The sequence below is a fragment of the Mytilus galloprovincialis genome, chromosome 10 (assembly GCF_965363235.1).
Source record: "Mytilus galloprovincialis chromosome 10, xbMytGall1.hap1.1, whole genome shotgun sequence".
Classification (NCBI taxonomy): domain Eukaryota; kingdom Metazoa; phylum Mollusca; class Bivalvia; order Mytilida; family Mytilidae; genus Mytilus; species Mytilus galloprovincialis.
The window spans coordinates 48,800,002-48,913,181 of record NC_134847.1 but is presented as its reverse complement, the minus strand read 5'-3'; the positions used below and the strand labels follow the sequence as shown (position 1 = coordinate 48,913,181).

General features: G+C 32.1%; 3 protein-coding genes and 3 long non-coding RNA genes across 6 annotated transcripts; 2 read left to right on the top strand and 4 right to left on the bottom strand.

The window, feature by feature from the left end:
• Positions 1-16,096: 16,096 nt before the first annotated feature.
• On the bottom strand, positions 16,097-37,845 carry LOC143047722 (autophagy protein 5-like). The gene is made up of 8 exons (XM_076220932.1): positions 37,709-37,845; positions 32,131-32,268; positions 21,540-21,667; positions 20,525-20,603; positions 19,598-19,760; positions 18,125-18,216; positions 17,381-17,489; positions 16,097-16,699 (listed from the first exon to the last, which is right to left on the bottom strand). The coding sequence occupies exons 2-8, from the start codon at positions 32,239-32,241 to the stop codon at positions 16,563-16,565; spliced, it is 819 nt and encodes a 272-aa protein (XP_076077047.1). The 5' UTR covers positions 32,242-32,268; positions 37,709-37,845; the 3' UTR covers positions 16,097-16,562.
• A 4,694-nt stretch (positions 37,846-42,539) lies between these two features.
• LOC143049210 (uncharacterized) lies at positions 42,540-44,363 on the top strand. The gene is made up of 3 exons (XR_012970126.1): positions 42,540-42,927; positions 43,596-43,817; positions 44,267-44,363. It is a non-coding gene; the product is annotated as an uncharacterized LOC143049210 (long non-coding RNA).
• A 5,357-nt stretch (positions 44,364-49,720) lies between these two features.
• LOC143049209 (heat shock 70 kDa protein 12A-like) lies at positions 49,721-53,394 on the bottom strand. The gene is made up of 3 exons (XM_076222925.1): positions 52,839-53,394; positions 51,332-51,491; positions 49,721-50,728 (listed from the first exon to the last, which is right to left on the bottom strand). Exons 1-3 carry the CDS (start codon positions 53,040-53,042, stop codon positions 49,776-49,778), a joined length of 1,317 nt encoding a protein of 438 aa, XP_076079040.1. The 5' UTR covers positions 53,043-53,394; the 3' UTR covers positions 49,721-49,775.
• Positions 53,395-66,900: 13,506 nt separating this feature from the next.
• On the bottom strand, positions 66,901-110,336 carry LOC143047719 (cysteine sulfinic acid decarboxylase-like). Its single transcript, XM_076220930.1, has 14 exons — positions 110,210-110,336; positions 107,174-107,307; positions 105,774-105,867; positions 105,375-105,465; positions 99,725-99,831; positions 98,283-98,533; positions 92,601-92,717; positions 91,964-92,028; positions 91,352-91,430; positions 70,831-70,912; positions 70,381-70,498; positions 69,813-69,867; positions 68,522-68,611; positions 66,901-68,179 (listed from the first exon to the last, which is right to left on the bottom strand). Exons 1-14 carry the CDS (start codon positions 110,241-110,243, stop codon positions 68,000-68,002), a joined length of 1,497 nt encoding a protein of 498 aa, XP_076077045.1. The 5' UTR covers positions 110,244-110,336; the 3' UTR covers positions 66,901-67,999.
• LOC143047720 (uncharacterized) lies at positions 72,004-77,855 on the bottom strand. The gene is made up of 3 exons (XR_012969647.1): positions 77,498-77,855; positions 73,728-73,815; positions 72,004-72,855 (listed from the first exon to the last, which is right to left on the bottom strand). It is a non-coding gene; the product is annotated as an uncharacterized LOC143047720 (long non-coding RNA).
• LOC143047721 (uncharacterized) lies at positions 84,442-90,993 on the top strand. The gene is made up of 3 exons (XR_012969648.1): positions 84,442-85,723; positions 87,741-87,924; positions 90,017-90,993. It is a non-coding gene; the product is annotated as an uncharacterized LOC143047721 (long non-coding RNA).
• Positions 110,337-113,180: the final 2,844 nt, after the last annotated feature.

Here is a 113,180-nt window from a genome sequence, read left to right as displayed (position 1 = left end):
ACCATGAAGGCATTTTTTTTTGGTACAATATTATGCACAGTATATAAAAAAAAATTAAAAGGACCATAGAAGCTGAAATGTCAACGTTTTTTTTTCTTGGTAGAAAACCAATATCTTATTGTTCTTAGTCAATTTGCACTTACAAAAAGTAGAGATTATGAATAACTATTGAAAAACACTTCTTTCTCAATTGGATCAATGCACATTTAAGTTGTGCAACTAAAAGTACGCAAAAATGTGTCAAATCTGATATTTTTTACCCATGAACTTGAACGTGAGATATGTCCACCTTTTAAATTTCCTACTGTTTTAATCATCGCATACGGTAGACTTATTAATGGTGCAAATTTGATCAATATTTTAGAGAAAGCATAGCGTATGTGCTAGGGCCACGCCAAGAGCCTGTATGTTGACATACTATAAATACTTTAATATATTGGGATAATTATTCATTCAGTTGACAATTTTGAATTCTTCGTATAGATATTTGAAATACAATAAATGTTCTACCTCAGGGGGTATATATTACCTAAGCCGTATTTTAAATAGGATTACGTGTTTTTAAATATTCTTCGAAGTTTTACTTGGTTAGAGCGTCACCAATGAGTCTTCTGTCGGCGAAACGCGTGTCTAACGTAAACAATCGATCATATGCCTAATATCTTTCAAATTGATTTGTTATTCATTATGGTTGTCTTTAGTTGCTTTTTATGATTTTTGCTTTTGTTTGTAGTTTTGAGCATGAATCAAGCTTTTGGGTATCTAATTTTAATTGTTTAAGAACCTTTGTAGCTTATTATACAGTGTTGGCTATTGCTTCTTGTTTTAGGCCATATGATAAGCTTTAGTTGTTTACCTCAAAACATTTAGTCTCTGGTATACAGAGATCAAAGTGTCCTTTTAATCATACTTATCAAAGGTACCGGGCTTATAATATAATATCATCAGGCTTTTTATTCTAAGTACGGATTAACAATTTAAGAGGAGTAATGTCAGAGGATCAACGATGACCTGAAACTTCGTTGCATTCTAGACATGGAACAACTGTAGGCTGTTTACGAGTTCTATAACCAGTTGAACTTATGGTTGGCGATGCACCATGTTTATTGTGCATGTATAGTTTCTTTTATTAAATATATGTACCTTTACCAGCAGTTCATGCTCTTACAGGTTCTATAGCTCATCATTTATCTTTGTTCCTAAGAAAACTCTCTTTTAACGCTATCGAAATCATCAATAGATGACGGGTTTATCACAAATTAAACAAAATTCATATTGACACGTAGATCGGTGCTGCAAGAAAACTTTAAAGTGTCTAAAAGTATGTTTAAGTCTAAGCAAGACGATTTGAGCAAGCTACATAATATCAGACTTCCAACCAAAAAGATTGCCATCGTGTCACGCCTACCACAGAGTGCATCATCATTCAAACTATATGTTCTGAAAGCTGGCAAACAAAGACATGGCGTCATAATATACAAATACGGCAGTAGGTTTATTTAAATATGAATACGGATGACAAAGGTGGTCTTTATATGTCATACTTTCTTCAGGATTTGATAAATTTGTTCTTGTGAAGGAAAAATATATGATTTAGGGAAATTGTAAATGTACTAAAATCATTGTAAGCATCTGTTACACAGAATTATATTAGTAACAGCGAAGTATCAGGAATCGTTCCAGTTTAGCAGAGGTTTCACAGTCGCAGTTTTAAAATATAAATTTCGACTTTCTTATATTGTTAAAAATCACAAAACAAAAAATTGCATTATTTGTTATAAATTAGATTTATTTCGTATAGTAAAGAAATAGATTATTCACAAAAACTCCTCCAGAATGACAAAAAAAAACTATATATAGATTAAGCCGAACTATATCCCGCAAATTCATATTAGTTGATAAATATCTATATATATCTAAGTTTTAAATACTGGTAAGACATTAATTCTTGCATTTTTAACTGCAAAACTTTTGACTGCACAAACGTGAGTGAAAATAAATGCAGTCCTAATAAAAGAAACACGTTAAGAAATTAAAGTGTTTGTAAAGTATGCAATCCCAAATGTCAAAATGTAGGGCACCTCGGGACCTAACTTTAGTTAATAAATCACCGCATTCTAATTTTGCATTTTGGGTCAGTTTCACTACAAATCTTTCGACTAAAGCTGGTTGTAAGTCATGAATAGTTCAGATTACTTACGGTTAATCTTGTCTTAAGTTTTTTTGTGAAACCGACTTTTGTATCTGAAGTTTGGTAAACCTTATATTAGTTTTGCATCTATATATATCGCGGACAGAATTCCGTTATGATTGGATCCATATCATAGTGACTTGTTTTTAGTTGATGATGGTTTGACCATACCCTATTATATGATGTGTATGCATACTTAGTTTGGAAAATCCAGGTTCAACGGTCCAAAAGATATGGACCGGACACAAACCAGACAATGACGAATCAAACAATGTTTGAAAACTTGACGGCTCAAATGTCAATGCCAATGTCAAAATGAACTGATTTAATCTATGAAGAACCACGTGCCATCCCATAATACATCTCTAAACTAAGTGTGTTTAACATCAGTTCTTTAGTTCAAGGCAATGCATTTTATATTTGAAATCATTGGTTATTGGATGAACTGTATACATGTATAAGTTACCTGATTTAATTCGACACGGGCCGCAAACAAGTGGCGACTGACGGACAAACAGACTTAAAATATGATTCGTATATCCTCTTTAACTTTGCTTGTGGTTGTATTAAACATGTAAGATAGTGATTTCCGATCTTGACATGGTTTGTAGGCTGTTAATAAACATGACACTATTGTCACTGTTGATGTGACAAAGACGTCTACTTTTTACTCTCTTTATTGCGTTGTTTTCTCTCCCTTTTACTCGTCCAACTTACAAATATTTCATCATATTTTTTTATTTTGCATGGCACACCATCAAATATAGTAAATATTAACACATTTAAGGTCAAATATTTGTTATTATACGTCGTTTTTGTAGAAAGTACCGTTTTACCTATAGCAGAGTGAAAACGTCAAAATGACGTCAATTATCGCCAAACCATATATGCAACTAAGAATCAGAGAGACGTTATCATAGTATCGTGTAAAGTAAAATTTGAATTAGCTATATTACTAGCTGCTTAAAAAAAGACAATAATACTACACTAGTGTTAATCTTTTAATTTTTTGTGAATGACCTTTAATCCCAATTTAGAAAAAATTGCACCATATTTCACTTTTACGACCGGGAAAAATGGAATCTACACAGTTTTTCTGTTCGAATGATATACAATATAGCTGTGTGTTAGATAGGTGCATTAAAAATATTTTTTAGGTCTGAATGTCACTCGCCTACAAGATGACTTTGAAATGATGAACATCAATTAACGCCGTTCCTTTAATTTTTGTGAGTTGTATTTCTGTGCATGTACCGATTTTGTGTCATGGATGGATATCCTTTGTTTTTTCTAGGACATAGCCACGGGGAAGAAACAAGAAACGACGAAAAGACAAACAAAAGTGCATTACAAACAACATAGAAAACATAAGCAACACAAACAAAACTGGGAGAGATTTTAGGTACTCTGAACATATATATAATCATTATCATAACATTTTCCCAAATTTCATGTCAAAACACTACACAAAACATAACTGGAAAGATTTCCCCTTGAACATATATTAAACAAAATCATAATTGCATTTTCACAGTTTAACGTTAAAATGTAATACATAATACATGTAATACATATAAAAATTCTTAATATGAAGAAAAACAAAACTATACATATAGAACAAAACTATTAATATTGCATTTTTTATTTTCACGTTAAAACATACATTGTTATACATAATGACATATCTCTTTGAACAGTTTAAACAAATATTTTAGACGTAAAATCTTTTTTTTTTGTGTGGAAGGAATTTCCAACATTAAAATATTTACTACATCTTCATTTTCAATTGTGGTAATTAATGATGGCGTCTATAAGAATTCTTTATCCAATTCCTTGTTTACATTCTTCTCCATCCTGTATAGTAAAAATAAAAAAGAAAGATATGTAAACATGTAGCTGTCATTCCTAAATTATGAATTACTTTTACTAACGTTTTTAAAATTTATTTAGATGACACAAACAACGATTCGAGGAAAAGTCACACTAGACAGGAAAAAAGAAGAAATAATGATAGGAGAAAACCACCGTTCACATTACATTTGCAAATTTCCGTTGACACGCCCTTTTTTTTTTAAATATGTCTTATAAGAAATACTGATATCTTATATTTTTCCAAACATTTAGCTAAATCTTATTACAGTGATAGGAATATGTTGAAAAGTACGATATCTATGCAAATTTGAAGAAAATAATCAAATCGAAAACAAATCAAGCTTATGTTGAAAGTATCGTGAAAAAACCTGTATTTTTTTTTTAATTATCTGCTTAATTTAATAGACTTATTGATGGTGCACAGTTAATGTTTTTGACACGTCGGGATTTGAAATTGGTGTAATATCTTTAATCGAAATTGGTTTAATACTAGTATCTTTAATCAAATTTTTTTTTTAATATCTTTAATCGGAATTGGATTATAAGCATAGTGCATAGAGATACTCTTATCCTGAAACATTACCATGACCATAAGTGATCAGGAGAAAATGTTTTATTAATATGCCAGCATCCACATAGATACAAATAAAGGCAACAGTAGTATACCGATGTTCAAACTCATAAATCCATGGACAAAAAACAAAATCGGGGTAACAAACTAAAACTGAGGGAAACGCATTAAATATAAGAGAAGAACAACGACACAACACTACAATGTAACACACACAGAAACGGACCAAGCAACAGACAAAATCCCACGAGAATAACAAATATAACATCAAAACCAAATACATGAATTTGGGATAGACAAGTACCGTGACACGTCTTATCGCAATGTGAATTTACACTCAAAAATAAGAGAAAACAAACGACGCAACGTTAAAATGTAACAAATACAGAAACGAACTATAATATGACAATGGCCATATTCCTGACTTGGTACAGGACATTTTTAAAGAAAAAAATGGCGGGTTGAACCTGGTTTTGTGGCATGCCAAACCTCCCCTTTTATAGCCATGTGAAATATAACATTAAGATGACAACTCAACACCACAGGACTACAATATAAATAAATTGGAGAATACAATTGACAAAGAAACACACGAACAACAGCCAACAAAAGGCAACAAGTTGAAAATTTTAATACGCCAGAAGTGCATTTTATCCACACAAGATCTACTAGTGATGCCCAGATACAAAAGTTTGAAAGCCGAAACAAGCACAAAGTCGAACAGCATCGAGGACCAAAAGATCAAAAAAGTTGTGCCAAAAACGGCCAGGGTTTTCTGTTAGTTACCAGTTATTATATAAAATAATTCATGGAAATTATACACCAGACGTATGTCGTGTTAAATGTCACCCTGTTTTTAAGAAAAGAGTCATTTCCTTATACCGAGAAATCTGTCTTTCTTCGTACAAATGCTAACATTCGTCTGAAATTTCCCACAATGCAACTCGTTGATATAAGACAATATCGCTCGTTGATATAAGAAAAGTTTTTATCGAATCGCTTCTTCCAAAGACTGTATATTGCTTAAGTGAACGCAGATATTTTCGTATGCGGGAGAGGTGTAACATATTTTTACTTCTTTTTATTTGTTCGAGAAGGAGCACTACGGAATTCTAAAAAAAAAACAATTCTCGAGTAACATATTTTTGCTGCTTTTTTTTGTTCCAGAAAGAGCGGTACAAACAATGACATATACAATTCTAAAAAAAAATTTTGTCGAGTAACATATTTTTACTGCTTTTTTCTGTTCCAGAAAGAGCGCTACGAACAATGAAATATAAGAGTAACATATTGCATTTTTTTTTTATATCTCTGATGAATAAAAATGTATTTCAATGTTTAATGTTATCAGTATATAGTTTGTATCGTGTTTTTGTCAAACACTGATTTGTCAAAGCAATGACCTCTCAGCTTGTATTCTTAGAGTACAAGTGCTACGTATATCTGGGCGTTTCAAATAAAAACCTCTAGAACAAACCGATGAAGTTATTACAATTAAAATAAGCTAATGGACATCTTGCAAAAATCAAATTCTTTATTCTTTTGTATGATCATTTTTTTTTTATTCTTCAACAGGATTCATCATTATTTTCTAAGTACTTGATTAATTCATTTATGAGAACATAATATATTGATGCGTGTTGAAGGTCGTACTTTGACTCATAATTGATAACTTTTTATAGATCGTGACTTGGATGGAGAGGTGTATCATTGAAATTCGTACCACCTCTTCCTATGTATATTAATATTGATGCAGTTTTCTGTTTTGAATATGTCCTGCTGACACGATTATTCCATTGTTTGAAAAAATGAATTGGGATCAGATAATTCCTAGTTCCTGTAATACACAGTTTTGCTGATGCTTTTGTATATCGTAAATATTTGCAATCAATTGGTAAAAATCATTCAGTATTTAGAAATCTTTATTTAAGAGACTGTTTCTACAGAACTTAATTTGCATTTTATATTTACGTTCTGGTAATCAGTATGGTAAGTGTAACATTATTAGGTCTTTCCACTTTTCTGTGGAAAGACCTATTGTATTTGTTCTGATTATTTTTTTTTCCGCCACATTTTGTTCTTGCGATAAATGTTTGTTTCGCAATATGTCGCTTAGATATTTCTTATATTGTATCGTATAGTTTATGCGCTTTTAAATTTCACCCTGCTAAGCCGAACCATTTTCTTTGTAAGAGTTATTACACTATTTACTGTTTATCATCAGAGTGCATCTCCTTCGTAACAAAAAAAAGATAACTACAAAATTCTTTTTACAAATTGTTCGTTACATCCTCAGGAATTTTTGGCTGATTTGGATCGAAGCGATTCGATGAAATTTTATAGGAGTTATCTACCTTTACAAAATAAATTTGTCGGTATGTGTTTTCAACTCATCAACTATTAACCATATTACCCTGTAATGTTTTTATTTGAGGCCCATAGGTCTTAACTTAGAAAATGAGGTCAAGGTCAAAGGTCAAGGTCAAGTTCTAAATTTTGATTTTGCCTTGTTTTGAAATTTTCTCGGACAGTTTTAAAGATATACATTAATCAAAGTGCTGGATAGCACCTCTGGAAAGTTTGCAACTATATATGTGTATTATTTCAAATAGGTCATGTAGGTTATAGACGTGTATTATTTCAAATATGTATTTAATCACAGTTTTGATTTTTCAAACTAAACTATTGTCTTGCCAGCAATTTCCAAAATTCACTTTTTAGGCCCCATTTATGGGCATTATGTTTTCTGGTCTGTGCGTCCGTTCGTCCGTCCGTCCATTCATCTGTCTGTCCCATTCAGGTTAAAGTTTTTGGTCGAGGTAGTTTTTGATGAAGTTGAAGTCCAATCAATTTGAAACTTAGTACACACTAGAACACACCCGTGATATCGTGGGTCTGTGACTGAATTAAAGTATACTAGAACACACCCGCGAAATCGCGGGCATAATCAGCTTGTGAACGGTTGAAGGATTATGTATATAAAAGATAATTATGTATCCTGGAGAATTTCAGAAAAGCCAGTATCAAAAGCCCTCTCCCTTTTTCCAAAGTTCGATATTTGTTTCCTTTCTGTTAAATTCAACTATTTTCGTGTTTCTGGCCTCAGACCACAATTATTCTTTTCCTTTGCTACAATGCATCTTTTGGTAAAAGTCAAATTAAATTAAAAATTTGCACCGCTTCAAACATGAAATAAATGTAACTACTTATATTATTAGTCTAATAAAATATGCTTCTAGGAAAATCAGATCCATCAGTGCGTTTTCTTTTGAGAGCCTTATTAACATGCCAATGGTAGGATACGAATCTTGTATAAATGACTAAGGCCGACTAAGGCTAATTTGAGGGATGGTCGGAGAGGTCCTGATCCCGAAATCCGGGTCTTAAAAACATGAAATCCCGAGATGCAGAATTGAAAGAAATTCATATCCCGAAATACCAAAATCGAAAAATATATTCCCGGATCCCGTATTGATCAATCCCCAGATCCCGAGCTTAAAAACAACCGATCCAGAAGTCCCGAAAAAGGTCTTGCCTCCCTCTAGTCTCTATCCTACTTTCATTTTCGCCAAATTATTACTTTCACTTTCAACAATAAATTTTTATGCTCATTTATGTGCATTATGTTTTCTAGTCTGTACATCCGTGCGTTCGTTCGTTCGTTCGTGACGTCCGTCCGTCTGTCCCGCTTCAGGTTAAAGTTTTGGTCGAGGTAGTTTTTGATGAAGTTGAAGTCCAATCAACTCGAAACTTAGTAAATACAGTGCTGAGGTGGCATCATTGTACTATGGACACATTCTTGTTTCCACATGTTTTACTTATTTTGATATACATGCAACTGGTATGACCCCTTAAATAGTAAACATTTCAAAGAAAACAGTAGACAGAATACAGAGAGGATCTATATATTCATGTAGCATAATCGTAGTTTACATGTAGATAAAATGCGTAAAATAATTGTCCTCTCTAAGGAGGTATAGTAGTTGTGGTTCTAGCGATCTAAACACCATGATATGGAGAACGCTCTGATTGGCTTATTTATTTTTCGATTTTTGTTATCTATCATACGATTGGTTGTTTTAAACCGGAAGTCTTATCTATGACTAAAAGTCACTCTGATGACGGAATCAATATCCGGACTCCTTTTTTGTCGTTTTTCTCCAAAAATAACTCAATCTGAATAATCATAAGAATGGATGACAAATGCGACTATGCATGTTACGTATAGAACACAGAGGCATGGTGATTAATAACTCGTGGAAGGAAGAGAAGCGACACACAAAATGAGGTCTTCTCGTTTAATAGTATAGATAACTATGCGTAAGCCTTATTTTAGTATTGGGATTGTCATCTGATAAAGTCATGCAGTATATAAGATGCACAGTTTTCTCTGCTTTCAAAATCTTTCTGTTTGAATCCGTCAACCTGGATCTTATCAATTATTGGTAATATTAATTACTGCTGACAAATAGGGCCTCGTTATTTTAGTATTACAGATGTTCCCTATGATTTAATCTTTCTAAATTAAATGCCAAATTACAGTGTTTACTCCATTTACACGGTCCACTGAACATAGAAAATGATAGTGCAGATGGGGCATGCGTGTACTATGGACACATTCTTGTTTATACTTCTAAATCTTAAGACTGTTTTAATTTCACCTGATAAATGTATAACCGAAGAAAGCTACAAGTCAAACTTATATATAAAGGTATATATACTTGATAGAGTATACTGAAAATTTCACCCCTTTACACCTAGAATGGTAAAAGTGACGCCAACAAAATTCAAGCTTGACTTGTGTTTTGTGGTTATAAGCATTGCGTATAAGTTTCATAAAATTTGGTTAGGGCAAACTAAAGAAAGAAAACAGAAATCAAGTTTGGGATGTATGGATGTACGTACAAGTAAGGGACGTACATACTTATAGAAAAAAACAAGGATACAACTCATTATGGTGGGGGCATAACAATAGTAGTGACCTCAGGAATAAAAAGTTTATATACACTAGATTCATACAATGTTGATCTGAGGTGCTTATAACCCTACAACACGTTTTAGTTTCTGCTGTGTAATCACCATTGAGGCAATGTTATTTGAATTTTTTGTTTTGAGCCATTTATTTGATATACTAGTAATCATTGCATCAGTCTTAGGACGACACATTGTTAATTATACATGTAGGTCAATCTTAAAGAATTTTACTGCCCCAGGAATAAAGTGTGAGGATAAAAAGTTCTGGATCCGCTACTGCATTGTTAAGCACTAAGAAAGTCAGTTTGCTAGTACAATGTACATGGCCCGTGACAAATGTTATTAAATCATTTTTTACAGCACTTGTCTTTAGCTTGATCTCGGTCTTGATACACTGAACTATAATATTCTAAGAAGTAGATGATGACTCGGTTGCTTTTAAATTGTACTGATGCTATGATACTTATTGTCATTAAAACGTCTTTTCTGATGTCTGTTGTCAGTTTGATGCACTTGAGCATCTGAACAAGTGAAGGTCCTCATATCCACATTGGAATGTGAAACAGTTAGTATTCAAATAACAGAAGTTCTCAGTATATCTAACATAATAATATATATGTTCCTGATGTTTGGCATCAAAACTTTCAGATCGATGTCAGTTTTGACAAAAACAATGCACTTTTCTATTAAAGCCGGTATTTACCTTATTTACATGTTTTTGGCGTGAGACATAAGCCATATAATTATCGATTATTTTATATTCTATCACCTGTGTATTGTTTTAAAATAAATCAAACCATTATCACTTGTCAATTATCCGACAACTTGGTCAAATATCAACTTGTTCTCGCATACCGGACTCTTTCGATATTCTCGGGCTTTTACTTATTCAATAATAAACAGTTGTGAATATCGTACATAGTAAAAAATAGTGCGGGAAAATGTTCATTCATGAAATATTCATGAATGAAACGCTGCCTCGCCGTAGATTTCTTTTGATTTTCTTCAGCCAATGGCCGATCCGCAAAGTAGTTTTGTGATACTTATTTGCAAAATTAAGTTAAATTCATCTGAATTGTCGGTAAACATTTATTCCTTTTTTATTCAAGCTGTAATCTTTTCAGGCAAAAGAGTAGCAACTCAAAATATCCAAGAACCAGAATTCGAACACTAGTACTACATTATCTTGGAGCAGAACATTGCGATAGTCTGTCTCACTGGAAGTTGAGGCCGACGCCTATGGAAAGTAGCTATAGCAAGCTATAGCAAACTTTCCAAAAAACAAGCGCAAAATGTTTGCTTTATTGTAATGAAGATATGTTACATTTGATCTGATACTATTAAAGTGCATCTTATAGGAGTAAGTGCCCCTGAAATGTCTCAATATATAGTTATTTGATTATAACTTCAACTAAGTTCATTATAAAGCCATATGACCTTGTACAAAAGGTTAGGTGACATATGACCTTGAAAAATAACAACGGGAAGTGACCTTGAGAAAACCGGAAGTAGCTATTTTTGCACTTTTTTCATATCAAAGTACTCAGAATCCATATATTTTGTAATTTAAATACATTTACTAATCACTATACTCTAGAAGTGACTTTCTATAAACCGGAAGTGGTCAATTATATCCCGGTTTACAGGCAAAAGTATATAGAAACTATATATTTTTGGAATCAGTGTGAAAGAAGCTATCATATGAAACCAAAAGTAACATTTACTTAACCGCAAGTAGCATATTATCTACTTTAGTTCACTCTAAATATATCAAAACCATTATTTATCGCATCAGTCTGAAGAAACTAGCTTCTTTTCAAAGTTTCTTTGATGTAAAAAGGCCTTCAATTGTTCTCTGAACAATTGGTTTTTAATTATCGTTTGCATTGTGAATAAACTGAAATTATTTTTATTTAGAAATGGATTCTTGATATTAGTCTACTGTAAGAAAATCGTTGTAACTTGAGCAGCTGTTGATTTCTATAAATGAATCTGTAAATTTCTGCCAACATTTCTTTAAATTTCAATGTAATTTTATCAAAATATATGGCAAGTTTATATGAAATTGGAGTAAATATCAGAAGTGTTATTAAAGAACAAAACATGCTTTCAAGGCAAATTCGTGTATCAGAAGAGCTCAATCCCACGACGAAACATTGGTAAGGCAAATTCCTTTAGTAAACTGTAAACAAAATAAAACACTTGGTTATATATACTTTACAAATCCTTGGTTATACAAAACTTTTTATATAGATGATACAATTTATCACATTAAACAAAGTCCCATTATAGTGAATACTAGTTTTAATGATTTTTCATTCATGCTTTTCATATTCTTATTTTCATATTGTCTGTCAAAGACTATTTTCATATGTGTAAAAGATTTGTAATCAGCAAGTAATCATAAAGTAATCTTAAAGTAATCATGATTACACCTGTTTTTTGCAATATAATCGATTACATTACGATTTCTTGTAATCATAAATGGCATGATTACTGATTACATAGGATTACACTGCAAAATGTAATCGATTACAGCTGGTTACGATTACTGATTACGATTACCCCATGCCTGGAATCCACCAATTGTTACATCCGGAAATGTCCGGAATATGTTTTCTATTCGTTTGATGTGTAATATTATCATTTTAGATGCATTCCAAGCTGACCAGATATTTTTTGAGGACCACAATTAATGGTATATGCCCAAAATATGCAGTGATGATTTCAGATGAGATTTGGACAAAGTTTTAGTTGCCTGAAAAAGGACATCAAATGTTTGTCAAATATCACAACAGAAGTTGTACTGACTACAGCTCTCCATAAGGTCCAGACGCCCTTATATTTGTAAATATATGTACATGTATAACATATAGAGGCAAAACAAAGATACAAAAGCAACTATACAATTAAATTAAAACAACGGGGGAAGGTTCGAGTTTCAACCATGTTTAACTCCACCACAATTAAGGAGCGCATAATTCAGTTGCTGTTGCTTAATGCTATTAATCTTTTCTTTTCGTTAATTGTTTTGTATATAAATCAGGTCTTCATTTTTCTTGTTTGACACTTTTAATTTCAGGGCCTTCAATAGCTTACTATGCGGTACAAAATTTGCTCTTTGGCCATAATATTACATTTTCTTATTTTTGTAGATCGTATAAATCATATACAGGTTATCACGGTTACTGGTAATGATAAATAACCATATGATATTTTTCTTTTTATTTGAAATCAATTGCACACAACAACAGCACTTTTTTTAACATGTACATGATATATATATAATAATAATAAATTGCAGTGCTGCACATACTTTAAAAGACATGATAAATCAACACACATACATCACAGTACCCTATCACACATTTCAAATATATAGTTAATAAACAATGCAAAGGAGTAAGGGTACCAAGACACAGTTTCAGCCTGAAAAATAACCTTTTTGATAACTATTTCAAATTTGCCTGTTATGTTTAGAAATGACTAAAAAATATAATGACATAACATTATAAATCTGATGATATCATTAGCTGCTCAAATTTCATGAAAATGAAGAAAACTGCAGAACTTATGCAGTTTCATTCCTTATTTCCATAGAACTGGAAGCATCATGCACAGCGTAGAAAAAAAACTATTCAAAAATGAGAAGATTTATTATAACTATTGACATATTACTACCAAATATAAAATTGATTCTTGGGTTTTTGCACATACTTTGTAAATCTATTTTAGTTGGTGTTAAACTGGGAAAATGAAACATTTTTACAAAATATACAATTTCGTCATGTTTCTATTTTGTCAGTATAACTCGTTAAATTGCTCTTTATTTTATAAAATTGTTGTACCTTAGTGTAGTTAGGGAATAATTACTTAAATTTGCACAAACATTTGAGCTAGGTATTGGCCTTACTGTCCCTACTCTTTTCTTCGATTGAGCCATGATTAAATACAATGTATTACTATTTGTCCAACATAACTGGCAATCACAGACCATGGCATTCCAGTAAATTTTACATAATAATAGAAAATGTCTGATGCAACAATACAAAAGTCATTGTTGTATGACATCATGATCAATAGTTCAGGTCTCCCAGAATGGCGAGTCAAGTAGCAATTATTTGAAATCTTTCACGACTATAACAAAAATAACAATCACGTAAAACATGTACATACTAGCTTTTCTCTCTTTGTCTTTATCTAACCCTGAGATTTAAAAATGTATGTTCCTAAGGAGTTTTCATTCCACATTGGCAACTGGTAAAGTGGGGCATCAATCCAGGAAAAAAATCAATTTAGTTTAACGAAAAAACTTCATTGTATCTCATGGATTAGTGAATAGTGAATTCAGGTTCAAAATTGTATTTAGAATATAATTGAAAACATCCATTTTATAATGAACATGTGAACCAAGTTTCAGGTTGTTCATGTTGTTTATAGTTTAACTCTGTGGCCAAAACTTGAATATATGGACAGAAATGGAGATTGAAGAACACACAGATTTGGGAGCCACAGTGGATTTGACATGTATTTATTTTAATTATATAAGTAAAATAGTTAAATTCTCTTGTTATTTATTGATATTTTATTGAAAACACTGTTTAACCACTGCTTATAGTGTTAAATTGTGCGTTTTTCATACTCTTTTCTACTTTTCATAAAAGAATACTGTAATTTTATTGATAACGGAAATCTCTTGGTCTTTTAGATTCAAAATACTGCTCATTTACAAATCTCTGGATCTCTAAGGAGCAATTTTTGTAGGCCTTGTGCTGGTTACCATTGTACATAACATGTGTGCGTAGTAATTCTTATTTTTATAGATTTAAATGTTATAAGAAGGTTGAACTCTATAAAAAAAAAAGCATTAGAAAACCAGAAAAAAAATGTTTTTACATATTTTGAAATGTCAAAACTTGAGAATAAAAGTGGATAAATCATTTTTAAGACTATCAAGGGAGACAATTCAAACCTTGAAAAGATAATTAATATCTTTCAAATTGCTTGTACAATTGCAAGTTAATATTATTCTAGTAAATAAACATGACTTGTGAAAATATTACCTCTGACTTCACTATAGACTATCATAGGCAGGCAATACAAGAAAAAAAAATATTGCCTAATTTGGGATCTTTATTCTGATTCATTAAAAAATTATTAACAGGAATTTCATCAGCAAATAATGCTAAAAATAAAGGTTCTTCTAACTTGATATAAAGACAAACCTGTTCACTAAAAGAGACGTCAGTTTTCAAAAGAAAAAAAAAGAAAATATACCAGCAATACCTGTGCTTTGCCAATGTATCATAAGGACTATTGTTTGAGACTATATGTTCAAGAATCACTTTTTAACTGAGATAATATTATCAAGAAATGCATTTTACTTTCTTGACAAGTCTAGATGTTGTTTTTTAGTTTCACATCTTCCTCTATCAATATTTATAAACAATAACATTTTTTTATGTAGGATAGAGAAATGAACTAAACTATCAAATGAAGGGAAGTTACTCTGAAAAAATTTATTAGCCTTACATGCCTGTACAAATTAATGCTTTTTATTCTCATGTCTCAGTTACACAATCATTTATGTAAATTTGTGCTACTATGGATTCATCACTATTTGTTGGATACCGATTTTTTGTGGATTTCGTGGGAACAGTTGAAGAAAGAAATTAAATGTTCAATGTATGAACAATTTTCTTAAAGCTTGTATTACCAATGTTATTTCAACTGATCGGGCAGAGCTTACATTTTAATTTACACAAGGACAGTCTATTTGAAGATGTGTGTGATAAGGATAATTGCCATTATAATATTACTGATTTCTAATCACCTATCAGTGTCACCAAAGGAACTTATAAAAGAATTACTGGATACCTCATTGATGAGTTTATCCTAAAACACCTATCTATAGATGGACAGGTTTAGTATGAGAGAACCGGTTAAACTCTGCCCAGTCAAGTGAAATAAATCGAGTAATATGCAGACTTTATCATACTACAAAATTAAATATCCACGAACATGTAAGTTTTCCCTCATCCATGAAAATTGGTATCAACGAAAAATAAATATATTCACCATGTTCACAGTATTCCATTATGAAAGTTGTTGGAGGGTAGGATGTTTATTTTCATGGAGACATAGGTTATTGATGGTTGTATGTACAAAAGATGTATGCAAAATAACTTAAATATAATAAAGAAGATGTACAATGTAGTATAATTGCCAATGAGACATCTCTCCACAAGAGACCAAAATGACACAGAAATTAACAACTATAGGTCACAGTACGGCCTTCAACAATGAGCAAAGCCCATACTGCATAGTATAGTTTGATTGTATGGAAACTTGAAAGTATATTCCTACCATCACACTTTTAATTTAATGGCATAGATCTATCAATCAAAATAGTGTTTATGGTTAAAAAAATCAGGACATTGGTGATGCACATTTTTGTATATGCTGTTGAAATGAGAAGCAAACAAAAATTAAATGAAAAATGCTATGATCTTTGGATTTTTCTTGACATTCAAATGTGTATTCTGCAACCTTTATATCAAAGCTCAATTTGTCTCTTACTATCTGTTGTCTTTCTAAAACATTGCTGTCTTATAAAGATAATTACATAGAATGGAAGAGACATGATACATCCACACCAATGTTCAAAATTATATGTGAAATCCAGCAGTCCTTATGTGTTATTTTTTCAGAAATCTGGCGTTTTCCATCTATGTGATTTTCATTTAATTAACATTCAGGAAAAATTCAGGCTTTACGCCTAACCACTGACTCTGAATTGCTATCGTACATTATCATCATATTTTAAAATCACATTTCATATGTGTCACATATCATTAACTGATACAGTTCAATATATTCATTTGCAGAATTGCAAGAAATTACTCAAATCACAAGAATTAAAATAAATAGACCTAGATTTTTGAACTCTCTGTATCATCCTGTGTCCGTTTTGTCTAATAAACATATATGCAGAAAATTGTCTGGGTAACTAAAATTCTGCGACAACCACAATACTGGAGTATTTAATGTCATTTCTATGCCGTGTGTAACTACTCTCTTTGTAAATTTATCTGAAACAGAAACAAAATGTTAAACTAATTAATCAACCAACAATCATAACTAATAAATGTTTATCCAAATTGTAATTTTTGGTAAAGTAACCTATGGACATTGGTCCTTAGCTCATTGTTGAGGGCTGCTATACAGTGACCCCACCAAAATAGGTATTGACATCCATGTGTTTAAGTCTCATTGGTAAACATACCATATCTGCTTAGTATAATATCTAATTTATATTCCAACAGAAACATTCAAAACTGAATAAAATAAGAAGGTGGTCTTTCTGTTCATTTCTTAGATGATTTGTGATGATTCATTCTATAAAATAAGTGCAATCCATTGTTTTGTTAATAAACGTAGAAAAAAAACCAAAATGTTTTTCAGTTATAAGAGATGATGAGAACACCTCTTACATGTCTAATGTAAATGTAAATTACTACTTTAATTTGATATTTTAAACCAATTATATCATATATCATGCCTCATTGCATTCGTAATTTTCCTGTTTTTTTTTTAATCAAAAGTTTTGCTGATTTCTTTTTAGAAATTATGGTATGTGTTACAATTTCAAAACTTATTTTTGCTTATTTTTTTTAATAAACCATAATATCCTATATATATATATATGCTACCTCAACTTCTGAAAGAACTATATTTGTGTGCATAGTTTGATCAATATAATTCTTTCTTACCTTCATCCCACAAATGTGGGACACATTCGTGTAGTAACTCTCCTAAATTTTGTTCTTCTCCTTCTGTATTGCATGGTTTAAATATTTTTTGAATATTTGGTATATCAATCTAAAAAGAAACAAATTAGAGAATCTGGCTTAAGGGAGATTGGTTATTGATTGGCGTTCATCCAGTAGCACATACATCTATGATACTAGAAGTTTGAAGTACAAAACATTATAACTGCAGAAAAGTAACATGATATTTTTTGAACATTAAAATAAGGGAGAAAACTCTGACAAGATATCTATTCAAATGATTGATGCATGCTTGGTATCTAGGCCAGGGGTTCTACACAAATTCTACTGGTCTCGGACCACCGGACCAGCATTAATTTCGACCCCTGCATGCTGAGCCAGATCAGCAATGTGTTTTCTTAATGTGGTACATAACACTACAGGGAGATAACTTTGTAAAAATCAATGTTTAATCACACTCTATTTTTAAGGAAACATTAATCTTCTCAATGATCAAAATTTGTGTGTGTCAAACTGCTATACTTCCAATGAAATTTTTTGTTGATAGTTCAATATGTTCAAAGATTGTGAAATTATTATATTATTGTCAACATTTTATGAAAATTCAAAAGTCAAATTAATTTTAGTCAAGGTGTTTGGTATGTACCACCTTAACACCAGAAAGAGTAAATTTTACTTATATCATCTTATATATATATATTGTATACCTATTGTTTGTTTACTTACCTGATATATTCTAAAAGGAATGTATTTGAACATGTCGTCACCTGATGATTCCATTAATTTTTTATTAACTGACCAAAATTGGTCATATCTGTCTGTAAATAAAAAAAATATATATAACTATTTCATTTTCAAAACAAAAGCAGAGTATGAAGTTTTTTCATATGAGTTTACTGATGTGGATCATAAGTGTTTCTCGTTCCTCGTTTTTTTATATAGATTGAACCGTTGCTTTTACGGTTTGAATTGTTTTACACTCTTCATTTTGGGACCCTTCTAAGCTTGCTATTTGACTCCATGTTGAAGGCTGTATTTCATAATTGTTTACTTTTTACACGATAAAAGTTCATCAAATAAATATTAAAGTCAGATGTATGTTATTTTATTTAATAAAACATAAAGCCTAAATATCTGTTTTGATTTTGTGTTTTTAGTCATAAATCAACCCGATTTCATTAAAAAATTTTGGGAAAAAAAGATTTAAGGTATAAATGGTGCATGAAAAGGATTTAGACGTGTAAATACTCAAACAGGGAACCTGTTTCCTTTCTAGTCATTATTTTGTTTACTATTTTGATCAATACATTCTTTAATATTTGAAAGTAAAGCTAGAAATAGGGTCCTTATAGTTGTTTAGAAAATCTTCATCTCTGAAAGCTACATACAGATTGGTAATTTCAACAATTCTTTAAAATTCTAGATCTGAACATGACAATTCTTCTTGTGGTGAAAATTGAGAAGATTAGGTACTGTATGTGTATAAATGCACTATTTGGTTAAAGTTATAATGAGCATGATAATTCTTTAAAGTTCATTGTTTATAAAGAAAAACAAGAATGTGTCTATAGTACATGGATTCACCATCCACACTACAATGTATCATTTCCTATGTTCAGTGGACGGTGAAAATGGGGTTTGGCATTAAAATTAGAAAGATCATATCATAGGGAAAATATGTACTAAGTTTCAAGTTGATTGGACATGTTGGACTTCAACTTCATCAAAAACTATCTCAACCAAAAACTTTAACCTGAAGCGGGACAGACTGGAGGACGAATGGACGAAAGGACGAACGAACAGACAGCTGTTATGTCAGAGAGATGACTCAGATAGGTTTTGAACATCAACATCATGGCAGCAAATTTAACCATTACAAAATTAGTATACTTTTCTTGTTTTTCCTTATTTTGCATTATTTTCAGAGTATATTTTCATTACTTTTTATTGGAAAAGTAAAAGTAAGTGCTTCACTTTATTTCTCAAAGGTTTGTTCCATTAAAAAAATGTAAGGTTCCCAAGGAAGTTTATTTGAAAATGGTGCAACCAGTAATAGTGGAAATTTAGAAGTTCACTTATAATTTCCCTTTGGGTCCGATAAGCTTAAAAGGCACAAAACACTTTTTTTTATTCTCTTAAAGATATGAAATTATCTATAACCAAACTGAAACATGAGGATAAATTTCCTGGTATATTTACCATGTAATAATGCTGTCCATAACTGTTTGTGGTCTCTTTTCTGCATATTATTAATGATCTGTGCTCGGTGTTTCAAAGAATCTGCTTCCTTCACCATAGACATAAACTGGGACTCTACTGCTTCTTTACTGGGACAATGTAATATCTCATCCTCAGGAAAATCCTGAAATTAGATAAAAGTTATCTAGTCGACTTCTCTTTAAATGTTTAGACAAGGATACTACATACCATTGTTTCCCTTAGGTCCTAAATGCACCATGATACCATGTAGGTGCTATATTTTTTATCATAGTGATATCTAAATAGATTTTAGACATGTTCAACAAACTTTTGTCTTCATGTGTGATGTAACAATAAAGTTGTGATCTAGCATGTGAACATTTTCAACTCAACATGTCTGTCTAGTAAATAGCTGGGTTTTTATCCATATTAATTATAAATTTTTCAGTGTGAATATGCATTTTATTGCATCTGGACATGAAACAGCAATCAATCCAGCCTTACCATTTTGATATCATTTATCATGGCTTCCAAAACAGTCATATATTAAATAAAGAGTCTAATGCAGATATTTGTTTGCTGATGTTACACACTTTGAATAATGCATTGCCAATTATAATGTTTACGTCAGAACATTGAATGATGCATTGCCAATTATAATGTTTACGTCAGAACATTGAATGATGCATTGCCAATTATAATATTTACGTCAGAACATTGAATTTATATATCAAAAGTAAAGTTTAATATTGTTGTTTTTATTGTCATTGTGATGGTAAACCGATTACTATAATTGCCTTTTGTTACTTAGTTTTAAGGGATATAAAATAACCTGGCTTGCTCAAATATATTTTGGAAGCCTAGCATTTTATATACAATGTACATATTTATAATTTCAGATGATTTGTGATTTGTAAATATTGTTACCTGAAAATGCACAGTAATATTCCAAGGTGTTGAGTCTTTATCACCATATAAATCATATAATACACCTATTGGATAGTGCCTGTAAAACAATGAAAAATAAAAGTAAACAAGCATTCTGTGAGTATTACAAGGCAAAACATTAACGGTTAAAAAATCCTTGTATTAGAATAAAACTAGAACTTAATCTATATATAAATTGTCATGGTTATTTAAGGAATGACTGTAATATTTTTTCTGTCTATGAAGAAATAACATAAAAAATTTGGTGCACACTGAATAACGCGCGTAGCAGGTTATTTAACAGTGAGCACCACATTTTTTATGTTATTTCGAATAGACAGAAAAAATATTAGTCATTTCTTATAATTTAATTCTAAATTCCATTTCAAACCGTAGAAAACCATGAAAAAACGTTGATGACGTCACGGTCTCATGACTAAATTATGTCTATGGGCTCATAACAAAATAACGTCAGCCAATCAGACGACGCATTACATCCAAAATTAAATTATAACTTTATAACTATAAATGACTATACAACAGATGTCAATATTTTCAAGCATGATGTGAAAAAGTGTGGAAAACTGATAATTTAAGTGAATTTTTTAAATCCAAGGGTTATAACTCTACATAAAATCATCAGCCTGGAACAAAATTGGAACTTGAACTGTAACTTGTCATGACAAGACTATATACCAATTCTCAAATCAATATATCCTTAATCATGACTGGGATTAAAAGTCCAACTACAGTAACGCTGCACAAAATCATCAAACTGGAACAAAATTCAAACTTGATCAGTAACTTGTCATGGTGAAACAATTTACTACATATCAAATTAATATCTTCAAGCATGAAGAAAAACATTGTGGAATAATTATTTTAGTGAATTTTCTTAGTCAAAGGACTATAACTCTGCACAAAATCATCAGACTGGAAGTTTTATACAATGTATATCAAAATAAAAATAAAAAATGAAAATCAACAATACGTTTTTTGATATCATTGATTTTACCATTTCAGTGGTTGTTCTGAATAGGCTAGCCACATCTCTGTTGCCTCTTCCTGATTAACATATTTTGAAAAATGCTTGTTTACTCTATCTGTCACCAAGGGGAAATAACTTAGTCTAGGTAACATCAGCTGAAAAAAAAATATAAAAGATCACAAACAAATAATAAATAGATATACATCTACCCTGGTAACCTCTAGCCTTTGTTAGTCTAGTGTGTTTCTTTAATGATGACTACTGTTACATTTATAATGTGTTTCCAAGATCAATGAAGATAAGTCATTTGTAAGTGTGGCGTCAATTTTTCTGAACTAGTATACATTATTGTTTTTAGGCCTGTTGGAATTGATGCATTTGAGACATCAGGCTGTTTTCAGCACTTTAGTCGGGTTGTTGACTCTTTGAATAATTCCCTTTTATTGGTTCTGGCCCCCGCGCCATAAAACTATTTGAGTAAAGTTTTTTTACTCAGCCTGAGAATTTTCTCAATTTTTTTATTCTCAGCAAAATGCACCGCCATAAAAAAATTCTCAGATATTTTCTTACTCAAAGTTAAGAATATTCTTAAATATTTGAGTATAGCCAAAACCATACTTAAGTATATAAAAAAAATCTTAAATAATTTTTTTGAATGTAATTTGATATAAAATTACAAATGTTGATAGTGTTTTTGTTAAAATTTGCAATGAAGAACTTCACTTATCACCTCAAGTTGTACATATTAAGAAGAAGTTTACATTATTCTAATTGTTTCCTTCCACAATGTTCCAGGAAGCAATTCCCCGACATATTTTCCGTATGCAAAGTGACCTCCGTGTGACCCATCTCGTAAAAATCTGGTGATCGCAATACGCATGGATGTCCTTAAAATAAACTATTATCTGATTGTACATGTTAAACACGTGCTCAATATCCATGCTTTTTGGTGGATTGTTGACAAACAGGTGACAATCGTTAAACTACGGCTTAAAATCACGAACTTTAATTTCCTGCCTTATTTTCACAACACTGATCGACCGATTGAAAAAAAATGACGTTTATACAAAATTTATGCAAAAAAAATGATAAAATCGTGCAGAGAGACTTAGTTTATGATGTTGTATGCATTGGTTCAAGAATTGGAATAACTTTATATTTCACCGGTCACCTGTTTATTATGACTTTGAAATAGAATTACAGAATAAAAAAAGTCTGATCTCACGTTCGCCAGCATGCTTACTACGAATTAAGAATTAAGATCCATAATTCGTTGCTATTTAATACAATATTTTTTGGTAAGGGCTGTTTGACTGATACTCGAGGACAGATAATTACATTGTTTTCGATTTTTTTTGTTTTTTTTTGTTCACTTCCAATAACATGAATAAATTTTAAATATATGCTCCAAAATAGATGAATTTTAGGAAATTTTTTATATTTTGTTGGACAGTTGGGCCTATCAATGTCTTTTCTCTCTTAAATCTATTTTTACAATTTACTACTGGTACATCATTTAGATTACAGTACAGGTACCTCATATCTACTAAACCAAATACATGTATAAATCAAATATACCCATATGTTATGTCATCCTATCTACTATTTATTATCTTAGATATCAAAAGTTTTACAAAGAAAGAAAAAAAATCCCCCCTCCCTGTTTGGTTTTAAACAGATATCAGTTAAAATCTTGATATTCAGGAATGTATCATTTGTGCAATACAGTAGTACAGTGACAGATTCGGGGGGGGGGGGTATTGTTGTCATACATATGTCGTTGATCCAGACAAATCATTTATCATGTCAAAATCATGATACAGAAGGAAATTTCCATATGCATATGCACAATAAGAATTTTACAGAAAATATTTCTTACTGAATAGAGAACAAGAGGTTCTCAAGAGCCTGAATCGCTCACCTGAATTTTTTTGGTTTAATCTCTCATCAATGATTATTTTGGCTTTTCAATTTATTTAAATGTTCTTTGAATCGTCCTATTTTCTTCAAAAGCAAAAAAAAAATCATTTTCTCCTATGTTCTATTTTAGCCATAGGAGCTATGTTTCTTGACATACAAGGAAATGAAATATAAAATTTATACTAGATACTCTGAAACTCTGAAATCATTTAGCCTAAGTTTGGCTGAAATTGATACAGCAGTTTCATAAGAGAAGATTTTTTAAAGTAAGTCAACATGATGAACAAATTGTGAAAAAAGTCTTTAAAGGGCAATAACTCCTAAAGAGGTCAATTGACAATTTTGGTCAAATTGACTTATTTGTAGATCTTACTTTGCTGATCATATTTGCTGTTTACAGTTTATCTTTATCTATAATAATATTCAAGATAATGACCAAAAACTGCAAAATTTCCTTAAAATTACCAATTAAGTGGCAGCAACCCAACAATTGGATGTTTGATTCATCTGAAAATTTCAGGGCTGATAGATATTGACCTAATGAACATTTTTACTCCTGTCAGATTTGCTCTTAATGCTTTCGTTTTTGAGATATAAGCCAAAAACTGCATTTGACCCCTATGTTCTATTTTAAGTAACGGCGGCCATGTTTTTTGACGGTTCAAAAATCGAAGCGCACATTTTGTGCAGGATATTCTAAGGAACAACCATCTTAAGTTTCATTCAAATCCATTCAGTAGTTTCAGAGGAGAAGATGTTTGAAAAACTGTTAACGACGACAGACGACGACGACGACGACGACAACGTCGACGACGACGGAAGCCAAGTGATTAGAAAAGCTCACATGGCCTTTTAGGCCAGGTGAGCTAAACTAGAGGCTCTAAAGAGCCTGTGTCGCTCACCTTGGTTTATGTGAATATTAAACAATGGACAAAGATGGATTCATGACAAAATTGTGTTTTAGTGATGGTGATGTGTTTGTAGATCTTACTTCACTAAACATTCTTGCTGCTTACAATTATCTCTATCTATAACAGTACTTGAAAATCTTAAATTGTTAAAAATTGACTATGAAGGGCAATAACTCCTTAGGGGGTCAATTGACTATTTTGGTCATACTGACTTATTTTTAGTTCTTACTTTGCTGTACATTATTGCTGTTTACAGTTTATCTCTATCTATAATAATATTCAAGATAATAACAAAAAAACAGCAAAATTTCCTCAAAATAACCAATTCAGGGGCAGCAACCTAACAACCGATTATCAAATTCATCTGAAAATTCATGGGCAGATAGATCGTGACCTGATCAACAATTTTACTTCCTGTCAGATTTGCTCTTAATGCTTTGGTTTTTGAGTTATAAGCCAAAAACTGCATTTTACCCCCATGTTCTATTTTTAGCCATGGTGGCCATCTTGGTTTGTTGGCCGAGTCACTGGACACATTTTGTTAACTAGATACCCAAATGATGATTATGGCTAAGTTTGGTTAAATTTGGCCCTGTAGTTTCAGAGGAGAAGATTTTTCTAAAAGATTACTAAGATTTATGAAAAATGGTTAAAAATTGACTATAAAGGGCAATAACTCCTAAAGTGGTCAACTGACCATTTTGGTCATGTTGACTTATTTGTAAATCTTACTTTGCTGAACATTATTGCTGTTTACAGTTTATCTGTATCTATAATAATATTCAAGATAATAACCAAAAACAGCAAAATTTTCTTAAAATTACCATTTCAGGGGCAGCAACCCAACAACGGGTTGTCCGATTCATCTGAAAATTTCAGGGCAGATAGATCTTGACCTGATGAACAATTTTACCCCAGCAGATTTGCTCTAAATGCTTTGGTTTTTGAGTAATAAGCCAAAAACTGCATTTTACCCCTATGTTCTATTTTTAGCCATGGCGGCCATCTTGGTTGGTTGGCCGGGTCACCGGACACATTTTTTAAACTAGATACCCCAATGATGATTGTGGCCAAGTTTGGTTTAATTTGGCCCAGTAGTTTCAGAGGAGAAGATTTTTCTAAAAGATAACTAAGATTTACGAAAAATGGTTAAAAATTGACTATAAAGGGCAATAACTCCTAAAGGGGTCAACTGACCATTTTGGTCAGGTTGACTTATTTGTAAATCTTACTTTGCTGAACATTATTGCTGTTTACAGTTTATCTCTATCTATAATAATATTCAAGATAATAACTAAAAACAGTAAAATTTCCTTAAAATTACCAATTCAGGGGCAGCAACCCAACAACGGGTTGTCCGATTCATCTGAAAATTTCAGGGCAGATAGATCTTGACCTGATGAACAATTTTACCCCCTGTCAGATTTGCTCTAAATGCTTTGGTTTTTGAGTTATAAGCCAAAAACTGCATTTTACCCCTATGTTCTATTTTTAGCCATGGCGGCCATCTTGGTTGGTTGACCAGGTCACCAGACACATTTTTTAAACTAGATACCCCAATGATGATTGTGGCCAAGTTTGGTTAAATTTGGCCCAGTAGTTTCAGAGGAGAAGATTTTTGTAAAAGTTAACGACGCCGGACGACAGACGACGGACGCCGGACGCCAAGTGCTGAGAAAAGCTCACTTGGCCCTTTGGGCCAGGTGAACTAAAAAAGGACATCTTTCGATCCCCTACTCCCCTTTTCATGACCCTCATAAATTGGATAGTTTTGTTTGTTTTATTAAACTGTTTTATTTTCGAAAATAATATTTGTACAAGGTGTTGTTAATAACTGTAATGGACATTAAATATATACGCCATACCTTCTCACACGTCGTACTTTTATTTTCTCCTGTGCAGTATGATATTAAACTCATTATGCAGAGCAATTTTTATGACTACTTGCATAATTGTTAAATCGTATTAAACATGTTAAATTCTGTATCAGATTTATATTAATATTAAAGTTACATATATCTTGATTTTTGAAAACAGATTCAAATTATTTACTGGCTTTCGTATTGATTTAAAAATATTTGGTTTGTCGTTTTTTTTTTGTTTGTTTTTTCCCGTTGTAGATGTGAGAAAAAAGCAGCTCTGTTTCTCTTAAAATTGTCACATGGTGTCTTATGTCGTCTGAATACATAATGTATGTTATTGATCCGTAATAATTATCTTTTCAAAATGTTTATTTGGCACGCCATACTCGATAGAAGTGCGGACGTGAAAGAAAGCACTCTACACGTAAACGTCAACGAAGATTGCATTGTAGGCCTATCTTTTAAAATAATACAAAATATAGATCTAAATAAAGAAATATAAAAAAATATATATACATATTTATAAGAAGCTACGGGTAAGGGACGACATCAAAAGTTCAATGTAGGATAACTAGAGGCTCTAAAGAGCCTGTATCGCTCACCTTGGTCTATGTGAATATTAAACAAAGGACGCAGATGGATTCATGACAAAATTGTGTTTTGGTGATGGTGATGTGTTTGTAAATCTTACTTTACTGAACATTCTTGCTACTTACAATTATCTCTATCTATAATGAACTTGGCCCAGTAGTTTCAGAGGAGAAGATTTTTGTAAAAGATAACTAAGATTTACGAAAAATGGTTCAAAATTGACTATAAAGGGCAATAACTCCTAAAGGGGTCAACTGACCATTTCAGTTATGTTGACTTATTTGTAAATCTTACTTTACTGAACATTATTGCTGTTTACAGTTTATCTCTATCTATAATAATATTCAAGATAATAACCAAAAACAGCAAAATTTCCTTAAAATTACCAATTCAGGGGCAGCAACCCAACAACAGGTTGTCCGATTCATCTGAAAATTTCAGGGCAGATAGATCTTGACCTGATAATCAATTTTACTTCATGTCAGATTTGCTCTGAATGCTTTGGTTTTTGAGTTATAAGCCAAAAACTGAATTTTACCCCTATATTTTATTTTTAGCTGTGGCGGCCATCTTGGTTGGTTGGCCAGGTCACGCCAAACATTTTTTAAACTAGATACTTCAATGATGATTGTGGCCAAGTTTGGTTTAATTTGGCCCAGTGGTTTCAGAGGAGAAGATTTTTGTAATAGATTACTAAGATTTACGAAAAATGGTTCAAAATTGACTATAAAGGGCAATAACTCCTAAAGGGGTCAACTGACCATTTTGGTCATGTTGACTTATTTGTAAATCTTACTTTGCTGAACATTATTGCTGTTTACAGTTTATCTGTATCTATAATAATATTCAAGATAAATAACCAAAAACATCAAAATTTCCTTAAAATTACCAATTCAGGGGCAGCAATCCAACAACAAGTTGTCCGATTCATCTGTAAATTTCAGGGCAGATAGATCTTGACCTGATAATCAATTTTACTTCATGTCAGATGTGCTCTAAATGCTTTGGTTTTTGAGTTATAAGCCAAAAACTGCATTTTACCCCTATGTTCTATTTTTAGCTGTGGCGGCCATCTTGGTTGGTTGGCCGGGTCACGCCACACATTTTTTAAACTAGATACCCCAATTGTGATTGTGGCCAAATTTGGTTTAATTTGGCCCAGTAGTTTCAGAGGAGAAGATTTTTGTAAAAGATAACAAGATTTACGAAAAATGGTTAAAAATTGACTATAAAGGGCAATAACTCCTAAAGGGGTCAACTGACCATTTCGGTCATGTTGACTTATTTGTAAATCTTACTTTGCTGAACATTATTGCTGTTTACAGTTTATCTCTATCTATAATAATATTCAAGATAATAACCAAAAACAGCAAAATTTCCTTAAAATTACCAATTCAGGGGCAGCAACCCATCAACAGGTTGTTCGATTCATCTGAAAATTGCAGGGCAGATAGATCTTGACCTAATAAACAATTTTACCCCATGTCAGATTTGCTCTAAATGCTTTGGTTTTTGAGATATAAGCCAAAAACTGCATTTTACCCCTATGTTCTATTTTTAGCCATGGCGGCCATCTTGGTTGGTTGGCCGGGTCACGCCACACATTTTTTAAACTAGATACCCCAATGATGATTGTGGCCAAGTTTGGTTTAATTTGGCCCAGTAGTTTCAGAGGAGAAGATTTTTGTAAAAGTTAACGACGACGGACGACGACGACGGACGACGGACGACGGACGCCAAGTGATGGGAAAAGCTTAATTCACATAGTTTTTTCACTGACACCCCCACCCCCCTCTTAACTTAATTTGGGAAAAATTGATTTACCAATAGAGATATATGTAAAAATCGATTTTAGATATACAAAACTTGTAGAATTTTAACCCCCCACCCCCAAACTATTTGATTTAAGTTTTTTATCCTTCATCGATCTTTTGATGTCGTCCCTAAATAACTCAAGTATTTCAAGATCTTTCTCTTATAATATCTATTAGGTCAAATAAAAAAGTATGTGTGGTTCCAGTTACATCTGAAAAAAAGTTAGGGTAGGTAGGTAGGGATTTTTTTTTATTTTATGTTTTTTTTTTACATTGAGTCTATGGGAGCAACATTCTGACTTTAACAGTGCTTAATGAAAAATGACAATAAAATCTTTAGGGTAGACTATTTTTAAGCCGAAAAAGTAGGGACGGTAGGGTTACTGGAACCACACATATATTTTTATTTGGCCTTAGGTTCTATATTTCTTATAATAACACCATGAAATTATTTGCTGACTTTATATTCTGTGACTTTTTGTCAGGACTGTGGTTACAGATGCTTAATAAATGCTTCTTGTCATCTTATCTATCATAGATTCTTTTTATGTTTTACATTATTTCTTAAGAGATAAAACTGCGTTTTAGAGAAGTTTGGTATATGTTTTAGTTTTCAAACAACTATTTTACCACTTACATCACTGAGAAAAAAATACTCAGCTGAGAAAAAAAAGTCCTGACAAAAAGTCACAGAATATAAAGTCAGCAAATAATTTGTGTTATTGTAAGAAATATAGAACCTAATAGACATTATAAGAGAAAGATCTTGAAATACTTGAGTTATTTACCCGTAGCAGCTCAGGGCTCACACTACTTCAGAATTATAGGGAGAAGTGACTTCTCTTTTTGAAACTGATAGGGAGAAGTGGTGAGATTTGAAAGAGAAGTGCTCATTAGCGTGGTGCGCTACAATGTTTGGATTTTACAATAGTATAAAGGGCCATATGTAAATAATGTTCTTTTTATATTGTTCAATTCATATCTGAGTAAAAAAATTACAATTAAAGTAACATTTGTAATTAAAAGTTGTTTAAGTTTTACTAAGGTTCTTGTGAGAAACTACCAACTAAATATCTAGTACTAAAAAAAAATATTTTTTTATTTTAAAAAATGTAAAGAAAATTATAATATATATCAATTACAATTCAATTAAAAATTATCGTGTGTATGAAATTCAGTGTTTCTCATAAAAAAATATAAAAGTTATTAAGCTGGGCCATAATATATTGATATTAGTGTAATAGTCTTAGAGGTAAGCAACTTTAATCAATAGTTTGAAACAATTCATAAAAAATATAGGGAATTATATACACCAATCAATTAGATGTAACCAAAAGTCTCTTAATGCGTGTGGAATGTGTAATTTTTCCCTTTGGGATCAATATTCTTCTGTCAGCTGTTCCATCCGTGCGTCCGTAGTAATTATTGTAAAAGTACGGATTTCGGTCATAGCTGGTCCGGTTCAGATCTGTAGTTTAGAAATCGGCCAATGGCGGACGAATGAAGGAAAACAATCGTAACTACTCGGCCATTCTCGCTACGCAGTACAATAGTTATTTCTTCGTGCAACCAGAAAGGCCGAGTTGTTCCGATTGTGCAAGAAAAATTTACAAAAATAAACGATGTTTGACAAGTTATTTGGAAAGGAACATGACGTTTTTAATGCAATAAATGGATTAAACATTTTCTGGAGGCAACTTTTATCACGTTTAAATAAAGTAACAAACTTATTTTGCCGCCGAAATTTAGGTTGATGTACGTTTTTGAGTAACAAGCACCGGAACTTGCGGAAATGCACGAAGTGATAAAAAGTTGTATTTTTATCAAATAACCTGCTACACACTGCGAAGACAATGCTTCAACCTCTTTTCTAAAGATAATGAACCGTTTATGTCTGAATTTCTTTAATTATCAATAAAAAATTGATGTTTCATCAACTTGGTAAAAATTGAAATGTCCGATGACGGAAGCGACTGAAAGCGAGTGTCGTCAAGAACAGGGCGACTTGTTTTCGTTTTTGGGGGTCGGGGAAAGCGAAGTGACGGTCGGGAAGGCGACTTCTTCGCCCAAGTCGCCTAAGCTTCTTATAAATATGTATATATATTTTTCTTACATTTCTTTATGTAGAACTATATTTTGTATTTTTTTTAAAGATAAAATGCAATCTTCGTTGACGGTTACGTGAAGAGTGTTTTCTTTCATGTCCGCACTTCTATCGAGTATGGCGTGCCAAATAAACATTTTGAAAGATAATTATTACGGATCAGAAACACATTATGTATTCAGACGACATAAGACACCATGTGACAATTTTAAGAGAAACAGAGCTGCTTTTTTTCTCACATCTACAATGGAAAACAAAAACAAAACAAACAAAAACGACAAACCAAATATTTTTAAATCAATATGAAAGCCAGTAAATAATTTGAAACCGTTTTCAATATTCAAGATATATGTAACTTTAATATTAATATAAATCTGATACAGAATTTAACATGTTTAATACGATTTAAAAATTGATAATGAGTTTAATATCATATTGCACAGGAAGATAAAATCAAAGTATGATGTCGTGTGAGAAGGCATGGCATATATATTTAATGTCCATTAGTTATTAACAACACCTTGTACAAATATTATTTTCGAAAATAAAAACAGTTTGATGAAACAAACAAAACTATCCAATTTATGACGGTCATGAAAAGGGGAGTAGGGGAAGACAGAGGCGGATTTAGGGGGGGGGGGGGCAGGGGGCCCCGAGCCCGGCCCCCCCCCCCTTTTTTGGAAAAAAACATTTAAGATTTTTTTATGGTTTTGGCTATACTCAAATATTTAAGAATATTCTTAACTTTGAGTAAGAAAATATCTGAGAATTTTTTTATGGCGGTGCATTTTGCTGAGAATAAAAAAATTGAGAAAATTCTCAGGCTGAGTAAAAAAACTTTACTCAAATAGTTTTATGGCGCCAGGGCCTGAATTCTATATAATCATAATAATACTCGTTTTTTACGCATTTTTCAAATTTTAACTATAGACATGATAGAGAGTGATCATGGTGATAATTATTATCAATCAATGGAAAATGAGTGTTAAATTCTGTATCATTAATGAATGAAAAAAAAAATACTGTTGTAACATAATGTGTGGGTTAATCATGTTGATAAATATTTATACATCTATGTTCAAATTTGTGTTTATCACATTTTAAATAGGCAGTCTGCACTTTAAACTTTTCAACTACCAATATATATTCAGAAAATTATTTTGGTTCATGGTTATTAGTCTTAATAAATTTTTGCAAAAACTTACTAACTAGTCCAGATAAATTTTACTAGTCTGGGGCATCGGACTAGTGGCTAACTGCACATACTGTTTCGAGGACAGGTTTAGTATACATGGTATACAAATTTATGTATATAAAAACCACACAAAAATACAAATGTACTTGAAAATCATTAAATTGTACAATGTAAACTTAAAATATACAAATTAATATTCATCTACATGTTCTGTTACTCACATAAATTGACTCTGGTTCCTCACCAGAATCAACCTCCTCTAAAGGCAATGAAAATCTTACAGGGATTCTTCCTTCCCATAATTCCTTTAAAATCTCACGATCGTCTGCCATGACATCAGTACATTACTTTTTAATCACCTGAAAGAATCATCAACTTTGAAAACAGAGAGAACATGTAAAATGTCAAATAAACATCTATATTCTACTGTAACAATGTGCAAAACTTCTTTTTTTCTTTCTTCTCCGTACATTAAAGAATTCTCCTTACATGCCTTATTTAAATGGAAGGATTCAGAAATAAACATAATTTTTTTGCATGTTTTGTGTGTTTGAGAAGGAGGGAAAAAAAGGACGATGGAGGCATGGTTTCTTTTGCTGTCAGGACAAACTTTTTTGGGACTTTGGACTAAAAAAAAAAATTCAATATGCAGCTGTTTCATTTTTAAGGGAAATTACATTTGTACTTAGTGATTTCTTCAATCAGGTTATCACTCATCCATGTAATATTTTGTTCAGAAATGTTGCAAGTAAGAGTGTTCATCTTTAATAAACACCTAATTAACAGGATTAAGGAGTACACATAAATCACTTGCTACATGTTTATATATAATTTCATGATATAGACAAGATGATTTTGTTTAATTGTAGATTTAAGTATACATTGTTTGTTGTATAATCATGATACATGTAATATATATAAATGATTCTGGGATTAATTATCATGATTATGATTATGATGGTGCTGAAATCATCAGAACAGATGTCTGTCATGTCTGTGTTTATAGTAAAAGTCCAGCTGGGCAAAGCATGAAACAGTCGTCTACATTTTAGTTTTCAAGGCTTTTACAATCATTTTAACATAATTCACGATCTTTTTGACCCAACCTTTTGCCTTTTACAGCCACACATTTCCAGTCATAAAATTGACATGATGATTAATTATTATCAAAACAACACCTACTTGGTCTTCAGTACCTTCTAATTTTAATCAAGGCTAATTAGTTGTTGGACAGCTGAAAACTACCTGTTCTGAATCTGGGATAATGACAAGAATATCACATCTTCAAGTACACATAAAGTAGATTACTTTAATTTTCTTTAAAAAATACTTCTCGTTTATTTTTCAAAAGTTTGAAGTTGTGATGTTTTGTTTGTGTTTGTAAGTTAAAAAATGTACATGCTTTTTTAAAAACGCCCTTTCACTGTTAGTTCGGTATTATAAATCAATTGTGGCCCCTAAAAAAGCTTTGAATATATATATTATATATATCCCAAATTATGTCATGTATGTATTTCCCTGTCATGCCTGTGTTTTTATGAATTTATACCATTTACATACATGACATATCTGAATAGACATATTTACACTTGTATGCAAATTTGTCCGCCATTATGTAAAATCACACAGGTTCCCATAAACTTTGACATCATAATTTAAAATATTTGACGTCACAATTTAAAAATGATTGTTGCTTGAAGTCAAAAGGTGATTCAGAGTAGATCTAAGGTCATTCGGAGGCAAGATTCAGCTAAATACCAAAAGTGTAAATACTTTTATAAGTTTATTAATATTAAACTTTTTAATACCCATATCAAGAGGTAGATTTCGGGGGGGGGGGGGGGGGCAATGGGCATGATAGGGGGTCAGGTTGCCCCTTTTGAACGAAACATTTGGTTGATTAAATAAGGAATCACTGAAGCATGACTAGAGCGGGCCCCCTCTTATGAAAATTAATATTACGGTACCTCGAATTACCGAATAACAGTGTTATTATCCGAATAACTCATGTAATTACCGAATAACTCTTCAAATATCAATATTAACACATTTAAGTGACTTTTAAACATATATTATTGAATAAAATTATAATAGAAGTGTATTTTATAACCTAAAAATAAAAAAAAAGTTGCAGGTAAGTTAATATTGGTCATTATAAAATTATGGATATCGGTGTGTACTTCCAAGATGGCGACCAAGGAAAACGTAAGAAATGAAGAAAAGAAAGATTGCATATATGCCTTCAAAGGAAAACGCTATGAAAATATAGTATTAAATAATTTACTGTATATACAGAGAATTGTCTAATAATTGTTTTTCAGAAAGGATTTGAAAATTTAACCAGTACATCAAAGCAATGCAATTACTCCAATCACTAATTACTTTTCATAACAATTTACTCAACATTAAATAAAATGTAATTAAGAATTTTCACATATTCAATTCAAATCTAATCAAAAAATTATTATAATTGATTGTTTTAATAAAAACAAAGCTTCTGAATGGATGATTTTTATGTTTATTCTAATAAAATTTTCTCAAAACTAAATATAAGATTTTCATTGGCAAATATAAATGTTTTTACAAGTCACTTTAATTTTGTATAAAAAGCCATGAATACATGTGTGCTGTCTTCCATTTTCAAAATGGCTTTATATCCGTGTGTTCAATGTGATGAAGAATGTGTTGATTGCACCATTCAATGCAGTTGTGATCGTTGGGTTCACAGTGCTTGTGTCCCAATGGATGATGCATTGTTATTGGCCTGGTCAGATGTGTCTCTAAAGTTCCTTTGTAAGGACTGTTGCTTTACAGACAACAAGTATGACATGGCCAAGGCGTTAGAAAGGTAAGTAATTTTCATACATACCTTTTATTATAAGCTATACAAATGCGAAATTGGGTTTTTTATATTATTAATAGAGAGTGAAACATGGTACAAGAAAAATAAAATAAAATATTTAATTTCAAAGAAGACAATCTTTCACCTAGTTTATTATATTTCATTTATTTCTTATTTCATTTAAAATGTATTTAATTTACTTAATTTAAATTACTAAAAAATCAGAATTAAAAATAATAAAATAATACTCAATTAATATTCTTCTAAAATTAGTCATTGTTAGTATTTACGTTTTTTTTATTGCTACTTTTATTTATTTTCATACATTGAATAATTTGAAAGTGATAATGAGTTAATTAGTTCCAATAAACAAAATAATCATTACCTCACACTTCTGTTAGATTGTTAATTGGGTTGTTGTTTACTGACACGTGCCCATTACATAATTAATCATTAAGAGATAATGAAATTATATTACAGTATGGACACTCTGCATTAAACAGGCTTGTGACTGTCTTGGTATACCAAGGCTGCATTACCAACACCAATAATTATAATAATGAAAAATAGAACACAAATAAATATTTACAACTATATACAATATGTACATCCTATGTTAGTTTTCTGTCAAAGGGTAATAATGTTCAATGTTTCACCAATAATTTTTGATTATTTAAAATAAAAAATTATTAAAAAAAGATATTTTAATAAAGTTAATTTGAGTTTTCCTGTTAAAAAAAGCTTTCTTCTGGCAAATTCTAATTTGTAAATTATAAAATATGTAAGAACTTTTGGATTATTTTAGTCATTCGATGTTAAAAAAAACCCTCTTCTTAAACAAAATACATTGCACGTGTAGACATTGAGAAAATAGTTCAGTTCATTTCCTAACTTTGTTAATAAACCAACTGACCGACTTCCTCAAAGCTACTAAGAAGGCACGGTAACCCTCTTCAGTGAAATGTATCCCGTCACGAGCTTCGTATTCCACCCTATAAACATTAGTTGGCTTGAAATAATGTACAAAATGATTTTCAAAAGCTATGCTTTTCATCATTTTGTTCACTATCTCTCGGCGAACTGTATGCTCATCGGGAGTGCAATACCAAGGCCCGGACCGCTTCATAACTGACATGAATACCACTGATACTCCTCTCGAAAGACAAGCATAAATGAAAGTATTCATGTCTGATCTGAAGGCAGTCTCATCAAAAGAATATCTGTCACAATCATTGCTACCTATTTGACAAATAACCACATGTGGACTATAATGCACAAACAAGCCAGCCTCAATTGCTTCAGTTAATCTCTTGAACGTGGCACCAGGATAACCATGCATTTGAACAGAGACCTTCCCATGAGCATTAGACGGGTTCTCCCAGGTATGGGGTTTCCGCCTATTCTCACACAAACGTCTCAAATTCTCAACATAGCTATGCCCAAGTACCAAAATGTTCATCATATTTACGGTAAAATATGAAGAACACAGTAAACAAATATTGTCTTGCAAATATGAAGTATAGGTGCGTTCGAATAAGATAAGTCTTGACGATTGCCAACTAACTACTAATCTATTTCAAAATTAGATTCTACTTGTATTTATGACAGATAAGCCCGTGCCTTGTGCAGGATATCTTAGTAGTTATAAATTTTTTACAATAAATTCTAAATAAAGTATTTCCGCGGACTATGACAGATAAGCCCGTGCCTTGTGCAGGATATCTTAGTAGTTATAAATTTTTTACAATAAATTCTAAATAAAGTATTTCCGCGGACTATGACAGATAAGCCCGTGCCTTGTGCAGGATATCTTAGTAGTTATAAATTTTTTACAATAAATTATAAATAAAGTATTTCCGCGGACTATGACAGATAAGCCCGTGCCTTGTGCAGGATATCTTTATAGTAGTTATAAATTTTTTACAATAAATTATAAATAAAGTATTTCCGCGGACTATGACAGATAAGCCCGTGCCTTGTGCAGGATATCTTAATAGTTGTAATTTTATAGATTTAAAGGGGCTTAGTTAACATCCATTTCTAAATCACAAATATAAAAATATGATAAAGATAATATTTTTTTAATAACTAAAATTAAAACAAAAACTAATTTAAATAGTTTACTATTCCATATTTTATTTTAAAAAATGCCCACCCTCACATTGTTCATTGCCGTGACGTGGCGTGAGGGCTCCACTTTGGTGGTCTAAGATGAACACGTTGAGGGATTGTATGCAATCTTTCTTTTCTTCATTTCTTACGTTTTCCTTGGTCGCCATCTTGGAAGTACACACCGATATCCATAATTTTATAATGATCAATATTAACTTACCTGCAACTTTTTTTTTATTTTTAGGTTATAAAATACACTTCTAATATAATTTTATTCAATAATATATGTTTAAAAGTCACTTAAATGTGTTAATATTGATATTTGAAGAGTTATTCGGTAATTACATGAGTTATTCGGATAATAACACTGTTATTCGGTAATTCGTGTTACCCTTAATATTATTATAATACTTTTCAGTCTTTTTAAATAAAAGTAGGGAGAACAAACCCAGGGTGGTAGGACTCTATTGGTGGACAAACTCAGGGCACACAGCATATGCACAGACCCAGTGCAAACATGTAATCAGGGTGAACAGAACCGCTTCCCTTTTTCAAGACCACTCTATCTGAAGAAATACAAATATTAGAAGTGATTATAACAATTTTTTTGCCTTCTTGTTTTAATCTATAAAAAGCATACATATCATGTGACATTCCTGAATTTGAACAGCCAAAAGACATACAGGTTTGATAATTTGCTGATTAACGCATAAAACTTAGTCATCATGTGATTTTGCAATCCTACTTTAAATTTTGAAACACAAAATTATGAATGGATGGTGGATGACACCCCTTCTCTGTCTTCATCTATTCAACAGGGGCTGTTTAAAGTCTTTCAATATTACCAGGTTGTCAAAATTGATAAAAATAAGAACAGCATCATCCATATGTTGTCACTTCTTTAGATTAAAACCGTCATTTATGTGAAATTGCATCACTAATTCAGCGATTGTCGATGAAAAATCTTCACAAGGAAATAAATTGAGAAGAGTTTGAAACAAGGGAAGTTACTCTTTGGGTATAACAATGTACCAATCGATAGATTATATAAGTATAGTCAATAATGTCCCAGATATTATTTCACGTTTATATGCGAATATTTTGGCGAAGGATTTGTATAGTAAGTGTATCACTATACAAATCCTTGTTAACGTTTACATGTATGTTTAAAATTAGTTAACAGAATAAACAGATAAACAAAACCAATACTCATTAGTTACTTAACACAAGGATTTGTATATAATGATAGATAGTATACTATTACAAATCCCCGGCAATGGAATCATTTTAAGGGATTCCAAATCATCTTACTCAAATTAAAATGCTATTTTAGCTGCATTTTTTCCAGAGACATATATACAAATGTGCATCTATGCAAGGATTTGTATAATTATGTTACAGTGAATATGTAAAATCTAGAATTTTGTAAAATCCATGAAATTTCAGGGATTTTGTATACTATGATTACTAAACCGATCACTGATATTACAAAATCCCTGATTTTGACTAAGGATTTTGCAAAATCACTTCTTTTTTTTAAAGATTCCCTTAAAAAAAAAGGGAATTTGTATGCAATAATTTAACTTGAATTGATTCTTTTTCTTTTTTTTTTTTTTTTATTAAAAATCAATTTAAAAAAAAGACATAGAGTGCTTCTACAGTTCCTGATCAAAAGTAATAAACAAATTATATCAAATTTTGTTATCAAATATAAAGACAGTACTTGAGAGTAATGCCGTCATTAGAGGAGAAAACACATATTGAAAGAGTAAGAAATTGATCATTTGTTTAGGCGATGTGATCAAGTGGCACTGAACTATTACATATATATTATTTTGACATGGAAATTGATATATAAATAGAAGGGTTGGATATTTTTTCGTATACTTTAAAAAGACATTTATACCCACAAAATACTTCTACTAATAATAACAAAAAGGACAACAGATAAACTTTGATTTGTGCTTGCATGTTAAAAAATAGCGTATTATTTAATATTAAAAAATCGATTTATTAATATTAAGAAATGATCATTTATTAATATTAATAAATCGAATTTTAATAATTAATAAATAGGGAATAAATTCCACAACGGCTTGTCATATTCTATGACTAGGTATCTAACCAAGCACAAATAGGTCAACTTGACCCTTTTTATATGCTTCACTTTATACCGTTTAATAATATATCAGATACATTCATTCTTACACAAAGTGATAAATCTTTAAACACGTTTCTTAATTTTCCTCCCACAATTCCATAACTTAAGATTCAAATCAAATTCAAGGTAAATATTTGTTTAATGTAGGAATGATGTTCTTCAATGTGAAGACTGTGTGAAAAAATCGTGAAAAAAGTAGATGACACTGAGATCTAGACTAATATGCAAATAAAGTAAAAATTGTAGTATTATCTATCGGTATATATATGCAATTTTGTTCATTATAACTGTACAATAGTTTTAACTAAAAGTGTTTAATATACAAAAATATTTTAAAATCATTGGTCTGCTCATTATCAATATAAAGTTGATCTTGCTCCTATATCATGTATATATAGGTCTAGGTTTCGGAATTGTTTTGATATTCAAGAGGGTGTGTGGGAAAGGTGTGTAACCGATATAGTTGTCATGCAGACGCCCTTTTCTCCCTATTTTAGTGATATCAAGAAAACATATATCTAATATCAAGTTTAAGCTTGCAATCAAGGATTTACAAAATTGATCCCATGCAATATTCAGTGATTATATGAGATCCCAAACAATTGCAATTTCAGGTATTATTAAATTCGTCATTTTACCAGCTCTAAAGACATTTTGCTAGTGATATACTTTATATTCTTGTACAAAACTTCAGTAAATTAAGGTTCTCAAAATATCCTAGATCATCATAGGGTCATCTGTTTTCTTTGAATATAATAAAGTTGAAAATTGAAACATGAAATGCATCAATGAGACAACGTACAATCCGTCTATATACAATTTCACGAAAAAGATTTTGTAACAAGAACATGAAGAAAACAAACAATTGTCTGCCAAAAGGGTTTGCACATAAGTAAAAGAAGAGTTCAAAGGACACTGAAGGCTTTTTTTTGCTTGAATGACTTGTGGCCGATGATATTGCTGCTAAATCCGTTAGAGGAAATTTTTGTTATCACAAAGACCATGTTGAAAATAAACCAGAATTCAGTGGCAGATCCAGGAGAGTTTCTCGGGATTGGAACCACCTTTTATTGACGATCAATACTTTTGAATGGAGACATGTGGTTGGAATCCCTCTAAATCCTGGTTTAAAACACCCTTTTTAAATGTAGCTGGATCTGCTACTAGAATTTGCCTTCTCAGCTTGTTATGGATCATTTAGTCAACTCTGGTAATGACTAATTATAAAGAAATACAGTGAGCATGTGTATTGATATCTGTTCAAAATGTCAACTTGGATAAACAAACGAATCCAATGTATATTAGTAAAACGTCTGACGAGGACGCATATTCTGTGGAACCAGGTGAATGTGTAGCTCATGTCTATTTCCAAACTTGTTTCCGAATCCCAAATTTAAATTTCATGTTACATGTAATCTTTATTGTAACAGTTGTAATTTTCTGTTAATAAAAAGTGTTTAAACTAGAATTGTAACATTTGGCGTGTTTAAGTCCCGATTTAAAAACAAACCAAGGATAAAGAACTTGTTTTGTTACCAATTAAATTTTAAACTTGACTTGGTGCATGCATTATCCAAGGAAAATGGTGAGTTAATTATTTAGCTAGCTATATACCTCCCACTTGTATGACAGTTGTGTTTATTTATATTTTAGTTTAATTGAAAAAATTGGTAAATTAACCCAAACAGACATAATTTATGTTAATATGCCAATAAGCAGCCACAACTGTGTAAACATACACTACAGACATACAACACAACCGCCTTATACTGAATTCAAACAACCATATACGAGGGTGGTAATGGGTTATTTTCGTGCAACGTGTTTTGCCATTTTTATTTCACGTGCAGCCGTGAAAAAGTGTCGATATTCACCGTGTTTCGTGAAATCGGTAAACAGATCAACTTGCAAGACATTTTTAATTGTTCGTGCATCGTGAAATGGCAATTTTACCTCGCGTTCTTCCATGCAGATACCCCCCCCCCCCACCACCACCTTTACGCCCCTCATATACATAAATCTGATTCGTTATTTTCAATTTCATCGTAATAAAAGATACATATTTTAGCTGCTTTATAAAAAATTATTAATATATTGTTGTAAGAATATCCGGTATTTACACTACTATTAGTTTTTAAAATTATATAATCAAATATGAAAATGTATTGTTTGTGTACATAATTCACGGAGAGGAACCGAAACAACCAAACATTCCTCAGGAATTTTTGAACGCTTCAGCAGTTAAATTTGCCGTTTTTATCCTATCAGAATCGATATAGCTCCTTCATGTCATCCTCTATGCACATTTTAATATGAGTAGGCATAATGTTTGTCGATATTTCTACCGAGGGTTCAATAACTCATTATAGATGCAAAGATAAAATTTTATACGCAAGAACCACATTTCGTCTCAGAACTCACGAAAATTGCATGTTCCTGACTCCCTTAACACATGTATTTGGAAGTACATAGAAACGTATACACCTTTAAGATAGAAGCTAGCCCAACGACAAAAAACAAACATCATACGGTATTTTTGGTGAGTTTTTGTCAACCACTTGAAGCCACTACTGGTTGAAGTTTCGACCCAGATAGTGTAACAAACCCCCAAAAAGTATAGTCGCAACAATACTGAACTCCGAGGAAAAATCAAAACGAAAAGCCCCTAATCAAATTGCACAACCAAAATCTCAAAGACATCAAACGAATAGATAACAAATGTCACATTCCTGACAGGGTACAGGCTTTTTCTTCTGTAGAAAATGGTTGATTAAATTAACCTTGTGTTATAGCTTGGTAAACCTCTCACGTGTATGACAGGTGCATCAAATTACATTATATTGACCACGATGTGTGAACAAAGCAAACAGACACAATAGGTAAAAATGTCAAAAAGGGTACAGCAGTCTACATTGTGTTATAACTTTATTCACTATAAAACTAACAAATATGTCACAAGTTTCAGATGTAAGCAGTTTTCTATGAAGAATTGTACTATCATGGATGATATAATTGTCTGTTTTTAAAATCTTAAAAAATCTAATGAAACGCTCGCGGTATTTCATTTCTTATGCATATATGGCTTAACAAAATTTGTAACATTTTTTTTCAATTTTTCTGGGCTCTTGTGTTTTTAAATTTAGCTTTTTACTCTTTTTTTTTTTAGATTTTAGCAAAACTGTTGTGTATATTGCAGATGCAACGCGCCTTTTGCGCACATCATTAAAACCTGACATTTCAGTTGATATTTTTTTCTCACAACACTGCAAGTAGGTAGATGGAGGGCAAGTAACAAAGTATACTGATCTCTATCTTATTAAGGGCCTCGGTAGCTAAGTAGTATTAGGGTTCGAACTACTAGCTGTATCACTATTTATTTAGCAACGAACTTGGGAGTTCTAATCCCGCACTTGGTAGTTGCACTCGACTCTAATCCTAATTGACTAGGATTGTCAGTTTTCCTTAAAGGAGACGTGACACATTTTTTTTTTTTTTTTTTTTTTTTTAATTAATCAATTTAAACTGGTAAAAAAAGTATATTATAATTAATTTTTCTTGTCAAAACCTCATTAAAATGACTTTTTATGGTCAAAGAATCCAGCGCTTGTCGTAATGTTTGATTTTTAATTAGATACCGGTCACGTGATCGTGATGACGTCAGTGGATACAAGCTGAGAAAATGTCTCAATATGGACGAAGTACATCGCATTTCTGCGTAATTAAACAATGGACGGTGTTGACAGCAGTTTACAAGGCAATTCTCAAAGTTTAGATATTCGACCGTATCAGTTTGAGCCGTTACTTGTGGAAAATAATCAAGAAGAAGATATAAATTCGTCATCCGAAGAGTCCGACATTGACGATCTTTCAAGCAATGTCGATCGCCTTGTAAAACACAAACTGGTTCGTATGATAAATATACTTGTAACCAAACACTTTCAGAGTTTAATTAATGGCAGATGCATGTATAACAGTTAAGAAAATATAAATTTCTGTTTTTTTTTACGGTTAATTTATCCACCGAAAATAGTTTGTTTCCCTCTGCCCTGGAACAACGCACAGCCTCGACGTTTTTCTTCTTCTGATATACAGATTCAGCTTCACTTATATAAAGAATTACGAACTGTCAAATATAATAAATGGGCAGGGGGGAGAAAAAATTGTCCATCATGTTATATTGTATAAACAGACCACCTGAAGAAGTATTGGGGTAATTAGCCAGTCACTAGAGACAGTAATAAAATTTTGGCAATGGGAAGAAAAAAATGTCCATATATATTATTAGATTTGATGAACATAGTATATATGAACAAGACATCACCACATTTATGATATTTTTTTATAGAGTTTAATTCAAGATATATAAATATACCTCCACAATCAATTCATAATTTTGAATGGGGAACACATAGTTGCCCCTGTCCCACCTTTATCCATGGTTAGGATCTGCACTTGCTTATGATCAACCGTGGCCAATAGTTTATTTGTGAAACCTACTCTTGTGTTATATTTTCTATATTGTGTTTTGTGTACTGCTGGTTTCACATAAATAAGTTTTTTTCATGTTATAGGTGTGATTGTGGAAACTGCAATTCCATGACAACAGCAGATGAATGTGTATGCTGTTCAGACATATCAGCTGTAAGCTATTTAATGCAACCAGATGACTTAACCTGCATCACAGAATATGAGGTCTTTATTGCCAACTGCTTAAACTGTCATGTGTTGCAAGTCAGCATGTATGCATACATGGAGCATGTTGGTCCATTTGACGACAATGAACCCATCAATGAGTAAGTTTTGAAATAGTAGTAGGCTAGGTTCATGTTCATGTTGGACCAATTTCAAATCAATTATTGTTTTTGAATCCATGTTCATTCACTGTTTTCGAGACAATACTAGTGACTTCAATATTTTTAATTGTACAGAGTCCGTATTGAACATGTAGAAAGGCCCAAGTTCTTTCGTGTCATTATAATAATATACATAGGTAGCAAATATGTACATGGCAGTACACCTTAGGTAATATTTATCAATCCTAAATATTTCTTTTTAACCTAAATACAACACAAAATGACAGGTACAACAGATTTAAAATGTTTCGGTCTTTCGAAAATAAAAAAAAGGTCAACAAGAAATTTTTCATTATAACTTTCATTGTATGTTTGTAAATATATTTACATCAGTTAAAAGTATGGTACTGAAAGTTGTATATGAATATAATTGATGTTTTGCTTTGTAGGAAATATAGGTTTATGGCATATAGAAGATTTGTTCAGTGGATATGGCATCGCCTTGGACGTCACAACAGAAAGATCTTGCCTGCATGTGTTGTGAAAAAAAATTAGTGTCGGTGGGGTCTCTGGGTACTTCAACTTCCACCACCAATATAACTGACAGTCATGAAACAACACTATAGTGTTAAATTAACATCAATTAATTAATCAATTTATCAATCAATGTTAACTTTATTATTTTTAGAATTAGATGCGATCAACATGAAAATCATATACTTGTAATATTTAAAATCTCAGACATGACAACAAATTCTTCATGGCGCCTGGACTGAGAAATGATTTACACTCCATAAATAGAAACTAACATACATTACAATGAAAGAAAGAGGGAATTTAACAACCGAAAGAACAGTTTATCATGGCTTTGGTATAAAATTGCTTTGAGAAATACTAACATCAAGTCTGAAAAAACAAATTATTCAACTAACGTAGGTAATGTTTGCAAATAGTAAATTAAAAGTGTGTTAATTTGGTGGATGATTAAAAACTATGAATTTTTTCCGTACTTTGGGTCCTCTTCAATTTTCTGCAAGATAATGCTCTTCAATTTCGTAATTTATTTGGTCTTCAAATATTTTTTATTGGAGCGTCCATCTGGCTTACACAGATTTCAGCATGATATCGATAATGAGTCTATATTGAAAGAATATGCCATCTAAATGTCTATAGGTATTGTTTATAATATCAACATAATGAACTTTGCCATCGTTAAAATATTCCTGCGTTTGACCATAGATCAAAAGCTTGATTGAATTCCACTGTTTTATCTAGACATTCAAAATTTTATCATTAATGGTCTAAGAGTTTGTTTTAATTTGGACAACGTAAGCCTTGAATATAAATAAGTTTGACAGAACATTATAAATATGTTGTTTGGTTTTTTTAAGAAATATAAACACACATACAACAATAGAGGTTTTTAAATATATATCAACAATAGAATAGTTATGAGAATGGTCTGCAACCATCTAAATAACAAGTAAGTCAAATAATTGTATAGAAAAAACATGTATGAGAATATCCAGATGCATAAAAATCTTGCGTAAAAAATTACAAAGACAAGCATAAACACTGTATTTTTGATATGTTTTTCTGTATTTTTTTTTCTACTTAGTTATATAATGTTCAACTACGTTACGTGTATTACATATGAAATTAATAAGACTGTAAAGCCAAAACTAGATAATGGCTAATTATTGTATCAATTTAACGTCTCTTAATGTAAATGGCTTTGGAAACGATTTTAAACGCAAATCCATGTTTCTTTGGTTGAAAAAATTTCAGAGCGACATCATTTTCTTACAAGAAACACACAGTATTGAATCCTATGAAACTATATGGAAAACGGAATGGGGTGGAGATATTTATTTTTCGCACGGGGATACGAACTCTAGAGGTGTTGCTATTTTGTTTAACTGCTCAACTGATTATATATTAAAGGAAAAAATAGCAGATGAAAACGGAAGGTATCTCATTCTAACTGTTGAAATTGATAACACAGATTTTGTTTTTGTAAATTATTATGCGCCCACGAAAAATTTTGAAAATGAACAAATTGTATATATTGAAAAAATCAAGGTTTTATTAAACGAAAGGTTAGATCAAAATCTCGTTTTGGGTGGAGATTTTAATACGATACTTAATCCATTTTTAGACAAAATGGGTGGTTCAAAATATAACACACCTGCCAAATATACGAGTAAATTAGAAGATTTTATAGAAGAATTTGAGTTATGTGATATTTGGAGGACACAACATGTTGATTCTAGATTATATACTTGGCGTCAAAGAACCCCTCTTATAAAATGTCGCTTAGATTTTTGGTTGATATCGAATTTTTTGTCTAGCAGTGTTACCAAAACATCCATTGTCCCGTCTATAAAAACTGATCATAGTCTAATCAAATTGACACTGTCCGGCGAAAACTTTAGTAAGAGAGGTCCCGGTTTCTGGAAATTCAACTCGGGTTTACTGACAGATAAAAATTATGTGGATATAGTAAAAAATACTTTATCAGAATGTAATAATAAATATCACAATTTAGAAAATAAAAACTTGAAATGGGATACCATAAAAAGTGAAATAAGAGGTGCAACCGTCAAGTATTCGAAATATAAAAACATGAAATTACGGGAAAGAGAGTCCAATTTAAAAAAAACGACAAGACGAAATTCAGAAAACTCTCTCTTGTACATATTTAGATAAAGATATAAATAATCTTTTGGTTGAATTAGACACTGTTAAAGAAGATTTAGAGCAAATAGTAAATAATCAAACAAGGGGGGCTATTATACGATCACACGCCGAGCACTGTGAAGGCAATGAAAGAAATTCAAAATATTTCTTATCATTAGAAAAACGCAATTATAAAAATAAATGTATAAACAAATTAGTTGTAAACGACATTGAAATTGTGTCACAAGAAAAAATTCTAAACGAAGAGAGACATTTCTATGAAAATTTGTACGCATCTAAAGAGGACCCTGATAAATATTCAGGCGATTCTAATTTTTTTGATTTAAATTTTATTCCTAAGCTTACAGATCTGGAAAAAGATATATGCGATGCAGATATTTCAGAATCTGAGTGCGTTAAAGTTTTAAAAACATTTAAAAATAATAAAAGCCCTGGTACAGACGGGCTTACTGCTGAGTTTTACAAATTTTTCTGGATTGATATAAAAAAATATGTGTTAGAAAGCTATGAATATTCCTTCGAAACCGGAACCCTCTCAATAGACCAAAGACGGGGTATCCTTACTCTTATTCAAAAGAAAGATAAAGATAGAACACTCTTGTCGAACTGGCGTCCCCTCTCTATCTTAAATTTTGATTATAAATTATTAGCCAAAGTTATTGCGGAAAGAATGAAATTATTTCTTCCAAAGCTTATAGATCCGGACCAAACGGGATATGTGGCTGGTAGATATATTGGTGAAAATCTACGACTCATTGCTGATATTATATTGTTAACTACTTTAAAGAATTATCCAGGGATTATATTACTGGTCGATTTCGAAAAGGCGTTTGATACGCTAGAATGGAAATTTATTCAAAAAGCATTGGTTTGTTTTAATTTTGGTAGCAATTTCCGGAAATGGGTCTTAACTTTATACTCAAATATATCTAGTCTTGTCGTTAATAATGGATTTAGTTCTAGTCCATTCACAATTGAGAGGGGTGTTCGACAAGGGTGTCCTTTGTCTCCTTTTTTATTTATTTTGGCCGTTGAACTGCTAGCAATAAGTATTCGTAAGAACAATCAGATATCTGGTATAAAAAGTTGGGGTACTGAAATCAAAATTTCACAGTTGGCTGATGATACCACTTGTTTTTTGAAAGATGTTTTCTCCGCGCAAATTTTATTAGATTCCTTTAACGATTTTGAGAAGTGTTCAGGATTAAAAGTAAATTTTTCTAAAACCGAAGCAACATGGATTGGAAGAAATAAGTTTAACAAAGAAGGTTCCCTTCCTATTAAATGGACAGATGGTTTTAAAACCTTAGGTTTAAAATTTAATGCTTGTGAAGAAATCGTTTGTTCTAATTTAGATACATGCATAGAAAAAATGGAATCAATAATTAAACTATGGAGGATCAGAAACCTTTCCTTGATCGGAAAAATTGTAATTCTTAAATCACTTGCAATATCGAAGCTTATTTATGTCATTTCATCTACACATGTACCAAGATCTTATGTAATTAAAATACAACGTGATATTAATAGTTTTTTATGGAATGGTAGTACTCCGAAAGTTAAATCGGAAGTTATTCAAAAGTCTCCTAGCGAGGGGGGACTGAAAGCTCCAACTTTTGAAGTACAGCTGTTATCCTTTCGTATTATGTGGGTAAAAAGATTTCTATCAGAACATGACTCCAAATGGAAACATGTTTCCAAAGCATTTTTCTCCCTTTTTGATTTAGAGGACTTGTTTATGAGCAGATGTGAATTTGAGTTTTTGAATTTGAAAGCACCTCTTTTTTATATAGAAGTGCTATCTGCTTGGAAACGTTTCAAGGGTATTTTCATCCCGTTAAATGCATTTCATGTTAGAAAAGAATTTATTTGGTTCAATCCGTTTATCAAAATTGATCAAAAGAGTATTTTTTACAGATCTTGGTACATGAAAGGCATAAGGTTCATCAATGATATTGTAGATGATAAAGGCATTTTTTTTGTCTCATGACGCTATTAACAAAAAATATAACCTGAATGTCACTTTTGTAGAAATTCTATCTATTAAGCTTGCTATACCACGTGACTAGAAAGATTTGTTATTACAACAAAACATGTTACCTAACAGCAACTCATTTGAATTCGTTTTTGAGCATGAGAATAAAAAAATGCCTATCAGTAAATTATTTGCTAAAGATGTATATTCACTTTTTATCGATCGGGGAAGTGTTTCTCCTATTTCACAACAAAGATGGGAAGAAAGTTTTAAAGAAATTAGTGACGAACAATGGAAAAATATTTATTCATTAGCTTTCAAATGTACTATAGAAAGCAAACTACAAGCTTTTCAATATAAATTACTACACAGAATAGTCTCACATAATTATCTTCTTGAAAAATATAAACTTTCCTTAACTAATGAATGTGCCAGTTGTAAAGAAATAGAAACTATAGAGCATAACTCTTTTGAATGTACAGAAATAAAACAATTTTGGAGAGATTTTTCAAATTGGTGGTATTCAGTTTTTGGAGAAAAACTATTCTTGAATAAAGACAGTGTCATTTTTGGTGTATTGAGTTCTGATAACTTAGTTCTAAATTATTGCATTCTACAGGCAAAATATTACATTTATTATGTAAAGAACACACAATTAGACAGACTGTTCATATCTGTGCAAGTTTTCTTAAATTTTTGAAAAGACGTCTGGAGATATTAGAATATTTATATATTTCTAAAGACAAACACGAGTCATTTGCCAACAGATGGGGGGAATTTATGAAAGCTATTTAATTAAATTTATTTTTTAATATTGTTATACATTTGTAGTATAATGTATTCCAAAGTATTCTTAAGACGTATCATATACTGAATATTCACACCACTATCTTGTATTTTTGCACTATGTCTTATTTGCATAATGTCAATAGTATAACAATGCCATACATGTCATGTCATTCACTTATGTCTTGTAAAAATGTATGTATGCACTGTAGTTTGAACACCAAAAAGATCAATAAAAAATAAAAAAAAAAGCATAAACACCACACTTAGTTACGAGTATATGCATATTCATGTTATAAAAAGGTAAAAATGAAACTCCCATCCAATATATTTAAACAACCACATCTTACTCTGAGACTAAACCATAAGGATTACAGAATAAATATATGCTATAAGCGTGATAAAAGGACGAATAGACAAAAATAGGCAAACTCATAATATATATTGAACAGAAAATCAATTTTAAAGAAACAGGTACACACGGACCAGTCACAAGACTAAAGAAAGTGTTTTTGAAAAAATGACGACGTAATTATTAATTTATCCCTTCTACAGCTGACGTCATCTGTGAAAGTGTTTAAGCCGTCTTCCAATGTTTTTTTATATTTTTTTGTATACAGTTCACGAAGCTCAATTGGAAGTGTGACTATTACTTTATCTCTTTCTACATGTTCGTTTTTGAATTTATAAATCTTGTCTTGAAATTGTCCAACCAACTGAGTTAATTGCTCCTTTCTCATTTCCTTTATAACTTCTCTTCCAACAATGTCTGAGAGGAAATGCTTTACTTTTTTTCCGTCACTACGGGAACGATGCTTTAATGGATTGGCTTGCCGTTTCATGTCTCGTTCTGGTTTTCTCTTCTTTATATTGACTTTGTTATCCCCGAGATCTTTTAAAAAACCAAAAAGAACAGCTCCACGCATAACAGCCAATCCAGGGTTTTCAGGAACAACTATATTAAAGTTACTGAAATTTTTCTTCAGTTCACTAATAACGATGGAGGATTCCGCAAAGCCACCGACGACTAACATTAAGTTTATGTCTTCCATTTCATTTACATCAGATTGTAACAACTGGTTTAATTTTTCTATCAATTCATTTATTGGAATGTTGTAGAACCTCCGAAAATTTTTTGCTGGAATGGATAATTTACCTGATTTGTTTTTTGTAAGGGATACAGGAAGTCTGACCCTTACAGTTTCCTTTTTATTCATTTTATCAACGTTAAACTGCATTTTTTCTTGTTCAAAGTTTTCCATAAGATACAAATAATCCTCGGGATTTTTTCCTTTGACTTCTGTAAAATGATCTCCAAAAATCTTTACACAATATTCCTCAAAACAGTCATTGACCTTTTTGCCTCCCCATTTAAGCCCAAGTGTTTTTTTCTGATGTGAATCAGTTCTTTTTTGTTCTCTCTTATGTACAGTGATATCTATTGTTCCACCTGTAAAATATCATGTCATGCAGTTACGTTAAATTTTGGAAAAATACATGTGTGTGTATAGATAATGTATAAATAAAGGCAACAGTAGTATACCGTTGTTCATAAAGTCTTATCACCAAATCCTCGAAAATTAGTATCCCACGAATATTAATGAATCCATACCATTCGAATGAACTTCAAGAACCAACTCGCGATCATGTCGCAACTTAATATGATGCTCACTCATAGTCTAGATTTCATTCAACATCATAAGTATGTCTTAGCACTGCTCCCACATTGTCTAAATTTGACACAACAAAATCATAAAAATTATAAAAAATATATATACTTCTGCTTGTGATGCTTATGAAAAACAGATAATGGTGTACGAATAAGATGAAATAAAATCGACACAAGAAAATGGCTTTCGTCAGTGTTAATCGTTTGAAATCCCATAATACAATATCAGTTATTTGCATTTTAAAAAGAACAAACAAAGAACCGGTATATATAAATGAATTGATGGGAATACATACATGTTTAACTGCATTTTCGTCTCTAAATAACTCATGCGTATCTTACTTAACGTGAGCATAAGTATAAATGAAAATAAACATTCATTACCACCAAGATCGACAACCAGGTATTTTTCACCCGAAGGCATCTGTTGTAATGACATACAACCATCTGTTCCTTGTGAGATTTCTAATTCTTTCGTATCGCAGTAAAAGGCAGCTGCCTCTGGTTCAAGAATGATCGTTTGTTTATGGCTAGATATTCCAGCCTGAAATCCCGATATCAAATTATCTTAATTAAAGTAAAGATATAGAGCAGTTCGAGACATGTTTAATTGCTGCATGTGTATGATGCATAAAATAAACTCATCATAGATACCAGGATTGAAATTTTATATTTACGCCAGACGCACGTTTCGTTTACAAAAGACTCATCAGTGATGCTCGAATCGAAGAATAATAAAAAGACCAAATACAGAACGAAGCTGGAGAGCATTGAGGAACAAAAATTCCGAAAAGTTTTGCCAAATACAGCTAGGGTAATTTATTGACGAAATTCTGTTGTAATCACATAAGCAACACGACGGGTGCCACATGTGGAGCAGGATCTGCTTACCCTTCCGGAGCACCTGAGATCACCCCTAGTTTTTGGTGGGGTTCGTGTTGTTTATTCTTTAGTTTTCTATGTTGTGTCGTGTGTACTATTGTTTTTCTGTTTGTCTTTTTCATTTTTAGCCATGGCGTTGTCAGTTTGTTTTGGATTTATGAGTTTGACTGTCCCGTTGGTATCCTTCGTTCCTCTTTTATTGACAGTACAGCACAAATAATTTATAAAAATACAACAATAACACATACATACATACAGACAACAGCAAACAATGCATACCCCAGACAGCTTGACTTTGTACAGAAAACATATGTTATACTATGTTGTAAGTGCAAACAAACGTACCATTTGCGTATCTTAATCAATTTCACAAAACTGCTACATATTATATATATATATATATATATATATATATATATATATATATATATATAATAAAAACATGCATAGCGTAACTATCAACAAGATATTGTCTTATTTACTTAAAAAAAAAAATATGTTTAAGTGACCTATAAATCCCCGTTTAATCCACAATTTTTTTTAACTAAAGATAATAACTGTACCTAGTCAGAAATATAGCAGTTGTTACCCATGCGTTTGATGTGTTTGACCTTTAGATTTGGTCATTTGAATTTTAAATTTCCTTTTGAGTTTGGATTTTTTTAAAACTTTTTATCGTTTATTGTAGGTGCCTAAATATTTCGGGAGTCGTCATGACTAATATTTGAGTCATGAGTGTTTTGTAGATTCTTGTTTTTTAATAATGTTTCGTACTCTGGTTTTGTTGGTCCCTCTTTGACTTATCCGTTTTGACTGTCATTATGGTTTATTCAGGATTTTTAATATGCTTTTGTTTTAGTTTGCCTTAAACCAGATATAGCAATGTATAAGTAGGTTTCAGGAAGCCCTCACATCATCCCTACCAATATCACATTATTGATCTCCACATTTAACCACATGTTGTTTAGTATTACGGAAGCATACTCTACTGCATTATTATTTTCATTACCATAATTGCTGCTTTTCTGATAAATCCACGTGTCGTTGAATCCCAAATAACAGGAACAGTCAATATCCAATCGACAAGATGTTCGTCAAAATCAGGCAGTCGTTGATTTAAAAGTTTAAGAAAGTCTTCTTTAAGGTATCTTATAATTTCAGAAATCACGATTATCCCCTTCATCCCGTTTTCCTTACGAATATCATAAAGCATGAATTGGTCATCTAGTAAATGATCCTGCTAATAATTATAATAATAATGACTATTATCCTTAAAACAAGCCATGGACAATCCAACAAACATGACGATAAACTTACGTTCTCCGTACAAATCTTGCCATTCCAACTGAAATTGCTTAGCCAATACCAAAGGGTTTAGCTGCAGCTATAATTGATGTTTGCCCGATATTTAGAAACTTAAACACCTTTTTCACCTTATCAATCAAATGCTTGATCATTACAACTGAAAGTGCGTGTTTTCAAACAGTGGCATCAAAGAAGTAACACTTTATATTCGAACAGAAGAGCCTAGATGCTTAGAAGAATGAATGACGACCAAGATATTTTCAAGAAATTCAAATCCTTATCTGTTAGAAGAACTACGATTTCAATCATTGTGCCCCTGTAGTGCGTGTAATTCGTTCTTTATTTATGAATAGTTTGCGCATGCGAAAAATTATTTTAAGCATGTGTATCATAACCTTAAAAAACGTCATCAAACAAATTCATAGCATCATTAAAAACTCGAAAGCGCTAAGCATGTAATAAATAGTTAAAAAGTTTGTGTGTGAATGTTGTAACATTTTCACGCATGCGCAAACCAAGAACATGTCACATATTAATTTTTAGTAAATTCGTCTCATGTAAAGAAGGTATTCACCAAACCTGATAATATTTTTTACTGAAAGAAGGTCAAAGAAAACGTTTTCCAGAAAAATAAGTATTTCAATCTTGAAAAAACAGCCATTTCAGCAAAGGTGGTGGCCATCTTGAAAAAATGAAATTTTTCATAGCCAGCAGTTTTTTCTTAAAATGTATATAATAATGATGCTTCGTGCTAATTTTCATGCTTGTATCATCATTTGCACAATTCCCTTGATTTTGCTTGCTAATATCTTCCACTATTAAAGACGAGTGCTAATAAATGTATGTTTTCACCATGCGATAGTTATGTATCAAAAGTCTGTTATAATGGTAAAGGATGTTTGTAATTGCATAAGGCAATGCAGAAGACACAACACCCCCCAAGCCCATTATTACTGACCGAGAAAAAATACAGGGTAAATTTTAAAACACCTTTTTCTTAACACTTTTATTAACTTAACATGCAATATAAAAATGAAAATTTTAAAGTGATGCATGGAATTAACATGTCCTGCAAATATAGTTAAATAGCGTTGTTATATTGAAAGTATTTGATGGCATACAACATACAAGATTTCATTTTGGACTTTAAAATTCAGGATTAAAAAGATTTACACACATCACGGAATATTATATGATAACAACTGAAAATCCACTATAGCCATGTTTATTCATGATGATCCTGTTTTTTTCTTCTTCATAATAGCCTGTTCTTTTTATAATTAAAAAGGTATAGAAAAATGTGGTGTGAGTGCCAATGAGACAACTCTCAATCCAAATAACAATGCTTATTCACAATGGCCCTGTTTTCCATGGTGGACCTGGTTATTGATGATAGCCACGTTTATTTTCATAATGGTCCTGGTGTGTTTTCATAGAAGGCCTGTTTATTTATAATGGCACTGTTTTCCCATTATGACCCCATTCATTTATAATGATCTTGTATTGATGGCCTCTTAGTTTGTAATTGACTAGTTTTGCTCTGACAGATTGGTTTATAAAACAATTGTTTTTTTTAATATATATATATATATATATATAGTCATTATCATAATAGCAAGTAATTCAGTGATATATGTAGTCTGGCAAAACAAAATTCGCTTTAAATTAAGGTGGCCTATATCAGCAAGATCAAATCTTGGGTTCTTACGTTATTACATAAGGGTGATGAAAGAGAAAATATTAAAAACTGGAGACCTCTTACATTACTTACCACCGATTATAAAATCATAGCAAACTTCTTGAAATGAGACTGAAAAAAAAATCTTACCGAAAATAATACATCCAGATCAAAAAGGATTTGTTAAAGGAAGAAACATTAGTGATGCTAACAGATTAATTGATCAACAAAAAGCCTTTGATAGAGTTGAATGGGATTGGGTGGATTTTGTATAAGAAAAGTTTAATTTTGGTGGGGAATTTAGACAATGGACCAAAGTGTTACTCTATAACCGTATTACTTGTATAAACACAAATGAACATGTTTCAAAATATTTTTCTATAACACTTTCGGCCAGACAGGGCTGTCCAATAGCACCCCTTATATACATTTTGCAAGCAGAACCAATGGCATGTGCAATACGAGGTAAAAACGAAATTGAAGGGATTCAAATACCTGGTGAGGGGGGTAAAAGTGTAGAAACTAAATTATGCATGTTTGCGGATGACACTTAGCTTTTTAACAAAAATGAAAAATCAGTAGAAAATTCTTTTGATGTACTAACGATATATGAAAAAGCTTCGGGATCTGAAATTAATTTTGATAAAACCAAAAGTTTACTTATAAGATCTCTTAAAAAGGAAAAAAACTAAAATTTAATAAAATTAAATTGATTACAGGTAATGTAAAAACACTCGGAGTAAATCACGGATATGAAATTGATAATGATGCTATATGGCAAAGTATTGTAGAATAGATTAAAAACTGTGTCCATGTGTGGAAAAGCAGGAAAATTTCATTTAGTTGTAAAACCTTAACAGTAAAAAATTATCGCATTTTTCATGAACCGTTAGAAAGCTGAAATGCGATTGGCAAGTATTGGCTTCGACAATTTGACAAGTATAATGATCGGTATTTTTTTATGTAAATGTTACTAAATCTTAAAAACATATTCCTTTATTTTATCAGAAAATTATTTATGCATGATCTTATTTTCTGAAAATTAGAGATAATTCCTAAACTAAGAACCATATCGAGACTATTTGGTAATTAAAAAAAATCATTTCAAAATAAGCCATTGTTTTTTTCTTCCTTTCTAAAAAGTAACACGAAACATATCAAAGACATATGGAATGAAGAAACTCACGAATTTTACAGTTGTTCTATATTTGAGAAGACTCTATATCAGAATTTTCAAGAGTAAAAGTTCAATATCAATCGACTTCTTACAAATTTTAGAAATTGATAATGAAACTAATTAAAAAACAAACATAGAATTGAAACTATCAAATTAAATGGTTATATTAAATGGGTATGGAAAAAAATCAAACCTAAAGAATAAAAACTCAAATATATTCGAGATATTATTAATAATAGATATAGGAAGATGTGGTGTGAGTGCCAATGAGACAACTCTCCATCCAAATAACAATTTATAAAAGTAAATCATTATAGTTCAATGTGCGGCCTTCAACACGGAGCCCTGGCTCACATCGAACAAAAAACTATAAAGGGCCCCAAAATTAGTAGTGTAAAACCATTCAAACGGAAAATCCAACGGTCTTATCTATACAAAATACGAGAAACACGTATACATTACATAAACAAACGACAACTACTGTACATCAGATTCATGACCTAGGACAGGTGCAAACATTTGCAGCGGGATTAAATGTTTTTTGGTACCAAACCGTCTTCCCTTTTCTGAAACCGTAGCATAATTTCACAACATAGAAAACCACACGATAAAATATCAATTGGAAGGCTTAACTCAATCAAAAAAACGTAAATAAACACACTATGAACGAATAAATTTAATATGCGATACCTGAATGCAAATTATAAAATATTAGGGACAAACATTCAAGGCCAAAAGGCAAACAAACAAGTCCAAACAAAGCCATGGCAAGACACCACCACGAAATATATAACCCTTCGAAAATAATCACTTTTGAAAATATCTACAGGTAAATGAAAAATAATTTTGTCGTTTTAGGTATACTACTTATGTGTATAAAATTCTTCCAATAATTAGGAATATCAGAAAGTTCTGTCATATAAATACATAATTTAACACTAGATACAAATTGGGGTGAATATCAACAATAAAACTATACAATTAGAGCTAGTTAAAACTTCCCTGTACAGATTTAAGGAGAATAATCTTGATGTTCATCCAAACATATTACGAAGAAAGGAACATAGAAGTTAATAGTTAAAGTTAAAGTTATCCCGTTTGTCACAAAGTTATGTTTTTGACCGACCTTACAATTCTAGATGTAAGTCTATATATGGAATAGACTTAATCTCATCATAATGATTATTCATTATAAGTATTATATTGATTCAGTCTCAGACATATCATTTTTTAATTAGTTGTTATATGCCTTGAATGAGTTTAAACATTTGCAAATACTCGCAGATCTGTGCTTTGTGTCTTTTTTTTTTATAGTTTTAATGTGCTTCTGATCGATCTATTGGGTTAAACCCTTTCAATTTGAATTTTTGTAGTTTGTCTTCAAGATGAACTACGTCCGGTTAAATGAAGAGTTTGGTGCCCTCAATAATCTTGTATGTGCCTGTCCCAAATCAGGAGCCTGTATTTTAGTGATTATCGTTTGTTGCTGTTTTATATATTTGTTTTTCGTATGTATATCTATCAGGCCGTTAGCTTTTTTTTTTTTGAATAATTTTATATTTGTCATTTCGAGGCCTTTTATTTTTAGCTTTCTATGTGGTATAAGTTTTGCTTATTGTTTAAGGCCATAATACAATTATTATTAAATTAACATTCTAACAACTTTGACTCGCAAAAACACACAAAGTTACATTTCAAAATATCTAATTTATGAATACCCTTTCAGAAATGTCCGACTTTACATTCTGGAAAAAATACCAATTATCCATATTGCGGGTTTTGCTGCCAATATTATCACTATAAAACATTTCCGCATCATATCCAAAGCTGTGAAATAATTGTTTTTCATCAAACAGAATAGAAGTTGGAGCTTTGTATCTAGTCCATCTATCGGTATGCCATACCTTTTCTTCTATTGTTCTCGTTTCTGATAGAAATATATTTCTACTCATAGATGCATATCCGGTAAATGTTGTTCCAAAATCAATAGCCGCAACAAACAATGGCTTCATTTAATAAAAAACAAAAGAAAATGCTAATTAAATTATATTTTCAAGCAATTAAAAGAACACGATTTACTAAACCGTAAAATTATCATCAATTCGTATTTTGGCAGCATGTTCATACGAAGAATACCACCAGTCGTAAACTTTTAGCATTTTCTTTTTCATTAAATTGTAAATATATATATATATATATATATTACACTTGTGTGTGAAATCAGTTAATTTAAAATGAAGCGAAACTTTAAGATAGTAAATTCATATAAATAATATGACCACTTATTTGTATTTATATGTCTGACTAAACTATTTGACGTTTCAAAGAGTAAAATAGCAAAATTACCGAACTTTGAGGAAAACTGATAACGAAAAGTTCTTTATCAAATGGCAAAATCAGTCAGTTAAATTGAGGCCTGGAACTGTCGTGCTATTAACTGCGAGTTGTCTTTTGGTAATTGATGTTGGTCCTTGTCATTTTACTTATTTTCTACGGTTACCAAATCAAACATTAGACTCGAGTTTTACTGTGTGTATTGCTATGTGTTTGTTCATTGTACATTGTCTAAATGTATGAAGGAGGGATGTGCTCTCATTAAATATGAGGGATATGCGTATGCATGGACATTCTAAGTTGACATAAAATTGAGAATGGAAATGGTGAATGTGCCAAAGAGACAACAACCCGACCATAGAGCAGACAACAGCAGAAGGTCACCAACAGGTCTCCAATACAACGAGAAATTCTCGCACCCGGAGGCGTCTTTCAGCTGGCCCCTAAACAAATATATACTGGTTCAGTGATAATGAACACCATACTAAACTCCAAATTGTACACAAGAAACTAAAAGTTAAAATAATACAAGATGTTTGATAATATGACCTTTTAAAAATTTCGGTTTTCAAAACATATTTTACACAACCATGTCAATGGAATATTATGTTATCGAGATAAATTTAATTCTTTACACTTTTTTCGAATTGTGGTTTGGACGTTTTAATCACTTGGTATCCACACTAACGTTAATATCAAAGGGGCATTAGCTACGATATATAAAAAAAGATCAAAAATTTTTTGTTTTGTTTAATTACTAATGAAGTGAAATAATAGCTCGCTTTTAGCAGCCAATTCGTTTCAATTTTGTCAAAATAAGCCGATAAACATCACTGATGAATTATTCACTAGCATGTGAATTTTTCAACCTTATTGAATCTGGTATGCCTGGCATTGAAGAGCATTATTTTATTTTATTTCCTGTATTTATGACAGTTATGTGTTTGTGATTTAACTTATAGTTTTGATGTTTTATTGAGCATTTCTCACTCCTTCAACATGTTCAAACAGAATGCAAAAATTATCATCGGCAATATTAAATGCGAACCATATTTTGCACTTCGGCTGGACTGTATCTGTGTTTTGTCCTCTTTCCCTAATGAAAATATTGAAAAACATTATTTATTTAAACTGAACTATTTGTAGAATGAAATTAATCTGTATGCTTGCAACTTTGATCATCAATATCACTTGAACTGTAATGTACTGTAGAAACTGACTGATCTCAATTTTGTTTTTATATCTTTTATTGTAACATACTACTGTGAATTCAATTTAGTCGTGGAATACCCAAGTTTCGAGGTTCTCGCCGGTAAAGGTTAATTGCGAATTAAGATGTTAAACAAAAAACATTTTTTTAGATCTATATAAACCACGAATTCACTTTTCCACAAGCTTTCTCGCGATCCAAGAAAATTGGTTACCACTAACATATTAATGAATATAAACTCTTCATAGATACCAGGATTGAAACTTTGTACGCCAAACGCTCGAATATTTCTTATCTTATCTTCAATTTCCAAATAAAGTACAAAATCGCAGACCATACACATCCATATTCTTAAATACGGGCAATAGGAATACTAAACATGTTAAAGATATTCAAAGAGTTATTTGTTACATACCATGAACTGTTATTGACTGAATCTGAACTTGCATATATCATGTATATGTATTGTGATAAATTTTCTTTTACAATATAAGTTTTTGATATGACTTGTATATGAAAGAGGTGATATGCTTTTTTTCATTGGCAATTTTATATTTCTGTGTAAAGACAATCAATCAGCTTAGTATATGTAAAACATATAAACAATTGTAAATTCCGTATCCTATTATGATAATTGCATTACAGAGGATTGTTTCCTTGTAAGGAAATTATTAAACCAAGTGTTTTATATGATAAACTCACATCTGTTCCTTTAGTAGAGAAAAAAAGATATTGATGCAATAACGATTTGGTTATCGTCATGAAAGAATTGTGTCACAGTAAAACATCAAATCACTTATATGCTCCTCTTATTTTATCCACAACGTCGTACTCTTAACACGATTATGATATAACGAATTGACACAAAAAAATGAAAAACGAGTAACACGATAGCTGCCAAAAAATACTGCCATCCCTCTTCACATCATATATTTAGTATCGACTCCTTTTATAGTATGTTTTTGACTTTTTTGGTCTCTATTAGTCATTTTTCTTTTTTCATATGCTGTTGTCTATTTTTCATTTATGTTTGGTTTATTCTTCCTCATTTGTCTTGTTTTTTTTATGTTGCGCTTCTTTCTGTTCATCTTTTCCTATTTTTAGCTATGACATGGTCAGTTCATTTTCGACTAATGAGTTTGAATGTCCATGTGGTATCGTTTGCCTCTTTTTATATTGAAAAACAATATAATTTTACAGTGAAACCTGTCTTGTAAGGTCAATTTATGTAACAAGAAAGTTATCTTTTCAGAGAGACAGGTGACATATAAAATGAGGTTTGAAATGCATAGTTATTGCCAAAACCGGACAGGAAAAGGATAATCTAACACGACATGTTTTCGTGTTAAAGAGATGACATTTTTAAGCAGGTTTGACTGTAGTTCAAAATGTTTTAAAATTTACCTGTTCGGATTGACTGTATCTTTGATTAGTTCTCTTCAAATGAAGAAAACAATAAGAAATACTAATTAGCTTTAACTGAACAGTACAAACTTATTAACACATTTCAAAGATATTAAATGATGTTGCTGATAAGACTTTATGATACGTACTGCATTTTAATATAGTCAGCAGAAAAGGTGAAAAAAATATCAGTCAATACTTTTCACAATTATTTATCAGACAGTTGTGTCATGTTTACTATTGTTTATCTGTTTGTCTTTTTCATTTTTAGCCATGGCGTTGTCAGTTTTTTCGATTGACGAGTTTGACTGTCCCTTTGGTATCTTTTGTCCCTCTTTTGATCTGTACTTGACTGATTCTTTAAAAGACTGTATAATGTTTGAAAAACACTAGATCGAATCTGAATAATAACTACTTAAAAAAAAAGTATTCTTGGTAAACAGTTGCATTAATTTTTGTTCAGACTGTAAACTATGGTAATAGTTCCAATGGTATTGAATTAGATGCGCATTTCAACAATTGATGACTCATTCGTAAAAAGTTGTCACCATGACCCTTGTCATTTTGTAATTGGTAGCATTTGGAATTTTAACGAGTTTAACACCATGTATTGTGTTTCCATTGATTAATAAGCTCGCTCTCGTGGAGTTTACTTACTCTGAAACTGCTGAATATATTTCCCATATCGAATGTCTAAAAAGAACAATAACAATAGTTATCAAAAGTACCAGGATTATAATTTTATACGCCAGACGCGCGTTTCGTCTACATAAGACTCATCAGTGACGCTCAGATCAAAATAGTTAAAAAGCAAAATCAATACAAAGTTGAAGAGCATTGAGGATCCAAAATTCCAAAAAGTTGTGCCAAATACGGCTAAGGTAATCTACTCCTGGGGTAAGAAAATCTTTAGTTTTTCGAAAAATTCAAGGTTTTGTAAACAAAAACGATTCAATTATGCACCATTACATATAAAAATTGGTAAAGGCACAATGTTTAAATCCGTTATCTTTGAAATTCATGTTTGTTTTATATAAAATGTTTTCATCTAACTAATGAATCTTCTTTATATTCAAGAAAAGTTGAGAAACGAAAGGATATTTCTTTATTTATGTTTTGTTCCACTAGAAATTAATTCACGGAATATGATCGTATATATGATTTTGTTTATGTCAGCAAAAGCGCTCTGACTTTTGGTTTGGCCATTACTACCTTGACAATAACTTATTTAGCATAGACATCGACCGAGTGGTTGCCTAATATCTTTAAAAAGTAAAAACAAACCGACATATAAGCAAAATTCAAATGGGGAAGTCCCTTTAACACTGTAATTTATGACATCCCTTTCTCATTTAAACAAATATATATATATATATATATATATATATATATATATATATATATATATATATATATATATATATATATATAGTTAAAAATGTTTTCTTTGATTAATATTCACTTAGAATATTTAGCAATTTACAACAGAATATATAAACAATATATTCCGTTACATATCGGTCAAAATTAAATATTGACCTCAAGCTTAATTTGTTATATTTTTATTTTCTGAGTAGCAAAGGTCACAAATTTTATGAGATCGACATAACACAAATTTATTTAACCGAACATTTTACTCGCATATCTTTTTCAAAATTATTTAGTGGTCTTCAGTAAATAAAGATAGTGTCAGAAGTTCATACAATAGCAACTATGTATGAAATATTGTCTTAATAACTCTTTAAAATGAGATATAGCAATTGATGGTCGTTCCCCTTTGGCTTCGTATGTGATTGTATAAACTTGGATAACAAATTATCTTTACTTTAAATTTCAAAGAAAACGAATTATATGTTCAACTTTTTAGATGGTTGTATTTAATAAAACCGAACACACGTATGAACCAGTTTGATATTTCATATTTTAACACATATGAGGAATAACCCAAATTCTTGTCTGTTGGATGTGATTTAGTTATAAATATGACAGTTGTTAAAGCCATTCATTTGATTTTTCCATTTGATAAGTAACTTTCCGTTTTAAATTTTCCTCGGAATTTAGTATTTTCGTGATTTTACGTTTTAGTAGGTGAATGAGGAAACTGTAAAGTTTCTTACACATTGATTAATGAACTACATTTACATTATAGTACCTAGTGGATTCTATTTGGTGCATTGTGCGATAAGAAAGAGTAGAAACATTTTGCAGTACGCTTTACGTTAAACAACATTATAATGATTCGTTTCGTTTCGTATCGTAACGCAATTTATTTGAAATGCTTGTCCATTTATCAATATATTTTAATGAGAAAAGTATAAATGTATCCACTTAAGTCCCAAGAATTCACATGGATAAAGAAATATCATGGTAACCCCTAAACTGCAATTCTACAGTAAAATCCTAGCCGTAGACATTTGTTGGCTGTGCGGGATATACAAATACGAAGCATCGTGCAGTTGAAATGCGAACGTTAAATATAATATCTCGTGAAGGGTGAGTGCATCCTTTCTGCACATCCTTTTGGCATCTCTTAAATATCGTGTAGATAGACCGTTTACAGTCAAAGTGTTTGCGCCAATCCAGCATATGCTCATTTTCAAGTACCAATCTCAATTTATACACCCTTCATCTTGATTGAGCTATCAACAGATAATACCAGTTGTTTTGCAAATATACAAAAAATATCAAGTAAAATAATACTCAACTCCGAGGAAAATTTAAAACGGAAAGGTAAAATCAAAAGTTTAAACACATCAACAAATGGATAACAACTGTCATATTCCTGACTTGCCAATGGTACAAATTTATTTGTTTGTAGACAATGGTGGATTAAACCTGGTTTTGTAGCTTGCTAAACCTCTCAGTTGGATGACAGTTGCATTAAATTCTATAATATTGACAACGATCTCCGAAAAAAACAAACAGACATAACTGGTAAAAATGATAAAAATAGGAGTACAACAGTCAACATTATGCTATAATCTTAATCACTATAAAAACAAACAAATATGCAACAAAGAAGCACAAATAAACATATAGACAAAGCACATTAGCAAAAATGAAAGACAAGAACACAAAAATATGTATATGTACCATAGAACAATAACAAAGTTACGGAATGTATAAGTACAGAGCCACGTAATATGAAACAAATAAACACAAAAAGGCATATAGACAAAGCACATTAGCACAAATTAAAGACAAGAATACAAACTGATGTCTTATTTTTTCCATAAATTTGCTTACCAAGTTAAGTTTCAATATTTCCTATTTCTGTTAGCACATGAACTGCGTATTTCCTCCTAAGTATAAGTTGAATGATCATATTAGTCAGGTCAATATCAGTGTTCACTCGTTTCACCCACACATCTTAAACATAGGTCTATATGAGATATATATAACATAAATGCGCAATTAAAGTATAAATAACTTGACATCATTTAAAGGCCATTAAAGGTATGCAATACTGGAAGCTTCTATAAAAAAATAATCCTGTTATTTAAAATACCAAACACTTGTGATATATCGATCGTACATTTCAATATTTGAAATGCAAACAGTCACGACTTTTATGGTTAAGATTTAAATTCCCTGTTAGATTGAATGGAAAAAATCAGAACTGAATTACTGAGGGCATGCGTTTTGTGTTTCTCAAACAGCTTTTTTCTGAAGAAAACTGTAGCAATTATCTAATTTTGCTTCTGAATTAATATTTTTCTTGGAAATTTTAAGTCGGAATATGTCATTATTAGACAATTGCCTGACCGGAAATTTTTCACAGGTGCTTTTGTCTGTACAACGGTTTAGATTTCCGCCAAAACTATGACAATCGTAGTCTTTATAATGTTTAATTGAATAATGAAATACTACGGTGCAGTAGTTAAAATTATCTCACTATAACGAAATGGTTTAACCGACTCTTTTGTGTAAGTTTTGTCAATGAAAATTTATCAATCAGTTTTGTTTTGTTCTGTTTTTTTTTTTGTCGAATGCTTCCTCATTTTAACCCCTAGATGTTTACTAGAGCACCCTCCGTATCGTACAAAATTAAAAAAAAATCGTTACAAATTAAATTTTGTTCGAGTTGTGTTTTCAACAAAATGATTGAAAATCGTCTGATTGTGACGAATGTTAATGACCACATTCGTCGTCTTCATCTCCATCTTTACGTTATTCGCTCCGAGCTTGCATCGTTTACAGCTAGATTATTTAACGGATAAGTTCAGAATTAAGATAATCTCAATAAAAGATATTCCTTTGTTTTTATATTGCAAATCAAAAAGCAATTATTCAGGTATGTAAGGCTTACATAAGTGAGTAGATTGGACACCTCGTTGAAGCACGCCATGTATATCAAAGCTAGAAATAACTTTTCCTTTCTATTTTACTGGTGTGGTAACATTGTGTTAAAAGTCCTAAATAATTTTTCACAAATTCCAGCTAAATTCAGATTTAATCCGTAATGATGTAGACTGGCCATCAATATTTCGTGACTTACATCAAATGCCTTCTGGCTGTCAGTAGTTATCAAAGGTACCAGGATTATAATTTAATACGCCAGACATGCGTTTCGTCTTCATAAGACTCATCAGTGACACTCTGATCTAAATAGTAAAAAGCCAAACAAATACAAAGTTGAAGCGCATCAATCGTTAGAATATATGGTTTTCTGTCCTTGCACTGCTAAGCATGCCTCGAAAAGTATTTACGCGGTCATGTTTGGCGATAATCCCTTCATAAAACTTAATGGTACTGGAATTTGTCCAGATTTCATATGGTTTGCTTTGTCCAAAATGACAATTCCAATAATGTTGCCAAAACTAATCTTAATGTTATACCACGGTATTGTTTAAGTAAAAAAAAATGCGTTTTCTTAGTCATGATTGGTGATACTGTTCCAGTTTTGTACTTTTTATGGTACCTTATCCTTTAATAGAAGTATATTGAAAATTTATTGTAGTATTTCTATAACATTGCCCCCAGGAGTGTTCCAACTGTTCTGCAGCTAAGTCATATTTATCTGATTCTTTCTTGGTTTTCAGTTGGTCTATAGGTTTCTCGTTTATGTTTTTTTCGAATTTGTTTAATGATTTTGTATGGGACGCCGTAATTGTCTTATAATGTAAATATCTAATGTGTTTTGTAGCTTTGTTTTTTTTTTATTTTTCTTCGTGTTATGTGCGAGATCCTTTATTTCCAGACTTGCATCTCTGTGTTATGTCAAATAAATTGTTTGTTTGTCTGGTCAAACAGTTATATGATATGTCATTGCTTTTCTTTGTTATGTCCAATATGCATTGAAAATCACATTAAGTTATATCTAATGTATATTCAGAGAATACTTCTGAACTTTATGCGCAACCACGTGACGTTCTTTCACATTTCTTCTATGTTGTTTTCACAAAGGTATCATACTTGTACTTTAATTTTTCATCACTCATTTATATTAACTTTGTATTTACATTGTAACATAGATCAAATTTATTCGTTCAGTGTATGTTCATTTGTGTTTCTACGTTTTTGATTGAGTTAAACCATTCCAATTGATATGTTATATTCTATGTTGTGATGTTACACTCTTTTTTCAGATAAGGGTGAAGGTTTGGTACCACCAAAACGTGTAATCCCGCTGCAATTGTTTGTACCTGTCCTAAGTCTTGAATCCGATGTTCAGTAGATTTCGTTCTTGGTGTGGCTCATGAGTGTTTCTCGTTTCTAGTTTTTTTTTATATATCTTAGACCGCTGGTTTTCCCGTTTGAATGGTTTTACACATGTAATTTGTAGGGCCCTTTATAGCTTGCTGTTCGGTGTGAGCCAAGGCTCCGTGTTGACCGTACCTTGACCTATAATAGTTTACTTTTATAAATTGTGACTTGCATGAAGAGTTGTCTCATTAGTACTCATACCACATCTTCCTATGTCTTTGTAAACACCTATTACGTTATTTGCAAATGCCTATTACATTATGTGCAAACACCTATTACGTTATGTGCAAATACCTTTGAAATAATGTGCAAACACCTATTATGGTATATGTAAACACCTTTAACATGTACTTTAATTGCAATCGCCACTAATATAAAGTAAAAGTACCTATTACATTATGTGCAAACATCTATAACTTTATGTTTAAACAACAACATATGCATATGCAATCGTACGATATTAAACCAAAGGTATGTCAGTTTGATGGTTACCACTAATATTGAATTTATGATATTTAGCATGCATTTGGATAAGAATAGACCATTTTCGAATTATGTCCTTCACCGGAAAAGTTCGTCAATTATGCGCGTCAAATTGAAGGGGTACTAGCTGTCAAATTCGTGTCCCCGATTTGACTCAAAGTCTCATATTGGATTTATAACAATGTAAAACATTCATCCAAATTAATTAAAAACAATTAACAGAACACGAGCTTGATAACATGTTGCTTCGTTTCGTGGGTAATTTAGTCTAAACGCCATATAATTGCCTATCGAGATGACCACGAAAACAACCGATGGTCACATAACACGATAAACACAAACATAAATATAAATCGATAAATGGATATTAATGGATTTCTCTATTCTGTTTGATTTCAATGTTGATGTAAAAAAACAAAATTTTGGTTTTATCTGTATATTTCACTGTCAAATTTGAAATTCTTTCACTTTTAATAGCCTAACACGCATCAACCATGCATAATCCATCTCTAGCTTAGGGGTTAAATTGATGTTCACACGAATACGGTTGCAATGAGGTCGAATTATTCACTTGCGAGTGAATGTAATTCATCATCGATGTTAATAGCTTATTTTGACAAAATTGTACCATATTAGCTGCTATTGGCGAATTAATTTGTCACAATTTCACTTTCATTAATGATTAACAAAAAAATAATTTAATTTTATATGTATCTCGTAGCTAGCGCTCCTTTACGCTGTTGATGTGACTAGGATAACATATCATGATCAAGATGTTTAATTGATTAAAAAAAAAGCAAGCATACATCAAAAGAATTTTGAAAAAAAAATAAGTCGGAATAAAGCTACACGAATAATTGTAACCCACATAATTTACACATCTTCAGCAAGTCTTATAATTTCGTCAACGATAAAATCCATATCGGATCTCTCACAAACAGGATTTCCAACAATGACCTTGAAGAAGTTAACCAATCCCTTTGTAGATAGAGGTTGATAGCTAATCATTAAAGAACCTTTGAGCATCATCCGACCCTTTATAGCTGGAGCTACCTAAAAATTAAAACATATTAAAAATTTAAATGTAGCTACCATATACAGAAAGCATCATGGCCTCAAACGATGATCCAGTCATAGTTTCAACCGGCGAACCAGTAAATTGAGCGTTGGCGAGCGCGCTTGTTTCAGTTTTATGAACGTTTTTCTTTTGTCGTATTGTTTTAAAAGTGTTTCATTTTTAAATCATTTCTCACATGATGTTAAGTCTTAAATTGTTGTTCTGCACCAGTAAACTTTAACAAATGTTCACTCTGTCAAACGGATACAGGTTGTTTCAGATCAGTTGTAATGATTTAATATGTGCCGTTCAATGAATGAGTTGTACATTTAACTTACCTTCCCAACTTCTTTCCACCATTCTGCGGTTTCTTGTTTACCTCGGAGACGTGGTGGAATATACCAAAATGAAATGTTGGTACATTGGAACTGTAAATTACAAATTTCGTAATAAGTATGAAATAAACACGCCATAAAAAGTCATAACATTGAAATAAGTGAGATAATAATTATGTGTAATGAAGGTTTGGATGTAGCTATCTATTTTTGAGACAAATATTCACCTTGAAATACCTATTTTGACAAATTTAAAAAGAGAGAGATTTTCGTATTTTGCTGTAAAATGTCATTAAAATTTCATAACCAAGAATCATTATAAAATTTAAGAGTCCGTAATTACATTTTCTGAATTTAACATTGTACTGTTAACCAACTCATTTTCGCGACTTTCGCAAGAAGAAAAATATCGCGAACAAAAATCGTCTCGAAAATTTAAAAGCATAATATTTATAAAGTATTTTTCATTATCGTTTATAATTTTACAAACGTAAATGTTCTTGTCTGAAGTAAAAGATGTGTTACAGTATATAAATGTATCAACTAAAAATCAAGGCAACCTGCGCACTTATTTAAAAGTTGACCCATTCTAATTTTTGTTTTATTTGCTATTTCTCTTAATCAGAACGAAAACAACATATTAATCCTAGTATAATGAAGGCTTTGAATTTTTTGTAAATCTTACAGGAAAAAAAACGGATAGCACATTGAAAACCCCAAATCTATGTGCAATTAATGAATAGTGTTTAAAATCTGAATCCGTTTCCCACTTTGGAATTATCATGCTCCGTGGGAAACTGGCCAATATTTAACCTACCCTCCGTTACAAACTTTTCTGTAACACTCCTCGGAATTCGGACCCTCCGCCGATACTAGGTGTGATCCCTTAATTGAACAAAACAGAATCCTCAAAAACGAATAGACAATATTGCCATAGAAAACAAAACAAAAAAAAACTATCAAAACATCAACAAAATATACAGACACCTATAAAGAGAAAACTGAAGACTGAGTAACACAATCCCCTCATACCGGATGTGATATCAGGTGCTCCGGAAGTATAAGCTGCTTTTGGTCCCTCCCCCCCAATGTGGCACCCGTACTAATTCAACCGATACTATATATGTTCTTATAATACAATGTTCTGTTCCAATCATTAAACTGTTTACATGACTTTGTGTAAACAAGGAAGAAAAAGTTTTTTCTTAAATAAAAAGGAGGACGAGTGAAAGATTTTTCAAATCTAAAATTAAAATAAAAAAATTAATACATAATTATATATAAATATTTATACCTCTGGTAAAACTAAACGAAATCCTTCTGTTAATTTGAGTTTTTCTGTTAGATACCTGGAAATAAAAATCTCATAGAACATAGAAATCACCTAGCAAAATATACCAAGTACAATTATCTCACATGTTTAGAGTAATAATTCACCGAGAAAGTTTGTAAATCATAATCATTTAAGAATTGGAATATATATTTTTTTTTAAATATGGTTGGAAGGTGATTAAAAAGCTTATCAGCATCACCATTGTTCAGTTTATTCATTTTATCGTATAAATCCCCCTTTTTTTAAACTTTGATGTAAGCACTATACATATTTTTTTATAAGTATAATGGATACGAAAATTTTACATTATTGGACTATAATAACCTCATCATAAAAATAACAGGATTAAAATTTTGAACGCCTGACACGCGTTTCGTCTACATAAGACTCATAAGTTACGCTCAAATAAAAAAAAAAGTAATGGTAAAAAATGTACAGAGGATTGAGGACCCAACATTCATAATTAAAGTACATATCCGTTAAGATACTTTAATTTAATTAGATCAGTATAAAAGGATGTCTTACTCACGCGGCATTTTCAAATGCTTTCTCAATCCTAGCGCCCATAGCTTTGTCACCACGACCTTTCCACATCAACCACAATTTAAGAACATCGTTTTTACGACCACACTGAATTGTTCGATCCCCTGTATAAAAGGTAATAGGGGCATCAGCGTAATCGTATGTTTAGAACCACTAAAGAAACTGATAAAAATATTGTTTTAGTCTTCAATTATTTTAATAACTATAATTTAAACCAGCAACGATTAAAAGTATCTAATTTTTCAAAATTTGAACTGAAAATCACCTTTTTACATCATCTTTTTCACGAAATGTTACTGTGACTTTTATAAAAAGTATATTTTAAACACATTTTAAAGGCGTCTGGTTTTGTTTGATATCGCTACCGGTTCTGGTCTACAACGGTTCAGTTAACCGGCGGTTCAGTTATCTGCAATGTTAAAAAAAAGAGATTTACCTATATCATATGATGTGTCGTAAATTTTGTCTGGTTGAAACAGATATTCTGCTCTATATGCATTACACCTTTCCAAAAATCCCTGTTAAAAAATTCAACCATAAAAAATTATCTTTTACATGCATATGTACACAATGAAAACAATTATTGCGAGTGATAAAGTGATTATTTTCCGCAATCCATCGGATTTGAAGAAAACATATTTCAAGAGCTTCAAAACATTACAATGTTTCTTATTGGTGTTAGTTTTCGCAATTAAAATTTCAATTTCCACGAATGATGACGAATAGAAATTTGATCACTTTGACTGGCCTCCGACCGACAATTAAACACTTGTCAGTGTGGGGCGACTGTTTGGTTTTGCGGGATGTATAAGTACGCAGCCACGTCCGATTAGAATGATGGCGTTTATTCTTTAACCTTAAGTAAACAATGCAATGCTCTTTGCAAGTTCAAGAACCCTTGCAACAACAAGGATCTGTAGGAGGCCTGTTGCTAGGCAACATTTCTGTCCCTATCCAATATGTCCTCATTTCCCAGTGACAAACCATATCATTGCGAACGACTTGTATTACATACAAAACTAGCATATTGTACAGTTCTCGTCGAAAATAAACTATCAACACTGGACACTTTTAATTTGCAAAACACTCATTTGCAAATCCGCCGCCGCCTCAAACAAGAGCTACAATATCATGTATATAACCAAAATGTGCGGAATTACATGGGATTCAATAATTTCATTGGTTTTATACTGCTACTTTCATATTTATTTTGCAATTTGAATTATAAAAACATGGGATTTTCAATATCCCATGGGACAGGGCAAAATCCCATGGGATTTACCATTATCCCATGGGATTTTGGTTAAATCCCATGGGATTTTTTTTGGTCCCATGGGATTATTGTAGTCCCATGGGATATTTGTTGTCCCATGGGACAAAAAAAATCCCATGGGACTATAATTATCCCATGGGATTTTTAATATCCCATGGGACAAAATAAAATCCTATAGGATTAAAATTATAAATATATATAAATATAAAGTTATGTGTATGTTACAATGAATGCTGTTTGGTAGTAAAATGTTTTAAATGTACACAAGTTTTTTTAATATTTTTTATATATACACTGATATACATATATATAAAAAAAAAAAAAATTGTCACAAACATGTTTTTTATTTGTTTATATAACAATAAAGATTATTCTTATTTTTGGAATGTATAATAATAATATTTTACAGTCAAAGAATAAAGTCCTTTCACTGAAACAAAATGATGAAATTTCTAAATAAATGAAAAAAATATTGTTTTGAAATCTTTGTCTTGTTTATTCTATTATGAAAAATAGAACTGAAAACATATTTCATATTCTGACTGAATAGTTCACTCTTTTCATGAGGTAAGATTTTCTTTGTTATAGGTTCATTGCAATACTTGTATAGGCAAACAATTTGAATTATATATACCTTTGTGGTGTACATAATAGTATGCTTATATTTGCAAATTTATAATATAAACACTTTTTGTTAAAGTTTTTGCTTTCTTTATTCCCAACTTGCTATGTACAATTATTCAGTCCACTATATAAGAGTGAAGTCAATAAATAATTTCATTCACTAGAATATTCCTGCAATTCTTAGACAAAACCTTTTTTCAATCTGTTCTTCAAAGATCTGCCTCTGTACATCTTTATTGAATGGAGAGATTCAAATGAGAAGACAAAGCAAGTTTATTTGGACAACAACATTCTTATATCTAGTTCATTCGTTCCATCTTTCAATTGATAATTACATTGTTGTATTTATATGATCAAGTTCTTGTGCATCTATGATCGTGATGATATGACTCCTTTTTGTTTATAGTCATAATGTTGAAATTTCTTCTTTCAAATAAATGTAGGAAAAAACATGTTCCATTTCAAATTAATAAAAAAGTCGCACTGTGGAGAAAAATACCAGCTTTAAGTTTTCCGTTCAGTATTGATCTGTGAATGATGACCATGAAAATCGAGATGTCTGACCTACAAATACACAAACTCAAAAATTATCAGTGAAGAGATCAATAAAATGGCTATTTTATCATGTTTATGATTAATATGATAAACTTCCATTTAAATATTCAAGTACTAAATTACAGAAATCGCTTAAATTTTATAATAGTTTAGTAAAGTACAGCTTATTTAAAATTATAATAAAAAATATAGGCCACCGATGAGTAAAATAAGATATTACATTTCTAATGCCAAAAAATTGCATTTTTGCTCCAAAGGGAGAAAATTTCGAGCTCTTTCAATGATATATGCATTTTAAAAGTCATCTGGGGCCAAACCGAATTGATTGTATTGAATGATTTGGTGTACCATATGATAAAGTTATAAATAAAATGAGTTATGAAAAAAAAATATTAAACATTTTTATGAAATTGTTATACGCTAGAGCCTCCTTAAATGTCATTTGATCTCTATTGGAGAAATGTCTCATTGGAAATCAGACTGCTAAGTGTTTCTTATTTTTATATCAACCCAGCCATATTATACCTGTCTAATATCAGGAGCTTGTACATAGTTCAGTGGTTGACGTTGGTTCATATCCGTCATTTTTATTTTTCATAATTTTTTGTTTTTATAAATTAGTCTGGTATATTTGACGTTTGAATTGATGCTCTGTTTCAAATTTGGTTAGTGTTGACTTTTATAGATTACTATAACATGTATAGGGTATGGGTTTTCTCATTACTTACAGGCCATCAATGGCCTCTAATAAGTAATTACAATGCTTACATCCACTAAATTGAACTCTGATGGATAGTTTTCTCTTTCATCATACCACATCTTATTTTAATAAATATTTAATCATTATTCAAGGACAAAAAATTTTATAACAGTGGACTTACCATTTAGGCTTTGTTGACCTCTGTAAATCTTATTTTGTTGATAATTTCTTCTGTTTATAGTTTCCCCTTTATCTTTCATGTTCTTGCCCTACACATAAAAGGGTAAATATCATTTAATGACAAAAATAACTACTACATGTATTACATAATTAGTAGGCAACTGAAAATTTTGTCTTATTTATCAACTTACTCATCATTCTTGTTCAATATCATGAATATTATCATTATTCTATGAATATGAGGTCACAGTAAAATTAACCTTGGCAGGCAGACATCTTTTTTTTATATGATACCTTGTAGTCATTCCATACAACAAGTAGACCTATGCTTAAAAAATCTAAGGCCAAAATTAAAAATATGTTTGTTTCCCCTCCCCCCACACGGGTCAAAAATAAGCGCCCAGGTCAAAACATTATTTTCCACAAAAAAATCGAAATTATTTTTTTCCTGAAAATAATTTGTTTCCATTTTTCGAAAGTGCTTGAAAGCAGAAGGATTGATAATCTAAATAAATACACTCAAATTGAGCACAAACAACTGATAAGTGGCCTGGACTGGACAAGTCAAACCATTCATGTGACCATGCTATGACAATCACATCCTGTTAAAAAAAACTAGAGGCTTTCAAGAGCCTGTGTCGCTCACCTGTTAATGTGTTTACTGATGTCCGCCATCTTCGTTGGTAGGCGGGGTCATTAGAAACTTTTTTTAAAATAGATACCCTAGTATTATGATTGTGGCCAAGTTTGGTTAAATTTGGCCAAGTAGTTTTAGAAATGATTTTTATACAAGTTACAAAAATGACGAAAAGTTGTTCAATATTGACTATAAAGGGCAATAACTCCTTAAGGGGTTCTCTAACAATTTTGATCATGCTGACTTATTTGTAGATCTTACTTTGCTGAACATTATTGCTGTCTACAGTTTATCTCTATCTATAATAGTATTCAAGATAATAACCAAAAACTGCAAAATTACCTTAAAATCACCAATTTTAGGGCAGCAACCCAACAACAGGTTGTCCAATTCAACTGAAAATTTGTGAGGGGATATATCTTATTCTGATGGACATTTAAATCTTGAAAGATTTGCCCTAAATGTCTTAGTTTCAAAGATATAAAGCAAAACCTGCATTTTACCACTATGTTCTAATTTTAGCCATGTTGGCCATTTTGTTTGGTAGGCTGGGTCATCGGACACATTTTTTAAACTACAAACCACAATGATAATTGTGGCCAAGTTTGGTTAAATTCGGCAAAGTTGTTTCAGAGAAGTAGATTTTTAAAAAAGTTACTAAAAATGATGAAAAGTGGTTAAAAATTGACTATAAAGGGCAATAACTCCTTAAGGGGTCGACTGACAATTTTGGTAATGTTGACTTATTTGTAGGTCTTACTTTGCTGAACATTATTGCTTTTACAGTTTATCACTATCTATAATAGTATTCAAGGTAAAAACCAAAAACTGCAAAATTTCCTTAAAATAACCATTTCACAGGCAGCAACCTATCAACAGTTTGTCCAATTTGTCTGAAAATTTCAGGGCAGATAGATCTTGACCTGATCAACAATTTTACCCCATGTCAGATTGCTGTAAATGCTTTGGTTTTTGAGTTATAAGCCAAAAACTGCATTTTACCCCTATGTTCTATTTTTAGCCATGGCGGCCATCTTGGTTGGTTTGACGGGTCACGCTACACATTTTTTAAACTAGATACCCCAAGGATGATTGTGGCCAAGTTTGGTATAATTTGGCCAAGTAGTTTCATAGGAGAAGATTTTTGTAAAAGTTTACGGACGACGGATGACAGACGCAGGACGACAGACGAGGAACGCCAAGTGATGAGAAAAGCTCACTTGACCTTTCAGGTCAGGTGAGCTAACAAGAACCTGCCTTCCTGGTCTGTTTACAAAGGGTATACCCGGGGGAGGGGAAACAGACATTCTTTTAAATGTGACCTGATAAAATGACAAAACCAAGAAAACTTATCATTGACCAAAGAACAATAAAATGCGGTCATGGTTTATATATGAATCTGCCATTCAGACATGCACACCTTACAATTGTTTCATATCTACCAAATATAATCTACCTGTAACTTTAAACATATGATAAACTGACAAAACAATGCAGTGTTTCATTGACCAATGAACCATGAAAATGAGGTCAAGTTCATCATGTTCATATAAAATATGACAGACAGCTAAGTGCATATTACAATTATTTCATTCTCTAAATAAAGGGGCCTAATTATTGCTTACAGTATCCGGAAAATAGACCAAACCACAAAAACTAAATATTTTCAAAGTTCCTTATACCCTGCCAATTTGTTATGGTTGTGCCTGTTCCAAGTCAGGATCCGATAATTCAGTGATTGTCGTTTGTTTATATGTAACATATCTGTTTTTCAATTTTTTTGTACATAAACTAGGTTGTTAGTTTTCAACTTTCAACGTAAAATAATACAAGTGTTGGGAAAACAGGAAGTTGTCGAGTGATGAATCTGAAAATGCATCAGACGGTATAGCTGACTTATTTAACCCTGAAACCAAATTTCAGAAATCCTTCTATTGTATTTCCTAAGGAAAATGGGACGAAAAATATTCATCGGACGAACTGACTGACGCAAGGATGGATGGACAGACAGGGGTAAAACAGAATACACCCCACCCCCCTTTTTATTAAAATGGGGGCATAATTTTAATATGGGGCTATAAAAACCCATGCAAGATGTCAAAACAAAAAGAAGTAACCTAATTCTTACTTGTTAGGGGCTATTTATTTATTGTCGGTTATACATATAACAATACAACATATTAGAGGTCTGTAGAGCTTTTATCCGACATACATATATGACAAGCACAATACATTTGTACATGAAACATAAAGCTCATCACTGAGATAGTAGTCTCAGATAGAGGGAGGCGGGGTCAACCAAACACCCCTATTCAATCTGAATGTAGGACAGAAAGTCACAGTCAAAAAGTCACACACTGTCACAGGACAAAAAGTCACAATTTAGTTTTGAGATTATTTTTCTTTGAACAAGAAAACACTCTTTTTGTATTTTTCTTAAAGTTTTATACATGAACATGATGTAGCAACTTTAAATTGAAATTTATTAAAAACAAATAAATCAGTGCATTAGGTTTGCGCACATTACCATTACATTTGCGCACAAAAATCATTACGTTTGTGTGCAGCTTTTGATTACATTTGCACGCATTTTTTAACATGTAAATATAAAGAAAAAGATATAGTATGATTGCCTTTTACAGCTGACTATGCGATATGGGCTTTACCTTGGGCTTTGCTCATTGTTGAAGGCTCTATGATGACCTATGGTTGTTAATGTCTGTGTCATTTTGGTCTCTTGTGGACAGTTGTCTCATTGGCAATCATACCATATCTTCTTTATATTGGCTTATTGTTGAAGGCCATAAAGACCTCTAGTTGTAAATGTCTGTGTCATTTTGGTCTCTTGTGGACAGTTGTCTCATTGGCAATCATACCACATCTTCTTTTTTATATTATGAACAATTTCCTAAAATTAAAAATGAATATATGTAAGAAAAAGAAGATGTTTCAAAATCTTTTTTCATTTATATTCAATCAATTGTCAACAAATTGTTTGTGACTTTTTGTCCTATCAACTTTGTTACTTTATGTCTGAGTTTGACATGTGTTTGACTTTTTGTCCTGTGACTTTTTGTCGGAATGTCCTGTGACTTTCTGCAGGGGAAATCATAGAGAGGGTTCTGTTCGTTTACCTTCCATCTTAATCAGTGAACTGAATAATTGTTTTTTGCAGAAGTTCGGGGAGTGTTAAAAAATCACTTGTGCAAGTTGAGAGTCAACACTTACACAGGGACTACACAATACTTTTTCAGAATGTCATCAAAAAAGAATCACTGGTGACAGGGGAGTGTAACCGATGAATTGATCCTGAAATAGATAAGATTTTCCCGGTACGTCTAAACACCGCTCAGGAGGACCTCCTGGGTGCACACATGCAGGGCATACAAAGTGCACTCATGGCAGACCCTATATAGTCGCCGTCGTATCTGCACACATGATGGATGTATATATTCGTTATAGATCGTCATACACTTCTCATTTTAGAGTTAAATTTGCCAGCAACCTCTTAAGATTTTAAAATAAAAATGCTACTAAAAATATATTATTTCCCCCAATTTTCGCAATTTTTTCGCCATATAAAATATTTATAAACGATGACGAGGCCTCACAAATAAATATAAATATGAAATATACTGGAACATCGATTAGCATAGATCGAGCAGCAGAGTAAACTTCCACATAAATCTCGAAGTTATTTACGCCGGATAATATAGACTGTGCACCTGAATAAAGTTGTCAAATACATTAATTTGTGTTTTTTACTTCTACAAGAAATTTGATTCAAATGCTAATTACGCACCATTTGCTGAGCAGAGAATCATTCTAAGCCAGGAACAGTCTATACTAACTGATAACAGTAAGAATAGAAAGTCTCTGTAAAAAGGCAGTCAATCCTAACAGAACTGTATTAACTTAATGATACATGTACATCAAGTTCCAGCACCTCACCAAGCACTCTTGCCTTGCATACTGAGATGGCAAACTGGTGTGTGTCAGTAAAACTGCGTAGGTTCATATCGTTTAATTCAACGTTTGTTTGGTTATTTTTTAAGGATCGTTGTAAAATTATACCTAAATCTTTGTTAAAATACGATTTTAAATTGTTCAATTCTTTCTATTTCATAATTTTGTCAAAGTCTACTTTTAAAAGTTTTAAATTTTACAGAAAAAATGAATATTCCATTTTGATTTGAAGAAAATCTTTTTGAACTGTCATGACATGGTGTTGCAAAGCTGATTACAGGTATTACACTATAACATACAGTAATTTTCCATTACGACAGGAAGCCTCAGTTCCAGATTGCCTAAAACATGGAATACTAACCCCAATCTTCAAAAATAAAGGGTTGTCAACAGATGCAAAAAATTACCGAGGTATCACTGTACTTCCAATTATCGGGAAAATACTAGAAATACTCCTCAGACAGCTGATCCGAGACATTATTGATATTCTTCAAAATCGTCTACAAAGAGGCTTTACTCCCGGAGTTTCTCCACTATACAGTGCTCTCATACTATTAGAATCAATTGCAGAATCCATGGACCAAAAACTACCTATTTTTGTTGCTCTACTGGATGCTAAGGCTGCTTTCGATGTCGTCAACCATGATAGCTTGCATCGTAAACTCTTCTTATCAGGAGTAGGTGGAACACTCTGGCTCTTAATACGCCAACTTAGTACTTATGCCATAACCTCCATCAAATGGAATGGTTTAATATCAAATCCATTCCCTGTTCACCAAGGAGTACGACAAGGTGGAATTCTCAGTACCGAACTCTACAAAGTTTATATAAACGACATTCTAGACCAACTGGAAAATAGCGGTCTGGGTTCCTACATTGGGAATATATATTGTGGTTCGCCGACCTGCGCTGATGATGTCGCCCTGGTTGCAAATTCACCTTCAGATCTCCAGTCAATGATAAGTACAGTTGAAAACTACAGTATTCAGGAAAAATATAAACTCCAACCCACCAAGATTCTTGTACTGAAAAATGTGCCCTCCACACGAAATACAGACTTTGAATTTGAGATCAATAATACAGCTATGCTTCAGCCAAGCTCGGCTCTTCATATAGGAATTAAACACAGCTCTGACTTAAAGAAAACAATCAATATTCATATTGAAGGAAATATATCTAAAGCCAGACGGACAATGTATAGCCTAATGGGTGCTGGTCTTCACGGAAAGAATGGTCTCAACCCAATTACTTGTCTACATATCTTTCAAATATATATCCTACCTGTTCTTATTTATGGACTAGATATATTACTTCCAGACAAAAAACACATAGAGCCATTAGAAGTATTCTATAGGAAAGCAATGAAACAAATCCTATCACTGCCAAATAATACTGCAGATGCAGCTGTCTATACTATGACAGGAGTAATTCCAATACAAGGAACAATACATAAAGCTGTCATAAATATTTATAACAAAATATGTGGAATGGAATCCTCAATAGAAAAGGAACTAGCTGAACGACAACTACTTATGTCTGGTTTCAACTCTCAAAGCTGGTTCTCAAAAGCAAGATGCATTCTAGCCCAATATAATCTACCTTCAGCTCATGATCTAATGCTCAATCCGATCAACGCAAATCGATGGAAAACACAAGTAAAAAAAGCAGTTGACAGTGTCTGGCATGATCAATTGAGAACAAAAGTATCCCTATATAGTTCTCTCAATTATCTATCCACTAACAATATACTCTGGCGAAACACTCATCCTTGTCTTGCAAGTGTAGGCACATCATCTCAGGATATAAGTCGTCTTCAAACAAAACTAAAGCTCCTTACAGGCACCTACTATCTTCAAAGCAACAAAGCTTCATTTAATCAAAATAGCGTAGATCCAACCTGCTTACTATGCAAAGAATCCGCAGAAACGGTAGATCACTTCCTTCTGGAATGTAAGACTTTGCATGATATCCGCATACCATACCTGCATGAACTTGAAAGCTTTCTTTGTAGCTTTAGAAACTGTACCAAATGCTTTAATCTTACTAATGTTGTAATAGACGCACAGCTCATTTTAGATCCGAGTCACTTATTATGTGCTTGTGGTTGCAGATGCAAATGCACTGACAATTGTTTTATGGTAGAATACATATCCAGAAAATTATGCTATGCGTTACATGCCAAGAGAAACGAAATCTTAAAGACCTTACCGTCTAGCAAGAGCAAGAGTCAAAGACTGTAGCCAACGTACACCCCACGGGGCGTACATTTATATTTATATTTTTTTATATTTTCAAACTAAGTGTGTATAGACATATATATTCATTGTGAAGTGCTCCTTTGAAGGAGGGATTTCCTAATACAGATACAGATACAGATACAGTGCGTGTATTCTCGGGTGTGTATAACGTATAGTTTTCTAGAGAACATCCTGTCTACGTGTAATACAGATTGATGACATTATACAACATTTTTTTGATTAAATGTGATAAGGTATCTGTGTCCATTCCCTATTTCAACACCACTAATTTTTCGAAGAAAAAAAATCAAAAAAAAATATATGAAATTAAGAAGAAAAGTAGCAAATATAAACTTCAGTAATTGCGCATTGAGTAAACATAATTTCAATATTGCATGAACAAATCCGTGAGAAAACGTATATATACATGTATGAATAAAGATGTGTTTAAAAAGACCTATTGGCTTTATTTCACACTAGGACCTAAGATAACTAGAACTAAGCAATGATTGATCCAGAAATTTGTGGGGACTCATTGACTGCCTTAGAGGGGTCACGTCCAGTCATGCTTCCGTGATTCCCTATATAATCTACCATTTGTTTCCCAAGATTTAGGAGGGGCTGGTACACACACATATATATATATAAATATACCTCTGCGGCGGAGCCAGCCATTTGAAAAGGAGGGGTCCCAACCCAGAACAAAAGGGGAGGGGGTGGTTCCTACCATATGTCCCCATTCAAATGCATTGATCGTTCAAAAAAAGGGGTGGTTCCAACCCCCGAAACCCTACCCCTGGATCCGCCACTGATACCTAGTATGCATATAATTAAGAACAGCTTTGAATATATGCATATAAAATAATGGTACGTTTAAAGACCGTTCAGGATTTCCTGGTTGCACACAGGACATTAAGTAACTTAGGACATGTATATATAATAGTAAGAGTTCAGGGTATACATTCGATAACTAACATATTTTATAATTTTGTAATTTTTGTATTGATAAAATCAGAGACATATAATACATGTATTGAGACATATATAATACATGTGTCTCTGAAAAAATCAAACCATCTTTAAAGAAGTTATTTCAGTTTGAATCGACTGTTTTTTGCATTAGAATTCCAAAACGTTAATGTTATTTACAAATGCGAAAACCTGCAAGAAAGAAACATTTATATTCGGTGATTTTTACACTAAACGTTTTCGTAATTTGTTTTAAAAATATTAAAAAGTACATGTACATCTTTTTTCAAGATTTGTATAGTAACTGGTTTAATTAAGTCCCCTTGATGAAATTTAAATTGCGAGACGCTATTTAATAAACTATGATCTATCTATCGGCATGCGTCGTTATTTGGGATACGTCACGGATGACCGATGGTCATATTCAATACGATATACCAATCATCATTTGAATTTGGTCAATTGATCTTTAATAATTAGGACTAATTAGTGATGGCGGAAAATAAGTCGCTGGTGATGGTTAAAAACATATAGAAGTAAACTTTGTAAAAAAAAAGGTTTCCTTGGAAAAAATTATGAAAATATATGAATATGCTAAATAATTTTTTTCCGAAATAATAATTAAAGACGTTTAGAAATAACAAATCACAGTTGGGAAATTTTCAATTCAAGTAATTTCATTTTGAAAACGTTGAAAAATATAGATCTTATTATATGTACAATGTGGGCCGCTTGGAGATCAAATTGTGAAACCCTGCATAATTAGGGTTTGTCTACTTTCGTCTTTTTATATTGCCAAACATTCTATAATCAAGGATTCGTACAAGGCCTTGTTATAATGAATATTATCGCCAATATCACCATAATTACATAAAGAACAGATAAAATATTCTCCTAAAGAGTTTGCCATCTAACAATTCAAAATGAAATGTTGAGTCGAAACTGAGGTACCAAATCTATAAAAAGAATCACTATTTTCAAGGAATTGTATATTGAAATATATACAATTCCTTGCTATTTTATATATTTTTTATAATATATGTATATATTCTTTTTTTCAAAACTCCTGAAATAATTTAACATTATCTATAGAGAGCTTACATATGCAAATCTGTTTAGAAGTATGTGAGCGTAAATAAAAAATTTTTATTACCCCCCCTTTTTTTTCCTTCTATAAAATTTAATTGTAAACGATTTTCTTTCTTAATTTGTGTTTGCTCATTAACTGGGGTTCATGCTGTCAAAAAACAAAAATTTCTCCTTGTGAAAAAGTTATTGATAAAAAAAATTTGAAGCTTCCAGAAGAATAACGGTACGTCTAAACACCGCTTGAAGGACCTCCTGATTGCACTCATGACATACGAAGTGCACTCAGGACCCTTTATAGTCATCGCACACAGGATGGATGCATATATTCTTTATACGCTTCTTATTTTAGAGTTAAATTTGGCAGAATTTGAAATCGAACTTAGATAGATATGTTACATTTGTAATTCTTAGTAAATAATAAGGGCACGTGTCACTGATTACACAACTACTGAGCCATGAATTATCCAATCAACAAAATTAATTGGATTATCTTTATTGTTGTTTTATATATTGTGTTGTTTGTACAGTGTGACCATGCGGGAAGTAATATTGTGACGTGTAGAATGAATATCACGATGTTTTAAGATTTTCGTCTTTTATTAAAATTTCGTTCCATAAATTTTTAAGTTTTATTCTTAATTTTATTATCATGTCCTGGACCAGTAATTAATTCTTTGCACGAGTTTGAAAAGGGAAATAAATGTTCATACTTTAAAAGAATTTATATTAATTAAAGTTTTGTATACATATGGAATCCGTTCTTAACGGTAAAAGCCGTACTTTTCAAACAATCAAACTCATATACATGTAGTTAGATGTAATTTCTCATTTTTATCGAACTTGTCCAGGAATTTTATTTTAGAGTTATACGAATATTTTAAGAAATCCGTTTTTATTAAGTTTTTTTTCTCTAATTAAAGTCGTTTTGTCCAGTTTCACAAGCCTGAAACTAATTTCAATGCGAAAATAAATTCTGAAAATGAACTTGTCTCCGTTTTCGTCTCCGTTTTTTGAAAATTATGATATTTTGGGTATAATTATTTCTAGAAAATATGTAGTTAGATTGTAGTAGCGAGAAATTATAAAAAAGAAGATGTGGTATGATTGCTAATGAGACAACTATCCACAAAAGACCAAAACGACACAAACATGAACAAAGAAAGACTATTTCGAAGACAGTTTATTGACACGAAATCCGTTCAAACCACGACTAAGTCTTCGTGCACAGATTTCCGTTAAGGTTAAACTGAATATTGTACATAATTGTCTTCTCTTGTATAATGGTTTGTTGAGAATAAAGATATACAAATGTAATAAAATTTGATATTCAGTCAACATTGTGTTTGTTTAAAAACTTGATTTAGAGAGAGAGAGAGAGAGAAAAGAATCACACTGAAAAACAAAAATCGAACTTGTTACAGAAAAAACGCAACTATAAAATAATTTTCTTTATTCGTGAACTGCAAAACAGAACAAATTAATTTACCCGTCATCATGAAAAATAAACTGAAAAAGCACATCGAATGAGATATACATTTTATTTTTTCTATATGCAAATTCATGTGAAAGGTAAAACTGAACTAAACAATACAATTCCTAAAAAACAATAAAGATAATCCAATCAATTTTGTTGATTGGATAATTCATGGCTCAGTAGTTGTGTAATCAGTGACACGTGCCCTCATTATTTTATAAGAATTAACATATCTATCCAAGTTCGATTCAGGCGCGGATTCAGAGGGGGGAGGGGGGTTCCGGGGGGTTGGAACCCCCCTTTTTTGGCCGATCAATGCATTTGAATGGGGACATGTAGTTGACCCCCCCTTTTTTGGTCCTGGGTTAGGACCCCCCTTTTTAAAATGGCTGGATCCGCCCCAGCGATTTCAACTTCTACCAAAATTTAACTCTAAAATAAAAAGCGTATAACGAATATAAACATCCATCATGTGTGCAGATATGATTACGGTAATGGGTCCTGAGTGCACTTTGTGGAGCGGCCGGTTGTTTAGACGTACCTGAAGAATAAATCATTTCCTGAACCTAAAATACATTTATCTGTAATTAAAGAAAATTCGCCTAAAACATTCTCTCATATATTTAAACAATTAATTGTAAAATAATTAATTCAACGTCGGACTTTCTGTCTGTTTACTAATACTTATCTTGTTCAGTTTAGTTTATACCCATAATAGATGAACGGAAATAAGTACTTTTTTTAGGAAAATTTACAACTAGATGAACGGAATTAAGTACTTTTTAGGAAAATTTACAACTCAAATTTTCAAAAACAAAATTCTCCACTTTTTACCTGGATGTTTTTCTCTGTCTCGAAGCCGCAACCGTTGACCCCGTATCAAACGTAGCGACCAACACCTCACATGACGTATTCTCGATGTTGAGGTATTGACAATATACAATCACATTTATCAATATACAGCAAGTAAGTAATTTGGTGTTGAATGCCAGTAGATCAGAATTTGTTAATTGAACTTTACCTGTTTAAGGGGCACTAGCTGCCAAGTTCATGTTCTTCATCGATTTTAATAAAATTCATATAACGTGTATAGTGTTGAATTGTTTATTAAAATGTTGCCCACAATCTTGGCTGATATGCATAAAACCATTATATTTCATGACACTGCATGAAAAAGAAATGGACTTATCGCATAATACCAGAACCAGAGACATATATATTGTATCTAATATCTCTGCCAGAACTAAAAAATAAACTACAGTAAGTCCACATACACATAAGAGGGTATGGATGTGAATTAACAGAATAGAGAACAAAGGACAAAGAAAAAAAGGAATAAAGAATAGTGAATGAATGGAAAGAAAGTGTAAGTTATTAAAAATATAACTAAAAAAAGAAGACAGAAAAAAAAGATACCCCTCCGAGACGAGCCTTACATGCACTGTTATTACCCAAGGTTAATTTTACGGCGGCCCATTTTATTTTGGCTTAGAAATAAACATAATTGACAAGTTTCCTTCCCCTGCATTCTCGATCCCACATGTAAATAGCACGGTGATTTCAAAAAGACATTGATACATCATTACAACACTTGCCGTCAGTGTTTGAATATATTGATTAAGAAGGTACAATGTATAGAAGATTAATGCACGCACACTATTATCCACCACTGGCCTAAATAGTTAGTCCGCAAACAACGAGGGTCATAAAAACCCAGCACTTTGATCACAGCCACCGGCATGGTGTGAATCTGAAAGCTTCCCACTATCCATTTCTACCCATAGAAAACTTTTGCCTTTCATTTATCAAAAATGAAATATGTTGATATTAATGGTATATAAGAATTATTGGGGAATTCAAACCATTCCTATTGTAAGTGATAAAACTAAATTTATATCAGGGTGATTGAAATGAGGAAAAAAAAGGGGGGATCAGGAGTTCAGGGCCCCCTGTTTGGGAAAAGAATTGGTTGATTATATATGGAATCACTGAGTCATGGCAGGAGCAGGCCCCTCTTAGGCAGTCGGTGGGCCCACTTTTGAAAAATTCTGGATCCACCACTGTGGTCATGGTAGTCTTCAGTTGTATTATCTTTTTAAAAAAAAAATACACCTGTATAGTGTATATTCTTTAGTGTAAATCAAGAGAAATACTGTGAACTATCTGTGCATTGGGGCTTATTAAAAGGTATTTCGTGGGGAAGAAAGAAGGGAGGGTGAGTCCATGGGAGGTAATCCCCACCCCTTTCAATTTGAGAATATGCTATTATCTTGTAACGGTCCAGATCCCCATCCCTAAACCATATATATTCTTGAATGGGGCGATAAAACAAATCAAATGAAATTAAAAGGAGGTCTTTGGGGGCTATCCCACCCTGTTCAATTTGAGAATGTGCTATTATCTTGTGAACGATCTAGATCCCCACCCCTAAACCATATATATTCTTGTCGGGGACAATAAAATTAATAATGAAATAAAATAAAAGTGAAGTCCCACCCCCTCTAGTTTGAAAACTTGTAAACGGTCAAGATCCCCACCCCTAAACCATATTTATATATTCTTGTATAGAACAATAAAACAAATCAAAGGAAATATAGGGAGAGTCCATGGGGTTCACCCCCACCCCCACATGTTTGAGAAACTTTTAAATGGTTGAGATCCCCTGTCATCCAGTGGTTAGGTGAAAAAATTTCAGGATCCCTGATCCCCACCCTCAAACCATATATATTCTTGTATGAGACAATACAACAAATCAAATGAATATAGGACCATCCCCTTTGTCTTGGGTTGGGAACCCCCCTTTTTAAAATGGCTGGATCCGCCCTGGCATACCATCTAGCTAGCTATAAAGGCTTTAAAGATATGAAATCAAACAAGGAAATTAACAGTGTAGGCAACTGTTTTGAATTTAAAAATATAGTCTTTTACATATATAACAATGTTGAATTTTTTGTGCATTTATTTTTGCTTATCGTATTTTCAATAATGGACAAAATTGCATGATTGAATATTGTAATTTAAGAAAAATCAGCATACATGATATAAAATGGGAAGTGGAAACTGGGAATTTGACAAAGAGACAACAACCCAATCAAAGAGCAGACAAAGGCCAAAGGTCACCTATATATATGGGTCTTCAATGCAGTGAGAAAAATTCGGCACTGGTCTTCAGCTCATAAATATGTATCAGAAATGAAAACGAGATACAGCTTTCAGTTGTATTAATAAAAACCTCACAATAAGTTCTGAATATCAGAATATATATATACAGTATTGCAAGATTTTCTCAAAATGTACACATAGAGCTGAAAAACTGCCAGTGACTGTAAAATTAATCATGCTTACATTAAAGTCCATGGAGTCCATCTTAATATGCATACTCACGTACAAAGGAATATAAGTATGCAATAGACATCAAGTTTTCAAAAATAAGAGTATCTATGCCATTAATTTACGACAAGATCTTAATCAATCTTAAGTAATAATTTCGGTTTGTTTAAATATTTCGGAGGTTAGTATGACCTCCTCTTTGGTGATGATGTTTTCGTTTTAAAGTTGGGAAAATTGTTTGTACATGTACCAACAAAAATGAAAACACAAAGTCAATCTAGAATTATGTTTTTATCATTTTTTTATGCTTAGGTTGTCAGCAAGATGAAAAGGACAAGTATGCAGTTCAAAATTCAAAATGTGGATAAGTTACCTTTGCAGATTTTCATACTTTGCATGAATGAATTCAAAGGTTATATGATGGACAGCAGAGAAAGAAAAAAACAACTTTTCAATTATCCTGCTCCTGGATAAATGTAAAACATCTTGTTCTTCGGTAAGTTTTATGCTCTGTTTTGATAGTGTTATTGCATTCATCTTTCCAGTCTTTCCTCTAAATTTTAAGTTTTTGGTGAGTGTTCACCATGAATTTCAGTAAGTAACTGGTGGATTTACATGTATATACTCAAAATTTAGTACTAATATTAATGGGATTTTAGCATGACATCCTGCCAAATGCTTATTAATCATGTTTATGTTCCAGAACATACAAGTATTTGGACTGTACGCATACAGTCTGCCCAATTTTAAGAAGTTGGTCAAGTTTATTACAAACAAATGTACAGTACAGATCAACATAACTGAAATCTTTAATAGATTAATACAAAATGTTTAATTGCAGTTAAAATAAAAACACAGGTTTGGTCGAGCTGGTACCAGACAGTACAAGTATACTTAAATGGTCTGACTGTACACATATGGTGGGACTGTAAGTTCTGGACCGTAAAAGTAAGATCCGAATACTGATATGGTCTGGAACATTTATACATGTCTTAAAATTAATATCAAACACATTGGTGTTTTTGAACTTGGTAATAAGTTATTTGATAGAACTATAATGTTTTGGGATATCAAAATCAAAAATATCCCATTTTTACTTTTTATAAAGAAGAAGATTATTGATGTATGTTTAAATGTATATCAAAATGAGACAGCAAGCCAACAACACCATGAACACAAAAAATAAGGATAAAACATACATATTTTTTTGTATCAATGTTATAATTTCCAATATGTTCAAAGAGTTCAAGGTATTTTTTCATTGAAATAAAACACAAATTGAAATCTGTCTGAACTTCAAAAGCTTAAAGAAATATTGTTTCTGTTGCCTGCGTTTTGTATAATATATTGCAAATTCTTGTGAATAATGGAATGTTATTATAGTTGTCTAAAGTTTCAACATTGATCTTTATACTGTAAATTCATAAATTATTGCGTGCATTTATTATTGCGATTCTGTCATTTTAGACTTAAATGCGATTTTAAATTTTACGCTTTTGAGAAAAATCCTGTTTAATCCATATAAAATATTTCATAATGCGAGTTTAAATTATTGCATTTACAACTCAGTTGCATTTTTCGCAACAAAAAAAAACTCGCATTAATTCCGAATTTATAGTATATATATATATCATGTATATAACTTGGGAAAATACCCAAATGTTATAAAGAAGAATAAATTAATTGATTGGTATATGGTATTAGAATAGGAAGATGTGGTATATTGCTAATTTGACAACCCTCCATCAGAGACCAAAGGATGTAGGCCGTTAGCAACTGATGACACTGGACAACCTTTAACAATCAGTAAAATCCATACCGCATAGCTATTTTTATTGAAAATCATATTATTGCTACATGTATGACAGGGGTACTACTTGTACAAGTGTATTTAATTTACTTGAAGAAGTAAAAAAAAATATACACATATAAGTAAATTTTTAGGATACTTATACAAGTGAATTTTATTTCCTTGTATAGGTAAAAAAAAAATTGGCTTAGTTATGTCCCTTAGTCATTAAGAATTTTTTACTTGTATAAGTAAAAAAATCATCCTTTCTTCTTTTCTTGAATTCTTAAGATTTCTTAGCTCTAATAGAATTTTAAATTGTGTACCCTTTGCAGATGTCTTTACTAATCATTTAAGTGTAATTTCATGGACAATGAAAGTCCCATTTGTCTGTTATCTTCTTAACACTGCTCATTTACAAGCCCCAAAGGAGCAATTTTTGAATGCCTTGCGCAAATATACAAGATCTTTGCTCAATCAGTTTCTTTGATGAATTAAGGAGATGAAACATTGAACTTTAATGAAAAAATTTGAGCAAACCTGGGAAAAATCATTAAAGGCATGATTTTACATCTCAAAACTTGAGGATTTGTGTGGGATTGTAAGAAAAATTTACTTATACAAGTAAATTTTTCAGAAAATTAAGGGGAGATTATTCAAACATTATTTATTTACTTATATGTGTATATTTTTTTTCACTTCTTCAAGTAAATAAAATACACTTGTACAAGTAGTACCCCTGACTATGAAAACAATTTTGTATAATCCATTACTTTAGATTTTATTGGTTCTTTTTCAGAAGGATTGAAATTCACCACCTGGAATACATGGAGAAAACAGAGAAACAAGACCAGAATAAATTCAAAGACAAAAGTTGGATCAGTTATTATTTTCATCACTCTGTCAATGATTTGAAGTTCTTTTAAATTCAAAAAAATATTGAAACCACAATAATGTCAAAGTTTTGTGCTGAATGTCTAAAAAGTGGACTATACCATCAAACAATGCTGGATGATTAGAAAATATTAATGTTTTGTGTTGAGGGATATTGTGAAAAAAATAGATTTACTTAAATAGATACTAGTATGTTAAGCCTAACAATAGAGTTTTTATTGATTTCAAATGGCAAATAATTGTGTTTCAAGAAGTATTCTATAATTCATGAATAAACATATATTGATACTTACATTATCTGCTTTGTTGTTTAAAAGTTTAGTTTTGAACAGTTAAAGAACAATATGCTAAATTAACATTTCCCAAGAAAAAAAGATATTCAATTAAAAAGATTCATCTTATAATAATTTACTACCAAATAGAACACATTGTAACATACACATTACTGTTTATTTATATCTATATATTTACAATTAGAATCCCATAGGATTTTAATTTGTCCCATGGGATATTAAAAATCCCATGGGATAATAAAAATCCCATGGGATTTTTTTTGTCCCATGGGACAACAAATATCCCATGGGACTACAATAATCCCATGGGACAAAAAAAAATCCCATGGGATTTAACCAAAATCCCATGGGATAATGGTAAATCCCATGGGATTTTGCCCTGTCCCATGGGATATTGAAAATCCCATGTTTTTATAATTCAAATTGCAAAATAAATATGAAAGTAACTGTAGAAAACCAATGAAATTATTGAATCCCATGTAATTCTGCACATTTTGGTTATATACATGATATTGTAGCTCTTGTTTGAGGCGGCGGCGGATTTGCAAATGAGTGTTTTGCAAATTAAAAGTGTCCAGTGTTTATCGTTTTGTTACTAGTATCTAAATGTTTTGCGTTTGTATCAATCCTATTATTTGAATTTTAAATTTATAACCATGCATAATAAATAATGAACGTTATGTGTGGCAAACAAATCAATCAATAAATGTTCAAATTTTAGGTTATCTTACATTACAGATATCATGTGAATACAATGTAGGTAATGATGAAATACTTGCTAAACTCAAAACGTAAGACGTAACCGTGGTGACAACAAAGTGTCTGTATCAACCGCCGTAGTTTACATTTTGAATGTTCTAGTAGCAAGATGTGGAGAGTCAATTAAATAGTACTAAACATAAAACATTAATCTTCGGAAATCATACAAATACTATAAATATGGTAACCTTTTCTTTTACAACGAAAACTGAACACTGGATACCTGCTCCACCCATTTTGTGGATATTCCATGCTACTGAATCAGACCTGCAAACCAAATGACAGACATATATTGCTCAAAACCTTGTTTAAAATGTTGACCAGTTTGGTTTTAATGTATATTGTATGTCATAGGATATTCACCGGAAAGTACCAAATCCTGCAAGATAAATATCCAGTGTCTTCTTCACAAATATTAAATACAATATGGCATCGAGATACAGATTCGAGTTGCTGAAGTTGTATTCCTATTTATTTAGTTTATACTTTATAGCTTTCCCTTTTTGTATTTTAGCTTCTATGCTCCTTTCGGTTGAATGAGTCTTGGCGTGACTCGGTTCTTATGCATCCATCTATCGGGGGTTTTGTGTTTCAGTGTTCCCAGTTAAGTTTGGCCCAGAAAATAGATTCGAAAGAAAGATGTTTTTATAGTGTTGTGTTACTCTTTTCCTTATATCTTACTTTATCAAGAAAGTGTAAACTGTATACTGTATGTACTATCAACTAGTAGACAAACTTAATCGTTGCCATCTTTGTCAATTATACAATTTTCTTTTTTTTGCAATATGAATACTACGAACCTTTCAATTCCTTTAGTAAGATGCTTCAACTTATCGGACAGCATTACTCCACCTCCCCATGCTCCCTATAAACAAAAACGAGACAAGTCACTCATTGACAAGGGGAATACAATCAGTATACGAATAAAGATACAATGCAGGATGACAAAAAACAAAAAAGGAGTATCTCGTGCACATTTGAACACCGTAGTTGGACGTGTTTTTTTATATTGTTATGTCAAAACTGATTGGTCAAAATAGTTGATCTAATACCTATTGGTCAAAATAGTTGATCTAAAACCGATTGATCAAAATAGTTGATCTAAAACCGATTGGTCTAAACAGCTGATCTACAGCGATCGTTAGCTTTTTGACTACGAGGTTGGGATTTCGAGCCCATATCGTGACAGGATAGTTCAAATGCAATCTATATTGGAAAGGATTGTCATCCACATATAACACTGGACAAAAAGTGATATACAAAATGTACCAAAGAGTGCTTAAAGTCACTTGAAAGTCCAACAACTAACCAATCAATCAATTATTATTTGTAGTTAAAACGATGATTATTTACATTAACGACATAAAAGCATTCATCCAAAAGGAAATATTTTTGAGACAATAACAAATCACTATATTATTTCTAATTTGTACATACATCGGCGTGCATCCACACGTTATGCCGTTGACAGATATCAGCCACTGCTTCAAGATCGTCATAAGATCCCAACACTGTTGTCCCACACGTTGACATAAACATGATGGGAGCACGTTTCTAAAAGGAAAAAAGAACACCCACAAATATATTCGTGTTTTTATAAAATGATACTTAATGCTTAATCTTTCATTACTAAAGCCCCGCCGGTCACAACAGATCGTACGATTTTTTGTCGTGGAATATCTAATAGTTGTCGTGGCACTGTCGTGCAAAATGTCAAAAAAAAAAATTATTTCGAGTGGTCACATCAGCTACGACATTTCCACGATGGGCACACGACAGACAACAAGAATTGTTTTTGTATTGTCGTGGATCTGTCGCAAGTCGGTCGTGCGATAGTCGTGAGTTGTTTGGGACTATTTCTCAGGTTTTCATGTCGTGGAATGCGCGTGTTACTGTCGTGTCACTGTCGTACGCCTGTCGCACAACAGTCGTGGGTCACTCGCGCGTTTGACTCCGACCTACTGGTATATATATATAAGACCCGATTTATTGCGTTTTGCCATTTGCCTTCAATATTGTTCAATGTTATTATAAGTTCGGTCCAAGTAAACAACGTTTTCGTATTAGTTTATATTATAAATGTTCATTTGAACCAGAATGTCCCCGAAAAGAAAAATTAACAAAAGAAATGTGGTAGCAGTAAACGTGGATGATGTTGACCAGACGGAGGACTCAAGCTGAAGCATATGAAAATATGTTGCACGACGAACGTACAACTGTCGTACGACAGACAATCAATGTTGTGCGAGCATCGTACGAAATTTGGTATTCGTGCGACTGTATCATGAGTGTCTTGCGACAGTCGTGATATTGTCGTAGGACAGCCGTACAATTGTTATATATTAACATGGTTTATTTTGAAACCCATAAAAATGTTATCACGCGACAGTCGCACGGCTGTGGTAAGACACTCTCACGACAGCCACAAGACAGTGACACGACAAAATATCGTAGAGTGAAAAAGGTGCATGTCCAATTTTCGTCCCACGACACACGACAGCGCCACGATGCTTAAAATATCGTGCGACTGTCGTACGACGATCACAGATGACCCACGATTTGACATAACTTCCTGTCGTGGCGCTGCGTAGATGTGTCGTGGGTTCGTTGTGACCAGGGCTTTAATGTAAATTTATCTCAGAATAAGTAGGATTTTCTCAGATAAACTATCCTAATTTATCTTCAGATAATTGAATACATGTATTTTAATTTCAGACAATCTCATTTTCCCATAAAATCTAGGTTTATTTCGGATTCTAAATATATCGAAGAACAATTGTTTAAATTGGACGGCAATCGTTCTTCTTTAAAAACGACAGTATTGTTGGTATTGTACGATAGGAAAGGTAAGAAACACTATTTATTAAAAAGATGTGACCAATTCAGGGAACAAGTCTTTGTCCAAACAAATTGAAGATTCACTGATCAATGCAAACTAAATAATACGTCCACCAAGATTAAATGATTTGATTTGGTTTTTGGTGTTTAACGTCCCTTTAAGCAGCGCATTTAGGCTATTTCGTGGCGGCCAGTTTTTATTGGTGGAGAAAGCCGGAGAAAACCACCGACCTTAATAGGAAAACTGACAATCCTAGTCAATTAAGATTGGAGTCGAGAGCACCCGCACGAACGGGGTTCAAACTCACAACCTCAGAGTTGACTGGCTTCTAGTGATTACAGTAGTAACTACTTAGACCACTCGGCCACCAAGGCCACCAAAGATTAAATGATAAAGTAATCTTCTTTGCAAAAAAAAAAACACTCTGTTACATGTGTACAATGTAAAAGTTAAATATTTCTAAAATGATACTTAAACCTAAATCTAATGTTTTAATTTATTCCGATTGATTGTATTTTAATTGTCACTGTATTTTTTTTCAGATCTCACAGATTTAGAAAAAAGAAGAGAGAGGATACGCGAAGGCCTGCTTCCTGTCATCAATGTTACTGTAAAAAGAGAAGACATCATTGAAGATGTACTAAGTAAATACAGAAGAAAACCAGACATTGTACACCACAACATCAATTGTATTTTTGTTGGTGAAGAAAAAATGCATTTGGGTTTTGAGGGTGTGTCAAGGGAAATATTTTCCGGTTTTTTTTTTATGGCAGTGGTACTTGAAGTTCTGCATTGGCAACCATCATAAGCTCCCTAGAGTTAATGCCAGCACATTATTTAATGGGACCCTTCAGATGATTGGTAAAATCCGAAGCCATGCTTCATAAATGTGTTGTGTAACTATTTGCCTCAAGAATTTTCACCTTTACTTTACATCTGCTGGCCACTAATGGCATGGATACCGATGAACTCCTCCAAATTTTTTATTATTGTATCTGTCATAGGGTGAAACTTGCACATTTATTTCTTATCTAAGATCAGTATTTAATTACTCACATTAATTTACTATAGTCAAGAGTGTTATGTATTTGTAGATTTATTGTTTTCATGAACTTTAGCAGACTGTCTGATTAAATTTAATGTATGATGCAGCTGTGTTTTAACTGTAATCATTTCTAATTAGAAGCCGTATAATTTATGTCTCTGTTTGTTTATATTTTGTCCCTATAGTTGTGTGGTCTGGGGATGAATGACGATTTAATGTGTGAGAAAGTAATGAAAGTAGCAAGGGCCTTTGCGATCATAAAAGTTAGTGAATGTTGAGTTTCGAGGGAGTTGAATAGAATTAATGGTAGTGAATGGATGTGTCTCTATATTGAACAATGTAATTAGCTGAAGTGTAAATTTATGAACTTGTACATAATAAATATGTATATATGAACATTAGTTTTTAAAGCCAGTGCCTTAGAAAGAGCTCCGTGACATATCGCTGAAACAGATTCGAAGCTAGTGAACCATCTTTTATTCAATACGAACTGGGATGGCCTACAGGCAGAGATTGTCAATCTCATTTCCACATATGGTGGTTTTGAAATACCAACAAGGAAAAATGTTAGACATAGCAAAAATCACAATGACCGTAATACCATGTCTGCCCATTTTGAAAATTAAAGTTGGTATGGACTGCTTCCATCTATTATGGAACGGTATAACAGAACCAGTGATATCTAATTTGATCGACTAATATAAGAAGAAGAAAAGCTAAAAATCTATTTTGAAAGATTTATCAGGAGTTTTACAAACAAACAACTTCTCCGCTTTAATACACATTTTTGACTTCAAGTGACATTTTATGTGTACCCATGCTTTACGTTTCATTCAATATCACTCAAGGCTTCAACAGATGACCTATTGCAAACTTGTTCTGCTACACTAAACATAGGTCGTTTCTATCTTTTGGAAGATTGATTGATTGGTTGTTGGTTGCTTAACGTCCAGTGGCAAATATTCCATGCATATTCAGGACGAGAACAAGTTCACAATAAATACAATAGGGTCTTTTGGAAGAACTTGTAGGAGAATTCAATATGTGTTAAAAACACAAGTCTAGTGCAATGTTTTGACTCTGAATTGTAGAAAAGGTTTAAATTTTGTTCCTACGACACTACTATTATTTGTCTGTCTTATTTTGGGCCATGGCGTGTCTTATTTTTAGCCATGGCGTTGTCAGTTTATTTTCGATTTATAAGTTTGAATGTCCCTTTGTTATCTTTTGTCCCTCTACTATAATTATTCCTTCAAGTTCTTGACATTTATGTTGATCTAATGATTCTTGCCTTGAAACTTGGTATTCTCTTCTGTTTTTGTTTTTATAAATATCACGAGTTGAAAATTATGAATTATTGTACTTTGTTTAAATAAAAGAAGACAAATAATAAATATTATGAAACTGCAACAAAAAAACAGTGCTCAGTGACAAATTCGACATTCAAGATGACTATTTGTATGCTGTATATAGTATTAATATGTGATACTAATATTTAAGCTTCTATAGTCTTCAGATTGTTTAATGTATGTATGCTCAGTTTGAATAAAAGCTATTATTGAAAATGTGATACTTTGAGATAATAGCAGCTAACGGTCTTAAGCCCCAGTCCCACTAGACCACGATCGCACTACGCTCATCGCGTTCTAAAATGTTTTCAGATCGTGGTGAGGTCGCGGTATGAGTGAGCGGCATGAAAATGTTAATTTACTACGTCCTCATCACGCTGCTACAACGATCCCAATACGATTATACCACGTTCTCAACACGCTCTTTCTACGATTATCATGATCATAATGATTCTACGCTTATCACGTTCTCACTACGACCATACCACGAGTTATCCGATTGCAACACGATCTTACCAAGCTTCTACTGCGATAATAACACGTTCTTACCACGATTATACTTTAATACCGCTATATCACTACGTTCTAAGCCATAACGTCAACATTGTGTTCCGTATCAAAACTGTTTCATTCCTTCGTAGATTTATCGGAAACAACACAATAATGCCACCAAAATCTACCATACCACTTTAGCGTGGTGGGAAGGGTTTACTTGAGGCTGAGTGAGCTCTGATAGAACGAATCTTGATCCAGTAGAGATGTCGGACCGTCAATCAAACCTGAATCGCAACCTATTGTCCATCAAGCTTAAATGACGATGTTTTAGTGAACGATAGCAGGGATGACACAGATGTGTCAAGCATGATTGTGGCGCCGTTAGAGAAAAAAGAACAAGAGGTCCAAATTACAAGCAAAGAAACTAAACCTTGCGAGCTTTTATATATTTTATGTAAAAATGACAATGAGCATAATGATTTAGTATGAACGTAGTCAGGTCGTAAGAAGAGCGTGATGAGGACGGCATGGACGTGCTAGAATCATACTATGGTCTTGAACAGCGTGATACAAACGTGGTATAGTTGTAGTGGAAGCGTAGTTGGGTCGCGGTGAGAACATGGTGGTCGTAGTGAGGTCATAATAACTTAGTTGGGAGATCGTAGCGCAGTCTCTCCGAATATAATCACACTTTTGCTATGCTCTCGCTACGATGATTTTGCGACCTTTGCGATCTTAAAACCTTACTGCACTCTAACTACGCTTGTACTACGACCTAATGTCGATGGCACGGGCATGCTGGTGTAGATGTTCTACTTGTAATTATATAATAACTATTTGCAAAATTATGAATTGTTTGATATACTAAGAATTTCTACGCAATGCATTACCTTTATAACTTATTTTGGCAAAACGTTTCGAAATAAATGGCCCTCAATGCTCCTCAATTTCGTACTTGATTTGGCCTATTTACTTTTTTATTCGAACGTCACTGATGAGTCTTTTGTAGACAACACACACGTTTGTCGTACAAAATTCTATAATCCTAATATCTAAAGATTTTTTTATAGTATATATGAGGGATGGACAGGGGATACCATGGGTCCTTCATTTCTGTATTCCTTATTGTTTTCGCTCCATATCTTTTAATCTTAACTACTTAACAAATGTATTCAGGACAATGATCTTTTCTGTAATCAGTATATTATTTACTTTTTGCAGATATTCTTTGTATTTTAGCATTTAGTTATATATTTCTTGATCTTATCTTTATTTGTTTTGCCATTATTCTCTATACTCCTTACCCTCCCCCCGCACATTATTTTCTATTCTGTAAACCCCATATCCACATTTTCATAAATATATACACCTAAGCATTAAATCATACCTACATTTTGTTTACACTGACGTATCTTGTGTTCTAAATCCTTCGGAATAATTCTGCCTCTATCATCGGTTTTGATTGTAACAACATTATCTGTGCCGAATCCGAGAAAGCTTGCACCTTTCTCAACAGAATAGTGTGCGTCTTCGGACTTCAAAATGGTCATTGGTTCACAGGTAAACATGCCTTTTTCCTTTAAAGCGGAATTGTATCTAAATCTGGCTAAATGTATAGCTGTAAGATTCGAGAAGGAACTACCTGTAAAAAGAAATGAAGTGTGAACACAAATTCAGTAAATGCATACACTTCTTAAGTGCAATATTTTGCAATTACAGAACCCGTTTAAAACTTACGAGACAAAAACAAAAGAACCATGTATAGAGTTACAAATAATTTGATACAAATAAATAATTTATACACATCATATGATAAGAGTGTTTTACCTTATATTGATATCATTCAGACTGACATTTTTTATAGCTTAACATCGTCCCGTGGCAAATATCTCATAGAACTCTGGGACATAATTACATTAACAATTAATATAAGATTGTCAATCGGGTGAATGAATGATCGTTTGGATTGCAACTCTTTTTTGTTTTAAACAAAACATATAGAAACCATTCATAAAGTTAAAACAACGCGTTTTAACGTGTTAAAAGCGTTTTTTCTCGCTTCACGGGGTATCTGACTCGGATGAAACACCTGCAACAAAGCGATGACGTTTTTAACTGAGCTCTTCATTCTGTTGCACCAGTTCAGTGAAGAAATACACTGTGTTTTACATGTGAAAATTGACCAAAACTCCAAGACTTTTAAAACACCAGTACGCGTACCTCTATGCGACTCTTCGGTGGAGTTCAAATCGTGTAAAATAATTTTTCAGTTAACGAACATGTACCATAACCGACCACGATAAACCATTAAAGCCCTGTTTGAGCCACCAAAAATTCAAATAAATTTACGTTTTGAAGCGTGTCAAAATGTTTTATAAGGTTATCAGAAATTTAGTTTCCATTTAAATATAACCAATTATAATTGCTTTCAATTGAGAATCAAACAAAATTCTTCATGTCATGCCTATCAATACTAATAGTAGAAAAACAAAATGTAGTATATGACTTATGTAACATTTAGTATAATAGTAAACAGTAAAAATCAATAGTATTTTGAATAAAGAATAAAAGTCTTACAATTCACTCTCAAAAAATCAAATGGATAAGTATTTAAAATTTTCTTTTTTTATGGAGATCATGCTTGAACTTTGGGAGAAAAAAATAAATATTCATTGAGAAATATTATCATTTATTGCTACACATGTTAACACAGAATTACTGTTAAGTTGAGAGAAATTTAGATATTACTTTGAATTTGTCACACACTTAATGTTTAAAATTTATATGGCAATACATATTTTGAATTAGGTATTTTTTTATCAAATATTCATACCTGGACAGAAAATGCCTTCGCCATCTGGATACCCGATCACTGATGATATCTTCTTGAAAATATAATTTTCTAGCGTCACCATGACTGGAGCCACTTCATATGTATGCCTAAAAATATTTTTTATTGATTGCATATTACATGTACAAACATTATGCATGCATATTAGATTATAATTTTTGGAATCATCACACATATATATATGTGTTACAGTGAATTTGTATAATCAGGGTTATGTAGAATCCCTGCATTTTTCAGGGATTATGTAGAATCACTGGCCAGTTTAGGGATTATATTTAATCACTAAAGTTTTCAGGGACTATGTATAATCACTAGAAAAAAAAACGCCAGGGATTATACATTATAACTGAAATGAAGAAATAGTTTTATTTATAAAGAAAATGAATTAAAGTCAAATAATTTATTCTATAAAATCATATTAAAACAGCATTACATTATATAAACATAAATTGTAAAATTTTAAGCACAAAATATCAAAATGATATTCCTATTTTTTTTAAATGTTAGGCACAATAAATTAAAATGTTAAACACAATATATTAAAACTAGAGGCTCTAAAGAGCCTGTGTCGCTCACCTTGGTGTATGTGAATATTAAACAAAGGACACATTACAAAATTGTGTTTTGGTGATGGTGATGTGTTTGTAGATCTTACTTTACTAAACATTCTTGCTGCTTACAATTATCTCTATCTTTAATGAACTTGGCTCAGTCGTTTCAGTGAAAATGCTAGTGAAAATTTACAAATTTTATGAAAATTGTTAAAAAATTGACTTTAAAGGGCAATAACTCCTTAGGGGGTCAATTGACCATTTAGGTCACGTTAACTTATTTTTAGGTCTTACTTTGCTGTACATTATTGCTGTTTACAGTTTATCTCTAACTATAATAATATTCAAAATAATAACAAAAAAACGGCAAAATTTCCTTAAAATTACCAATTCAGGGGCAGCAACCTAACAATCAATTATCCGATTCATCTTATAATTTTAGGGCAGACAGACCTTCACCTAATAAACAATTTCATCTCCTGTCAAATTTGCTCTAAATGCTTTGGTTTTTGAGTTATAAGCCAAAAACTGCATTTTACCCCTATGTTCTATTTTTAGCCATGGCAGCCATCTTGGTTGGCCGAGTCAAGCCACACATTTTTAAACTAGATACCCCAATGATGATTGTGGCCAAGTTTGGTTTAATTTGGCCCAATAGTTTCATAGGAGAAGATTTTTCTAAAAGATTACTAAGATTTACGAAAAATGGTTAAAAATTGACTATAAAGGGCAATAACTCCTAAAGGGGTCAACTGACCATTTTGGTCATGTTGACTTATTTGTAAATCTTACTTTGCTGAACATAATGGCTATTTTCAGTTTATCTCTATCTATAATAATATTCAAGATAATAACCAAAAACAGCAAAATTTCCTTAAAATTACCAATTCGGGGGCAGCAACCTAACAACAAGTTGTCCGATTCATCTGAAAATTTCAAGGCAGATAGATCTTGACCAGATAAACAATTTTACCCCGTCGCAGATTTGCTCTAAATGCTTTGTTTTTTGAGTTATAAGCCAAAAACTGCATTTTACCCCTATCTTCTATTTTTAGCCATGGCGGCCATCTTGGTTGGTTGGCCGGGTCACGCCACACATTTTTTAAACTAAATACCCCAATGATGATTGTGGCCAAGTTTGGTTTAATTTGGCCCAGTAGTTTCAGAGGAGAAGATTTTTCTAAAAGATTACTAAGATTTACGAAAAATGGTTAAAAATTGACTATAAAGGGCCATAACTCCTAAAGGGGTCAACTGACCATTTTGGTCATGTTGACTTATTTGTAAATCTTACTTTGCTGAACATTATTGCTATTTACAGTTTATCTCTATCTATAATAATATTCAAGATAATAACCAAAAACAGCAAAATTTCCTTAAAATTACCAATTCGGGGGCAGCAACCTAACAACAAGTTGTCCGATTCATCTGAAAATTTCAAGGCAGATAGATCTTGACCAGATAAACAATTTTACCCCGTCGCAGATTTGCTCTAAATGCTTTGTTTTTTGAGTTATAAGCCAAAAACTGCATTTTACCCCTATCTTCTATTTTTAGCCATGGCGGCCATCTTGGTTGGTTGGCCGGGTCACACCACACATTTTTTAAACTAAATACCCCAATGATGATTGTGGCCAAGTTTGGTTTAATTTGGCCCAGTAGTTTCAGAGGAGAAGATTTTTCTAAAAGATTACTAAGATTTACGAAAAATGGTTAAAAATTGACTATAAAGGGCCATAACTCCTAAAGGGGTCAACTGACCATTTTGGTCATGTTGACTTATTTGTAAATCTTACTTTGCTGAACATTATTGCTATTTACAGTTTATCTCTATCTATAATAATATTCAAGATAATAACCAAAAACAGCAAAATTTCCTTAAAATTACCAATTCAGGGGCAGCAACCTAACAACGAGTTGTCCGATTCATCTGAAAATTTCAAGGCAGATAAATCTTGACCTGATAAACAATTCTACCCCATGTCAGATTTGCTCTAAATGCTTTGGTTTTTGAGTTATAAGCCAAAAACTGCATTTTACCCCTATGTTCTATTTTTAGCCATGGCGGCCATCTTGGTTGGTTGGCCGGGTCACGCCACACATTTTTGAAACTACATACCCCAATGATGATTGTGGCCAAGTTTGGTAAAATTTGGCCCAGTAGTTTCAGAGGAGAAGATTTTTGTAAAAGTTAACGACGACGGACGACGACGATGGACGACGTACGACGACGACGGACGACGGACGACGACGACGGACGCCGGACGCCAAGTGATGGGAAAGCTCACTTGGCCCTTTGGGCCAGGTGAGCTAATAATATGCTGTCTTTACCACAATACCCACATTATAGAAAACATTTTCTTTCACACATCGAATCAGATTTTATGACCCGCCTAAGAGAAATTAAGTGTTCAGTAAAAATATCTGTAGGTACCCCCAAAAAAAGGGTATTATCAACTTCGAACTGGTTCGAGAAAGATACCATGGTTTTTTGGCCAGGCGATATCCTTTTTTTAGACTTTTGGTGAACAATTACCATAATGTATTTTTGGGATTCCCTTTCCTTTTTTACCCTGTGGAATTGCTATTGCTGTGAGAATATATCAGCTATTTTTCAATCTTTCCATTGGTTGATATACATTTTTGTCAGGTCTGGGGTTGCGTGTAACCATGAATCTTTATATTTGAATACATCATTATTGATAAGTAGAAAGAACTAGAGGCTCTAAAGAGCCTGTGTCGCTCACCTTGGTCTTGTGCATATTAAACAATGGAAACGGATAAATTCATGACATAATTGTGTTTTGGTGATAGTGATGTGTTTGTAGATCCTACTTTACTGAACATTCTTGTTGCTACAATTATCTCTATCTATAATGAACTTGGCCCAGTAATTACAGTGGAAAATATTTTCTAAAAATTTCTAAAAATTTATGAAAAATGTTAAAAATTAACTATAAAGGGGTCAACTGACCATTTTGGTCATGCTGACTTATTTGTAAATCTTACTTTGCTGAACATTATTGCTGTTTACAGTTTATCTCTATCTATAATAATATTCAAGATAATAACCAAAAACGGCAAAATTTCCTTAAAATTACCAATTCAGGAGCAGCAACCCAACAACGGGTTGTCCAATTCATCTGAAAACATCAGGGCAGATAGATCTTGACCTGATAAACAATTAAACCCTGTCAGATTTTCTCTTAATGCTTCGGTTTTTGAGTTATAAGCCAAAAACTGCATTTTACCCCTATGTTCTATTATTAGCCGTGGCAGCCATTTTATTTGATTGGCCAGGTCACGCCACACATTTTTTTAAACAAGTTACCCCAATGATGATTGTGGCCAAGTTTAGTTTAATTTGGCCCAATAGTTTCAGAGAAGAAGATTTTTGTAAAAGATTACTAAGATTTACGAAAAAATGGTTAAAAATTGACTATAAAGGGCAATAACTCCTAAAGGGGTCAACTGACCATTTTGGTCATGTGGACTTATTTGTAAATCTTACTTTGCTGAACATTATTGCTGTTTACAGTTAATCTCTATCTATAATAATATTCAAGATAATAACCAAAAACAGCAAAATTTCCTTAAATTACCAATTCAGGGGCAGTAACCCAACAACAGGTTGTTCAATTCATCTGAAAATTTCAGGACAGATAGATCTTGACCTGATAAACACTTTTACCGCATATCAGATTTGCTCTAAATGCTTTGGTTTTTGAGTTATAAGCCAAAAACTGCATTTTACCCCTATGTTCTATTTTTAGCCATGGCGGCCATCTTGGTTGGTTGGCCGGGTCAAGCCACACATTTTTTAAACTAGATATCCCAAAGATGATTGTGGCCAAGTTTGGATTAATTTGGCCCAGTAGTTTTAGAGGAGAAGATTTTTGTAAAAGATTACTAAGATTTACGAAAAAATGGTTAAAAATTGACTATAAAGGTCAATAACTCCTAAAGGGGTCAACTGACCATTTTGGTCATGTTGACTTATTTGTAAATCTTACTTTGCTGAACATTATTGCTGTTTACAGTTTATCTCTATCTATAATAATATTCAAGATAATAACCAAAAACACCAAAAATTCCCTAAAATTACCAGTTCAGGGGCAGCAACCCAATAACGGGTTGTCCGATTCATCTGAAAATTTGAGGGCAGATAGATCTTGACCTGATAAACAATTTTACCCCCATGTCAGATTTGCTCTAAATGCTTTGGTTTTTGAGTTATAAGCCAAAAACTGCATTTTACCCCTATGTTCTATTTTTAGCCATGGCGGCCATCTTGGTTGGTTGGCCGGGTCACGCCACACATTTTTTAAACTAGATACCCCAATGATGATTGTGGCCAAGTTTGGTTTAATTTGACCTAGTAGTTTCAGAGGAGAAGATTTTTGTAAAAGTTAACGACGACGGACGACGACGGACGACGGACGCCAAGTGATGGGAAAAGCTCACTTGGCCCTTCGGGCCAGGTGAGCTAAAAAGGATCTCTGACCAAACTTAGACAGTAGAAATAAATCATTGGGGATATCGACAATATAATAAAAGAGAAAAGTTGAATAATGATTACATCAGTAAAAGCAATGTTGTAATGTTGCTGCAAAATATCAAATTTATTTTTATGAAGCATTCTTTCGACTTATTTTCATATCACATAATAAGATTGAAAATTTTAATGAGTTACGCCCACTTCATTTGTTAGGCTAATCACGCAAGTGGATAGTGGGAACTGGCTACAAACGCAAGTGGGGAGTATGGGCTGTTTTTAACCAGACTGTATACGAGTCAGATCAGCAGAACATTATCCTAAATATACAAGACTAACACACTGCCGCACTCTCCCAAGTTACATTTACCTTTTGGTAAAATAGGTCTTCACGTGTTTCGGTACTTGACTTTTGAATATTTATCTTAGTGAGTTCTGATGAAGGTAAATCCAGGAACAAATACACCTTATTTTGTTTATTGTATTATTTTTACAAGAAGGTTAAAAAGGCCTCCCAATGACCAATATAATGATATTTTATTTATCATTTAGGTAAAACATAACCTAAATCACGAGTACCACTTACACATTACAGTTCAGGGCTTCAGTTAACCAGGCTCCAAATAGACTGTATGGATCAATGGCGGTGTACATTGTGTTGAAGAAATGTGGATGGCCTACAAAAAGGTTGAAATAAATCTACAAAAAAGCATTTAAATACATACAGATAAAAACAACCAATGCAGTGACAATTGTATTTTTCGTATAATAAGATTTGATTAAATTGTTCATAGATTGCGATTACATGTATGTGTTTCAGCATTATGATAATTATGTACAATTTCTAAATTTGTCTGGAAAAAAAATCAAATTAACAAACTATATATACAATGTATATGGTAAAGAATAGTCTTCCTCGAGTAGAAACATGACAAGATTAATTTTGATTCCCTTATTTAGTTCTTTCATTTTTCCATTGCATTACCTGGTACAACACTTCCACCTATTACTTTCTTTCCCAGCTCCAACAACTTCTCACGTGGTATAGGTTCTTCATAAATTTCCAAGTCTAAAAATTTCTGTAAAAACCATGGTATCAAATAGAATACTACTAGTTAAAAATGAATGAATAAAATCTATAAATTCAATTAAATTTACAAAAAGCACAAACATGTATTTGCATGAGGACATTATAAATATTTATCATATACTTAGACTAAATAACATATAAATTTTATAAATATTTTTATAATTTTTTATAATATATGATAATAGCATTAAATTGACGTAATTTCCATATTTTTCGAATTGGTGCTTAGCGGGCTGATATGAAAAGTTTAACATATGCTTCGATTGTTATCACACGCCTTTCCGTAACGTTATCACATGGCATTCCGGTAATACTCGGCCAATTCCGGAAAATACACCTCAATGCTACGTTTTCAGTGAAAAACATTACAGAGTAGTGTACAAAACAATTATTTGAATACTGGAAAGTATATTGTTTAAAATAACAAAAAAAATAAAAAACAAAAACAAACAAACAAATTATTTAATAAATGCATTTTTTAAGTTTTTCTGAAACATAATTTAGAAAGTTTCTTTAAAAAGTTGACTTTTCCAAACAATGATCATTATGTATATTGTTGAACTATTTTTTTTTTTTGATTCGTTCATATTAAAATGTTTTTTTTTCTCTCTCTGTTGAGGCATATGATAGAAAGATTTCATATTGAATGTATCAAATTTTGGGCCCGACGCCGTGAACATTTTTACTCTTTAAACTTCAGGAACCATGTAAAAGGATCAATATGAATCTGTTATTTTTCTGTACTGTTGAAGCATACATGTATGATAAAAAGATCATAACATGTCATTTTTCATATCGCATGTATTATCAGCCCTTGGTCAATATCAGCCCTCGAGCCATGCGGCTCTTGGGCTGATATTGAACCTAGGGCTGATAATACCTGCGATATGAAAAATGCCATGTAATTATCTGATAATATTTTTATTTATTAAAGCACAAATTACACCCATTAGAGGGCCATAGGCATGACAATTACATGTGATAACAACAATATAATGACGACATTAAAATTTACATAAAAAATAAAATAAACCAAAACATTAAACACAACAAATGGTAAATTCAGCTATTTAAAAACATTTCCTCGTGCCTTTACATTGTTTAAGCATGTACATACGTCAAATCAGTGATTTTTTTTTATGAACAGACCATTTTGAATAATGACTTGAGGTTTGGTACTCATTACTCTGAAAATAATGCAATTAAATGTATACAATTAATTATCTGTCTAGTATAACACAGATTTTATGATTGGTTGCGTACAAATAAAGCATACAACTCATTTATTCACTTACTTGCAAGTCTAAAGGTTGCTTGAAATTAAGAACTTTAGTATTTGGATCAGTTTGTGGTATAAGAGCTTCATTTAGTATTAGTTTACTAAAATCTTTCACAAATTGTTGGATTTCTGGTTCAGCATAGGAATAGCCTGTAGATAAAGAAATATGCATTCAAGTGTATGGCATAAGTGGTTAATGTTTTGTTTGTAAAGAGAGACTGGGATATGCGTAAATGAAACAACCGTCTTGCAACACAAGGAAACAATTACAAAAATTTGGAGAGGTCATCAAGCATACATGTATAAGACTAAGAATATGTGGTATGATTGTCAACTAGACAACTCTCGACATACCACCGAAATTATCAACTATATAGGTCACCGTATGACCTTCAACAATGGAGAAAGACAACACAACACTATTATAAAAGGCCACGAAATGACAAATGTAAAACGAAAACAAATATGTAAAAAATAATGAAAACAAAAATAAAATATGTTACACAACAACAAACGAAAACCACTGAATTACATGCTCCTGACTTGGGACAGGCACATATACTGTTACATATATTTTGATTCTGGAACAAACCACTTATGGTTTGAAAACAAAGAAATATTCTGCTCAGTAGTTGTTCAATTTTGGGACATCATTCACATGTATCTTGTATTATTTTAATTTTAGTTTCTTGTGTACAATTTGGAAATTAGTATGGCGTTCATTATCACTGAACTAGTATATATTTGTTTAGGGGCCAGTTGAAGGACGCCTCCGGGTGCGGGAATTTCTCGCTACATTGAAGACCTGTTGGTGACCTTCTGCTGTTGTTTTTTTTCTATGGTCGGGTTGTTGTCTCTTTGGCACATTCCCCATTTCCATTCTCAATTTTACGTTTTACAACAAAGGTGTTTTTAAATATATCTCAACACACACTCATTGGAAACTGATATTTGACCATTTTGGTATTATCCAAAAATAAATGATGTGGTCATACACCTAGTATTAGACTTGATACATGTATAGTTAAAAGAAGTCGCTACCATAGAAATTCAACTCATACAACTTGAACAGGGCGTCTTCCAATATCAAGGAGTAAACTCTGGTACGATACACCGTACTCACTGTATGTACACTTTGAAACACTGCGAGTTAGTGGCATTTGTACATGCAGTTTTTTTCATTGATTTTATTTTTCTACTTGTCCAGTGAAAATAAGAAATAGCAATATATACATAAAACAAATCTAATTCTTTCCAGAATCATGCTAACTTTATTGATTGTTTGTTTGATGTTTAACGTCAAGTGGCAAATATTCAGTTCATGAGAGATTAGAACATATTAACAATAAGTACTATACATGTATGTACATTTTTGTTGTAGGTCCTGTAGGCTGTCCGTGTCGGGATACGGTCTGAGAATTTATATTGCTACTGGAAAATGAAGGTAAATTTGATAGGGACTGGAATATTTTTTTGCAATAGGTCACATACGGACCTTTTTGATATGTTGCTATGTTTTTGACTGGTAGAAAGTGAGGCACTTTCTCTACACGAAACCTCAGATTTAGCATCCCCGTTCTGATAGGATGTTACTGCGTACTTGTACATCCATACACAACCAAAAAGACGCTCCAAATTGGCAAGGGTTTTATTGTCGGTCAAAAGAATACTTGTTGTGGCCATATATCTTTGCCACGTTCACAACTAGGGCCTAACTATAATAAATGTTAAATCACCAATCAAAATTTAACTAAGAAGTTTGTTTTATTGAGGTGTCATCTGGGAATTATTAATTTCTTATAGCAGATAATAGGTTTCTGAATTGTACAGATTCCATGTGTAATAATCCTAATATGACCTTTATTTTCTTTTGAAAAAAAAAAATAATACGTACATGTGTACACATGAAATTCCTGTCCTTATACGACGTTAACCAATGAACCTTTATACTACTACTTCTCATTGTAATGACAGTTGCGTCACGCCCTTTGGGTAATGCACTTTCGTGTGAATGCTCGGATGATTATGTTACACAACTGTTCTTCGCATGATGAAGCCGTCATAATACTCTTCACGCTATATAGGTTAGTCACTTAGCATATAATTTGAACATTTAACTTGATTAAAATGTTTGAATAAAATTTGTGGTGGTAATGCTGCACATTAAAATGTTTAAATATTGGAATATCATCCCTGTCGATCAACAAAATGTTTAAACTTTCTATAATATTAGCAATAGTCTAATTTATTCTGTGTTCAATTTTGCGTTGATTACTATAACTATGTTTTTTTCTGAGTCAGAAATATTTATTTAGTTTTTCGACGCTATCAATAAAAAAATCCCTTATTTTATCACTATAAGGTATGAGAAAAATCTGGATTTAAAAATTTTTTCATAATCAAATTGGGGATCAGAGTATTTTTCTAGAAAGAGAAAAAGAAAATATCCCCCACTGCCTTGAAGTTGATGGTCGTTCACTTATTAGTAATTAGAAATTGTTGATTTATTTTAGTAGACAATCAGCACATTAGATTTCAAATTATCAAACTACATATATGAATAATAAAATTATTAAGTTTTATAAAATTGTAAATACTAAGGATTTTCTACCCCAAGGAAAAGGTTTCCTTAGTTGTAATTAGGAAAACCTTTTTGGATCTTCAATACACTTCAACTTCGTACTTTACTGGCCCTTCTATTTAATTTGTAATTCAAGCGTCACTGATTATTTTTTTGAAACGAAAAGCGCGCCTGACGTAACCCCCTTCCGCTCTGGTATCTATAAACTTTGTTTTGTGATGACAGAAATAACGCCTCTAAAGTTATGAAAATGCGTGTGCCCTATGTCCCGAAAGTTTTTCATGAATGCTCAGTAAAATAGTTTGTTAGCCATAGTATGTCTGGGTTAAAAAAATCACAGCTTCTAATTTTAAGTTGATACCACGTTAATATTTTTAACGGTTTCAAACCGAATTACAAATACAATATTAAAAGTTGTAGGTAAAAACATTCTTAACACTAATGGTATTTACTAATTTCATTTAAGCTTACCTTTAAGGCAGTTGCTGTTGTCGGATTCGGCCATTGCACATCAATAGATTTACAGGTAACGTATTGTAAATGTTGACTAAATTCACTTAAAATGCATACGTTATAACAATTGCAACACTGCAGTCTGTCACCATGATCAAATATGAATTCGGGGGAAGTAGAGCATGAAAAATTGTTCAGCAACGTGAACACATATAATACATTTCCAGATTTTCCCATTAACGTTTCACCTACATTTTCTGTATGCATATATGGGTCATTATAAAAAAACATGCAAATTTCGAAGAGGGAATATTTAGAAAAATGATGTCATTGTTTAAACATTTAAATGTGTTTTTCAATTCTATAGTATGGTAGCTTTTATATTCAGAAATATGCCATGGGGAAAATGAAGAGTTCCTTCAATTTAAACAAGTTTAGGTCATCCTTTGATAGAATCGTGTCAATGGTGTTACCAATTTAAAACATTCATTAAGTTTCTAAATATAATTATTTGTTAAATATCAAACAACTGTTCCAATTTGTTGTTAAAGTCTGTTTTTACATATTATGTAGAAACTATAAGGGTTCAAACTCCATCAGGATAAACTGATTTTGGATGCATTTGACTATGTTGTCGCATTTGTCATATAGCTCCTTGGTATTAGGCTTTCATTTATTCATTCGGTTTATTTAGTCAATCCCGAAAAGCGCTCCGTGGCATCATAACAAAATACTGAGAGAAAAAAACACATAAAAATATTGAACCCCCTTAAACCACGAGAACATATACGATTGTCAGTTATGAAATTTTTATTCATTGATCATTGATTACCATGTGTGCCATATATTCGGATAATGAAATGCATTAAACATCAGTTTTACAGGAACAAGGCAAAATATAACGGATGAAATGAAGTTGACAGCAAAGCGGCACTTCTGTATTTTAAAAGTAACCATTGCTGAATTTAAGATGACAGCTTGTATGCACGAAATTGATGTATTCTAATCCATGGCTCTTTTAGGTTTGTTTGCTTTCTGTATACTTGCCAATCTTATTAAGCAGTATAATTATGTCATGAACGGTAAAACTGAAAATTATTTATATCAAATTGACCTCCATTTTGGCATCAGTAAAAACACATTAACATTTGAACAGTGTTAGCTGAACAATTCATAAGTTATTTCACGGAAACGAAACAAAGCGTTATTTTCCAACCTAACACGAGTTATGAATCGTTGAACAGCATAAGTGAAAATCGTCTATACCAAACATAATCTTCTTTTTGTCATATGTAACGACATAGTAACATGGCTGATCATGCAGTTCAGAAGTTTTATAACCAAACGAAACATCATTGATCATGAACAGTTCAGAAGTTTTATAACCAAACGAAACATAGTAACATGGCTGATCATGAACAGTTCAGAAGTTTTATAACCAAACGAAACAGAGTAACACGGCTGATCATGAACAGTTCAGAAGTTTTATAACCAAACGAAACATAGTAACACGGCTGATCATGAACAGTTCAGAAGTTTTATAACCAAACGAAACAGAGTAACACGGCTGATCATGAACAGTTCAGAAGTTTTATAACCAAACGAAACAAAGTAACACGGCTGATCATAAACAGTTCAGAAGTTTTATAACCAAACGAAACATAGTAACATGGCTGATCATGAACAGTTCAGAAGTTTTATAACCGAACGAAACATAGTAACACGGCTGATCATGAACAGTTCAGAAGTTTTATAACCAAACGAAACATAGTAACACGGCTGATCATAAACAGTTCAGAAGTTTTATAACCGAACGAAACATAGTAACACGGCTGATCATAAACAGTTCAGAAGTTTTATAACCAAACGAAACATAGTAACACGGCTGATCATGAACAGTTCAGAAGTTTTATAACCAAACGAAACAGAGTAACACGGCTGATCATGAACAGTTCAGAAGTTTTATAACCAAACGAAACAAAGTAACACGGCTGATCATAAACAGTTCAGAAGTTTTATAACCAAACGAAACATAGTAACATGGCTGATCATGAACAGTTCAGAAGTTTTATAACCGAACGAAACATAGTAACACGGCTGATCATGAACAGTTCAGAAGTTTTATAACCAAACGAAACAGAGTAACACGGCTGATCATGAACAGTTCAGAAGTTTTATAACCAAACGAAACAAAGTAACACGGCTGATCATAAACAGTTCAGAAGTTTTATAACCAAACGAAACATAGTAACATGGCTGATCATGAACAGTTCAGAAGTTTTATAACCGAACGAAACATAGTAACACGGCTGATCATAAACAGTTCAGAAGTTTTATAACCAAACGAAACATAGTAACACGGCTGATCATGAACAGTTCAGAAGTTTTATAACCAAACGAAACAGAGTAACACGGCTGATCATGAACAGTTCAGAAGTTTTATAACCAAACGAAACAGAGTAACACGGCTGATCATGAACAGTTCAGAAGTTTTATAACCAAACGAAACAAAGTAACACGGCTGATCATAAACAGTTCAGAAGTTTTATAACCAAACGAAACAGAGTAACACGGCTGATCATAAACAGTTCAGAAGTTTTATAACCAAACGAAACATAGTGACACGGCTGATCATGGACAGTTCAGAAGTTTTATAACCAAACGAAACAAAGTGCCATTTTTCTTCTATCTATCAAGTAGACATAAGAAGCTGGATATCAGTGCCAATGAGACAACTCTTCATCAGAGTCACTTACTTTAGAACAAAATAATTGAAAGTCTTCAATCTTTATATAACTTGAATTTCTTTTTATCATTTAGTTACTTTGTTGGCTGATTTCTGATTGAACGTTCTTGCATGTACAATTTTGAGAAGGGGTCATAGTCTTCAGAGAAAAAAAAAATCATTCGACTTGCGGCTCATGAAATTTAACTTTGTCTCGAAAGGAACCGCATGTGCCCCTCATGCAAATGATGCATTTATTCAAAA

Excerpts from the sequence above, each read along its gene's own strand:
- LOC143049209 (XM_076222925.1), bottom strand. The coding sequence starts at position 53,042 with ATGCTTTATGATATTCGTAAGGAAAACGGGATGAAGGGGATAATCGTG. Across the intron at positions 51,492-52,838 it reads TCAGAAAAGCAGCAATTATG|GCTGGAATATCTAGCCATAA; the intron begins GTAATGAAAATA and ends TCGGGATTTCAG. Across the intron at positions 50,729-51,331 it reads CCTGGTTGTCGATCTTGGTG|GTGGAACAATAGATATCACT; the intron begins GTAATGAATGTT and ends GATATTTTACAG.
- LOC143047722 (XM_076220932.1), bottom strand. The coding sequence starts at position 32,241 with ATGGCAGACGATCGTGAGATTTTAAAGGAATTATGGGAAGGAAGAATC. Across the intron at positions 21,668-32,130 it reads AGGAACCAGAGTCAATTTAT|CTGATGTTACCTAGACTAAG; the intron begins GTGAGTAACAGA and ends TTTTTTTTTCAG. Across the intron at positions 18,217-19,597 it reads ATGGACAGCATTATTACATG|ACAGATATGACCAATTTTGG; the intron begins GTAAATATACCA and ends TTTTATTTACAG.
- LOC143047719 (XM_076220930.1), bottom strand. The coding sequence starts at position 110,243 with ATGGCCGAATCCGACAACAGCAACTGCCTTAAAG. Across the intron at positions 105,868-107,173 it reads AGCAACCTTTAGACTTGCAA|AAATTTTTAGACTTGGAAAT; the intron begins GTAAGTGAATAA and ends TGGTTTTTACAG. Across the intron at positions 98,534-99,724 it reads CGAAGGCATTTTCTGTCCAG|GTAGTTCCTTCTCGAATCTT; the intron begins GTATGAATATTT and ends TTCTTTTTACAG.